The sequence below is a fragment of the Astatotilapia calliptera genome, chromosome 1, assembly GCF_900246225.1.
Source record: "Astatotilapia calliptera chromosome 1, fAstCal1.2, whole genome shotgun sequence".
NCBI lineage: Eukaryota > Metazoa > Chordata > Actinopteri > Cichliformes > Cichlidae > Astatotilapia > Astatotilapia calliptera.
In genome coordinates, this window is record NC_039302.1 from 15,362,394 (window position 1) to 15,479,134 (window position 116,741).

The window sequence follows — 116,741 nt, forward strand, 5'->3', positions numbered from 1 at the left end:
AGAAACTGGAAGACTAGTCAGGATCGGGGTAAAGATGTGCGGCAATGTACAGAGACACTCTTGATGATAACCTGCTCCAGAGACCCTGGACTGGGCTAAGTACACCACAAAGATAACAAAGGAGTGCCTTTGAGACTACTGTGAATCTCCTTGAGCCACCCAGCCAGAGCTCAGACTTGAACCTTGTTGAACATCTCTGAAGAGATCTGAAAATGCTCATGCGCGATGCTTCCCATCCCGAGCTTGTACCATCATATCCAAAAAGGCTTGAGGCTGTAATTGTTGTAAAAAGTAAAGTACTGAACAAAGACTGTGAATATTTATGTACAGGTTACTTTTTTTTTTCAATATATTTGCAAGAATCTCAAGCAGAAATTTTTCACTTTGTAATTACGGGGTATTGTGTGTAGAAATTCGAGGTGAAAAATTAATATATTCAATTTTGGAACAAATCAAGGGTGTAGCATGCCATAATGTGGACCACGTGAAGCACTGTGAGTACTTTCTGGATGCTCTGTAAACATTCACTGAACATTCATCCAGCATATATTAGAACTAAAGAGATTAGCCTTTTGGGCTTTATTCTAATCTATTTATCGACCAGGTGTTCTTGAACAATCACAATAAACACACATCTTATCATTTTATATACACAATGTAAATGGATCATCAGAGGACCAGTGATGTTATTTACATCCTTGTAGTTGATGAGTATTTCGTACTTGGGCTTATAATCCTATTCCTTATCTAATCAGTGGATCAGTATGTGCAACAAACCCTCATGCCTGTAATAAAGATGAAGAGTCATTCTGCTTTTTCAAGTGTGCAGCACTTGTGAAAGGGGTTGTGTAGTACCATTGTTGTTTTTCATCTTGGATAGAGTACTTTATTCATGAAGAACATAAATCAGTGGCCAGCATCTGACATAAAGCCTCATCAGGGCAGGAATTTAACAACCTAGAGTAATTCAAGCTTCCATCAAGAACCACACAAAAGGTAAAAAAAAACCTTTGGTACATAAATACCACTCTGAATGTGCAGAAACAGAGGCAGCCTTTTCAGTCACCGCTGCTTCTAAGTTTCCCGTTGTTTTCAAAAATGAGTGGAAAATTGATGTCTGTGGCTGTATCCTTGAGTGAATTTCTAAAGATGGTCAGTGCACAGAATTTTTTAAGTGTGAAAATTCTTCTGTAAAATATCAGAACACTGAGAACAGCCTTACTTAATTCTCACAAAAGAGCGACAGAGGATTTATGTTTGAAGCCCAAAAACAAAGGTGGGGAAAAAAGATAATCCCTATTGTTCTATGTGCATATCAGGTGGTTCAGGAAATTATCTTTTAATTTCCCAGTTTAGGTAATAAATGGAAGGTGTGTGAAGATTATTGATTCACATAATGTTCTTTCTTCTTAATAGGCATCTCATTAAGTTTTCTACAGTGTCCTACACCTCTGCACCTCATTTTACTTTACAATTATGTGATTCCATCACAGTTTCCTATACAGTCCACCTCCTTAGGCATTTGGCAGAAAATTAGATTGGAGTAAGCACGTACTGTAATACAAGATGAGGCCAGTCCACCCTGTTCTCATTATGCTTTCAGATGTGCAAATAAAAAGGGAAAAAAAGAAAGAAAAACAATTTTCTATTCATAGACATAGCTGGTGAAGAGACCTGCCCTTGATGATACTGTCATGTTTTGCGTACGGCAGAGGGCTGGTGCTACAGAGACTGACAGAAAATAACTTTGACAAATGGAATTAAAGAAGAGAAGGAGATTATTTTTTATCTGTACCTAATGCAAATATATAATTTTGCACATTTGCTATTTAAATATAGCCATCCTCTGAAGTTAATAGATTACATGGCTTGCATTCTGCATACTGTGTGATCGAACGTGATGTCTGGATCAACTAGAAGTGAGAAAGCAAGCTCAATAAGTGCCACTGAATGTACTGCAGATGACAGTTTGTATTTGGTATGTAGCCATGTAGATGGCGCAGTAATGCAGTAGTTGCAAGAAGAGTCTGGTTTTTAAATATACTGTCTTCTCGGGGTCTTCCTGCATGAAGCTTGCATGTTCTCCCTCTGCCTGTGTGGATAACCTGTGGGTGCTCTGTTTCTTCTGCAGTCCAAAGACATGCACGCCCGGCTAATTTGTGATTCTAAATAGGTCGCTGATGTAAGTGTGAGCGGTTGTCTGCCTTTCCTTGTCATGAACTGTCCAACCTGTCCAGAGGCGTACTTCTCCTCACGCCCTATGAGAGACAGAATAAGCTCCAGCTCGAGCTGCCGGGTTGGTAAGGATATGGATGGATGGATGTAGACATGGATGTAGTTACATCTGAGGGGTTAAATTATAGACTCTCAGTGGTGTCACTGACATGCAACTAAAATAAGGACCAATACAAAGTGAGAATTCAATGGGGTGCTTTTATACTTTAAACACAGTTCATTTCATTTTGATATCTTAGGCCAAGAGAGATATATATTCTCCATCAGAACTGCATTACTATGATCACACTGGGAAATGAATTCCACCTAGAAAGCTTGATATGTAAAAAAATAAGACATTATACTCTGCTGTATACGCTAAAAACGACCTTATTTAATGTATTTATCTATCTTTATCTACTTTTTGTTATTAATTAGGCTCTTCAGTATTTGAAATGTTAAAACCTCATCTCTTGGTGGTGCAGTGCAGCCGCTGGCCAGCAGGGGGATGAAGAGTCTACGCTCCCCTCCTCGGCTCATCTTTGGTTTCGCTTCAAACTTTGCCTGAAAGTTTTTTAGTGGGCGGAGACCTTCCGCTACACTTCATCCAATAAGCGGAACCTGTCAGTGATGGGCTCCGGGGTGGCAGGAGTACGGACGGTCCGGTGTTAAACTGGGTGTCAATTAGCGGAAGACTTTCACCGGTGAGCAGCCAAGCCACAGCGTAAGGTGACCAAACAGGCAGAAATTATTACTGTGCCTTTTCTTAAAGTATCACTTGGATGTGGGTGTGTGCTGATACTAATTGACCTTATTTGATAGGCTTGCAGCAGGTTCGTGGCTTCCGTGCTCCGTAATTAATGAATGTAACGAATTCTCGCCTCTTTTTGCCCTCTCGTTAGAGTTGTTCAGAAGACTAAGATGGAGTGGCGTCAGCAGACCAGTGTGAGCAGTGCAGACGCATTCAACGAGGCCAAACGCTGGATTGAGGTAGCTGCAGGTTCAGTTCTTCACTCTTTCCTCTCCCTTTATTTACTTCTAAGACGTGCTTCTCTTCACTTATTGCAGACAATTAATTACAAGCAATTAAGAAGGTTTGATGTCGCTTTATTTTAACCCGCTGTGAAGACAGGAAATCTAACGTTAACCAGAAGCAGCCATGCAAAAAAAGCACCTGTGCATAATTTGTATCGTTGAAACTCACTATAAACTCATACACTTTTAAACTGACTGAGGCTCTGTGCTCTCAAACATCAAGTGTGGCATCTTTTGCATACTTAATCTTTCGTTTCAAAGGCAAAGTATGCTTTGATAAGACTCAGGGCTTTTTTATGACCCTTACCTATCTGAGAAGTCTGTTTGCTCAGAAAGTATTTGACTGCAGGTCTCTGGGCTTCAGAGGTAAATTCAAATACAGAAAAGGCATATAAATCGTTAATATTTAAAAGAAGCTGGAAAATAATAATGTGCACACTTGAGGTTTGTTTAGTATCAGTGTGCTGATATTATATAAGGCATGGGTTAAATTTGCTAAATGTAACACTTTGCATGCTACCCTGGCATGTGGTGTAGGCAGGCAGGCTTTGCCTTGCATGCATTGTGGAGGATGTGGTTTGAGTGTGGTGCATTTTCTAGGTTATTTCAGGCTGCTCCTGTCCAAACTAGAAACTGTGATCCTTAAATCATAACCGATGGCTACAACTTGTAGACGGTGAGCACTGGATGTCGACCAACTCTAAATGGGACCATTAATGTCACTTGTGTCCGAGCAGATCATTGTGAGAATTTTGTGCAGGGGTCTCTTGGCAGAAAGCCCGTGCCAGTTTTGCACGTCTATTTTCCTGCACTGACGGATGAAAGAACGGGTGAACCGTGATGAGGCATGTATGTGTTAGACGGGAGTATAGCGAGGCCTGCTGCTCTCAAACAAGTAAATGCACCGTTCCTTGAGCCAGATCACAATGGGAACGTGTTGGCACTAATATCTCCAGCTACAGGTTGGGGGATAATAAGCTTCCGTATATTCAAGCATCCAAACTGTTTTATCATTGGCACAGAACTGGCAGCAACATCATGTAAGTGTTTGCTGTACTCCAGGAGAAATTATAATGAATTGGGCTATTTGATATGACGTCATAGTTTCTTGGAGAAGCAGAAGATTCCCCCTCCTGCTGTCCAGCATGTATTCTACTCATTTAGAGTAACACCATCATCCCTTCATTAATATGAAACATATTGACTGTAATTCAGGTTTTTTTTTTTTTTTTTTTTTTTTTTTTTTAACAAATCTTGTGTTTGACCAGTGAATATTTGGCATTTTTGAAAAATTCCTGCTTTATTTCCTGATAGCAACTTGCTGTGGATTAATTGGCGGATCATTGCAGCTCTTAATAATACATTATTTTAAAGACTACATGTAATGATGCTTGTTTTTCTCCCACCCGGGGTCATTTGATCCTTTTTTGGCTGGGAGACACTCTATTTAGACAAATGAAGCAATCTGGCGAGGTTTGCGAGTTGCACACGGATAAAATTCATTTAATTTGTGGTTTCTCGGGGACTATTGTTCATTAAAATGACCACGTTACGTGTTTGATGCTGTAGAACAGACAGCATGCCACGGCACAGCCGCATTGTGTGTTATTGTGTTAACCTCGCGCTGCATTGTTTGTCTGATTCCACTGAGACTCATTCGCTCTGTACCCAGCGTCCGATTCTACTAAAAATGAATTGTAATTGTGGATTCCTGGGGGGACTAATTAGTGAGAAGAATAGCCTTTTGGGGCCCCGTGTTAGTTATGGAGCCGAACCTTAATAGTCCCATTTTTATGTCCTCATTACAAAACCCCGCTTGCCTTGTTCTTGCTCCTGCCATGTCAAATCATTTCCATAGGTTATGCTATATTTGTTGTTCAGAGCAAAAACAACTTTTGAGTGGTTGTGTGAATGCTTGTTTACATACATTTTATGGCTGCTTTTCTCTGTAGATGTATTGTAATTATTTGTTTTTATGTGGCAGCTGGAGAATATTTCAGCTGCTCTTACCCAAGTCACTTAATTTACTCTTATAGTTGACAGCAACAACTACAAGAGGTAGTGTGTATATTTTTGCCTTTTTAATTAACTTCAACTGAAACTATGGCTTCCTAATGTTTTTCGCATAGTTGTTTTTGACACCAAGTGGTGTGTATACACTCACTGGCCACTTTATTAACTACAACTTGCTATACTGGTATAACTTGCTTGCAAAATACTTAATTCTTCTTGGCATGGATTAAATAAGGAGCTGGAAACATCTCCCAGAGATTTTGCTCCGATCACACGGTTTCTTGATTGGACTCTGCTGTTCCTGCACATCCCAAACGTGCTCTAATGGTCTGAGATCTGGTAACTGCCAAGGTCATTTGAGTAAAGTGAGCTTATGATCATGTTAAATAAACCAGCTTGAGATGATTTGAGTTTTTGACATCGTGTTTTATCCTGCTGGAAGCAGCCATCAGATAATGGGCACATGATGGACACAAAGGGATGGACAATGGTCAACAAGAATACTCAGGTAGGCTGTGGTGTTTGAATGATGTTCAACTGGTATCAAGCAGCCCAAAGTGTGCCAAGAAAATATCCCCCAAACCTTTAAACCATTACCACCAGCCTAAACTGTTAATACAAAGCATACCTTCTGCTTACCTTGATGGCGGTAGCCAGCAGTCATTTGAGAGACTGTTTCCATCCTATCGGCTTGAAGCAGTCGGGCCATCTCCAGCTGACCTGTGATATCAACAGGGTGTTTTTACCCAGAGATCTGCTGCTCAATGGAGATTTTGTTTTTCAGACCATTCTCTGTAAAGCATAGAGGTGCTTGTTCATTATTCATTATTTAGGCACCCATTAGTCGTTACCACAGCAACTGCTAATTCTTCCTGAGGTCCACCAGAAGATCTGGTGGGATTTTCCGCAGTTCTTGAAACACTCAGAGCTCCGTCTGGCTGCGTCAACCATGTCAGCTTTCTTACACATTCTGATGATTGGTTTGAACTTAAGTCTTCTTGACCTTGTCTGAATGCCTAAATGCACAGAGTTGCTGCCATGTGATTGGGTGATTAGAATATTTGTGATAGCTAAAATAATGGGTGACTGTATAAAGGGCAAATATCATCTTTAATAGTTGAACTCTGCAAGCACTTTAACATACTTTAATCATTAATGTGCTGGTTTACACCAGTTTATACAGACAGTGGTGGATATATGGTGTTGGTGTCAGTACTGTACAAGTATGTGGTACTATTTTAAGCATGTTGGAACCTTTTTAAAATGTAGCATGAATTATATACAGTCATACGTATTCATACAGTCATGCTTATTTCTGTTACTTACTGGATTTGAACACTTGTTCCAAACCTGAATGTCACTGCCTAATAGGCTGTGGGTCCATTGTGGGGTGCCAAAAAAGCTCTGATTGAGATTGACGTGAGCTGGAAAAGACCTCTGAAAGTGTGTCATCTAGCAGTAATCCATTAGCAGCGCATGTGAAGCTGAGCTGCCGTGAATCAAGCTTTTTCCAGTATATTTGGACTGGTGTGGTGCTTCTGGTGAAAACGACATACCAGTCGGTCCTGTGTGCCTTTTTTTTTTTTTTTTCTTTTTTCCAGTGTTTTCGGTCCATTTTATTGTTCATTCTTTCTAGTAAAGGGGCACTGCCAAAACAACAAAGCAACATTAAGCAAAGAAACGCAAATAATTGACTTTTTTTTTTTCTCTCCTCCCCTCTTTAGGAAGTGACTGGAAAGTCGTTTGGATGCAGTGACTTCCGTGCCGCATTAGAGAACGGAGTCCTGCTTTGCAAGTAAGTAATGATGCTCAAACTTTAAGTGTTTTGCAGTTTTACTTTGGTCAAACCTTTTATCTGTAAGAATTAATTTGAAAGATAATTATCATGCAGACCTATCATTAGTGAGTGTATGCAGGCTAATTTGCCAGCTTGCCTTCAGCAGCCTTGAAACAATTTTTTAAAAACAGTAGCATCCAAAACTACAGTCTGGAGGTTGCTGAGTATCTTTAAAAGTAAGCAAAAATAAACACTCATAAATTAACAAGTGCAGACGCACAAATCTGATGTTTGCTGGTTAACCCAGAAGTTGATTTTAGGATGATGGCTTAAAAAAGAAAAAGTTGTGGTTCTTTATCTAAAATGCCGTCTGCCAATGGAAGTCAAAATTAGGACTGTTTACCAGTTATCTTTTGTGGCTGGAATATTTTGTAATCTGTTTGCTAATTGTCTTCACTCGCAGCCTAATTAATCAGTTGAAACCCGGAATAATCAAGAGGGTGAACAGGCTGTCTACTCCGATCGCTGGTCTGGTGAGTTTACACTTCAGCTGTATGACGTCTGCATAATCAGAGTATGCAAGAAAACAAAAAAGACACCTGTTGGCCAGGAAGTGTTGAAACATTGTGTGGTTTCCTGTTGCAGGCACAAGGAGACAGTGTTGTTGTAGTCTGACTAAACATGAACGTGCATTTCAACCAACTGCAAAGTTTCAGCTTGTTTTTATTGGGCACTGATGCAAATGAAGATTTTTATTTTGGCTTCAGGCTGTTTCTCAATAGCTTCATACAAGTATAATCGCCAAAACAGCCCAAAGCAAGACCAGGAAAAGATCGATTTCAGGCTCCCAACAGGGCCCAATAGATGGAGCCCAGCGGTGGATGCACTGGTGGTGATGGCGGGGTGGGAGAGGGAGATGCAGCCGAGGTTCAGCTCTTACTTTCACAACCTAAAGAGCAATACTGGAGCTTTTGTTTGTTTTTAATCTGATAACTTCAAATTAAACAATTAAAAATCAACATCGACACTTATCGAGAAACTCTTTGAATAACACAATAAATATCCTCTGTCCGGCCTTTGAAGCTTTGGCATTATTTATAGTGAATTTTCAGTCTTTATTATATTTTGTTACATGGGAGTTGGAATTGTTACATGCTAAAATGCACAAATGGGGACAAAAACATTGATCATTATTTTAAATAAATTATGCAGTTTGTTTATTTACCAATAGAGGCTGCTAAATTATCCACCTCTGACTGTTTTAATATCATCAACATAATAATCATGTTTTCATATTTAGTTTGAGAAATGGTTGTAGTGATCTGTTGAAACGCGTGTAATCATACACAGAAACACGGTGTATATTAGGCAAAAACAGAGTCTGCGCAATTCTAACATGCTTGAAAGATAATATTTGGTATGAGCACCTTTATTCTTGAGCATAGCCTGAGTGCTTTTAGGCAAACTTTTATTTGACTGGTCTTCAGGACTAGCTGTCCAGTCTTCTTGAAGTCTACCAAAATTCTTTGGATGTTGGCTGCCTTTTTGTTCTGTTGTGTCAAGATGCTCTCAAACTGCTTCAGTAATGATTTCTGTTTCCAGAAAGAGAGCTAACTTTACCTGAGTCGATTACTGTATATAAAGTCTGTGAACTTAACTTGGCAGCGAGCAGGTTTTCTTCAACAAACTGAGTTTCTCTCTGACTCCTAACCTCCTGCTGCACATGAACCTCCTGTGTGACACCCCAGTTCATTTCCTCATTTATGAAGTCACAAAGCTCAAAGTGCAGTAAGCCAATCTGCTGAAGTTTACGTTTTTACAAACACTGTTTTTGTGTTTAACATGAGCGCTTTTCATGTGTTAATGTGTAAGGGTGGAGAATGTGATTACCTTGCATATTTATCAGCTCAGAATAAAATCTATATAATCCGCCTTTGTAGCTCCAACTCTGTGCCATCAGGCTGTCAGCCAGTCACAACACAATGCAAACACTTACTATACGTTACACACTGATCAATGGTAAATCATTTCTCGTATTCTAAGTGGTCACACTCAAGCAGTCAGATGTCTCACATTTGGATCTTGGAGATGATTCGAGTATGAAATTCAGGTTGAAATTACTTTAAAATCTGAAAACGGCTCTAAATGTATTTGTAGATGGTTTGTTCTGAACATTTCATCTTAACATGTCAAACACTTGAAAAAGGAACAAATTTAGAGTACTGGTCTCGATGTATGTTTCTCCCCTGAAATATCTTTAAATCAGTTGGTGGGTCAACCCAGAACCAAAGGGTTTATAGGGTCTTGCCTGCCAGGACAGATCCAAAAAATGATAAAGATCACAGATTCAGACTGGACCAGGCCTGAACTGAGATATTTATGTGTTTGCCTTTTGTGATCCTTTATATTTAAGACTTGGAAAACTGCAGTTTTGTGCCTCCTACATTTTGTCGCTGTGAGATTATTACTGAATGATTAGAATTTAAAAATTAGGTGTAAAATTACAGTCCAATGAATGTGCATTTCTCAGACCCTGCTGTAGACAAACATTTTCAAATTGCCTTGTGGTGCAAGAAAGGTACAAGACCTGAACTGAAAATGAGTGGAAAGAAAACCTTTGAAAGACAGGAAAACAAGAACTTTACAAGTGACAAAGTCCTGGAAGTAAAATGTAAAGAAATGAGTGGTTTCTCAATACTTTGAACCGTACTGAACTACTTCAAAAATGATAATGGTGACCTTTAGGAGTAGCTGTACTAACACTGACAGACGACTAGATAGATATGTTAAGCTAATCTAAATAGATCTGTTTGCAGCTCTAGAGTTGTGCTTTGCTGTAATCCTGCCTGCTGTAGTGGTTGAACAGAGCAAGTATGATTTCTAAACAAATGGGTTACTTATTAGATAATATCTACTGAGTGTTTCTTGACAGATGAATAGATGATTAATGATGAATCAGAATTGATTGTAGGTTGTACTCCAAGCTGTTCTCACTTGGAGAATCGTTTGGATGAGGTGGATTTTAACTGTTTGAGGCTGGAGTTGGTCATTACTAGTTTATCAGAACAAACATCAACTGTTTCTCTAGTTTTTCATGTTTTTTTTTTTTTTTTTTTTTTTTTTTTTTTTCTCTCTCATCTGTTCTGATATTTCAGGATAATGTGAATGTTTTCCTGAAAGCCTGCGAGAAACTGGGACTAAATGAATCCCAGCTGTTTCATCCAGGTGACCTGCAGGACATCTCCACTCGTGTGACACTCAGGTGAAGTTGCATGAACACATACCGCTGCACCTGGACCTTTAACTCTAACTTTATTGCAATTGCACAGTGATACTTTGTACAATAGTACAGTGAAATAGTTGTACGGTCCCACATCGGTGCTATAAAAGCAAGAAAATCAAAAGAAATGGCATATACAGAATAAAATAAAAAATACAGTATGAGCAGAACCACTGTGTACTGGCAAAATACACGAGGGCCTAATGTTTTCTGCGTAGGTTATAGTTACCACTGACTGAGTTTTCAGTGTGTGTATTTAAAAAGATAAAAGTGAACGTGCTGCTTTGCATTAATAAATGTCTGCACTTTCACTAACAAGCTGCTCCTTTATATGAGCTGATGGCCTGTTCTCCATAAAACCTGATAAGTTGCTGATTAGTGAGGATTGCAAATGAGAAGGCTTAAGATGTCACTGTAACTTTTTTTTCCTTCACAGTTATCTCATTCACCGGGACTTTTCAGTGACGCGATCGAAATGTAAATTGTAGCAGCAGATGTTTGGCTCTTTTGTTTAAGTACTTATTTCTGTCTTGAAATTTTATTTTAGGCGTGACGAAGGCAACAGACGACTCAAAAATGTAAGTCGTTATTCTCTTGTTGGGGTGTCTTTTCCTTTCTGGGTAAATGAGTTGGATATAAAGCCATAAAGGGAGCAGTATCCATCAATATATTAGCTTGAACTACTGATGCTGAAGACTTGTCCAGAAGTATGACAAATAAGGTGGCCTTGAGGAGGGGCTGCTGAGCTTGCTGAGGTTGAGGCAAATCCCAGGAGCCTGGTGTTAAAGCCCTCATAGAGTTTAGAGTGATGGAAATATAAGAATACATAAGTGGCAGAGGCCGTCTGGAAACTCCCATCTTAACTGCCTCAAGTCTGTGTGTGGAACTGAGTGATGCACATGGATGTGTGAAGCCTCATTTAAATCGCACAGTAGCTGTGAACTTTAACCCCGGACGGAGGGTGTTTTGTTTTTTCCTCCAGACTACAGTCACTGATGTAGCCTTCTTTTTATTTCTATGTTTTTAGTTAATTATTCTTTCAAATGAACCACTTGGGGTGAATTTGGGCCAATTGGAACGGTTTACCAAAACAATGCAGCACACCAACATGAACTGTTGCACTCCATTTAAGATAAAAATGTTAATAAAATACAATACAAAATACACTTGGTCTTTTATATAATCCATCAGATCTTTTCTTTAAAGTTCTCATTTTGTTTTTGTGAGTACATTCAAAAAAATTGTATGACTTAAGAAAAATATTTAAATAATATTTATTTAGATGAGATTCAGATTTGTGATAAATTAGCCCGATTCAAGGATTTCTCTTGCAGAATAATGTTAACATCAGGGTTTATGTACATTAGGGTAGTTTTTTTTTATTTATTTTTATTAATCCAACCTTCTGTTAATTTTCATCTATGTTCCCCTTTTTATAAGGACTTTTTGAAAAGCCAAGAGTAATTATGGGTTTCTTGCTTTATTAAATAAAATGGAATCATGCATGGCTAATATAGGATTAACCTGTGATCTGTTGCAAGCAGTGAAGTAATTTCCTTGGCATGAGAGAGAACTGGAGAGAAAGAAACACATTTTATCCTAATTAAGTTTGACATAAGCCCCGAATGCTTGTTTACGCTCTGCTTGTACAAATTAGGGGAAAATAAAACTAATTGCAGCTATAATGGCGCCAACAGTCTAATATGACAAACAGAAATGCTTACTTTTGAAAAAGGGATTATTATAGTGAGTCGTGGAACATCGTTTTACTTGGAAAATCGAAGTAGCTTGGTTGGTGCACCTTGATGCTGACACTGATGGCTGAAATTCAGAAGTGAAACTAGTGATTTCTTCAAAGGAAAAATTGATTCTTACACATGGCAAAAAAAACTGAATGCAGTTCAGAGGTGCATATTTCAATTCTTCATTTTCCTCCTCTTCATTATCATCATCTTTTTCTTCCTCTCACTGCACTGCTTTAAAGAAATAAAGGCACATTCGATCATCAGAGTTTTGAGCAAAGTCAAATTTCAGCTAGGAAGCATAAACTATCATCAAACAGGTTCAGGCAACAACAAGAGAACCAATTAACCGGGAGTGGTGTTACAGGTGGGGGCTATAGACCACTGCTCGCTGCGTTTATCCCTCCTGACTGAGTTTCCTGTAGTTTAGCTCTCTGCTAGTGTCCTTGACATTACTGGGAGCCCACGATGGACCTGGAGCTCATTCAGGCTGTGCTGTCACAAGAAGGTTTGCTGTTTTTTAACAGTGTGGAGGAGATCACAGGAGACGGGTGGTTTTTCACCAGGAGAGCTAGACGGGGCCATAGAAGGGCATCAATCCAAGTTGCTTTATGTGAGGAGGAAGAAATTGCAGAAAATGACAGCTAGCGGGCAGCTCATGAGCACGTTTCTGACAAAACTGTCAGAATTGGACTCCATCAGAATGGCATGAGGGCCTGATGGTAGGACCTGAACTGGCAGTTCTTTCAGTGGCATCCCCTTTTACATTTGCTACAGCATCACCGGACTCTTCCACGTGGTTCAGAAGAGAGGGGTCTTAACAACACTTGGAAATAGAGCAGGGCGATATGGCCAAAAATATTTATCACGATATATATTTGAAAATTTGCGATAACGATATAACTGACGATATAATTGATGCGAGACAAAATACAACTCCACAACATTACTAGCGCAAAAAGACAACCTTCCATTTATTTTCACTTAAACAAGAAGCTGGTTTTTATGTACATTAAAGCTTTATAAAAATGTAACAGTGCAAATGCAAATTCCTTGCTGAAAGTTTAACCAAAAGGCATTTCCAGTAGAAATGGGCTGACATGTCCTGAGCATAACCATGTATAATATCCACTGAAGTTAAAAAGAGGTGCTTTGCAACATTAAACTGCAATGTGCAGTACGTATTTTTCGGACCATAAGGTGCACGGGATTATAAGGCACATTAAGCGAAACAAAGCAGTCAGATAAATCAAACTTTATTAAACTCATTCTTCTTGCTTCCTCCACTTCTGTACCTTTGATTCATTAATGTTGAATTCTCTGGCAGCTGCTCTATTCCTATGTTGTTGCAGTATATTAATGACTAACCTCGTATTGTGGATGGATTATCTCAGTTGTTCTCCTGACTGAAGTTTGGTCCGTTTACAGCATCCTGCTATGCGATTGCATTTGTCTCTAACTATCAGGAACCTTAACGTTAACTTTTATAAGTGGAAAAGTGTTAGTGTTCGTCCTCCAGCTTCAAGGTTTATGTTATGCCAACATAGCTGTGTCGCTAGCGATCACGTAGCACATCATTATATACCAGCTAGCCCAACTTCAGTAACCCTACAAACGTCACTGCTGTTTAGTTTCCTGTCTTCATTTATGTTGGAAGTGATAGCAGAGCTGTACGTTTGAATTTTTTCAGAAATCTCTCAGTCAGAACGTGCTATATCATGCTTAGGTAACTAGCGAAACTAGCGAGCTAACTTCCGCTAGCTTCCTGCTAACTCATAACTCCGTTAAATGTAATAAATTTTGTTTTCATGGATGCCTGGAAGTTAAACTTCATAGCTACACCTGATAAAGCAGCAATGCTGATCGTTTTATTAAAGATGAAAGAATTTAGACAGTTTTTAACTCTCAGTGATGCTGCAGTGTTTGTTTGACCTGAAACATACAGAGTTTAGGACCCAGATTACTCCCAGATTTAAGAGCATCTTAGTCCGACAAATACGACAATAACAACGGCCGCTTGCATGTTCTGCAAAAAATGTGCTTTGTTGTGTATCTGACGGACAAACACCAAACCAGTTCCACATCACTGAAGTTGCACCATTTTTACAAACCAATTCTGGTTCATCTGTTTCACTCAACAATCGGCCATGTACGTATGAAAACAAAGGCACTGCGCATGCGCGTTTTACTCACATTCTATCGCGATTTTTCATTTTCCTATCGTTGCCTAACATTATACCGGTATTACCGTGAACGGTATAATATGGCCCAGCCCTATTGGGAAAGTTGTCTTGTTGGTGCCTGTTGTTCTCTTAATTTGTTTTGAGCAGTGTGGTGTCTTTTCCTTTTTTTTTTTTTTCTTCTTTTCTTTAAGTAAGGAAGTAGGTTGGTGTGTTTGGTCATATTTGTAATTCTGTCTATTCTTTCTCAGGTTCTGATAACAATTTACTGGTTGGGTCGCAAGGCTCACCTGGACACATTGTACAATGGCCCTCAGCTTAATTTGAAGGCTTTTGAGGGCCTGTTGGGGCTGGCCTTGTCCAAGGTAATTTTTTATTTTTCTCTTTAAGTATTTAAAGATTGTATTACTTTATTTTTATACTTCTGTTAACCCTTCCTACTCCAGGCTCTAGATGAGGGTGGTGTACCTGTGAAAGACAGCAGCGATAGTTTGTGCCAAAATCCAGAAGAGGAATGTCAGTACAAAAATTACAGGCGAGGCAACTCTGCAGACAGCACCGACTCCTTTAACTCCCAGGCCCTGCACCCGAATGTTGAAGGTACATTTGTGATACAATGACTGGGGTGTGAAGGAATCTGTTTCGTTTCTGCTAAATATTTTGACACAGCACTGCAATTTGTGGAAAGATTATGGAGATTATAGCTGATGACGGCATTTTTTTTTTTTCCCTTTATTGCTGTCTTTTGTTTTTGAAATGTAACTCTGCTCATTAATTTTACACTAACTGCTTTTGAAACTTTTGCAAAAGTGAAACTTTTTTTTTTTTTATCCTTGTAAGATCAGCCTGAAACTGCTAAAGTGACAGAAATGTACCCCAAAAATGTGTTTTCACAAACTTATAATAACACATTTTTGGGGGATTCCATGTTAATACTGTTAATCGATGTCATTTTGGTGGATCAGCAAAGTTCTGACCTGCTGCTCTTTTATTCAAGTTTTTTTTTTTTTTGGTCTGCAAGTGTTATGTCAGGCTCAGTGCATGTCAGTGATGGATTCTGCACTCTGGTGTGATAACTGTGTGTGTGATGGGAGAGGTTAAATACTTGCCCTGATACTCCCTAAAGGCTTGACTGTGTGAAGGCTCAGTCATCCAGGAAAGGTTTTTTTTCTGATGTGTAACCTTCCTTGTATTTTGATGAGGTTTAGTTCAGCTTTTGTCTTTCATACATGTTTTATTTTCCCCCATTTAAATGTATATTTTTGGGGTAATTTTTGTGTCTCTGTGATATCTAGGTTTTGGAGGCGACGCAGAAGCTGAGCAGGTATTCAAGATGGAAAACAAGCAGGTGACAGCTCATCAAAACAAAGGCTATGTCCCACTACTCAGACGAAAACAAGGACCAGAGGAGAATGGAAGTGGCTTCGCGAGTCAGTTTACCAGGTGCTCCAGACGTTTCTGTGACCAAATAAAAATTCCTCACAAACTGCTGCCTAACTTACCCGTAGGCGACCTTTCAAAAAATAGCTTTTATATTTCTAACTTCTTGCTTATTTTATGTGTGATATGAAGACGAGTGCATAATGTAAATGATTAAAAGAATAACATACTGCTGTCTTTATATGAAGCTGGAGTTCGGATTCCTTAAATATGAGCCCGAGTTCAGTCAGTGGAATACAGTTGGGTTGTTTTTCTCTCAGGCTCGGTTTGGATTGAATTTCACACTTGTCAGAACTGTTAAAGGCTGCTTGGTTTCCGACAGTTTGGAGTTTCTAATTTGCAGCTGAGTGCTTTTTCTTTCGCACTAAACCCTAATCCAAATCAATTAACAATATGAACAATGTCTGCATCCATTCATGGGCACAGCCATCACAAGTAGTCACTTTGGTATGACACAAACAAGGTGGTTATTGTTTTCAAGGTATTTAAGCTGTTCTTTGCCTGCTAGACTTGTTTAAAACGTCACTGTCAAGACTAATTGCCTATTTTATTTTTTTTAAGTGTCTGTTACAACTTAAATTATTCTTCTAAGGATTATTTTTGAGCTTGGATATTGTCACTTTTTAAAATTCCTTGTCAGTAAAGATCAGCTGGGTTCTCGAGTTTCACACTTGCTAGTGATTTTACTCACTTATCTTTTTAATGAACAAAGTGTAGCAGTGGCTGAGTGCTCGTGTGAGATGAGCACCAGACTTGGTAACACGTCACCACAAAGGGTCAGTTGGCAAGTGAACCTCTGCGTTCTCATGATAGCAGTTCCCAAACTATCAACACGGGTCATTTGCTATAAATTCTGATCCGATTTTTCTATGAGTAAATTACATTTTGTAGTCTTTGACAAGAGTGTTGGTTTAAATCATTGATGTGCAGTGACTTTTACAGAAGGGCAAGCAGAGATGTCATACATGTTAATCTGAAAGTGCTGGTGGAGCCAGCACCTGTTCAGTTTGCCTGTTTTATTAAATCAGACATGGCAGGAGCCATGTTCCCCCTCCATTAGCATTGCATTGCTTGCTAAAGAAGTGATTAAAATGATCTTTTATTGGATGCTGGTCAAGGGTATCAGTAAGAGAGAATTTATCATAAGTGCTTGTTAACTTGCTAATGCTAGCTGTTTCCACACAACAGGCAAATGGTAGCTGATCTCAAAAGCAACGAAAGCAGAGCCGCAGGCAGCTTGTCCTCAATTTGCAAAAAACAAGAAAAAGCTGCTTGTTTCCCTGCTCAGTCCACTGTTAACAGGACACAGACACACCCATAGACTAAAGACATGTTATAGATTTCATGGAAATTGAAGGCAAGTGGAGTTGTTCCCCCTCCAGATACTTTAGCCAACTGTGGCGACAAGATGGCAGTAATGTAAAGATGGAAGCAACTGGATGAAAGGTTTTGACAGAGTGCTGCTTGAGGTAAAAGGAGATTGCTTTCACTTGGTTTTAACTGATGCGTGGTGTTTTTGTTAGAACTCACAGGGAAAGCACAGTTTGCTTTGCTTGCCCTGATGGAACCTCTGTGCTTGAAACTATGTTCTTGTGCTAATTCATAGACTTGCCCTCTGTATTCTGCATTTGAAAGGCTCAGTTGTAGCACTTGGGTTATCACCATGTTGGCTATTAAAAGCCATGGTTGTCTATAAAGCGTATAGTTTATGGATGTTTTATACATGCATCACACAGCCTCAGCTAATAGGTACGAAGTAACTGACAAAAGTTTGCTTTATAGCATCCACTCTTTGAGAAGTTTTGAAACTAAGTTTTGAGGAGTGAAATTCTCCAAACTGGTTGACTTGTTTTTAATAAGACCTCCACAGTACAGTTGTCACAAAGGGAGACATCCTCTATAAAGGCCTACTCTGTTTATTAAGGCTGTCTTTAAAAAATAAAATAAAAATGCTTTGTATCTTATTTTATTTAACATAAGCAATACCCTAAAATAAGCTAATAGGCCTCTCTGGCTTTTTATTAGCACTGTTTTTGTGGCATATTTAAGCTTAGGGTTTAAAATCTCACAATCTAACTACAGCACATGTGCTCACAGTTTGCCAGACACCAAAAGTTTGAATGCTTCAAAAAAGAATCACTAAAGCTGATGAAGATTTGAATGGGTACATGAAGCTGAAGATCAGGAATTTTTCATAGCGAGCGAATGGTTTAGTTTAGGTTTGTCTCCATTTATGTCCATAGTGATAGCAGAGCCATATGTTTTAGTTTTCCAGAAATCTCACAGTGAGAACGCAGGATATCATCTTTACATGGAAACTAGGAAGCTAACTTCAAACTCCATTAAATGTCATGAATCCACTCTGATACTTACTTTGAAACTGAGCGAATTTAGGACATCTTTAAGTCTCAGTGGTGCTGCAGTGTTTGAGCTTAGGAACCAAGAAGAGTTTTGTCACTGAAAAGAGCGAAATCGCTAATGACGTCAGACTTGAGAGGTCGATGGGCACGGACCCATCTTTGGAGTCAGGCTCACTCCAGGAACTGTAGTGTTAAACATTATTTTTGACTCCACGGGTTGTTGCTTGTGCCAGTCTTTTTTTTTTTTCTTTTTTTTTTTCCCCTGAAACTAAATATGGATGCAAATGCTCTGCTTTACTATTTACTTGGCCACAATAAAAAGCATGTTCACTGCATGAACAATGAAAGTAATTTTGTAAATCTAACAATATCCTCAAGAACTAAAGAGTGATTTGCTTTTAGGCATTAATCAAATGTCTGCTTGGTAAAATTTGGAGCCGCTTCCATTCAAGCTCATTCCAGCTGATTTATCTATGATCACTATTGGCTGTGGCTAAACGTAGATTTGGATATATCACTGTTTACTGCAGCACTGCAGATGCCCCTCCGTCTCCTCAATGCCACTTCACTATCTGTTCTCCTGAGTGTGCCACTGAAGAGCTTTTCCTGCAAGCTCTGTGTGAGGAAGACTCGGAGGATGATTATACTGAGGCAGACCCAGTGCTAGACGACTTGCACTTTAGACGAATGCAGCAGACACTTCATCAGACATCTGCCAATCTGCATTATGACCGCTTCTTACCCCAATATTGGACACCTGAAGAGGAGGTTCGTGTACGCAGGATCTACCTTGGCTCCCAAAGACGTCCCTGGTATCATAAAATGCAGCGCCTGAGGTCTGTCTCTTTTTATCATTCAAAGCAGTGTTAACAAAGAAATATGCTTAAAACTAATACAAAACAATGGTAGAATTGCAGTATTGTACTACTTAAAGCTGGAAATAATTCATGGATTGCTTTGCAAAGCAGAAATAAAATAATGGCTGCCTTTACTGGCTTGAGCTTAGTTTTTACTTACATTAAACTCTAACATGAAGATGTGATGCTAAAATAACCAAAAGTGTGACGCAGTGGTGGATTTATATGGCAGCTGTAGCAAACTAAATATTAGTTTGCTAAGCACAAGGAATTAGCTAGCAGTAGTTTGCAAGAATAATAATGTAATTTAAAGCTGATCTATGATTTTGCAGTGTATATTTTTTTTAATCCCGTTTTTAATCCTTCATTGTAAGACCTGTGTCTATAAGGTCTGCTGCTAATTGTGTTGCACACATTTCATATATTTGCTGTTCTTTTCTTTGACTGTAGCCGTAAAGCCTTGGCTTTTGCAGAAGAGTTTGACGTTGACTTCGTATCTGGAGAGCCCCAGAAGCCTGAACACAAGCCTGAACTTTTGCAGCTGTCTTGAAGAGCCGTACATAACAAGCACACGATCATAACAATCCTAACCACAAACTGGATTGAAGCCTTTCCACACATTTACAAATATCCAGCTAATGAGAAGATGTTAAAACATGCACAGTTTTCTCATTTATTGTATGAAATTATCAAGATCATTGTTTTGGTTTTTTTTAAAACCACCCAAATGTTGTATCTGCCACATTGCTGAGTGATGCATTTGTTAGTTTGTTCACATTCTTTATAACATGAGCTGTGCCTTCAATTTATTTTTATTTTTTTTCAGTTTACTGTGTGAATGTCATCGCTTTTGAAAAATAAAGTATGATGCCACAGGTCAAGAAACTGCGTGGAGTATTTTATATGCAGTACAAAAACATTTTGTCTGGTGTGTGTTAGTGTGTGTGAGATGGGTTTGAGTGGCTGTGGTCTTGAAGTCGTGTGTATTACAAAAACATGGTCTCATTCATACAGCACCTCTTTGTGTTTTGTGGTCTAACCTCTTATCCTGACCACTTTTTTTTTTTTTTAATTTATGTTATGCAGCATGTTGCTGGATGCTTTATCAAACCAGGTCCACTACATGTAGGCACACAATGTTCTTCAGTCTTCATATCTGTTTCTCTGGTTCTTTAGAGCCAGTCAAACCCAGGTCAAGCCTGAGAGACCAGTTCAGGTCAATCCTGGCTGGATTTGGTAAGTTCCAAAGTTTTAAACATAAAATCGTAGCAAAAATGTTTGAGGCCGCTTTGACGTGACTGCTTTATTGCTGCTTCATCCAGGTATGCTTTTGTTTGCATTCAGGTTGTAAAGAACCAAAATAATGCCACCAGAATAGTTTCCCTTTTCATGAAGGTGGAGCGTGTGGTGCACATCACCTCTATTAATTTTCTGGGCACAGGCTTGACAGTGGAATTTATGACAGGACTGTTTGTAATCAGTCTTGGTTCCTCCCATCAGATTATGTCATTGTTTTGATAGACCACCTTCTAAATGCTGCTGTAAGTTATTTGAATGTCATGTATGACATCCTCTGTTGCCCAGAGCAGTGTTATTACCTGTTATGAGTCATGACTGTTGTGTTATCCAGACAGCAACATCTGTTACATTTTTTTTTTTTTTTTTTTCAATACTTTTGCATTGCTTGACTGGCATGCTACATTCGTGCTCGCACTTCGCTGAGGATTCTGTCATTTCATTGCAGAATGTGCTGCTACAGCTGGCAGAACTGCACCCTGTTGCGTGTGCTGTGTGTGCGTGCGTGCGTGCGTGCGTGTGCATGCAAGCAATGTGGCTGTTATCATGCATACCCTGCTACGTGGTGCTCAGAAGTGTCACTTTCATGCAATATGAAGCTGCAGTGTAATCATATAATGTCATCCATCATTGTTTAAGTGCCTTGCCTCCCGTGTGTCTGAACCAGGAGCAAATCTCTCAGTGACATCCCCATGGTGTACCCTGTGCGAAAGGCTCCTGATGCAAACACTAGTCATGATGAAAGTCAGGACACCGGATTGACAAGACTGTGGAATCAAGACAACAGAAGGAAGTGTAGCGTTGCTGCCAAGGATGCCGAAGCTCAGTGGCAGGATGTAAGTTGATGCATAAATGCTGACACAGCAATATTTTTCACGGTCCGTTTGGTGTTTTGAAGCTTTTGAGCATTTTTGTCATCAGATGGTAATTGTAGATCTTCACATTTTGCTTTTTCTGCACATTTAAATGACTCCTCTTTCGTATTCTTATAAGTTGAAATTTAAAGCTTATTTTTGACATTTCATATTACAAATTCAAGATTCGCTAAATTAGACACTTGTTGTAAGAGAATGGCAAATGGAGTAAGAATATTGACAGCAGCTCCTGAGTTGGGAAGGTCTTCGGGTACTAAGGAGAAACCTGAGAGGTAAGAAGGTGGGGCATGACATTAATAGAATAAATAAATAAAAAAACAGCCTGTAGAGCAGTAATAGAATAAAAATCAACTTTATTTTCATTGGACACGTTACAAGTGCAAGGCAACGAAATGCAGTTTGCATCCATCTAGAAAGTGGTTTTAGCAATAATATGGTCGTCTTGCTCCTGAAATTTGGATAAATCATCTCTTAAAAAGTGGAAAATAGTTGAATGTTTAGAGATCAAAAAACTCAGTGTGTTAAGAGCATATCTGAATATACTCATGCTGGTTAATAGTTACTGTATTTGTAAACCAAGAATGCAGATGTGGTCTAAATTGAAGTGGCTTTTTGGGGGGGTACTTTTTGATAAGTACACAGGCAGTGGTGTAGTTGGTTGATGTTGTGCATTTCTTTCAGGACTTGAAAAAGTGGAAAACCCGTCGTAGGAGCACAAAGTCTGAACTTCGAACTAAATCACAAGACAGAGAGCATGTAATGGATAAGATGATCAACGGGTCTGTGACAACTATTGAGAAGAATGAAGCAAAACTAAAGTATGTTTGTGCTACAATTGTTTTTAAAAAGAATAAATTCTTAAATATTTTTAAACAATGCCTAATGTACAGCTATTTGCAGTGGCATGAAAGAATTTTTTTACTCTTTATTCATTTATCTTTGGCTTTGTTTCAGATCATCGATCAGATAATAATAATATTAGACAAAGATGACCTGAATAAACACAAAAGGTTTTTTTTTTAATAATTTAATTTATTAAGGGCAGAAAGCTATCATAGCAAAGCTGGCCCTGTGTGGAAAAAGTAAATCATGAATTGTGATTAATCGCATTTATTTCAGAAAGCAAATTTCAGTTTCACTGAACTGGGCTGTTGCTGCTTCAGGACATGGATGACTTGCTGTAATTGATAGAACCATGAATTCTGCTCTCTACCAGAAGATCCTGAAGCAGGATGTCCGACCATCAGAACTCAAAACCACTTGGGTTATGCAGCAGGACAGTGATCCAGACATACCAGCAAGTCCACCTCTGAATGGCTCAAAAAACCAAAACAAACCATGACGCTTTAGGAGTGGCCTAGTCAAAGTTCATTCTTAAATAATATTAACAGGACAAAAATCCTCCAGTGTGACTGAATGAAACTTATTTTGCAAAGATGAGTGGGCAGCAATGTGAAGGACCCTTTGCCAGTTATCACAAATACTTTATTGCAGCTCTTGCTGTCAAGGGCGGAACAACCAGTTAATAGATTTAGGGGGCAACTACTTTTTCCACACAGAGCCAAGTAGGCTTGGATAACTTTTCATTTAACCTTAATTCATTTTATTCATACTCTGCTTATATTTGTCTTATATTAATATTTGTTTGATATGAAACATTTCACATATGCAAGAAATCAAGAGGTCAAATACAGTTTCACAGCACTGTACCTTTTTATAACTGTATATATACTCGTGAGTTGTGATGCCTGTCCTTCCTTCATGTTTTCTGCTACCTGTAATCCTTCGGTTACTCTTCCCCTGCATATTAATACCCCAGATACCAGCAGTCACCTTGGACCAGGAACACAGCGCCTCGTCCTTACTCAACAACTTCTCCATCAAAATCAAGCTCTGATCTCCGGCCACATACTCGAGCTCTGCTGGCCCGCAGCTATGCCACCGAGGCACCTTTCAGCCCCACGGTTCCTCTTAGCTCCCAGAGCTCAACCCATGCTCAAGTAGGTTTACACTATTGAGTTTTACCTCCCTGATGTTAATGAGCACCACACACTGTTTTAATAATGGGATTAAAAATGCTTATGATTTTAAAAAATTTCTTGAGTACAGCTGAGTTGTGAAAAGTGTTATAACCTATTAGGTGTTTTTATTATATTGCCAGATGGCATAACTGTTCTCATTGTTGGCCCTTTCCTCTCAGGGTGGAGCAGTGGTTGTCCCTGATGGAAAAGTCTTGGGAGAGGAGATCCACTTTGCCTCCATGACTTTAGATGAAGCAAGAGTTGGCATGCCTTCTCTAGGCTTTCCTGTGATCTCTCAAACCCAAGTGAAATCCCAGAGCAGCACAGCTCCTTTCCAGTCCACCTGTGAACTTTCCCAGCCACAAAATGGCCTTACAAACCAAATCTCCACTCATTTTACAGCTTTACAGCTGAACGAGACCACAAATTCTAAAAGCAACAAAAGTCCCACTTTATCCATGTCTAGTGAACGAAAAGCATTTTTTTATGTTCATCCGGAGCTTAAAACTGCTGGTGAGGATTTATCGCATCAGAACGACAACTCTCAGGAAGACGGACAGAAGTCCTCTTGGCAAGCAGCAGCAGAGCAAAGCACGGCCCCGCAGACTCCAGGCGTCTACAAGTTCTTGCCCAGAACTGTTTCCTGGTCTGGCTCAGCCAGCCTTCCCCGTGGTTACCGTCGGTCTGAGGGCTCATCCCGTCTCTCTTCTGCTATCACAGCCAGACCCTTTGGGACCAAGCAGTCCAGAGTGTCATCACTGCCCAGGATGTACAATGTGAGTTCACTGGTTGCTGCGTCTGTGGCCCTGTTGCTCTTTAAAAAGATTGGTTTTATCACACTGTATCCATTTAACTGCATTAATCCAGCCTAACACCCATCTTCCTCCTCAGCTGACTCAGTTTAAATATTAACAATGTCACTGTCAAACCTGCAATTCATTCAGGTTTTTGATCAAGCTTAAAAACCATGTTTGGGCAATTATAAGAGCTGAAAATGCTTATGGTGATGAACATGGATGCCAGGAAACCTTGGGTCTAAATCCAAACTTTAAAAAAAAAAGTGTTATTTAATTTTTTGCTTAACAGAAAAACATGTCGTTCTGACATTATTTTACAGTCAGCCTGTTATTTTTCTGGCTAAATTGCATTTTAGTGTCTGACGTGGTGTACAGGGATTTGTTAAGACAGCCTAATAAGCTTAAGTAAGTTGGTGTAATGAGAGCATTGTGTATGTATGTGTCTGTCTGTGCACACTGTTTGAGCTAACTTGTTACCTTTTGTTTTGATTGCCTTCCTCATTAATAAAAGAAGTGCTGCTGCACTGCGGAGTTCATTCCCAGATTACACATTTCTCACGAATCTGCTGGTTTTACACATTTTTAAGGCCCTACTTTAACATTCCAGCGCTGCATATTCTGAGCACATCTTGTTTTTCTTCATCTCCAGGTAGATGACAATCAGGGTGTGCTGCTGAACAGTGAGAGAGAGGATTCTCCATCTTCACCATCTCTGAAAAGACAGACTGCGACCGCCCAGCTGAGCGGTCCGTATCAGACCAACCAGGGACAGGAAGAGCAAGTGACTAGCTCCAATCTTTCCAGCCAGACCACCTTTCAGAGCAGTGGCTATTACTATCGACCCTCCATTCAAAGCCAGATACTGCCTCAACCTTATTCAAATCTGCAGTCTCGTCAAAATAGAGGCTTGACCTTCTCAGCTGATGGAAGCACAGATCTTCCAAAGGTATGCTGGAGTATTTTTGAACTTGTAAGATCATATCAAATCAATGGCATTTATGTGATTACCCACTGCTCTGTAGAAAAAATGAATGAAACAAACTCCTATAAAAGTTTGCTGCCCTATGGCCAAGTCTCACTTGGAAATGAGATTAAAATCTCAATTAAACTTTTCACCTGGATAAATAAAGGATGAGGAGGATGATAATATAAAATCAGATTTAAACTGGCTGGATCTGGACCAGTTCTAGAGCTGCTGCCATTTTCAAATCACTCCCTCAACGTCACTTTCTGACCCCCTGCAGTTATTGTGTAGTTACACTATGGACCCCAGACTTGTGCAGAGAGCAAACATCAGCTTCTGTATCGAATGTACTTGACTTTCATGAACCTGGGCTACAGTGAAAGCTAACAGCAGTTTTCAGTGGAAAAATCCAGTTTCCACTCTCAAAGTGCATTAGTTCAGGGGCCTGACCAGCTGCATGTGTGCGGCTCTTTTGTTTCTTTGGTTTTCTTTTTGTTGTTGTTTTTGTTTTGTTTTTTCACTGTCCCAGAGCTAGAGCATTGACAGTCTGCTCCTGGGGGTTTCCTCAATCTTTGTCCAAGTTGGAAGGTCACAATTTTACACTAGACAATGAAGCCAATGCAGAAACATCTTAAACCTGCATTACATGTGAAAGCCACCAGGTGGCAAAAGCTGTGGTTGCAGAAAGACTTTTGGTCCTATAGATGTCTGGGAAAGCAGCTTTCTGTCTTTACCTCTGTAAACAGTTTCCTGCGGAGTTTTTGACCCAAAATTAGTTTGACTTATTTTGGGTCGTCTTGGGAGGAAAAAAATGTTTAAAAAAATTGAGAATTATCTGTGGTATGATTATTGGCTAATGACTTGTTTGACAGGTTGCACACTTGTGCACTTTCCTCTTTGCATCTATCCAAAAAACAACGGTGAGACTGCTCATCCCAAGGCTTTAAAATGGGGCTTGATGGGATGTAGAGAACAGCCATGATGGCTACATCCGTCTTTTATATCATGAAATTAGACACTTGGAGAGGGATCGTAAGGTGTAATGAATGATTGTTCTCATTAAATAAGCTCAGTGACGACCAGAAAATTAACATTTTGGAATATTGGGAAATGTTTATGTTCAGACATTTTGACTTGTAGACTGGTGTCATTTATATCATTAGATAAGGTTAAATGGTGTTGTCATGACAACTTCTGAGGTCACCCCCCTTACTTTTTATATTTTTTTTTTTTTTTTTTTTTTAATTACCATTCACTACAGTGTTTCAAACTTAAAGCAGCATTAATATGGCATTTCTGACCGTAACTGGTCATTCAGTTTATCCCTTCCTTACTATATTTGTGTAGCGGGCCACTCAAGTCTCTAATTTCCACTAGGAAGCATTCGACATTAGATCACACGGTGTCACCTTTACGTGTGTGTGTGTGTGTGTGTGTGTGTGTGTGTGTGTGTGTGTGTGTGTGTGTGTGTTTTTCCGTTTCCAGGTGGATCACAGTGACATGAGAGTGAGCCTTACTCTTAAACCCAACAGTCTAGCTGACTTTGGTTTCCATACTCACTGGGACTCGACGGGGGTGAGAGTTAAGCTCATTCAGCCCGGTAAGACTCTTGTTAAATGTAACTCTGGAGTGCTGAAGTTTTGTCACAAGAACAGAACGTTACATTTAGCATCTTTGTGTGAGACAGGAACAAGTCAGTGACAGATGTTTTCTTTTTTGCTTTTTATAGAGGAAATTTGCTCTCACAGGTTAGCGCTTAGAGAATAAAACGGTAACAGATGACACTGACAGTTCAGGTCACAGACTAAAAAGGCATCAAATTTGTTAGTGGGTCGATTTTTGTTATGAGGGAAATTGTATGCAGCAGAAGGGGAAGAGTGCAGAATTTCAAAGCTATTTTTTATTCTGGTGGAGGGGGAGAGATGTCAAAACGGCTACATTTTGATTATGTTTTCTGAACATGGTAATTATGTATACGGTTACTTGTAGGGAAGAGAAAATTTAACCTAGGAGTTTTACAGTATTTGAGGGCTTCTGAGCATCAAACTACCAAAGTGATTTAAAACGCAACCATGAATAATGAATTGGACATGAGAGAGGTGTCACTTACTCGCTGCTTAGTGGCCCACTTTCAGATAGGAACAGTTCCTTCTGTGTTTCTCACTTCATGCTAAGCAAATAATTTCTGAATTGGCACTTTCGTTTTTTCATGTTATGCCATACTCGTTTTCATCTTTCTTCATTTCTTCCCTCAGGCAGTCCAGCCGAGCTCTGCCAGCTGCGTGTCGACGACGAGATCGTGGCCGTCGATGGAGCTGCGGTGGCACACATGAACTCAGACCAGTGGAGGGATAAAATGTCATCTGCCCTGCAAACCGGCAGTTTGACCATGGACGTTCGGCGCTATGGCAACAAGGGTAGGATATTGAGTAAAAGCGGCTCTGTTTTACCACTTCCTGAAATTATTAGCGTGGTCTTAGAGTTGATAGCTAGTTGTTTTTAATTAGATTGGAGCACCGGCGAGGGGACTCATCACAGCCAGCCAGGCCAGAGCAGGGTGACCCTCAATCTGACTGCTGCTTCTTCGCCTGTCCTGATAGGGTGCCCTGATCACCATGCCAACAGTGCTGCCTTTCCAGACACACAAGTCACACAAGGGTTCAAAAGCAATGGGCACACAGACAACGTGAGCACTATTTTAGCAGCTATCACAGCAATTAAAAAAAAAAAATGATCAAAGCTCTTATAGTTTGTGGTGTCTTTTTTTTTTTTTTTTTTTTTTTCACCTGCATAGGTGATGCAGGGTAAAGTCATGGGTGGAGAACTTTGTGAGACACATGGGACAACCAGAAATAAAGGTAACACCAAGCATAAAGTGTGTAATCGCAGTGATATTTTAAAAAAACACTTCCTCTAAAAATAACTCGGGTGTAATATGTGTAATTTCTCACTTTGTCCACCCTTCCTCTTCATGTAGATTGTAGTACTATTATTAGAAAAAATCAGAAAAGGAGGGCAGAATTTTTCAGGCAGCAAGGTAAAATGGCAGTTTGAACTTCATGTGAAGCGGCTTCGGTGGCTGGTGCTTGGCTTGGTTTGAATTGTCATTAGAATTAAATACGCATTTTTAGTATGCTTGTTTTTTTTTTGTTTTTTTTTTTAAAGAATATTTAGGAGATGCTAATTATAAGGAATCAAAAGATGCATGGTGATTAGCTGATTGCCTTTTACTAGATAACCACTGTGATAACATCAGTCTATTATACTTTATAGCAGTGCTTTAATCAGAGCAGCGTAACCACAAATTACACCAAAGTAAATCAGCTATTAAAGGATTTCTATAAATTGCTGTTCGTTGTACAGTTTGTTCATGAAAAATCGCAGAAGAACTGAGGGCAGGGGCGCAGACTGTACTGCTTTTCACAGTGATTGGCCAATTTTAACCAAACAGCCACAGAGATACGGCACTGATCATGTCCAAAATATAGAGACCATAATAAATATAAGCCTATATTAAGATGATCTCCTCTCATTTCTCAGTTTTTGCATTGATTTCCTCTTAGTTCCTATCAGGTGCAGGAAGGGGTCAGGAATTTGAGGCATTTAACAAAGTGACAATGATGCAGCTTTGCAGCCATCATCTTGAAGTCATTGCAGATGAATAGTTATGTAACAGGTTTTCCAGGACCGCATAAAGTCCTGTGGAAAGCCCCATGATTCAGTAGCTTAGAATCATCTTAAGCAGCAAAAACTTGAATTCATCGTTTTGGGGATGATATTGGTCTCTCAAATCATTGTGGATGAACATTGGTTCAGTTCACTTAAGTATGAAGGCGTTTGTTTATGCAGAGGTCCCTCAAGGTCTGACCACAGCCTCTCAATCAAGTTAAGATCTGGACTTTGACCAGGCCTTTGCAACACTTCTTTGGCCGTGGTCTCATATTTGACTCTAGAAGAGTTGAGTGAACTCGTTGACTGCGAGGTGCTCAGCTCCCGTGGTTGAAAAACAAGACCAGCACGCCATCCTTCTGTGCTGATGTGCTTGTGTGTTTTCATGCGTTTAGTTTTCACCAAATGTTACACTGTGCATTGTTGCCAGTAGGGCTGCTCAATTAATCGAATTTTAATCACGATTACGATCTGGGCTTTCAACGATCATTAAAAATGACTGAGCCGATTATTAGCCCCTCCCTCATTTATCCGCGACACCTTAAAGGCCGGTCCGTGAAAATATTGTCGGGCATAAACCGGTCCGTGACGCAAAAAAGGTTGGAGACCGCTGATTAAGAGGATCCGAGGGAAGCTCGGAAAGCTAAGCAGAAGTTATTTGGAGAGTGACTGCCGTTGGTTGAAAAGAGAGTTTAAAAAAAAAAAAAAAAAACTTCAGTGGTGTTGCACACTATTTTATATTATTTTTTTTAAAGTCATTGTTAACCCTTTAAAGCCGGTCAGAGCAGCACGCTCCGTTTTGCGTAACTATTTTTAAGAAGAAGAAAGTGTGTACATTATTGTACTTTATTGAGCCCCGTGGGGAAATTGCTCTCTGCATTTAACCCATTCACTCAGTGTGTAGGGACGGTACCTTGCTCAGGGGTACCTCAGGGTAGCTGTTAAGGGGAATCGAACCCCCGACCTTCCGATCATGGGGCAACCACTCTACCTACTGAGCTATCCCTGTAGAACCTGAACCGTGTAAGCTAGCGCAATAATTTGTTTTGCATATGAAACCGGAGGAGTTGTACTTACATCTTATGCCATCAGCTTGTCCTAGGTCACGGTTTCCTTCCACATAAAGCTTTGCAAAAATTGCATAAAAAGCGCTTGCAGGAACAAAAACATAATATTCCAGAAACACGCTTTGCCGATCCATCAGCTGTTCGTAACACTTCCCACAGTGAAATGATGCACATGTTGTTTTCTTTGCAAATTTGCATCATAGGATTGTTTTTTTTTTTTTTTTTTTTTCCTGCAGTATATAAAAATTGGTGTATCTCCAAAATAAAACTATGAAGACACTCAAAATAAATTTCCTGTTGTTGTAAACTATTTTTTGCAGCTTTATTGTATTTAAAGTTTTGAGGGATAAACCTCTTAAATTTCTCCAAGTAGAAATATATGTAAACAAAACAAAAGCGATTTTCAATTTTTTTTGTAGTTTATTGCACTTTTTTGCAATTTATGTAATTACTATGGACTTAATGCATACATATTATTAAAATATGGGCTATAACAGTTGTATTGATGTATAGCAACTTGAAATGCTCCCACAAATGGCACTACAGCATGTAAAAAAAAATAATAATAATAATAATATAAGCTCTGGTGGACTTGGTTCCATAGTAGGTCTTAAAGGGTTAAATAAATATCGTCAAATAATCGTGATCTCAATTTCAGTGAAAATAATCGTGATTATCATTTTTGCCATAATCGAGCAGCCCTAGTTGCCAGACATCTCCACTTTGGTCTTGTCTGTCCAAAAGACATTGTTCCACAAATCATGCGCTTTGTTCAGATGCAGCTTTGCAAACCTTTGGAAGCTTTGCTCTTAGAGAGGAGAGCATTTCTCCTGGCAGCTCCTGTAGAGTCTGAAGATGCATCTCTTGGGCTTTTTGCATTTTCTCGGAGCATTGCACGGTCTGACCTTGGGGTGAATTCACTGGGATGTTCACTTCTGGGAAAATGATGGCATTGTGTTAGCACACTTCAGTGCTCCAGACCTGCAAACTGCCAAAACTTCTGCTTCTGTAAAGGTGCTCACACGTGCTGGTTATCCGTCAAACAAGTGCAGTTGATCACCAACATCTGCTGCTGCTGACCTTTTCCTAGTTTTTTTATAGGTCTGTATGTAGTCCTATGAAAGTTTTTAAACTTTTTTTTTAACCCCCCCCCCCCCCCCCCCCCCCTCATATAACTATGTGATGTCTGTTTTGTTTAAGCTTACCATTATATTTTATGGCAGCTTCTATACTTTAATCATATACCAAAGGTAAATGGTAAATGGCCTGCATTTGTATAGCGCTTTACTCAGTCCTTAAGGACCCCAAAGCGCTTTGCACTACATTCAGTCATTCACCCATTCACACACACATTCACACACTGGTGACGGCAAGCTACATTGTAGCCACAGCTGCCCTGGGGTGCACTGACAGAGGCGAGGCTGCCGGACACTGGCGCCACCAGGCCCTCTTGCCCAAAGATATTTGTCATGCAGCCAGGAGGCAGCCTGGGATCAAACCACCGACCTTCTGGTCAGTGGCTGACCTGCTCTGCCACCTGAGCTACAGCCACCCATGGTACATCATGATGGTTCTTTTAAATATATCGAGAGTACTTCCTCACTCATATGTCCCTTCAGCAACCTGCAACCTCTCTCCTGGCTCCTCTCTCCTTGAGATGCATTTTGGAAATTAAGGCATCCCTAAATAATGACACACTGGAATTGATTTCAGACAGGAGGCGGAGGAGATGAGGAGGCACAAAACAGAGAAATGAGAAGAGCCCACTGTGTGCAACGGTTCTTTATGTTGTTTTCATTGTTTGATCAGTAACTTTCTGGCACGAAGACTGATATCCTCTGCTGTCCTTTGTGGTTGTTGATGATTCTGTGTGTCCTACGATGGCTTTTCTCTTCAGGCTGTGCAGGATTCAGCTCGTGGGTGTACTTATGTGGTAAATATTTGCACTGTGTGTAGCTGCTGTTGCGATGCTAAAGACCCACTGTGTGTCATGCTGCATCATCAAGCAAACACATCAAATTTGTGCTTGCTTTACCGCACACTGTGATACCTTTCTTGCATTTACAAGTTCTTGAGGCTTTGTTCTGCAGCTTCTTTTTCAGAATTTGCAGTGCGGCATCTTTAGCTGGGGATACATTAGCAGAATAGTGTGCTGAATTTTGATAAACTGTCGGCATGTTGGCCCTGATCATTGGAGAGTGATGATCCTGAATGAGTGGTGAGAAGTGTTTAATTCAGTCCTACTGGTAAGTCTTCAGTGACCGGTTTGGGTCATTTTTTTTTTTTTTTTTTTTTTTTTTTTATTATATAGCTTGTCTGGGATTGGCCAGATGACGGCCTCTAGCAGAGCTTTCCTGACTGAAGCAGGAACAAAATCAAATATCCACTACATTTTTCTCCAGTCTTCCTTAATCTTCTAATGTGTCCCCAGTAATTGCGTCTGTTTAGACCTGCATGATGCTACTCTACTCTAGGAAAAAACAAAACACTAAACGGGTCCTAAACTATTATTCTCTCTCACAGGAGGGTCAGAATCTGCGATATCTGATGTAAGTTTCTGTACTATTTGATTAAAGGATGTGCACAGTCAGAAATATGTCACCTGCGTGTGTTTAAAGAGTTGATGTACTGCAGTGTGATCACGTTTGAACTTACAGTCTGTCTGTGCATCACCAGCTCCAGGTGCCATCGCTCAGCCCCCCCTCATCCAGCTGGTCTTGGGACCTTGAGGAGGATCGCAGGAGACAGGAGAAGTGGCAGGAAGAACAGGAGCGCCTCCTACAGGTGAAGCCTCTTTCAAACAGAACTAAGGAGCATATGCTTGAAGTTCAGTTCAATTTTATTAAAGTGCTCTGGTGTTTTTGGATTTGTTTTTAGGAGAAATATCAGCGGGACCAGGAGAGGCTGGAGGCAGAGTGGCGAAGAGACCAACGAGATGTAATAGACCCCAAGAATTCAGGGGTAATGTCGCTTTCATTTTACAGCAGTTTTTATAATAGTTTTTTCCTTAATAAGGCACCAAAGAAGGGAAGTTTTTTTTTTTTTAAAGATCCTAATGTATGACATTTTACTACATTTTGAGATTACACTGGTTACACTATAATGTTGCATTTTCAGTCAGCAGCTCTGACACTGACACCGCACTGAATTATTTTGCTCACTTTTATCAGTGTTATATTGTTTTTCTTTCTCTAAATACTCTACACGTACAATATTCATGTTTCAGAGCCAGAAAACCTTTGAGGTGACCTCTGGTGATGTGGGCCTCGCCAGGACCCAGCAGCAAGAGAATGCAATGCCGAAGAAAACCAGAGAAGAAGAGCAGAGCACTGATGGAGAAAAGCTGAAAGAGTTGTTGGGGCCAAAACGGCAAAGTAATGCACACGAAGTGCAGAATGAGATGGTTGCCCAACAAGACTGGTAAATAAAGCTTTGCTTCTTTCTTAATGCTGCTCTTATCCATGTGGTACAAAGAGCATGTTTATTACAAAGAGTCTCATCTGCAAAACGTTCTAAAGCATTTTTTAATCATCATCACTGCTGTTTCTGCTGTGCCTCCTGTTGCTTTTGCTGGGCCTTATTTCTGCTAATGCTGTACCTAAGGGCTGATGGCTCATGTGGCTTTGCTCAGCTGTCCCCTGCACACAGGTCAGATCAAGCCTGGTCCAATTTCCACTGTATTTGTAGTTTTAGTCACGCAGGTCCAGGTTTTGCACACCACTTCAGTGATTTTTGTAAATTAAGCTATTATAAAGGTAGATAATTGTTTGTTTTTTCTTTTAGAGAAAAACACTTTTAACAAATGCTTGATTTATGACTCAAAGCACAATTTCTTAAAAGAAATAAAAGAAAATCACATCAAAATATTGTGGACTTGAATTAAAAATTGCTCTCAGGGTTGAATAATGCAGACTTTCTTGTTCCCATAGGACAAAGTCCTTGTCTTCCCCAGTATTAGCTGGGCCTCACAAGTATTCTAGAGGTGAGTTTAGCTCTTCCTCTTATATTATCCATTTCTGTGTTGGAGATGTACTTCTCTAACCCGTTCAACGTGCTTTTGTTCAGGGGATCAGAGTAAAAGAAAAGGACTGTCTGTGGCCAAGGCTGAGAAAGAAAGGCAGCAGATTTTAGAGGAGATGAAGAAAAGGACTCAGCTTCTGACTGACAACAGCTGGATACGTCAGCGCAGCAGCAGCTTTTACAAGGATCCCATGATTGTTGGGCTTCCTCTGAAAAGGTGAGACCTCAGCCAAGCTGCATTTAAGATTGGACTCATTGCCCAATGGCCTGTTTTTCAGTCCGTGTGTTTCCAATTGTTCTTCTACTACTGTGATTTCTTACCTGCAGATATGACTCTCTGGATAATCTTGATAATTTGCGTCAGCCCCAATCCTCAATCTATAGTTACCCTCGACCACACTCGGCTGCTGCAGGTTACGTTACACCGAGTAGGAATGCCTCTTCGCGATACAGCACTGGATCAGTATTATCCCTGAGAAATCCTTACATACAGTCCTGTCATCAGGCCAGGTACACATCTATGTAAACTACAAGCTTTCATCTCTTGTACATGTACTTAAAAAAAAAAAAAAAAAAAAAAAAAAAGGTCTTTACAGACATTTTTGGCCTTACTTGGTTACCATTTGCCTGCCCCAGGATGGTCAATGGCAGGAGGAATTGCTCTGTCTGTGGGCGTATCCTTGGTAGTAGACCAGCTATGGTCATAGAGGCCCTTAGTCTCTACTTCCACCTTGGCTGTTTTCAGGTGAGAGGGTTTACCTGGGTTAAGGTGCAGTCACAATAGCTCCAATACCTGCAAATAGCTCCAACTGCTCCTCATCTCTAAGGAAACTATTCCATTTTTGACATGAGGTCCTTCAGTTTTTTATAGTTAAAATGTGATCAGAGTTCATGGTTGGCCAATAGAAACACGGAACTTATTTTCTTATAGTTCAGTCACTTAAACTCTGAACGCAACAACAATGGAACAACAACAAATGGAAACGGCAAATGATGCACAAAACACATGATGACTTATTAGCAATAATTTCTGTGAATCTGCATACAATGCTGCAGAATCTGTAGGCAAGAGACAAGAAAGCTGCCCCTGCAAGACAAGAGACTTGGTCCTGATTTCTTATGTGTTGACCAAAGTTCTCATAATTTTGGAACTTTAAAGTTCAATACTGCCGGAGTGTAGGATTTCCACCACAGTAGTGGATCTATTTTAATTTTTTTCTTATTTTCTGCCCTATGGTAGATGCACATATTTTATTTTATATTTTTCTAAAGAGGTAAAGTTTCGGACTTAGATATGCATACATGTGCAAGTTATCCCTGTGAGCTAAATGCTCAGACTCCTCTAAACTTTAGATTTATGACCCCTTTTTTTCTAATCTATGATCTCATCTGGGTATCTATCATCTATATGATAGATATATGATAGATTTATGATAGATATTATGATATGATAAAAGGTATATCTTAATATGGTGATATCAAGCACACAGCTCTGGCTTAACAGAAGCCATACCCATCTGCTGTTTGAATCTGTTTGCGAGGGACAGCCTATCAGAAGAAAGTTGATTTAAAGGGAGAGGCGCTAAAATGACGTGTTTTATGCAGAGGCCTAATATGTACATGACTTATACAAATTTTCAGTTCTACTCCAATTTTCAGTTTTTATTCTTGCGCCCTACTTAACATAACAGGTCCCAGTTAAAATGAACATTTAAGAGAAGAAAAACATACACCCAGTATAACTGAACCCTGTATGTGTTTTGGGGGTCAATTCTGAACAAAATTTTAGGGTTGAGACTAATGTGACTGCAACTTGCTTTGTGAGGTTGGCAGGAGTCTCATGTCTGTGGTCTGTTTTCCAATCATAGTTATCAGTTTGCATCTGCTAGGAGGAGTGTTTCTATCACTTTCATGAATCTATTTTCATTAGCCAGTCTGTCTCTTTGTCTGTGAAGCTTCTGGGGGTGGTGGTCAAGCCCACTGTTATGTTTGTCATTATTTTCTCAGTTACTTATTATGCGCATAGTGGAAGAAGCCAACCTGCTGTCCTGCTTTGCTTTTAGATCCTTGCTGTGAAAGTCTCACTGGCAGGGGACCCCTAGATTTAGCTGGCCTTGGTTCATTAGCATGTAGATGTAAAAGCAATTTCACTTCTGCCTCCCTGTAAGTCACAGATGCACATCACACTTGTTGTGATATTTATATGCTGTGGGGTTTTTACGCAAAACAAAGCTTGGTTATCCTGTGCTCGGGTGGCGGACCGTCTGGTGAAATAATTTAGACGCTAAAGACCCACGTCACAGCTCGGCTGGATTTGTCTTAGATGGTCCCTGAATCCTTTCTCACTTCCCCGTCCTCCCCTCAGTGCGTGGGCTGCCATCAACATCTCGGAGGAAGAGAGAATGGAGCCCAGGTTCAAATCCGAAACAGGAAGCCCTTCTGTGAACGCTGCTATTTCCAACTCAGGTGTAAGTATTGGTCATTGTGAGACATGAACATCACACTTTAGTTTCTGTCCCTCTATTAACCTTCCAGATTGCTTTTTCATTTTTTTTAACATTGCATTATGTATGACTTAGTCTATAAAATCATTTTTTGTTTGATTATTGTTCTGTAGAAAAACTGGAATTATTACCCATCACTCACTGAAAGCTAACTTTTCTTATAATACTTTAAAATGTGTTTAAGATGTCACATATTTACACCTTTAAAAACTTGTTTTTCAAGGTACCATGTTTACTTGCATTTTAGTCACCCCCATGTGAGCAGCTTGCTGTACTCCAGATTGAAGAGTAAATACAGTGGCATGGGGGTCTCTGAGCAAAGCTATGCTGTACAGAGGAAATCGCAGCCAATTCACAGCTTCTACTTCCTGAGCATCGGTAAAACTTTATATAGAGTTTTGGCAAAGTAGAACCTATACTTCTGTTTTGTTTTTTTTTTTGTAAATGACATAAGTGGTGCCTCGTTTGACCACCTTTCTCCTGCTAATTTATTTCCAAGTTAGATTTAATATATGAAATAAAGATATGATGGGAACTGTTTGATTTACGCCTTCATCTTAATGCTAGTGTCTTCAGATCCGTGTGCCGTGTTAAAATTATCAGCTATTTCTTGAGGCTATTCGTGTAACTCTGGTATGGAAATGAATTTTAATGTGTACTGAAGCACTTTCTGTTCTGTTGTAATGTCACTGAATACACACTGGGGTAAATCACTGGTGTGTGTGTGTGTGTGTGTGTGTGTGTGTGTGTGTGTGTGTGTGTGTGTGTGTGTGTGTGTGTGTGTGTGTGTGTGTGTGTGTGTGTGTATATATAATCTATGACTGTCTCACATACAAATCAGCCTCTTAATTGAAATGTCTTTGTAAATAAAGTGGACTGAACATATACAAGTGTTATTTGTTGTTCATTTGTATACCACATGGTGGCAGCATTGATCTCACTTTGATCTAATTGTCACTGTAGGCAGAAATGACTTCACAGTTGACTGTCTTTACTTGTTGGTGAACATACTGACTGTTCACATAATGCAATGACCAGTGCACCTTTATTACTGGACGTACTAATGTCCTAACTGGAGTAAAGTGTCATCAATAAACGAAAGAAGCAGAACATTTACACAACGTGTTTCACATTGGTAAAAGAAATTTGGAAGAAGGAACAAATTGAAAGCCTTCGCCCAGCCGGATACTGGATGGTGTTGCACCTTTAGTCGATGATGATGAGGTAATAGAAAGCAGTCCAGTCATTTCTGTTTTTAAAAACAAAACAAAAAACCCCAAAACATCAAAAAAGCCAAGTACATCGTCACTGCTTTCTTAGTAATTCAGAGGGTAAGTAGCAGCCAGGTGCTGCTAATAAAAAAACCAAAAAAAACCCACTTGATTTAATTGATCATTGGGAAGTGTGAGTGCTTCTGTAAAAGCATAAGCTTTGCTGGTTTGGACTATTTAGATTTGTTAACACAATGCAGCAAAATTCCAGGAGTGAGCACCCTGCAAACCAAAGGAAAAACAAAGCTACATCTCAGACTACACGCGCAGTCAGCACACTGATTATTGAACTTCCTGACAATACAATTAGAAAAAGACTAAAATATGGCTTGTCTGGAAGAGTTGCCAGGATGAAGCCTCTTCTAAAAACATGGCAGCGCAGCTTAGGTTTGCAAAGTTGCATCTGAACAAAACCACAATACTTCTGAAACTATGTCCTTTGGACAGACAAGACCAAAGTGGAGCTGTTTGGCAGTTGTGCACAACTGGTGAGCACAAATGCCTCATACCAACTGTAAAGCACAGCGAGGGGAGGGGTGATGATCTGGGCTTGTTTTTCAGCCACCATGGACACCTTGGGGGCAGTTCAACCATGAACAATTACATACCAAAGTATTCTAGGACTCAAAGATGAGGCCTTCTGTCCGACAGCTAAAGCTTCAACCAAACTGAGTCATGTAGCAGGGTAATGATCCCAAACACCAGAGTAAATATACACAGTGGCTAAAAAAGAAAAGAATCAGGATGTTACAATGGCCCAAAGTCCAGACCTCGACCTGAAATGCCAGCAAATCTTAATGAACTGCAGCAACTTTGTAAAGAAGAGTGAGCCAAATTCCTCCACAGCGACACGAGCGACTGATAGTCACATACAAAATGATAACTTCAAGTTATTGCTGCTGAAGGTGGTTTTACAGGCTATTGAATCTTAGCCTCTGCTACACTTGCATGCAGTAGCAATGACAAAATGATAGCACTGGTTAAGCATAAAGGACTTGTATGGCAGTCATTTTTGGCAAAGTTGCTGCAGTGCAGTGTAAGGTGCAATATTTTTTTTTTTGCCTTCCAAGTGTGAAGGGAGTACTTTTTGCTTTTTAAGGAGTTTTGAAGAATGTCAAAACATTAGTGGACACTTTGTCCATTTATGGACCAAATACCAATCCCCTCAAAGCTTGTAAAAAGGAAATGTCCTCTGTTGAAATGAGCAGTGACAGACAAAACTTCTCTCGCCTCCAAAATGCTGGCGTAAGAGAGAAAATGTCCGTGTGTCATTTGAGTGAACTGTTTTACAGGAAGCTGATGAAGCAAGCTTAAAGCAGCAACAAGGAAGAGAAAGTTTACTGTCCTCTAACCTTTCAATGGGGAAGTGCTGTCCAGTGGTAGATTGTCTGTCATCGAGCTTTAAGAGGCTGTAATGTTACCTCCAGCTTAATATGGGCATTAAAGGTTGGTTCGGGGTTACTGGTGACCGTTTCTTTGAAACATGAGGAAAGCTACTTGCATGAATATGGCCATTATGCAAATACTGGGGCAAAACAAAGGCAGCATTTCATTCGTAGGAGGAAGTTGTGCGCCAATGCAACTGTGTTGTTATTCACAACACAAAGACAACGTTGCCTGATATGTTTTGTTTTGCACTGGATGAATAAAATGAGAATACGGCAACAGCGTTGTCAGAGGTAGCTGGATCACTGAGCTCTCTAGGAATACACACTCGCTCTGACATGTTGAACACTGGTCATTCGGAGCTCTGGGCTTAAGAGAAGGGATTTTTAAAAAAATGTTTTACTGTGATCTGGTCTTTCGGAAGAGCGAGGTCAGCTCCCCAAAGACATTTTTTCAGTTTGACATGCTCCATCTGTTGAGCATGACAGTTGTGGCTCCGCTGTGACCTATTTAAATACCAGAAGTACAGTAAGATGAGGACAGCGGAGAACCAAACACAATGTGCAGCCTTAACATATTTACCACGAGCTAAAAGACTAAACAGAAGTAGGACAATGTTTACAGAGACGTTATGCCAAAACACATCTCTCACCATAATGACTGAACTGTCGCTGAGACTTGAATTCTTTACGTGTCAAGATGTTAACGCTTTCCCAGTCACCAATAAAACTGGGAATGCAGCAGGAGTCTGCTGTATGTCTCTCTTTTTTTCCCCTTTTTGCCATGATGTTTGGAGCGTCAAATAAGCAAAACCTGTGAGGCTTTAACAAAAGGCCGCATTCAGTCACCAGTGTAGCATGTACCAGGAAGAATTCTGGACCACAAGTAGACAGCTGAATGATGTGGAATTATTTTTAAACTAAAAAGCTTTTATGTTTTTAAATCTGACAAATCTTTAAGTGGCCATAATTAACCTAAGGATGCATGATGGGAAAAATCTGCTGAACATCACTATAGTGTATGACAAGGGCTACAGCTGCAGTTTTTCTTTCTTAAAAACAGGATTTCAGAGTGGCCAAGTGGAAAATCGTGACCCTGGTCTTTGTCAAGAAATCTTAAGAATTCTTAAGGCTTATTGCTTCCTTTGGGTAAAGGGAAAGTACCTCGAGATGTCCTAAGGCTGTTATTTATGGTACTAATTTAAAATTGCTTCTGCCGGTGGTTTCGGAGGACAGGGTTTTTCATGCAAAACTCTTCCCACAAAATTTCAGAGTGCTTATTTGTTCAGCTGGACACATTTAATCATAGCGTGCAGACTACTACTACTCTCTTTGTTAGATTGGCATCTTCTTCCCACGCAGTTTTGTACTCAAATTCCCCGTCTGACAAATATGCAAAACTATCCCAAGGCATAGGACCAGAAGAAATGGGGTCATTTGTTTTCATCTCTGCAAATGGTAAAGTTAAAAGACCATCGCTTAATCTCTGAGCTTTGTGATGTTTTACAACACAAAAACTGGTCTTTCTGAGATATAGCACCTGTCTCATAACTGCTGATGTTTTTATAATAACACAGCAAACAGCTTGACCGTTAAACATTGCCAGCCTGCTGCACTGAACAGCCAGTGTTTGTGCAATCTCACAGGAAAGATGCTGACACGAGGAAATTTAAGCTACAAATATGCCACAAAACCACCTCCTTGTCTACATGCAGATCATCTGTTACACTATGACCCCATATTTGGCTGCCTATCTGGGCAACACAGGAAGCACCCAGGAGGAAGAAGTGGGCGGGCCGACGCCTTGCAGATATTGAAGCATCCTATGAGTGAAGCGTGCTGTAACATTATCCAGAGCCCCAACAGACAGGCACAGAAATCAAGCTAAACAGACGGCCTCCAGGCTGATCTGGAATCTGTTTTGACAATCCTCATTTCATCTCTGATCATGACTGTTTTTCAGCTGTGATTCTAGTACATTTATTCAGATGATGAAGATTTATGAAGGTTACATTTCCTCGCATGTAATTAAGGACCGTCATAAAATTTTTTGTTTCATACTTTTTTTAAACTGCACTTAAGATTTAAGAACAGTTGTTCTTAAAGCTAAATGCTACTATACTTATGGCAATCCTCTGCTGATGCTGAGCATGTATTGCTTGTGCTGTATTTACAATACAAACCTGGCAACCTACCAAAGGCTGCGTTATTCAATTAATTTAATCAAAGTACGTCAAAGTAGTGGAAAAATTCTTGTATGTTGATTTAAAAAAAAAAAAAAGGTCTGGGAATCATCCCCTGGTTACCATAAACATGTAATTTTCATGGCAGGCTTTTTATTATTAATGACCAAGTTCACTTTGGACTGAAGTGTTGGTCGAATCGGCAGGCACACATTTCACAAAGAGGATGAACGAGCTAATACTTTCTGAAAATATATATCGGTGCATTTAAATAAAGCAGAATATCATGAAAAGGCAGAAATATTTCAAGCCTTTTATTTTAATTTTGACAATTGTGGCTTATACAATGGGGAGAGACCACAGTCACCAAGAACACCATTGGTAACACACTATCAGTAATGGACTGAAATCTTGCAGCACCCACAAGGTCCCCAGACTTCAGTCCTATAGGAAATCTGTGGAGGGAGCTGACACTTTGAGTAGGGAAGTGTTTTCTCTGGTCCAATAGTGGCTCCGTATGTGACAATATGGAGCCAGGAATGTGACAGTTGCAGCTCCTTTCCTGTCCGTGCCTGCTCTTGGTGCACTAGCAGTCCTTGTGAAGATCTTCCAAGTTTTTCAGTCAACTCTTCTTAACAATCCTCCCAAGGTTGCAGTCATTCCTCTCATTTTCCCTTCCAGTCAGCTTTAGTAATATAGCACTCTGACAGCCAGCCAGCTTTGCTTGCATGTACTGAACTAGACTGAAATATGTACAATAGTACAAAACCAGCCTGTAAATAGAAAGATTGATATGAGCCAAGTGAAACACCCAGGAATCCCCTCAGAATCAGTTACTGACAGGAAAAAAATTTTTTGTTGAAACACATTACACCAAGTAAAAAAATAAATAAAAAAGCACTATCTTGCAACTGAAATGGCGGCATAAAGGTTTAAATTAAAGTGACCTTTGTAAAAGTCTTAGACACACTGAGAATAAGACAGTTCAGTGATGGACTTTGAATCAGCTCCTTTCACGTCTTGCCCTTTCCAGTAGCCCCTGAGAGAGAGGGAGGGAGAGGGGAGCTGCACTTCTTGTGAAAGGAAACACACTGCAGCAACAGCAGGGGAGGAGGATGCTCCCTCTCTTCCTCTCTATACCCTGCAGCTGATTGATGCTGGCAGCCTTTTACCTTTTAGTTTACCGGCACAGTGCAAGGCTCAGCTTTGTCACTGGGAGCTGCACCAATCTCCGGTCTGCTGCTGGGTGCTGAGAGCAGCTCAGCGGAGACTGGCGACATTTACTCCCCCCGCCACACTCCCAAAAAAAGAACTCAGAGCAGATGAGGAGAAAAAGCTTTGTAGTCAGAGATAGGGGGGTAATGTCCTTGAAGACACATAACATGGCCACTGGAGGATCACAGATTTTAATCTCTTTGTCTGTAGCTATACCTGGCTTTTATCCTCCTCCAGACTCTCGATTTGATGAAGGCCAGCTTCCATGTTACCTAGCTGCAGTTTTGAGTTGTGTTTGTCACCCGAGTCCACCTAGAGAAGCGTCTGTAATTGCTTATAACCAAGAGACATTAAAGCCATTCTTAGCTTTTTGCATATTTGTCACAATAAAATGTTTCAGATCATCAAACACATTTTAATATTGGGGAAAGATAACACGAGTAAAGGAAAAAGTTATTCAAACCTACCACAGTCTCAAAAATTACTTTGTCACATATTAAACCCTGTTGTTTTTGTCTAATATTAAAACTTGTTTGATGATGTGAAACATGTAGGTGTGACAAATGTGAGAAATCAACACTAAACAAAACTACAAAACTAGGAAGGGGAGCAGCACACTTCTGTTGCTCCACTCGTTCAAGTTGACAAATGAAATAGTTTTAAATGGCCTCTTGCACATCATAGCTGGCTGTAAAACAATTCAAGCAGTTTAGGAAAGAAGAGAAAACGGGCTTTATGGGGATGTTTATCACATTAGAACAAAGCATTCAGATTATCATATGATAGCATAACTTTGGACTACAGCAGGGGTGTAATTTCCAGCGGGTTTAGGGGGGTTATGACTTTACTCCTTTCAGGTATTACCAGCAAAATAGTTGCATGTTTAATCATCTGGGAATTTACGCAGATTTATTTATTTAATTAGACAGAGATCTTGATTCCCACAATGTTCAGCACAAAGTTACGCTGATGGACTATCGGAGAATTCCGATTGTTCCTGACAGATGAGAATTATTTTGTAATTTTACAGCCAAATACAACAAGTCCAGCAAAAAAGTTCTTTGGAGTTTTTGTGTAATTGTTTTGTTTTTTTTAAACATTATTATTATTGTGTTACCGTGCTCATATTTGCATCTAATGGCATAGAAGAACAAAAGCTTGTCTCCAGGTTCCATAAGTACATCTTACTGCTGGGAGTTTGTAAGCTGAAACAGGCTTATGTCAGGCTTGTAGAGTCAGAGCCGAGTTCTGACTGGAATGTATTATTCCTTTCATTTCCTGCATGTTACCTTTCTTGTGGTGTATCTGAAATTTATAGTGTACTTGAGCACAAACATGTACTGCCCAGCTAATCTATCACAACTGAAGAGAAAATCGGTTAAAAAAAAAAAAAGCTGCAATCCAAATGTCGCATTGTAAAACTGCACGGCAGTACAAAATGAAAGATATCAGTATTAAATTGTTGTGGATTAGAGTTGCGCAATTCGAGAGCGTAGTACAGCTTTCAGATGATGGATTGTGGCAGTGTTTTATTGCTTCTGCCACACTACTGCTCCGGGGAGGGATTTGTGAAAAGGAGTGTTTGTTTTCCTATGAAAGCACCAGCGTACTAACAGAAAAGTTCACTTATACATATACGTATAATGAAACACAACTGCACGTAGAGAGAGCCAAATTCTAAATGTTGGGGATTTAAGGAATGTGAGGACCTTAAATGGATTCGTTCCTTAGTAACACAAACACTTAATGGTGTTAATTATGCTGTTAGGGGGTTAGCAAACACTAAATGTCTGTAGTGAAGCAAGACTCTGCTGATCTGTTACATTAGCCATCAGTGATGGAAAGCCTCCTTAGGCTTATTCAAACAGTCAAGTATTTATTCTACTACCAAGATTAGTGAAGAGATTAAATGGCTAAGATAAAGTTGCAGAAAAAGTGGAGCTTAAGTTGTTTGCTCAACTGCTGTTTCTAAAGTCAAGAATGGAATTAAAACTTTTAAATAAATTACAACTTTTAAATAAACATGGTTAAGGAGTCTTGGATTTCATGCAGACTCATGTAGCAGGTTTGGATTAAGACTACTGTCAGACTAAAGGAAAAATCCAATGGAGAACACCACTGAAAAACAGTGTCATACTAGACTTGTCCCCCTGTGGCTATGACAAAAAAAAACTTGCATACAAACTTTTTGAGTATGGAAATAAACTAGTTTGTTATTGTTTATAGGTCCAAGGTGGTATGTATCTTAAGAAAAAAGAAGAGGATTGTCTCATGCTGAACTGGCTACTTTTAATCTGAGTTAAAAATGGCCTACACCGCTTTATGTAGTTATATAGCTATGCTGTGACCTTGAACTGCATGGGTGGATGGAGGTTTTGACCTTTATACCATTACAAATGCTGAATTTGTTTTGTGACTCACTGTGGACTTTTGGGTCAACAGTGCCTTGCTCAAAATAAGCACTTTTAAAGGGCACTGACCCATCCTAAGGACTATGGAATTAAGCAGTGTTTTTCTGGGTAATTGCCCTTGACTATGTGTTTTGCAGCTGAGAAGGAACTATGTCATAAATTGCCCAAGTTTATAATTGAACTGTTTATAAATGAACTTGCAGGGTCTCTATGTTGCTGTTTAATATATTTGCTTTTTTTTTTTTTAGGGTAAATTAATAAGAAAAGTTCTATTCAATATCAGTCAGTTCACCTGCAGGAGACCATAAAAGGAGTTCTTCGTACTGACAAACACACTTACCTGTAGATGTGTTGAGGGAGGATGACAGTATCAAATTGACTTTTGTTAAGCTACAGCCACAGCTGAACAAGATATTTAACTAATTAACCAGTTATTTATTTGTGAAACCTGCAGCTACAGAAACTTAAGTAAAACAGTCGATATGTTTGTTTGAATTAAGTTATTGTGAGCAAAGCTAACAGTTCTCCTTTCTTTCCATTTCTACTCTGTGCTAAGCTAACCTGTTGCAGGCGTTAGCTTCACGTTTAAAACCGGCCACTTTATTAGGCACTAGCACCAAGTTGGACTCCATGTTTCCTCCAGAACTGTCTTATTTCTTCATGGCATAGATTTAACAAGGTGTTGGAACCATTCCTTAGCACCTTCCTCATTTTGGTCCATGTTAACATGATAGCATCACACAGTTGCTACAGATTTAGCAGCTGTGATATTTCATTCCAGCACATCCTCAAAATCCTCTATTGGACTGAGATTTGGTGACTATGGAGGCCATCTGAGTACAGCAAACTCACTGTTATGTTCAAGAAAGCAGTTTGAGACTATTTAAGCTTTGTGACACGGTACAGCCATCATGCTACATCCCTTTATCACTGCAGTGTATGGTGATAAACAGATGACCATGGTCAGCAGGAATAGGTTATCTTTTTAGACCATTTTCTGAAAACCCCTGATGTTCAGTTTGAACTTCACCAGGTCGTCCTGACCGTGTCTGCATACCCAAATGCACTGAGTTGCTACCATGTGATTGGCTGATTAGATATTTGTGTTAACAAGCAGTTGAATGGGTGTACCTTTCAAAGTAATATTAAAAAGTCTAAGACAGAAAAATACAGTTAGACGATAGAAAACTAATTGATGTCAAACACCTGGTATAGTAATATAGATCTTGTAATACATCAGTATATGAACAGAATATGTCCATTCTGCAAACAATTTTGTTTGTTTGTTTCAGAGATGTGGTCACATATTTATGCAGATCTGTTGCTTTTCTTTTTATTTCTATTGTCAAAATGTCTTAAGGATTGTGGAGCATTTTGCAGTGTGCTGGTTTTTAGTAGTGGCCATGCTACTTGTTTCAACCTTCAGAAAATAAATGCAGAAAAATTATATGATTACTTCTTCCTGTTGTTTAATGGGGTTTTCTTTTGTTATTGTTAAATGAAAAATCATTTAGGTTTAATGTTACATTTCTCATTTAGGTATTACTTTAGCATGAGCTTAAGCGCCTATAGTATATGTCACAGTATTGATATATATAAAAGCAACAGAGCAGCCGTTAATGTGAAAACTAGCAGCGAAGGAGCTCTAAAATAAACGTTTCAGATAACACAGAGAATGAAAGGAAAATAGTCTTACACGCACCTGAGGGCGATCATTTTTTATACAAGTTCTCACACCAGATCTAAACAAAGACAAACACAGCTTGAATTAATAATTTATGTGTTGTTCTCTCTGTGCGAGCAGTGTGATGTGTCTATATCAGAGGAGCTGAAAGCAGTATTAAAGACGAGCAGGTCACAGCGAGCTAGAAGTAGACACTGTGATAAAGTGTGAAAGATTTAGCACATAGAGGCTGATATGAAAAAAAGCCAGCATGCCTGTTGTATCTCCAGCTCCTCAAATTGGCTAATTTGGCTGGCTTCTCCCTCCTGCGCCGTGTGTATTCATAAGTGTGCGTGCACATTTTTAGCGTGTGGTGACCAAGTTTTCTTACTGAGACAAATTAGTGTGCGTCGAGGGAAATGTGTTTTGGAGGTGTTTTATCACCAAGGACACAGACCACACACACACACACACAGAACGAGAGTTCAGTAACAGAAATAATTGTTAGGCAAAGAAACTCGCCATTGTCTCAGAACATAAAAAGATGGCTTAAATTCAAGTCTTTTAAACGTGTGTGTGCGTACGTGCTTTCACTCTTTCATATGATTTCAGTCCAAAGCAGAGGATGTAATTTGCCTCTCAGAGCATTTTTCAAGCATATTGTTTCTGCATAATAACAAATTTAAGGGCAGACATGTGGGTCTGATTATCCTAAGCTGTGTTTGTTTCATTTTGCTTGAGGACAGTGAGTCCTACGTCCTGTTTCTGGGGATAGCACCAGAGGAAGAGTCGCGGTCTATCCTTCCCTTTTCCTGTCCAGATGGCAGCATCAGCTGACGACAGATACGAGCTTTCTTGTCAATCCTTAGAGCTCTTATGAAGCTTCTTGGTTGCAGAATAGTGCGTGGGAGGTTGGAGAAGCGAGAGTGTGTGTTTATGAAAGAGAGAGAGAATTTGTGCCTATTTGTGTTAATGTATATTTGCTTAGGGAGATTTAAGGAACAAACCCATTATAAGGTACAGTAAACCGTTTCCGATGTTTGTGGGCATCTGACAGATGATTTGCTTTGCTGTTTTTTCCTTTTTTAGTACATTTGTATTCAAGTACACTCTCATACAGCCCACACAATGATTTTTTTGTATTAGACTGGATCCTGGGATAGCTTGGATTTGTGCCTCAGGATCCCACAAGGGAACAGACATTTGATTACTGTACTTGTCAGCCAAACAGAACCACCCCCCCACCTCCCCCATCCTGCCTAGGGGAGATAACAGACCTCATCTGTGTTGGAAAGGACGCTGTGGTCTGCCTGATCAGCGAACAAGCTCTCGTTCTGGTTCATTCACATTTAGCAAAACTAAACACTAAAGGAGAAGCCAGGGAGCTGAAATCTTAAACATAGAGTAAATTATTTTTAGAGGTGTGCTTGACGGACCTCTTTAAAAATGAGAATGTGGCATCATTCGATTGGGCTGAAATTGCGTTTTGTTTGCATAAATCAGATAACTCATAATGGGGTTTGAAATCAAGACACCATCTTTGTATTTTAGCACATCTCGCGTGTTCGGTGATGTCAGCCTTTTCCAGGAAACACGACTCGGAGGGAGATTGCGTCTGATATTCTGCAGTGTGCAACAGCTCATCGCTCTCTTCTCCATTTAGTGACCTTTGAAAGTGTGCTTTGTTCACGTCACATTTAATGTTAATAACAATACTGCTGCAACCTTATTCGGGTCCGGTTTTCATCAAACCTCTTGTATCAGGCTACCGAGGTCAGCACCCGCTCAGCAGGGGAGGTGTGTTTGGTCTTTGATGTGCCCACACTTGTAAAAGTATTCGCAAGTAATGTTATAGATGATTAGGATGCTGGATAAAATTATCAATTTATTTTGATACTGTGGATCCGATGAGAAAGAAACCTTGGTTGGAAGACGTAATACACTTAAGTTAACAGGATGAGGAGTTCAATCTTGTTACACTGTCAGACTTTATTGGATGCACCAGAGAAAACATCTACAGCAATGTATGCACAGTCAGTCTGAAGGAATTCAGCATAACCAGTAAAAACAAAAACCCCATGAAAGGAATTCACTGTCAATGCACGAAATAGACATGAGAGTTACAGGAAGAACACAAGAAGAGGTGCATTAGAGTATTTACAGCGCATGTGCATGGTTAAGGTGTTCAGCAGTATAGCCTAGTAGCGAGAATATATCAGCCCAGATCACTAAAGATGAGAAAAAACAGGAGCTCCTAACATGTCTGCAGTCCCATGGAGCAATTTATGACATTTACTTAAGAACAACGCAGGCTTTGTGAAAATCAGGAAGGCCAAACTGGAGCATAAAAATACCCTAACCAAGACCCAGGGCCATCAGAAAGGTCGCTGTCTTTGTTTGTTAAGGAGCCAGCAAAGAAAATAGCAGAAAGTTCATTCTAGCTGCACCCTGACCCAACTGCACAGAGCAGAGAGCCACAGAAACAGAGAACACAGAAACCGAAGTTGACAAATCGACAGTTTTTGGATGGAAATGAAACTACTGTAACCTTGTAACCTATTCATTTCTCCCCGGGTCAACCGTACGCACTCCTGCCAGTTCACCGGGAGAAGATATACTCGGTGTAGCTGGTCCACAGCTTGTCCTCTCCGGGGTCATTACTGCCGTATGAGCAGGTCCCGGTGGAGTTACAGGCCACCATGTGGAAACCAGCCTCGGCCAGCCGGTCAAACGCCTGCTCCAGAAAGTTGTACTTGAGGTAATACCTGGAGGTGTACTTGTCAGGTGGTCTGTCCGGGTCGCGGCTTTCGTTCAGGGTTTCCCCAAACACCTCCTTAGCCAGCGAAATTTTGCTGCACACGGTTATTCTGGCCACCCTGCGGAACTTGGCGTCCGCCTGGATGTCTCTCCCGATGGTGTAGCTGCCTCTGTAGCCGATGGTTATGTAGCCGGAAGTGGCTCCGGGGGACCGCAGGGTTCGGTCCGAGGAAGAAGAGGTGACCGGGCTGCAGAGCTCAGCCTCCTCCGGCTCCCCGCTGTCCTCCGTGTACGAGCTGTCTTTGCTCACCGTCGCCAGGCGCCTCGACAGCTCGGGCAGCTGGAAAAAGTCCGCTTCTTTCTGCAGCCTCCGCCTCTCTTTGAAAAACTCCGGCAGGGAAAGCTCGGAGTCCCGTAGATAATCCAAAATGTACCGGAAGAGAAAGCCGTCCCGGTCGAAGAAGAAGCGGCCCTTGCTGTCTTTCGGCAGGGCGGCCGGGGAGCTCTGAGTGAACTTGGTCCACAAGAGAGAGTTGGGCACCGCAGTGAGAGTTTCAAGACGGGTCACATACACCTGGCCGCCCACGTTTAGCTCCACTATCTCAGGAAAAGTTGAACTTTGGCTGTCGGTTAGTGCCATCTCTCTCACTCTCTCCCCCTTCTGTCTCTCTCAGTCTGTCTGTGTCGCTTTTAGGCGACCTAACAAGGAAGGATAGTTGGGGAGTATCCTCACTGTACAGAAATGTTTATATTGGTTTGGCTGTGTGGGAGGAGAAGGAAAAGGATGGCCAACAGAGACATTAACTGTTCGGCGGAAAGCTCTGAAAAAACAGAATGCTGCTTTTAAGGTCTGCATGTAAGCCTCGACTTCCTAGATTCATATCTATCTGTGATATTCTAGCAGGGGTGCAAAGTGACACAGTTTATTTGTTTAACACCGATCTTAATCTCTGAAGCAACAAGTTTTTTTTTCTTCTATTTTCTACTTGTTCTTTGTTTAACTGGGAGCGAATGACTTGAGATAAACCCTTTTTGCAAGTGTTTTCCACCCAAGATAAGCAACAAGAAGTCAAGAAGCAGAGTAAAATACAGAAATCTCCTAGAGTGTATAAAGATCAGTATAGTCATCTTTTAAACCCCTACTGGCCTGTAGGCTTGCATTCTGAAGCCTCGATTTTAGCACCGAGGCAGATTCGATTTGTTGAAGCCAAGCCTGGCTGTATTTGAAAGAAAGCGTAAAGCATACTAACAGTTAACATTGGAAGGCTTGATTTGCTGCAAGTGTGCATGGTACAGGCTCAGACTTGCCAGCTGTTGCAAAGTAACACCAAAGCTGCAGTACAGACTTCTTAGACTGTCTGTTAGCACAAATTAGTATATTTGACATATTTAGTTACAATACATAAATAATAATAACAAGCCCAAAGGCAGCAAAATGAAAAACACAGTGAAGCAGTCCAGTTGAGTCCAGCACTTGTCAGTGGCAAGGGCTCCAATAATGCAAATTTTAAGCCTTAATGCAACTCAGACCTTGATACTGTTATCTGAGGTAGAGAATTTGGCACAGAGACTTAAAAGTGCAATTTGTACCAGGCTGTAAACATGTGTATTTGGCTCTAAAGTTTGCTGTTTTAACATAAAAGTCTGCAGGGACTGCCTTTTTTGAGTTTTTTTAAAGTAAGTAAGTAAGTTTTATTTATATAGCAACTTTCAAGACAAAGATCACAAAGTGCTTTATAAAAAAAAAAAACTGAGTTTTTGGCGCTTTCACACGGTTATTTTTTTAACCCTTGAAGGGGTAGTGATAATCAGGAAAAACTCTACACCCTTCCACCCCCACCCCGTCAGTGTGATTGGACTATAACACTGTTAATCTTACGATGCCCAACACCGTTGGATGAGAGCATGGGTAGGGCCAGTATGAATGGAAATGAGTACATCAACTCAGCAGTACTTTGTGCATAGTTTAATTATTTCTGTTTTGCTACTTTCTGCTTTTACACCCTTATGCCCCCCTTATTTATTTTAAAGCTTTAGTCGCTTATTCTTTTTGCACATTAATTGCATGATTACAGATCAATCAATCGCATATAGCACCATTTAAGATAAAAAGTGTCATTCTGTATAATGAGTGTGTTTACGTTAAGTACTTTAAATCTATTTTGAATGTACAACTTGTGCATTATTAAGCTACTTAAGTAGAATTGTACATTTTATGTTTCAAGTATAAGTCTAAATACTATTTCCACTTTGCAGAATAATAATCCATCTTATTTCTTATGAAATATTCTGATTTGCTACTCCCTCACCCCCATTTCTGTTGCTTCTTCCATGCCGCCCAATTTAAAAAAGTCTGGAAGCACCCCTGCCTTCAGCTTGTATCGCTGATTTTACAACTGATCCCAAGCAGAGAAAGCAGCATATTTAGATGCTTGTTTAACTTCCAGTAGACCTGTAAAACGGTGTACGCTAATCATCTTTCAAACATAAAAGGGAAGCAATATTTTTTTTAAAAACCCTTTTATTTTATTAACGCTACGCAAACAAAATATTATGTCTTACAAGATTTGCCTTAGGCATCGTGCAGGTGAATGAATGGTGAATGTTGTGATCACCTGCTCTAATGCCTTTGCAGCTCACACACTGCTTTAAGTATTGTAAGTTAAAAATGTTTTGATATCTCTGACAACATTCAGAAAGGCCAGGATAAAACTTATTTTTATATGTGCAAGCAGTATGCTTAGCTGGGACCGCATGCTCCAGTGGTTTTCATACCCCATCATTGAGAACCAGCAGCAGACAAGTTGTTTTTATGAACAAGTTATTATGACATCTACAACAGCCCTCTGACTCCATTATGTTTACATGGAGCTCAACAGTATTAATAACACTTTATTTAATCTGTCACATAAAGTAAGTGGCATGATTACAAAAAGCTACGATAACTGTAAACAGTTTGACCCGAGGCTTCTGCCCAAGCACTTGTTTTTCCTGTTTTTTGCTTATTAATGGCCTCTTGTTGATGTTGGCTCAAAAGCTGCACTCACAAAATAAGTTCAACAGCTTTTGTAGTTTCATAAGAGCTGGATTCATCTGCAGGAAGCCTATGTAATGTAACTTTAATATATTTAAATATGTCTTGTAATTATTATATGTAAATTTGATGTTTAAAAAATATGATTTCATTAAAAGCATTGTTCAAATGAGTGGTGCTTGTGGCTGTAGTTTGTAGATTTCTTGTCATAGAAGAACTTTCTCCTCTGGACTCTGCAGAATTTAAAGTTATCTACAGACCTCCCCAGTTAAGAAATTGAAGCAAAACAGGAAAGGTCTACATTGATGAACGATCCTTGAATTGGTTCCAAAATTAGACAGTTTATTTGTGCCTGGGGTCTTGGTGTGTTCACTACCAGACTAAAAGTAGAATTAAGCAGGAATTCAATATAAATGATGTACCAACATAAGCCCAAACGCTGCACTGATTTCAGCTTAGGACCAAAGACCTCTTTGATGTAGTCTCGAAGCATGCCGAAGGCTGTATCCATATTTCAGTCCACCCTCCATTATTACTTCAGAGGACGACCACTGACACTATTGCACATAGTCTTAGAAGAAGATGTAATTGGTCTGTTATCTCAGATAATGAATTTTGTTTGACACACAAACTGTTCATAGGAGAGACTGCTGATTCAGATCAACCTGTGCTGCTGAAAAGAACCGTTGTCATAAAGTTTCTTGGGAATAAGCAACATCTGAGAGAGAGCACAAAGATTCAGAAATATGATGCACATAATGTACAGTATCAAGACCAGTTGAGATAATGTTGCACTAAATTTTGTTTTACATAAATGTTATGTAGCATGAAACATAGATTTCAGGTTTTCATACATGAAAACATGAAATTCTACCATCAGCTTTCTAAACAAACTACTACTTTTGAATACAGCTCTCTAAGTGTCCGGCTCTTGCTGCTGAGAGCACATGAGCTTTCCTGGCTCTTAAAGTTCTTGATTTTACAGGAAAAGCTTCATTTTGTCACCCTACTTTCTCTAAAGCCAGTTTCAAACTCTGGACTAGAGTGACATCTAGTGGACAGTTAGAGAAGAAGCGGTTCATCTTGATTTTCTTGCTCATTGTAGCTGTGGGGTTAAGCAAAATGGGTTCAAGGTGTTTAGATGCAGTTACATCAGCAGTTATTACGTCTTTCTACCATCTTTGTCCTGTTAGACCCACATGTCCAAAATCAGATTTTTATTCTAACACCATAAAGAAGGATTGAGGAATGTGCCTAATTAGATGACGCGATTAATTCTTCCATTTTCTTCTGCTATTGCAATTCAGGGCCAACACAGAACCATTCACAAATTAACATTAATTCCAGTAACCGCATGTCTTTGGACTGTGGACCCTGGAGTACAAAGAATATGCTTACCACACGGAAATGCTCTGGCTAGATGGTGGATTTGACCCAGGACGTTCTTGCTGTGAGGTAATAATGCTAAACACCATGCTTTAGTGGTGACTGGGTGGTAGGGTAATCATCTTTAATATAAGTACCCTAAATATTTGAACAAATATAACCACATTTTATGAAAAGAACAATATTTATTAATATTTGAAACACACTTAACTTGGGACACAGGAATGATTGTAGAAAAGTTTTCTTCAACAACTGCAATACACATGTATATTTTCAAAAGGTGACATCTCTGGCCCCTTTCTGGCCCCGACACAGTTGACTACAACACTTTCTTCTGGATTAAGCATCTCATATTCTCTTATTCATCTCTTATTCTGTGTTTCTCTTCATCCACCAGGATTGATTTTCAGTACTGGAGGGCTGAAAATGGACTTTCCCACCCCGTTCATGAGTGAGGTATGAAAAACATATGAAGCTAATTTTGTTAAGCACAGTGTTATTGTGAATTGCCCCTACTTAAAATGAATTCAATTGGGCTGAATTAAATTTCTTTAAAACATAACAACATCGTCCCCTTCAGAAAGCCAGCATGATTGTAGCTAAAAGAGCCTGCAATCACCATCTCTCCCCTTGTTTAGGGTTTGGCTATGTGACAGGATTGCACGTTTGTGTATTGAAGAGGTTCGCTATCATCTGGCTGACACTTTTGAATTTGTTGAAATCTCTGACCCTTTCCTCAATCATATTAACAGTGATTCAACATAATCTGTAACCCATTTGACTGCACTTTGTGTTTATGTGAAACTACACCTCTGCCGGATACTGATTCCTTCCTGGACTTGTTCCCCATATCTTCTGGGCTCAGTGAACTCCCTGTCTAACTTCACACAGAAGATTATTTGCTTTAGACTCTAGCATTTCTCTTGAACTTTTGATTTGGACTGACTAAGCAGTCTTTCTCTTTGCTTAGATGTTGTTGTTTTTTCACCCTTTGTCTGCTGTGATTTTATGGTAATTTGAAACATAAAATCTTATAACTAAACAGGGAGAACCATGAGAAAAAGTGTTTTTTAAGAGTAATCTGGCAAAGAGGATAGCAGAAATTGCAACAATAAAGATGTTTTAGATGGCCTAAAAGAAGTAACGTATTTTACCAAAATAAATAAGACATTACAGGCTCTGTAACGGATCCGCGACCCGGGTCCGGATCGGAGTCCACTTGCACAGCGAGTTTGGAACAGATCATGACTGGACCCGATTTGGATCGGTCGCTTCCCAGCTCATCTAGCCCGGATCCTTTGGATCCGTTGTTGATTATAAGCTAGAATGATGCCCGCTAACGTTTGGCTCGAGTCTCCTAAAACCACGCTTTCCCTCTGAGAAACAGTTTCATTACACTTTAATACCGTATTTAAATGACCGTGGTCTTCCCTCATTCTCATATACGTCACAATTTTCTCACAGCAAAATCAAACAAATTAGTGACAGTGAATATGGAAAAGTTTCCTTCATTCACTGCAACACACCTTTGCACATGGGCTCGTGAGCGCATGTGTTGTGCTGTATGAATTTTGACAATATGATGCGGTGTTTATAAAGGGACTGAGAAGGAAAGGTAAATTTCGAGCAAATTTCATTAAAAAAAAACAAAACAGATCTACGCTCACAACTTTGCGCGTGCGCACACGAAGTGCTGCTCTTATGGAACGCGCGTGCGTCATATTCGATTTGTGCATGTGTCTGTTTGTAACGTCGCTGAAAAAGCTGCGGTTTGAAATTTTTCTTCTGCACCTAAATTTTCTGGTTCAGATGAGTTCAGTGAGAAGCGCTAAACGTCCAAATTTACGGAAAAGCACACTTAGCGATTCAGTTTCTTCAACTTTCGTTTTAAGTGAAGGTAAGTGCAATCTTTAGACTAAAAATCAGCAAGTACAAAAACAGAGTATGTTTTGGCTTCACATCTTACTTTTAATATATGTGTTTCAAATCTAAACATTTTAAAAATGATATCCAGTTGATTATGTCAGAAAAGCACTTTTTAGTAGCTACATTCTACTGTAAAGGTGATTTTACTGCTTACCTGTTAGACGCAGCTTGTCTGATAAAAATTGATTTCCTTTTGTATATTAACTATAAAAACAAAGAGTTTTTAATTCTTAAAACCTTTTGATAGGATTTTGGGCCAAATTCATTTAGTTGCTTTGAGCTTTTCTTTACCGCTGTGGTGATTTCCTCTTTTTCTGAATTTTAAAAACTACATTGTGAACAAACAAACTGACATTTGAAAGAGATTTTTTGCAAGAAAAACAAGAAAATGTTGTGATCTGTTGCTATGATATGAATCATAACAATATGACACTGGAAAAATAAAATTCTGTATTAAGAGCGCATTTCATATATGGGTGTGATTCAAATATAATTCTGTTCATTAAAAACAAAACAAGCTGGCACCGTGAAGTTTATATCTAAGAGAATCTGCACTGATTTGCACAGAGTTGCTTCTGATGGAAACATGCTCAAATCATAGTTATGAAGTCTGATAAGCTTTGTGTTAGAGACTCACTTAACCCCATGTTTCCCTTTCATTTTACAGCCATGTTGAGAAGAAGCCAAAGACTTCAGTCTAATGGCTATTACGGCAGCCAAGGAGAGCCGTTAATCTCCTACAAGGTGACTTTACACAGGTTAGTGCTGGTCTACATGTTCGTTGTTGTCATCCACTGACATAAATGGTAAATGGTAAATGGCCTGTATTTATATAGCGCTTTACTAGTCCCTAAGGACCCCAAAGTGCTTTACATATCCAGTCATCCACCCATTCACACACTGGTGATGGCAGCTACATTGTAGCCACAGCCACCCTGAGGCGCACTGACAGAGGCGAGGCTGCCGGACACTGGCGCCACCGGGCCCTCTGACCACCACCAGTAGGCAACGGGTGAAGTGTTTTGCCCAAGGACACAACGACCGAGACTGTCCAAGCCGGGGCTCGAACCGGCAACCTTCCGATTACAAGGCGAACTCCCAACTCTTGAGCCACGATCGACATAGATGCATGTTTTGTAATCATAATCCATTTGTTCCTCCATGTACATTTTTTCTTACATGATTTTGTTTTTTCTATTCTGAATTTTTAAAAGGCGACAGCCCCGTCCAGTCCCTGACAATAACGACCAAGACACAGTTGAATACAACACTGATGACTGTGACACTGTGGACTACAACTACGATGACTGTGACACTGTGGACTACAACTACGATGACTGTGACACTGTGGACTACAACTATGATGACTGTGACACTGTGGACTACACCACTGATGATTTTATTGACTACAGTAGTGGCAGCAGCAGAGGTCTCTTTAGAGCCATCAAGGCATTGGGACTTTTGGTCCTCATGCTGGCCTTGTGTTTTGGTGAATGATCTCCTTCCACAAACAATTACAGTCTTTCTAGTACTATGTGCTTTTCTTCTGGATTAAGCTTCTCTTCTTATTCTGTGTTTCTCTTCATACACCAGGATTGATTTTCAGTATTAGAGGGCTGAAAATGGACTTTTCCACCCCGTTCATGAGTGAGGTATGAAAAACATATGAGGCTCATAATATGAAATGTACTTTTTTGCTGAAAATTTATTTAGATAATGCCAGTTTAATATTGTCATAAAGCTGTTACGTAAACGTAAATGGTCTCTTCTCAATTGTAGTACTCGGTGGACAGGCAGGTACAAGACATTCAGGATACCCGTGAGTACACTCTACCATTAGACACATGCACATAGACTTTTCTTACTTTGCTATCTGTATATCCTCCCTCATAATAATCACCATCTTTTTTTTGTCTCTCAGGACCACAGTGTAGATTTCATCCGCTACATCACGCTGCATCTACTGAACAAGTGGGGCAATTGCGAGGATTCGTGTCTACGCAGCTTTCGAGTTCAAAGAAAGCTGGCACAACCAAATTCCCATGAAACCATCTTTAAAAGAAAAGAGAGGAAAAATGTGAAAGTGAATCAGGCTGCAACACATATTTAAATATTGTATGAGGGAAAAAATGTCCATTTAACCCATTTTTTTCCTCAAGCGAATGTCCATCCTACCAGGTAAGACATGTCTGATTAAGATGTTTGCAGTCTGATTCACCTCACCCCCAACCAGCCGTGGCAGAGGGCTTGCCCCTCCCTGAGTCTGGCTCTGCCAGAGGTTTCTTCCTGTTAAAAGGGAGTTTTTTCTCTCCACTGTTGCCAAGTGCTTGCTCAAAGGGGATCATCTGATTGTTGGGGTTTTTCTTCTCTTATATTGTAGGGTTTTTACTCTACATATACAGTGCTTAACAAATTTATTACATCACCTGTCATAGAAATAAGAACACCCCAAATTCTTACATTAGGTGATGTTCAACTAACTTTGTTAAGCGCTGTGTTATTGTGAATTGGCCCTCAAATGGAACTCATTTGGACTGAATTAAATTTCTTGTAAAACATAAAAATTCTCTAAATTGTCTCCACTGGAAATTTAGAGATATTTTTAAAACAACACGAATAAAATTTTAAGAAGAAGAAATTTTTCATGTCTTTTGGTATTCTTAATTGTCAGTGTATATTAAACAAGCGTGATAAGGCCGGGGTCTTTCTGTGTGGAGTTTGCATGTTCTCCCCGTGTCTGCGTGGGTTCCCTCCGGGTACTCCGGCTTCCTCCCACCATCCAAAGACATGCAGTTTGTGGGGATAGGTTAATTGGATAATCCAAATTGCCACTAGGTGTGAATGTGCGAGTGAATGTGAGTATGAATGGTTGTCTGTCCTTGTGTGTTAGCCCTGCGACAGACTGGCGACCTGTCCAGGGTGTACCCCGCCCCTCGCCCCATGACAGCTGGGATTGGCTCCAGTACCCCCCACGACCCTGAAAGGGATAAGCGGTAGCAAATGGATGGATGGATGAATTTTGCAGATTTCACTGGAAATTTTTATTTAATAACCCCAAATTTGGACTTATTGATAACAGAAACAAGCTTCTACACTCATTTTATTTAGTTCTGTTAATTTCAAAACAAAGCTTCTTTTCCTTTTTCTTGACTAATGGTGTCACCTCCTGTAAGTTGGCATGACTTTTGAGTCATATGTATAAATTCTAAATGAGTGAAAGTCAGGGACTGGGCCAGATCGGACGGTCTGAGGCAGCTTTGTTCTGGTCTCCACCTCTGTGTGGAGCTGCTTCCTTTAGCTCATCCACTCACATCTGCAGGTAGTTTGAAATCAAGAGGCTGTGCATTTAGGAGCTGTGGTGATAGATCTCCACCAGTTTGTATTCCTGCCATGGTAGTAAATGGGCTCTGTCTCTTGTCTTCATTTCTCTGCGTTTACTCTTTAGTAACTTTTGTATATTATCTTCTCTGTAGAACTACACACCTGCTACTATATAACTCATCTGGAAATCTTACCTCTCCCATCTCAAAGAAGACCCACCCAGCTCCCCCTCTTCCCAGCAGCACTTTGAAAACAAATACTGAAAACACGAATCCCACCATCTGGCTCTGTTTTTGGGGCTCAGTAACAGTCGAATCATGGCACTGAAAATTCTTTTTTAATGGTATCCGTCATGTTCTCTAGGAAGTGGTTGGAGAGCTCAACCTCACAGCTGTGTAAACTTTCATGTGCTCTTCTACTAAAAACACTTAAAGTGCTTTACACAACTTGCCTCATTCACCCAGAAGATCCATTAGAGCTGATTGAGGAGCATCAGGGTGCAGAAGTAAGCTTGAGAGAAGGTGAGAAAGAAAAGACACAACCAACATGAGCACAGGGACAAACTAGGGTCACACACAACTTTATACAAGTAAAGACACACATACATGTACAGTAGTGCAAAGAATATTATGTAAAGCTGCTCGACAATAGTGGAAAGTATACCAATAAAGTGTATCAATATGAGTCAAAGTGTGCGTCTGCAGTTCAGCATCAACAAATAAAGTTAACAGGAGTTCATGTGACTAGTTCACATGACATAGAAATCAGCTTTTAAACAGAGTGCAGTTATGGGTTTCTTCAAATATTAACTAGGTGACAATAAATGTCCTAAAACCAAAATTAATTTGCAGGTGACAGACTAACAATTTAAAGACTGAGCTGGCACGTTGAAGCTCCAAAGACACACCCACAGATCCACCAATTAAACTGTAAACAAAACATAATCATTTTTTTTAAAGAAAAAAACTTAAATGAAATTAAACATGAATTGTTTTTGAAGTTTTTCAAAAAAAAAAAATCCATGTTATGCAAAAACATGCAGGCAGAAAATGCATTACTTCAAAGATCAATGAGGAGAGAAGCAGAGGCCCCGACTTCTGAATCAAAACAACAACACATGCAGATGTTTGACATCAACGCCAACTACAGAAGTGACTTAACAGCAGTGAATCTTTGCACTCTGATGTAGTAAATAACCGGATGCTTGGACGTGATCACTAATCTTACCACACTCTTACCACACATTTACAGATGATTAAATACACAACTTCCTAACCACAGAAATCTGTGTGAGGTGGCATACATGAGATAGTGGCTTCAGTCTTTCCTACTTGCTGTTTTTGTTACAGTGAAGGAGACACAGGGATGATGCCTTTGTTGTTTTGTCATAGATGATGTGAAGGTAATCATTTTCATCAAGGCCTCATTCTTAGAACAGATTGCAAATGGTAAAGATGAATTACACTGGACTCACTGTTTCTTATACGAAGTAATTTTGATTATTAATTACATTATTGATTAACAACTGACTGAAAATCAGTATCAGATAATTAAAGGTATTTACAGGTTTATCTGACTTTTATACATCACATACACAGCTTCAGCCAAAGTGCCCACTAGAGGGCACACTTGTTCAAAAGTCTACAAATATTCTAAATCACAAAACTAATGAGTCATAATTCTGGTTTGTTTTTTTCAGATGTCAAACAAATCCAGATGCAACCTGAGAAGGGAACATGAAAGAGCCTGTGCATCAATCATCCAGGGATGAGGGAAATCTCAGATGGTTGATTCTGTTCATCATTACATTTATCACTGAGACATAACTTTCAGCATACTGGTTACTTAACAGCCTTTTGGAAATGATTTTCATACTTTCATGTTACAGTAAAAAAGAAATAATCCCCCCTTTTGTTGTAGATGCGTAGTATTAGATGGTGGGCTCAAGCCTGAAGCTATCAAATTGAAGAGGTGGAGGTGGAAGGACGTCTGGTTGGTGTACTACAACCCTCCTAGCCGCCTGTGGATGCTGGGAGGAGACAGCACTGTCTTATGAAGCCAAGTCAACCAGTGATACATGCAAACTTGTATCCTGGGGTCCGTTCTTCGTACCTCGCTTACTACATCCAAGATCAAATGACACATCCAAGATCAAATCATCGCGCTAACTTTGAGCTCGCTATTCCGGGGGCCCGTTCTTCGTACCTCGCTAAGTAGGTTAGCCGGATTAGATTGTTGACGATTTCGCGTGATCCTGGATCGTTCGGTTCCCCGAAGCCCATCCGGGACTTGCTGTCATAGCAACAGAGCCGTAAGCGTAAACCTGCTGGGGAGCAGGTTTACTTTATGTAAACAGGATTAGATCGCGGCCACGCAGGTATGCCCGCGTCATTCATACGAAAGCAACAGCGATATTCCACCACTGTTTCACCATAAATAAATAACATCAATGTAACTAAAGACAATGCAGCACCTGATCCATTTATTGATTTCACACAGATACATACAGGTCATTTCCTAAAAAAGGGAAATGTACTATTAACATTCTATTACATGTATGTGATTATTACAGATGTAATTCATATTTCAGAGTAGTAATTGTAAATTACTTCGTGTAATCAAGATGAGAGACCACGGCTATAAAAGCGAAGGTGGATTTGGGAAGTCTGTCGCAGTCATATCCTGTCCGTTTACGCGAGCAACCCATTGCGGAAGGTGCAAGATTGATAAGGAGAGTCCTCAGAATCCAGCGTATATTGCGGGACAGACAGGATCCTTTAGCTCAGCGCGACAGTGTGCTCATAGAGAGATATCGATATTCCCGTGAGGGTATTATTCACTTAACCAACTTGTTGACGAGGGGGTGCAGGACCACCACCTGTCTTTTGTTGCTCTGCCCTTTTCTTGGTTGCTGTTATAAACAAACGGATTATTCCAGGGTCTCTTTCCAAGAGACTAAAAGCAATATAAGTGATAAATATTACCATTCTGTAGAATATTCTTATATTTCACTTTTACCTGTTCCCATGTTCTAGTGGGTCCTGTCGTGGCTCTAATGTGAAAGAGGATAAAATATAACATATTATAATATAATGTAATATAATATTGGATAATATAGTGTAATATAATAAATCTACCCTACCGCCTACTGGTGTTGGCCAGAGGGGCCGATGGCACGATATGGCAGCCTGGCTTCTGTCAGTCTGCCCCAGGGCAGCTGTGGCTACAACCGTAGCTGCCTCCACCAGTGTGTGAATGTGAGAGTGACTGAATAGTGGCATTGTAAAGCGCTTTGGGTGCCTTGAAAAGCGCTATATCAATCCACTCCATTATTATTTTTATTATTAAATTACTTACGAGTTTAATTTGTCAGCAACTTCCTGCCAGCCCTCGCTCCTTGCTTTTGCAGCCTTTGCAGTGTTCCCTTGCATTCTGATTAAACTCTGAAACTCCTGAAATCCCTCACTCAAGAGTTCTTGCTCTGCTGCCGAAAAATACCGAGCCGAGCGCGCTCCGTCAACATTTTCGCCGACCAATCAGAGGGTTGCCGATCAATGTTTCTACTATCGATGCATAGCCCCTTTTACGACACCCAGTGATCTCACATTACTGCGTCCAGCTGTACTAATCGTCAACAGCAGGTGTGTTCGGGGAACCGGATTAGCGCGCTCACGGTTAGCGCGATGGTTTGGTCTTGGATGTGTCATTTGATCTTGGATGTAGTGAGCGACGTACGAAGCACAGGCCCCGGTTCTTCGAACACACCTGTTGTTGACGATTAGTACAGCTGGATGAAGTAATGTGAGATCACTGGGTGTCGTAAAAGGGGCTACGCATCGATAGTAGAAACATTGATCGGCAACCCTCTGATTGGTCGGCGAAAATGTCGAAGGAGCGCGCTCGGCTCGGTATTTTTCGGCAGCAAGAACTCTTGATTGAGGGATTTCAGGAGTTTCATAGTTTAATTAAAACGCAAGGGAACACTGCAAAGGCTGCAAAAGCAAGGAGCGAGGGCTGGCAGAAAGTTGCTGACAAATTAAACTCGTAAGTAATTTAATAATAATAATAATAATGGATTGGATTTATATAGCGCTTTTCAAGGCACCCAAAGCGCTTTACAATACCACTATTCATTCACTCTCACATTCACACACTGGTGGAGGCAGCTACGGTTGTAGCCACAGCTGCCCTGGGGCAGACTGGCAGAAGCGAGGCTGCCATATCGCGCCATCGGCCCCTCTGGCCAACACCAGTAGGCGGTAGGGTAGATTTATTATATCATATTACATTATATCCTCTTTCACATTAGAGCCACAACAGGACCCACTAGAACATGGGAACAGGTAAAAGTGAAATATAAGAATATTCTACAGAATGGTAATATTTATCACTTATATTGCTTTTAGTCTCTTGAAAAGAGAGCCTGAAATAATCTGTTTGTTTGTTTATAACAGCAACCAAGAAAAGGGCAGAGCAAAAAAAGACAGGTGGTGGTCCTGCACCCCCTCGTCAACAAGTTGGTTAAGTAAATAATACCCTCACGGGAAAATCGATATCTCTCTATGAGCACACTGTCGCGCTGAGCTAAAGGATCCTGTCTATCCCGCAATACACGCTGAATTCTGAAAACTCTCCTTATCAATCTTGCACCTTCCACAATGGGTGGCTCGCGTATACGGACAGGACATGGCTGCGACAGACTTCCCAAATCCACCTTCGCTTTTATAGCCGTGGTCTCTCATCTTGATTACACGAAGTAATTTGCAATTACTACTCTGAACTGTGAATTACATCTGAAATAATCAAATACATGAAATAGAATGATTTGTCCACGGGTCATTTTTGTCCTCGAAAGAAATCTTTTGCTATCAAAAATGTGTTTTTTATTCATCAAATGGTCTGAAAATAACAGAAGTTATTCATTACTATACTATGAATGATTGGAATAAGTTTTAAGTAATTTGATTTATTTATGGGGTTTTTATTGGATTTTATAACACTTGTGGTCCTCGTGGACAAAAATGACCCCAAAGTACAAAGTGTTGCAAAGAGCCGTATTTTCACAACATACTGCTTTCATACATCTTTGATCTTGGATCACTGATGTGTGGGGTCAAGCACTGGTCATAACAACCACAACAACAACAACAACAACAGGCAGCACAATGAGGAGGCAGGTGCTCTATATTCAATGAAATTTTATTTATACAGCGCCAAATCACAACAACAGCCGCATCAAAGTGCTTCATATTGTAAGGTAGACTCTACAATAATACATACACAGAAAGTATGCTCCAAAGCCTCCATTGCACTGGAGATTTGCATACCTTGATGAGCATACTTTTTTTTTTTACCATGTTGTGCAAAGCAAAGACCAGTAGGACAAAGCACATATTGTCCTCTAGTATAATGAGGAGGGAGAATCAATGTTCAGGAAGATCCAGGGTTAGAAGATATAGAAAATATTGTCAATATTTAGAGCACATGCTACCCTTTCTCTGAAAAAGCACATCAGCCACCTGCAGAAGTGGAAGAAGGCTATGAAGTGAAGAAAAGTGATGAAGAATCTGAACTATGTTCAAGTAGGTTCTCAGGCATCCAGGACATGGTAGTCTGAGGAGCTTGGAGAGAAAGTGACTGGGCTTCTTGAAGTTTCTTGAATTTTCAGAATGTGAAACTGAAATAGAAGATGTGTCAGAGGACTACACATCATCCATTTCAATCATGATGAAGACAAAGAATCAACCAGGAAAGAGGAGTCAGCTGAGACAGAGGAATATTTGCAGTAACGTGAGGAAACACTGATCTGGTCTTCTAACCTTCCCAGTGACAGACGATGCATGACTCTCTCATGTGCCTCAGAGAAAGATGATCTACCACAGTCCAAGCACATGTGCCAGGTCCCATACTCCTTCAGTGGCTTTTCTACTCGAGTACTGAAAGCATTATACACAGTGTATTCTGCTTGTATTCTGCTTTTTAACGTTCACATGCCAATGGATGCATCAGAGACCAAGTTGGGGTTCAGTAACTTGCCCAAGGACACCTTGGTAAGAACTCCAGACTAGAGCACACAGAGATTGAACCAACAACCATCCAATTAGCAGATGACCTGCTCTACAGCCAACTCAATGACGAACAAGGAGGGACAACGAGAGAGGAAGAAAAATGGACCGAATGCAGCTGTAGGCATATGTGGGTGTGTTGATTCTTACTGCCGTGCATCCAGTAGAGTCGCTACGGCCAGTTTATGACATCCTGAGTCTGGTAGAGAAGTTTTAAAGGTGACACAAGATTAATCATAGAAGCACAAAAAGGACATAATTTCTTGATAAAGACACAATAGATGATCATCGTTCATGACACAAACGTGCTCCCATTTGAGGTGTATGGTGTGTGTTGGTGTTGACTTGACTTGAAACACAAGTGGGTGTTTCTCCTGCTGTGATATAAGATCCTGGTACTGATGTGACTGTATGAGCACCAAGTCCTCTTCAGAGGACTCTGTCCCCTCCAACAGAACATCCAAGTAAACCAGGGAACTATGAGATTCAAACATGGGCAGCATGTGATGCAGGTCCAGCTGTACATGGAACATGCTAGTGTGCGATGACAAACAGTCTGTCCTGCAGTCAGGACACGCGAGTTGTCCCTAACATTGCAGGTTTCCAAAAGAAAACAATCACCTGTAACAGCTTGTTTACTGTATATGCCCCTTGGCCTGCAACTGCAGAAAGAAAGCTGTCCATGATGGGACCAGTGCAGAGGAATAAACCTGAGCTTCCTCCTGCACTTGGGTCAAATATGGATACGCCTTTGTCCTCATGAAAGTTTGCCTTCACTCAGACTCATGCCCTGGTGTTCCTACCATGCCAAAATATAGAAAACTGTCAGGCAATGAGTTGGATTATGTGCTGCCATTAAAAATTTATAAACGCTTGAAAAAAAACTTTCTCACTAAAGTTCAACATACAGCACTCTCTAGTTATTCAGATAGTCAAAATTATCTAAACAATTAAATATTTTATTTTCTCAATTTGTTTTTGCTAAAAAACAGGGTGTATTTTTTGTAAAGAAGGTCTGGTGGCCCTAAAATGTAAAATGTTGGGTAAATTATGTGTTAATGTGTTGGTCTTAAGTAAAACTAAGATGTAACACTGAAATGATTGACAATTTATACTTTTTACTTTAAAAAACAGTCAAATGAAGTGGGGACATTTTTGACCCCTGAGGACCACAAGTGTGATTATGTGCTGCCATTTAAAAAATTTAAATGGTTCAAAAAAAAAGTTCTCACTAAAGTTCAACATACAGCACTCTGTAGTTAGTCAGATAGTCAAAATTATCTAAACAATTAAATATTTAATTTTCTCAATTTGTTTTTGCTAAAAAACAGGGTGTATTTTTTGTAAAGGTCTGGTGGCCCTAAAATGTAAAATGTTGGGTAAATTTTGTTTTAATGTGTTGGTCTTAAGTAAAACTAAGATGTAACACTGAAATGATTGACAATTTATACTTTTTACTTTAAAAAACAGTCAAATGAAGTGGGGACATTTTTGACCCCTGAGGAGCAAAATTGTATGGAAATCGGGAGGACATTAAGAGGGTTAATAGTACATTTCCCTTTGTTTAGGAAATGACCTGTATGTATCTGTGTGAAATCAATAAAAGGATCAAGTACTGCATTATCTTTAGTTATATTGATAATATTTATTTATGGTAAAACAGTGGTAAAATATCGCTGTTGCTTTCATATAAATGGAGCGGACATACCTGAGTGGCCGCGATCTAATCCTGTTTACATAAAGTAAGCCTGCTCCCGAGCAGGTTTACGCTTACGGATCTGTTGCTATGACAGCAAGTCCAGGATGAGCTTCGGGGAACCGAACGATCCAAGATCACGCGAAATCGTCAACAATCAAATCCAGCTAACTTACTTAGCGAGGTACGAAGAACGGGCCCCTGGTGATAATTGGAGAGATGTCTGCCAATAAGTCTTTTGTGCAATATGAGAACATCTGAATAAGCAGCTCCCCCTACAGCCTCCTGTAAGGTATACACCTTTAAAGAATATACTCTCATATTTCAGAGTTTAAGAACAATTTCAACCAAACAATAATCAAACACATAGAGAGGAAGAAACAGAGAAACACAGGAAACCCTAACCACCATGTTTGGAGGATCAGACTCTTTTGTTTTTGCTTTTTTCTTCAGTAATCAGACATATCATACTGCAATGTGTGCATACATGTACACAGAATAGCGTGAATGAAATGAAACCATAACAGTAGTATTTAACTAAAACTTCTAAAGTACCCTATATTAAATAATATTAACGCTGTGTTTTTCATGTACTTTAAAATGAAAATAATGTTTAATGTCAGTTTTAGCACATATTCGTACATGAACATGGCCGTTGTCGTCTTCTTCTTCTCTCATTCTCTCTCTGTCTTCTCTCCTGACGATTTCCTCCTCTTTTTCCTTATTTCAGCACCTCCCGACAGTACCACAGTCCCACTCTTGGATGAGAGCTTAAACAACAATGAAGTAGGACAAAGGAAGCTTTTATCACAAAAAAGTACATTTGGGATGTGTCCACTAATAAAAGGCACCTTTTTCTTGTTAAAAACAAAAGTGAGAAATAAACTAATAATGCAGGTAAAACAGAAATATTTCCTGGATTTTTGCTTCTATGGTAGTGAGGTGCAGCAGGGTGTGTACTGATGAGGGCAGCCTGACTCCTTCATTTAAATTTGGTTAGACTTTGACGTCATATTGTGAGTTGCTAACCTCTGGATTAGCTCACATGTCATCACACAGAAGATCTCAGAAACTGTAATGTCAATGTCAATGTTTTCATCCTGAATTGACTGAATAAAAATGGCAGTTTTATAAAAGTTACACATCCCCATTTTTGCCGTTTCCTGTCTTGGCTGCTTCATTCATGTTGGAAATATCATATCCACTAGCAAGCTGACTCTGAGGGAGACCATCAGCCTCAGCAGTGAAGGGCAGAAAGGTGCATGTGGAATACACATTACAGTATATCTCTATGTTTTGATAATAGTTTTTCAACATCTAATATTTGAGATAATTCTGATCTTTTTGTCATTAATCTCTTGGATGAGCCCCCAACTGTGCATGGCCCCCTGGGCAAGTGTCCAGCATGCCCTTTGGGTGATCCAGCCCAGCCTGGATAGCAAAATGACTCTGGACCGGTGCTGTACCAAAAAGTGATTGTCTGTTCATATTTATTCTACTGTAAAAGACTTGTTGGTATAGAATATATGAAACATATGTCAAATGTTTCCTCATGAATGATATCATCCCTTCTATCCCTTTGAAGAAGTGAGGCTCCATAAATGCTAAAGAGGTAAGTATTATTTCTCAGTTGCAATGAATAGAAAATAAACTGTAGAAAAATAAACAGAAGAAAGAAGAAGAGAAATAACAATTTAACATAAACCAGTGACACACTCCAGGGTAGGGCTGGGCTATATCATACCGTTCTCGATAATACCGGTGTAATGTTGGGCAATGATAAGAAAATGAAATATCGTGATAGAATATGGGTAAAACGCGCATGCACAGTGCCTTTGTTTACATACGCACATGGCGGCGACGCGGAATGAGAAGAGCGAAAGTAGATCGTTGAATGAAATTGGTTCGGAAAAATGCTGCAACTTCAGTGGTGTGGAACTGATTTAGCTTTCGTCCGTCAGATACACAACAAAGCACTATTTTTGGTAGCGCATGCTAGCGGGCTGTCGTTATTACCGTGTTTTTTGGAAAATACGGCACACTTAAAATCAATCCTTTGATTTTTCTGAAAATCGACAGTGCCCCTTATAATCCTGTGTGCCCTATGTATGAATTCTGGTTGTGTTTACTGACCTCGAAACGATTGTATGTGGTACACGGCGCTCGAAAATCTGTCAAATGTTTTAGTACAGCTTTGCTAAGCTACGAAGCCGCACCGCTTGATGGATTGTCGGAGCATTACGGCTATCGTAGGCAGGAGCCTTGCGGAGGCTGAAAATGGCCGAAACGCCCGATGAATCCAAGGTCCACTACTGACGATATGATAATCTAGATCAGATCTCTAATCCCTAAACCTATCCAAGGAAGAAAAAATGACAGATTAGCCTGGGTAAAAGACTGAAAGTTGAGGCACACAACGATGTGTGCTGCTGGGAAAGTTTCTGGGCTACCTTTCCTCATAACAGCCATCCCTCAAGCGTCTCTCCATTTAAATCGATGCATTATCAGGGACTGTAACATCTAGTCCTTTTTACTGAATCAGCAAACATCATTCCTGTCACAAGGCAGAAGCTGCAACCACCTTTTGCCAAAGTTACATATCTTATATTCATCCAGTTAAAAAGTGTCATTGACATTAAAAAGTGTTTTTTAAGAGTGATCTGGCCAAGAGCAGGGCTCTAGTACGGTGTACATTTTAGGACATTGTCAGGTCTCAGGAAAAAAGTTGTCAGGCATCAGTCTCAAACGAAAAAATGTCAGGTCTCAGACTCAGACGAAAAAATGTCAGGACTCAGACTCAGACGAAAAAATGTCAGGTCTCAGAACACGAGCTATCAGACAGAGAGAAAATCTTCCTGCAGGTGACTCCATGACATTTTTTCGTCTGAAACCTGACATTTTTTCGTCTGAGACTGATACCTGACAACTTTTTTCCTGAAACCCAACGATGTCCTAAAATGTACACCGTAGTGGTGACGCTAATCAGAAGGCTGGACCGTCCAATTTCCCCAGCCGTTTACTTCCGGCCTACCCGACCTTCTGAGGACCCGGCCCACGTAGATCGTGTAGGAATGTTTAGCTTATTTTAGAGTTTAGAAATGTGTTAACATAGAATGTAGAACTATTGTAGAGACATTGACACTGCCCTCTATGTAATAAAGGCCTCATTGTGTTGTGAACTTAGGAGTAGATTGTAGGAGACCCCTCCCCCACTTGAACTGTGAAAGTAAAACAGAGAGGAGTTAATGCTGAGTGGAAATTCCCCAGAGAATGTTTGGGTGGGGGTCTCAACATTTGTAACTGGATAACTGTGGTCTGGAAGGGAGATGGGCATGACCTGTTTATTTTCAAACCGTGCATATTGTTTAAAGCCTAAATTATCTGTTCACTAAGTTGAACGTATCGCAGTGTAAATTCACTCAGTATGTTAAAGAAACGGTGTGTGATCCGTCTTAGTTATTAGGAAAAAAGTGGCGGTGTGTGATCCGTCCCCGTGTGTTAAAGCAGGAAACGTGTGTTACTATTAGTTAGAAAGCGGGGTTTAAGGCCTCGTCGCCGGCTGAGGGCTGTGTGCGCTCCGAGTTTGGCAACTCCACCCTTGGTCGGACACGTCCTTGGGATTTGCCGAGGTGGTGACCTGGGCACTGGGGGCGCCCTAAATAACTAAAGCTAGGTGTTGGATCCTAGTCACGGTTGATAACCTGCATGAGAGTGGGGGCAAGTTGCTTTGTTAGTGAGAGAACGACTGCTTGGCTCGTCCCACTGACTGCAGTGTGTGTAGACTGTGTAGTTGTGTGAAAGCGCCGTTAGAGTCGGCGTCTTGTCTGAAGTACGGGAGTCAATTAAAGTAACAAAAAGAATTTGTGTCTAAAAGTGTGTGTTTGTGGTGTGCAGAAATTGCGGCAGGAGGGCGTGTCGCGAATTGTTGCAAACTGTGAAGTCAATTGGGGGGTTTAATTTGGTTTTATTTTTTATGGGGAAGAGAAACTGCTGTATCCAGTACGTGGCGCAGTTTGAATAGTTCGTGAGGCAAATGTGGCGCGATCTGAAGATCGTGAGCCTAATTGTCCTAGTTAGGTTGAGGTGTATAAAAGTGGACGGCACCTGCTCTGTGTGCTGATCAGGGCGTTGTCCTGAATCAGCAGAAGTGTCTCGCAGAATGTTTGAATGGGACTGCGGGTTCACACATGGAACGAACGAAGAGTAAAATGTGCGTGTGTGTGAGAGAGAAAGAAAAGGTGGGGGCGAGTGACCAGCCTGTGAGTGTGTGTGAATTGCTTGATGACAAAAAGGGAGACAAAGTAGATTAGTTGATTTTCTGTGAAAAATAATAGTTAAGAAATCGTAGTGATCAAATAGGAGAAAATGAACTAAAGTAATTAAAAAATAAACAGTGGATTAGTGTTAAAGTAATGATAAATAAATTGATAAAATTAACAGTGACATTTAAAGGTGATTAAGTACTCAAGGATGAATGGAGAATTTGATTGCTGACTGTATGAGAGCTGTTGGGGTGAAAGGAAGATGAGGTTGGAGGAGTGAGTTAACAGGTTAATGTGTGGGTGTAAAACAATGGGGTAATAAAAAAAGAGAAAGAAAATCATGAAAACAAAGAAAATAAAAAGTTTGGAAGTGTGAGTGGGAAACTGTCTCCAACTGGGGGAAGCAGTGATGCAACAGGTCACCTTCTTCCCCTGCTGGACACAAAAGAAAACATAATTTGGAGTGTTGTGGATGAAAATAATTATTAACAACATCAAGAAGATTTTTGTGTTTGCGGTTAAGAACAAATAAAAATTTCATTTTTGGGGTTTAAAGTCAGAGTTTAAAACAAAATAAGTAGAGATGTGTTGCTTTAGGAGTGATGAAAACATATGCAGTCACAGTGAATAATGAAAGTCTCTCAGTCTGTCGATTACAGGTGGGGAACGGACCTGGATCAATTCTCCATGGGCAGCAGTCGGAAGAAAATTATAGGTTAAAATCATTAGAAAAAATAGAAACACCCAGCCAGAATTTATTGGCTGAATTGTTTTGCAGCTTCCCGTCCTCATCCTGAACAAGCAAGCTCCAAGGAAGCTGATCTCTCCCTGAAGACACCGAGTGCAGTTCCAGAAGCATAAGCATGAACATCAACAGTGGACAGAAGTCCAAGAGACAATACCAGAGTTCTGAGCAGAGAGGTCCAGCAGCGCTGTGGGCAAACGGCATCAGAAAGAGAAGAACCACCATCTAGATTGGATGGATGGAGATGCGTTTCCAGCAAGCTGCAACCTCACTGTGTGCGAAGGACTTTTGAGAAGACTGTCTGAGTTTGACACTTGCCATGTTTGGAGCAAGATGGCAATGAAAGAGACAGTGGGACAAAGAGAGACACGGGACAAAGCTGAAAAAAACTGACTGCCATTGGACTGAAAAGTGGGAGAGAAGAAAAGGAGCAGAAGAGGGCTGAGGCTGCTGTTTTAGTGTGGGCAATCAAATTGGGTTAAGGAATCCGGGGAGACAAACGACTGCCTGGAAGTGGAGGATTGACACAGTGTCCAGACCACCACAAAAGGGGGAGGAAGACAAGCACTGAGGTATGCAAGTGTACTGTTAGAAAAATGGAAAGGTGACACCACACATGCAGATAATATGCACCAGAGATAACAAAAAATCATACACAAAGTGTTACACATTAAAAGAGGGTATTTGTAGAAGGGGTTGACAACACTCAGCGTGGTTGCCTATGGTAACCTGCAAGCATTTGTGGTTTAGCTGTGCCTGACTATGACAGAGTTTTTCATTTAGATGTTTCTGAAACAAAATTTGGAGTGAACGGAGTTTTGTTTCAGAAAAAAGGGGGAAGGTACATAAAAGGATACATAAAAACAGAAAATGTATTAACCCGACTAACACACACACACACACACATGTAATGAAGATCAAACACAATTTTAAGTAGGCAATACTGTTACCATCATCCTGTCTGGTTTATTGAGTGGGTTGAGAACTGATACATAGACGACTGAATTAGTATTATTTTGGGGAACATGATAGCAGGGGTGAACAGAGTCCTGCAGCCAGAGTTTAAATGAGTGAAACTTGCAGATTTGTTGTTTTTGTGTTGTTTTGTTTTTTGTTTTTGTTTCTGAAGTATGGGGAAGGTTTTACCATGGCACCAAGTTTTACATTTGGTGTTTTCTCACCTATAAGAGAAAGAATATTCTGTGACAAGTCTTAAGACCGGGCTTCTGTATTTTTTCTTTTTCTTTTGTTTTTCAGTTTTATTTATCATTTTTCATTTTATTTTTATTTTTTGAACAGTGCACTGATTTCTGTTTGTGAATTTCTTTTCTTTAAGCAGATCTGCACGTCGGGAATTAAAAGTGCTACACGTCATTGGGAAAATTGTTGCAAGTGAGTTTCTCCACATTAAAATGGGCTCTGGAGAAAGCCACTTATTTGGGACAATTAGAAAATGAGAGTCCCTCCCTAAAAAGGATTCAGCGAAGTAATCCGATCTAAAGTTTTTCTTTTTCTTTTTGAAATGACGTCATTTTGCTGAGAGTGGAAACTAAATGCGACGACAGGTTCCACTATCAGCAAAGAAAGAAAGAATGGATGAATGAATGAATGGAAATAAAAACAAACTGACTGACTGGTAAAAGCTGACAAGACTTGACCACGACTCAAGGTTAACCTCCACCTAGACAGGATAAAAGGGTGGATGAATTTATGTGTTTCTTTTACAGGAGCAGAAAGATGACAGCAACATCTGAGGTTGCATGACGATTTAACTTTTAAATGCCATTTTCTATGTTTGTGAATCTACCAGGGGTGTGTTGCTCACAGAAGTTACTGTGAGAAAGTGTGTACACACCTGCGCAGCGCTAACATTTGCATTCTTTTTTCTACAGCATTACAGTTCTTTATGTGATTTGATGATGTGATTTCTAACAGAACAATTGGTTGGTGTTTGTTTCTCTACTACAGGTTATAAGTTGGTGATGCTGTTACACTGTGTTGTTGGGAAAATGTTGAAGGTTACTTTGACGATGTGAATAACGTGAGAAATTTCCTGTGTTGAAACCAGTGTCATTCTTTTTACAGCAGGCTTAATTTTATGGTCTTTTACGGCACCTCTGGAATGTGGATGGCCGACGCCTGCCCACCAGGATAATCCATGTGTGCTCCTAATGTTTGTTTTCCTAAGAGTGCATGTAGAGGATTCAGCAGAAAACAGACAAGTGACATGAGAAAACAAATAAGGGATGCAGTGTTTATGGAATAGTTGAATATGGGCTCATTAGCCTGCCACTATTGAACTCATAGTGATAAAATGGGTGGAGTGACATTGTTTAAGGAAAGTCACAAATTAAATTGTGGAATAAATTGGGATGATTCATGATTTGGGACAAATTATGGTAATAATAGTGATTTAATGATTGGAGAAAACCTGCACATGATACTTGTCTGTTATGCTGAGTACGTTATCACTCTCATGATCTATAGTTGGTTGCAAATGTGAAGTTTGATTTAACAGATTTGTCTTCCAGGTTAAACAAGTTAAACAAGCTTAACATGTCACTGCTGATTAATGTTTTTACACAGGGTTACAGGTTGGAGTATGGCTGCTCCAAGTGGGAAACCCTGGAGATTGTTTTAGAGAGAATGTGCAACATTCTTGTGCATGGCTCATTGGGGAGTTGACACATGGTGAAAGCCATGTGGCAAGAGGAGTGTTATTTTTAATCTGTAGATGTCGTGAGGTGCCATGACGAGAAGGAGTGGCTGAGAGGATCGTCCACAAGATGAGAGCTGAGGCCAGGAGAGAGGCTTCAGGAGGATCAGAGATCATCTTCAGCACAGCAGACATCGCACACAGAGCTGTGCTACTGAGCTTCCAGGAGATCAAGAGGAGACTTCCCACAGTAAAATCTTAAATAAAATGAGAGATTCAATGTTGACGCTGAGGAAGACAACTAAGGTGTACGACGTGCTCTGCCTTAAATCTTCAGCAGCGTTGGAACATGAGAACCTGAGGGATGGAGAGAGCGTGCCAAGCTCCAAAAGTGACAGCGCAGAGGAAGTCCAGCGATAGAATTGTGATTCTGTGTGAGGCACAAATACTAGGAGACTGGGAAATAGTTGACACCACTTTTCCCAAGGATGAAGATCACCTGAAGTGTGTCACTTTGCCATGCAGATTTGATGCTCTGCAGAGAAGCCTTCTGTGAGGGAGAGATGTAAACAGACGAGCCTTTTATCTACATTTAACTCATGTCAACTTCTCTAGGCTGGTTGAGGGGGAATTGGAGAGAAACGGTAGTGTTAGGTGTGACTGTGGTTATTGTAACTGTGATTTTTCTTATAAGTGAATTGCCCAGAGACAGACCTGAATCCATTCCAGCGACTCCACCATCACAGGCCACGGTGAAGCGAACCAAACGTAGTGAAACAGGTAAATCAGATGAGTGTTTTGATTATTATGGCGGTGTAGAGTTGGACTACGTTAAAGGGTCCACAATCTCGTATACATTTAATCTTTGTGCTGTCATTAAATGCAAGGGCTTGCTGAACAGTTGAGTCCAACGTCTTTAATGGCAGTACAAAATCAGATGGCGTTAGATATGTTGTTGGGAGAAAAAGGGGGCGTTTGCGCGATGTTTGGGGATATGTATTGTACTTTCATTCCAAATAACACAGTTCCCGACGGCTCTGTGACCCGAGTTCTGGAAGGCCTAAAGATGTTGTCCACCACAATGTATGAGCATTTGGGATTAGATGACCTGCTGGAAGTGTGGATGACCTCTGTCTTTGGGCAATGGAAAGATTTCATTATGTTAATTATGGTTTCTTTGTTTGTTTTTATTGCAGTATTAGTGACATGTGGGTGTTGTTGTGTGCCTTGTATCAGAGCCTTGTTCGTAAGACTCATCAATCGTGCTGTGGGAGAATCTGATACAAAGGCAGACACCATGATGCCACTTTTGGGAAATGGGGAGTCACAGTATGAAAACATTATGGTGAGCGATTTAGTTTAGTTTTATCTGCCATAGGGCAGATAAAAAGGGAGATTTGTAGGAATGTTTAGCTTATTTTAGAGTTTAGAAATGTGTTAACATAGAATGTAGAACTATTGTAGAGACACTGACACTGCCCTCAATGTAATAAAGGCCTCATTGTGTTGTGAACTTAGGAGTAGATTGCAGGAGACCCCTCCCCCACTTGAACTGTGAAAGTAAAACAGAGAGGAGTTAATGCTGAGTGGAAATTCCCCAGAGAATGTTTGGGTGGGGGTCTCAACATTTGTAACTGGATAACTGTGGTCTGGAAGGGAGATGGGTTTTATGACCTAGGGAGTTACCTACACCCACAGTGTTTTAACTGTCACGCACACACATCCACACGCACACTCACTCATGTGCACACACATACACACAGGTATGCGTACACAGTCACACACGAGCACTCACATAGACACGCAGGAATGCGCACATGTAGGCATTCATGTGCTCGTGCACATAGACACAGACAGAGTTTGCAGCACACCGTGGGGGGTTTTATGATGGGGACGCCTCTATAAAGCTGACTGTAACGAACAAAGAGGTGAAGATTTTTTGCAGAGGGACACACCGGCCTCGTCTTCCCTTCTAGAAGTGCATGCTTAAATGAAGATGAATAAAGATGAATAAAGGTTTTGTGAAATGACTACTGAGTTCCGGTGCCGTCTCTGGATGCCTCGACGAATAAAAGAACCGGGGTAAAACTGATTTCTTAACAATCGCGAAGGCCGGGTCCTCAGGAGGATGCAGCCCATGAATTTGGACACAATCATAGTTTCTTTCCACTGTGTTCCTGTTAGAGATGGACCGATCCGATATTACGTATCGGTATCGGTCCGATACTGACCTAAATTACTGGAGCGGATGTCGGAGATAAATAAAAAATGTAATCCGATCCATTAAATATCAAAAAAGCACCTCACAAAACTTGCGACACGGCGTAACTCGGCTCATAACCGTAGCACTCGGAGCAGTGTGCTCACGTGATAGAGCGGCTGTGTGTATTTGGAGCCTTGCTACCAAACTCAGAGGAAGTTATCCCAGAGAGAAGTTAAGCAAGTGTGTAAGTTCATCTCTGAATGTTTGTAAAGCATTCCCACATTAAGCTTATATGGAGCGACTGCCTCTTCTCTTTCTCTCTCCCTACCTCTTCTGCTGCTACTTCAATCATGAAACTGCTTAATGATCAGCTGATCGACTTTCCTGTCACGACTCCCGTTTCTCTTGTTTGTTTTTGGCCCACTTTGCACCAGAAAGAGGAAACCAGCGACTGAATAACAGCAGCACGTTTAACCTTGATAAGCTGTTGTTAGAATTTATTTAATATTACTTTCTACACCAGGATCCTTTTCTACGTAGCTGACGGCTGGTAACTGTGCAGGGGCGGATCTAGCAAAGTTTAGCCAGGGGGGCGATAAGGCATTAACAGGGAAAAGGGGGCACAAAGACATACTTTTCTTTTTTATTCTCATTTAAAATGTCTAGCTTTTAATAAATAATTATCTGAATCTGACACCCAAAATTTTAATCTGATGTAAAATGTATAGAAGTCAATTACTGTATATAGTAACTATTAAGTCTAATATACCCTAGCAAGCTATAGTACTTTTTCCTTTGGGAAGGGACGATCTGTGCAGTCTGCAATTCTGTAGAAGAAAGATGTTGAATCTATTTAATTATTCTTGAAAAACAATTGATTTCTGTACATTTTCTTTTCACACTGCATCAAATTAAAGTTGATTACTTCGATTAAGCATCATGAGGTGGAGGGTGGGGGGGTGGTTCGCATACTTTTTTTTTTTGCTGGGAGTTGCAAGTTAGGTTGCTTAATATTTCTGCTAAGTACTCTTTAAAATACCAGAATAGGGAGGATGGAGTAGGTTTAAGTTTATTAGATTGATCAGTTTTGCTGAACTATGAAATATTTTGGGTGCAGTGTATTTTTCATATACAGGTATAACTGAATAGCTTTAGTGTTGTTGTTTATTTAAACTTGAGTATGAACTTATACAAAATGCAGCAAGATATTAAAAAACAGTTTTATTGATTAAAAAACACTATATCGGATTCATATCAGTATCGGCAGATATCCAAATTTATGATATTGGTATCGGACATAAAAAGTGGTATCGTGCCATCTCTAGTTGCTGTTAATGATAAACTACAAATTTACTCTAAATGACTAAAATATCGATATTTTAATGTGAGAATCGATTCTAGAACATAAATAATTGGTATTGGAGGAATCAATATTTCAGGATCCATCCGCACATCACTAGTTGGGAGCCGAAAGGTCCTTTTTACGGTGGCCCCTAGAGACAAAGCACGTACAAACTCCAAAACACAACGAAAGTGCTCCAGGACGCTAGGGGCAGTGTTGAGCTTGATTTGCAAAATAAACGGCAAGTTTGTCTGTATGGGACGGTCTAGTCTTCCCAGGTTGCCTAGCAACCATGATACTAACCGCTGGAAACGTGTCATACAGCTTTGTTTGACAGAAATGAAGGAGAACATATTTTGTTCATTTGTTTGTTAAAACATGATTTTTGGGCTTCATTTCTGGACTGAACAGTCATTTAAGATTAGTTAGTAAATAACAATTAGCTAATGTTGTTCATGAGACTAAAGTCATATCACTTTGGTAATGTAAATATAATATGGCCAATATTATATTTATTATATTAATCATTATTAGCTATTACAGCAGTGAACATGGACTCTGTGTCAAATACTGAGCTTCAGTACAGATTCAAGTTGCAGCTATTTATATGTCTTATCACCTTAAATCTTCACTCAAAGACAAGTATCTTTGACAGTGCATATATAGGTGTATCATATATAAGAGACAAATGTTGTTCCTTCAGTATGTTGGCATTACTAAATTTGGCTCATTGCTTACATATATTTATAAAAAGAAAATGTACAAGCTGTGATAACTGTTTCTGATAAAATGAAGAGTAGACTGATATATTAAATATTCCTTTATTGGGTGAGAAAATCAGACCATGTCATAACTGCTTTAAGTCTATACAGAATAGATATCAGAGCCTTAAACAGGCTGGCTTCTGCTAAATGGGTCAAACTGGGCAGAAAGTCTACAAACACATAACATCCTTATAGAATATGATGTAACACTATAGATCAACTTACCTCAGAATATATAAAGCATATAAACAATTACAGCAATATGATGCAACAAACACAGCAGTGCTACTAATCAAAAATACTCAAAGCTTCATAGAACTGAAACAAACATTTATTTTTAGGTCCATTCTGCTGCTGATACATACTTTAGGTTTCTGAATATTAAACTTGTTGCTGCCTTTCATAGTGTGTAACTTGAAGGCCCTGAGTACTTTCTCCCACACTGAAAACACTGGAATGATAATATTATTTGAAAATTACCTAATAAGACTGATTCAGGACAGACAATTAGGTATTTTAAACTTTTCTAGCAGTCCTTCACAAACAGGGAACAGTCTGTCTATTCTCTCCATCTGTCAGCTGCTGCTGGCTCTTCCTCCTCCTCTTCCTCACACACTGCTGGGTTTGTCCTGGTGGATCATCAGGGGTGCAAAGCCTCACAGATGATGTGCAGCAGTGGGTCCCTCAGTCTGTCCTCACTCTGGACACTTGCAGTTGTCACACATGGAAATCAAATGTGTGATAAGCTGCAGGATTCAAACTAGAGATGGACCGATCCGATATTACGTATCGGTATCGGTCCGATACTGACTGTTAAGGTTCAAAATATTGGGGATGGAGACAAGAGAAAAAACCACAATAACAACACTGGTCCGGCCGGGTTGAGTCAAACGATGATTTAATGATCACACACGTGGGAGATGGACACTGATGCAGACAGCCTCAAAATCTCAAAATGGTGGAGCATTGCTCAAACTTTTATAACCTCTGGTGCCTCCACCTTATCATAAAAAGCCTAAACATTCACATGCTCTCTCTCACACAGCGCCTAAGCTACGACCTTGGCTCCCTGTTTATCTGCTCCTGCTGAAATGGGGCAGAAAACTCCAGCACACTCTGTTCTCTTCTACTCAGACAAATTAGACAATAACCTTCTGCGAACAGTATTTCTTATAACTCAGCAATATAATGCATCATAAAACAATATCATTCATTCACAACAAGTCAGCAATTTAATGTAATGCAAATCAGTTTAACTAATGCAATAGTTATCAGCTTCTTCTAATTCAGGAGAATAATGCAAACTAAAACTACATAATACTTCACAATCTTTAATTAGGGGTATAACATGGCATAAAATAATATCATAATTTTACATGACCTAAATTACTGGATCGGATATCGGAGAAAAATAAAAAATGTAATCCGATCCATTAAATATCACGAAAGCACCTCACAAAACTTGCAACACGCCGTAACTCACCTCAGAACGTTAGCACGTCGGAGCAGTATGCATCACGTGATAGAGCGGCTGTGGCATGCGGGACCTGTCGGTGGTCTGGATAGCATTTGGAGCTTCGCTAGCAACCCGGCATTTCATCTCCGACAAAGTTATCCCCGAGAGAAGTAAAGCAAGTGTGTAAGTCCATCTCTGAACGTTTGTAAAGCATTCCTGCGTTAAGCTTAACAAGCGACTGCTTCTTCTTGCTGCTACTTCAATCATGAAACTGCTTAATGATCAGCTGATCGGCTTTTCTGTCGCGAGTCCGTCTGTCTTGTTTGCTTTTGGCCCACTTTGCACCAGAAAGAGGAAACCAGCGGCTGAACAACAGCAGCACGTTTAACCTTGATAAGCTGTTGTTAGAATTTATTTAATATTACTTTCTACTCGAGGATCTTTTTCTATGCAGCTGACGGCTGGTAACTGAGCAGGGGCGGATCTAGCAAAGTTTAGCCAGGGGGGCCGATAGGGCATGAACAGGGAAAAGGGGGCACAAAGACATACTTTTCTTTCTTATTCTCATTTAAAATGTCTAATAAATAAAAGCTGTTAATAAATAATTATCTGACACCCAAAGTTTTAATTTGATGTAAAATGAATAGAAGTCAATTACTGTATATAGTGACTATTAAGTCTAATATATATACCCTAGTAAGCTATAGCACTTTTTCCTTTGGGAAGGTACCATGTGTGCAGTCTGCAATTTTGTTGAAGAAAGATGTTGAATCTATTTAATATTTCTTGAAAAATAATTGATTTCTGTGCATTTTTTTTTCACACTGCATCAAATTAAGGTTGATTACGTCGATTAAGCATCATGAGGTGGAGCGTGAGGGGTGGTTCCCTATTTTTTATTTATTTATTTTTGTTGCTGGGAGTTGGAACCCTATTAGTTAGGTTGCTTAATATTTCTGCTAAGTACTCTTTAAAATACCAGAATAGGGAGGATGGTGTAGGTTTAAGTTTATTAGATTGATCAGTATTGCTGAACTATGAAACATTTTTTTTTGCATACAGGTATAACAGAATAGCTTTAGTGTAGTTGTTGTTTTAAACTTGAGTATGAACTTATACAAAATGCAGCAAGATATTTAAAAAAAACAGTTTTGTTGATTAAAAAACACTATATCGGATTCATATCGGTATCGGCAGATATCCAAATTTATGATATCGGTATCGGTATCGGACATAAAAAAGTGGTATCGTGCCATCTCTAATTCAAACACAAGTGTAAGTTATACAGTGGGGCAAAAAAGTATTTAGTCAGCCACCGATTGTGCAAGTTCCCCCACTTAAAATGATGACAGAGGTCAGTAATTTGCACCAGAGGTACACTTCAACTGTGAGAGAAAGAATGTGAAAGAAAAATCCATGCCCCACTGTAAATACATGTTTATACTTTTATTCCACAATCAGAGAGAAAGAAACAGAGAGTGAATGCAGGACAGACAGACAGGTGACAGTCTCAGGTGTATACACTGCTACAAAACAGCACAAGAGAATTCAGTGTTTGTGTTATTATGAAACAAGAAGAGTTCCCAGATGGTACAGTGGACACATGTGTGACTGCTGTGATTAAAGCATCTTTCTTTCAGCTTAACGAGTGAACCATCAGCTCATTCAAACACACGTTAAAGTCCGTTTGGCTCGACACCACCGAACAGAGGCAGCAATATAATATAGCTAACATCAACAGTGCAGTGAATCCTGCTTGTGCTGTGATATTCAGGACTGCAAACCGAGCAGCATCACTGAATTTTAGCTTGTTGTGTTTGTGGATATATGACTGACTTTAATTATCCATAAAATCATCAGATTCTCTGTAAGATTAAAGTCAACTATTGAACGGCATATATTTTTGAAGTAAAGGCTTTAAAACCAAGTTAGTACAAACATCGCTAAAGTCACATAACTTTCCCGACATGTGGCCAACAGTAATGTTTTAATGTTCTTCATTATAAAAACATTCGCGCATAAATAAGTGACATAATATTCAGTACTTACTTCTGAAAGTTACAAAATTATCCACACCACCGCCGGGCTATGAAATCTGCGATATGTTGGGCCATGAAGGCTACACCAACCCATCCTTAAAATTCAGGGAAATTAAGGACGCATTTGAGGGCCATATTTCGAGCAGCCTTTGAATTGGGACAGCCTTCGTCGTGTCACTGTGACGTAATTGGCCTTAAAATGCGGCCTTTAAGGCTGCAGACAGTCTACCACAATGTTATCTTTTATGTGATTCCTGTTTTACTTGACTGTATGTCTAAAATGTGATAAATAAAGTTAAAAAAAAGAAAAAAAAAGGCTGCAGACAGTCCAAATCCAGTCATTGGTACTTCCTGGCTTATGTAGTTACTAGGTAACAAAAGCTCAACACTGCCCCTAGCGTCCTGGAGCACTTCCGTTGTGTTTTGGAATTTGCATGTGTTTTGGGGTTTGCAAGTGTTTTGGAGTTTGCAAGTGTTTGGGAGTTTGTACGTGCTTTGTCTCTAGGGGCCACCATACCTTTTAGATCTTTCAGCTCCCATCACTAGCAGCATGGCCCTTTCTCAATTCTAGGTACGCGAGGACATACTCGTGTTCTCGGTGAGACTGGACTTGCCGAGACTGCACGGGAGTACCGACTTGCCGAGAACACGAGCACGGCCTTGCGATTTGTACAATTGGAACACCAGCGTACTTGATGATGTTACACGTCTGGAGTTTTTACTGCCGTCCCCTTTTAATTTAACTGTGAGTAATATGTTATGAAGCTTAACTTTAATCACAGCCTAACCGATTTACTCAGGAACAAATAAAACACTGAAATAAACCAAACTTAACATTTAGAAGTTATCTAATTTACTTATATATCATGTTTAACCTCAGTACCGAAATATCTATTAATAAAAATAGTGTACATGTATGCCTTAATAAAAACAAGCAAGTGAGATGTTAGAATGCTTTTATTTTTAATTTTAGTGGACACTCAATACAATAGACAGCTGCTGGGGTTTGGGGTTTGCTTAACCTGAGTAGCAAAAAGACCGTGGGGGTTTTAGTGATCCTCGACCTCGCTGTCTGCTATGGAGCTGGCGGGTCACAGATGTCTCCGAAAACATCGGAACACGTTTGGAAATTAGGGCTGCCACGATTAGTCGACTAGTCACGATTACGTTGACTATTAAAATCGTCAACGACTAATTTAATAGTCGACGCGTCGTTTGAAGCTTTGTAAGATCACAAAAGACGCAGGAATAAGTAGTAGGATTTAAGAGTGTAATAACGGACTGAAACAGAAGATGGCAGCACTGCATGTACAAGGATGCCAGCTGCCGTTAAACCCCGAAGAAGAAGAAGTAGCTCTGTCCCAGAATTCATAGCGCAGTTTCCAACAATGGCGGCAGCTAGTTAGTTTTAATATTACTCTTATTATTCTTTCTGGGTCACAAAATAAACGTTTAACATATTTTCAGGCGAGAATGTAGCTGTGTAAACCTCAAATATCTGCTCAGTTTATCAAGACACCACATATTTTCAAAAGCGCTCTGACGTTTTTGGAGACGTCTGTTACCCACTAGCTCGATAGCTAGCCGGGAGCAAGGTTCACTAGAGCCGGTGAGAACACCGGACTCCCGGCAAATCGTTTTGTTTTCAAACCCACCGCCGTCTTTCGGTACTCAGGTTAAACATATATAAGTCACTTAGATAACTTAAAAATGTTATTGTTTGGCTTTTTTTTTGTATTTTATTTTTTTAAGTTATAGTTTTTACACAGCTGAATAAACGTCAACCAGACAACTGATTATCAGAAGTGTGAGATACTCGAGAATATACTCCGGTGTCCCGTTATATTTTAGATAGCAAGGAGTTTATTAAACTTCACCGAAACAATCTGCAAATGTCATTAAAATTTAATAAACTGTCATCTGGTCTTTATTTTTAGTTAGCACATACCTTAAACACTTAAAGCTGTAAGCTAATGATAGTTATATAAGAGCAGATGCTGCTGGTGCAATAAGCTGTACGTTTTACGTTTTACAAAATTCCAGAATCTCAGGTGAAACGTCACAAAATTTTGACAACCACCAAACATTTAAAACAGTAAATGAGAGCAGGTACAAGGATTCTGCACAGAGACGTAAACACAAAGCGCTGACCTGCGGATCAGAATCAGCCTTTCTCACCCGACGGCACGGACACGGTTGGGGCTGAAAGTCGACAGCTCGCTGATTCTAATGTTTCGGCAGGTCCGCGCTTTGTGTTTACGCCCTTTTTGTGCTGATTCTAAAGCTGTTAGTTTGATCTCTCTCCAAACAATATTGACCGAACCAGCAGCAAAAGAAGATCCAAACTAAGCTTCACATAAACATCGTCATGAATTCCCTCTTACTTTTGCTGTTTTGCTTCCACCACAATAAAATCACACTTCATGCACAGCTCTCTCTCTCTTTCTCAGTGCATTTCAAGAACAGTTTCCAGTCTATCCCTGAAATCTGTTTTCTTCATTATTCGCTTGCTTGTTACGCACAAGACTACCATTGTTTACAGCGCTGTCGGCCGATGTTTTTTTTTTCCTTTTACTTACTTCTGAAAAGAAAACCTAATTTCTGCCGTTCAATAGGCTTCTGAACAAATTTAAACTTTTTAAAATTATACAAAATGGAAAACGCTTAGCCGTGTCTCTAATAAAACCGCTGTAACTTCAGAGGTAATGTTCATAAATTGATTAATGGTTTTCTTTCGTTTTTGATGTACTGCAGAATATTTTTATAAAATCCCAGGCCAGGAAAATCACCTTCATGTTTTTCTGTGTTTTATCTTCAGCTACGTTGACACAAAGGCATCTGCTGTGATGCTCACACCTTTGATAAAGTCTGGAAAGTGTCAGCTTCCTTTTTATAGATACAAAAATATGTAAATTTACTGATCTGAATTATAATATTTCTGACTGTCTGAGGCAAAATTTCCCAGATTCAAATCAAATTGAATCGAATTGAATCAAATGGAATCGTGGATCGAATCGATTCAGGACCTTGTGAATCTGAATCGAATCGATTCTAGAAATCAGTGACCATACCCAGCCTTAACGAGAACGCAAGTACGCATATTGAGAAAGGGGCCCTTTCTCAGTTCTAAGTACGCGAGTACATACTCACGTTCTCGGTGACACCGGACTTGCGGAGACCGCACGCGAGCACGGACTCGCGATTTGTACAATTGGAACACCAGCGTAATGGATGATGTCACAGGTCCGGAGTTTTTACTGCTGCTTTAGTGGACACTCAATACAATAGACAGCTGCTGGGGTTTGGGGTTTGTTTAACCTGAGTAGCGAAAAGACCACGGGGGTGTTGAAAACGATGTGCCAGGAGTCCGTTGTTCTCGCCGGCTCTAACTCCTCAACCTCGCTTTCTGCTATGGAGCTGGCAGGTCACAGACGTCTCCGAAAACTTCGGAGCGCGTTTGGAAATATATGATATCTTGATAAATCGAGCAGATATTTGAAGTTTACACAGCTACTTTCTCGCTTGAAAATAACTTAAAAGTTTATTTTGTGACCCAGAAAGAGTAATATTTAAACGTTTTTAGCCCCACTCGTCAGCCATTGCCGCGTTTGAGTTTTGGACGAAATGCATTCTGGGATATTTAGCTGTACCAAGTCCACACAAGTCACCACCGATGCATGCTCGATAAAACGGGTGGAGTGAGAACACATCCGGGACTTTTGTGCGTTCTCGGCTTGATGCGTACTTCGAATTGGAACAGTACTTGGTCTCCGACTGATGACGTATCACGAGTACACGAGAACGCAAGTACACACAAGTACGCATATTGAGACAGGGCCAGGGCCCCAGTCTACATGCGGTGTCTCACTGAATAAAGCCCCACTACAACAGTGACATGTGGAACCTTATTATTACAAAAAAAATTAATAAATTCACATAATAAAAAAAAAAAAAAAACGATATACAATGCATTTTTGATAATGTTCACTGTGACTCACTCAGTACATTATATCTCAGCTACAGAAGCACAGACCCTATTTACTAACATTTTACATTAAATCCTTCTGTCAGGTTGCACTGGCCAAGCAGAGTCTTAAATAAGAAAGGAGGGTATGAGCACCGCTGGACTGCACCCAGGACCAAACCGAAGTTGCTGGCTGCAATTCTCCTCTTGTGATATACTGAACTTTTATAAACAAAGACAAATTAAGAGACACAGTTAACTAAAATTTCTTGCTTAACACCTAACAGACTTAATTTCAAGGCACTTTCTTACTTCAATGCATTCTTCGTTTGCCCAACTGTTGCTTCCTTGACCTGTTTCTCCTCTTCCTTAGACACAGCCAGTGATGCCAGTAAATAATTAGCCTTGTCTTCTGCTTGGGCAAATCGCAGGTTCCTTAGCACTCCATCAAATGTCTTTGTTGGTAGAGTCAAGATTTAAAGCAAAAGGATTTTAAAGGTTTTAATGGGACCAAGCAAACTTGACCACAGAGTAGACAAAGTCGAGTGTAGAGTACACAAAATACATATAAAATTAAAGTGGGGACAGTGGAGGCCAACACAATGATCTGTAGTTTACAGGAGTTTACATAACTGTATAATTTATACCATGTGTTAAAGTAAATATCAAATTCCCTGAGGGCCTTCTGGACTCAAAATCCACCCCATCCCTGTAAAACGCTGAAGTTTTGAGAGAGATGCCATTGCCCATTCTTTGTCCTCCTGGGTGACAGGTCTTTTGATTCCAGCTGAAATAAAATAAAACAAAAAATACTTTTAATAAGTAGTAATTTTAAGATCAGATACTATCGAGCATTTATATAGGACTCTTCACTTAAAGAACACTTTAAATTTTTTGATGTTCACTACATGTGTGTCTCAATATTAAACACAATGCTTTAAGTAAAATTAAGAGAATAATTAGAACAAAGAGTGAATTTTAAATGAATAACTGACCTTGTGTTGTTGATGGTGTCATGTCAGACACTCTCTTGGCAGTAATTTCTTCTGCTTAGGATAATTTCACGCTCTTCTATACACATTCCACATCAGTGCCATACACATTCTTCTCCACCCAAATCAACAATGCAGCCATATGATGGCACTTATCTTTGCCAATCGGGCACTCCCAGGAGCTGAACCTCACTGACTGACCCTCAACATGCACGTACATTGAAAGAAAGTTAATGCTTACCCTAAACATTCTAACAAACACTTGCAGTGCTGCTGTGTGTACTGGCACCACTGTAGCTAGTCACCTGGCAGATAGATAATCTCAACTAGGCTAACATAACTAACTCTCCAAAAAACTCTGTTATGGAGATTTTCAATTTTGTTTACTTCCACTGTTTTAGCAGTGTTGTATGTGCGTGTGTGCGTTTTATTAAATACATTAGCCGGTACAAAATATATCATGTCAGCTGGCTAGCTTACTTCTAACTCACCTCAACCTTATAAATCTTCCTTTTCATGGATGCCTGGATACTACCCTTTATAATACTGCCTGGGAGAACAGTTACACTGACCACTTTATATCATGGCCTGGATCTGGGGACCCAGGACTTATGTCTTTTTGTACTTACCTCGGGCTGGCGATCCTCATGGGTCGTCCTCCTCGGGAGGTCCTTATAAATATGTTTATTTTCCGTGTGTAGTGTTTTGTTGTTTTCTCTGCTTACCCCCTTTCTGTGTGTGTGCTTATTTGTGTTTATGCTTCCGGATGTTTTGGATCTAATACAATTATTTCAATATGTTTTGGAGTCTGATTCACTTTCACATTTTTCCTCTCTTTTCTTTTATACATAAGGAATGAACTCGGAAGCTGTACAGACAAGAATACTCACGATTGCCCCAGTTGTTCAACACATGCAGTGTGATGGAGTGGATGACATCTACTTTGTGGTCCTGAGAGACAAAAAAAACAAGATGGGTTAGTCGGACAAAAGTTTTTTAACTCTTGAAAGGATGGTAAATTTAGGAATACTGTGATTACTATGAGGGAGGATATACAGATAGCAGCGGGTGCTAATCTCGAAGTACTCTGGATTGAAAAGTCTATTTAATAATAATATATAATAAAACGGCATTATCTGAGTAATTTTCATGGAATATATTATGAGCTTAATATGTTTTTTATACCTCACTCATGAACAGGGTGGAAAAGTCCATTTTCAGCCCTCCAATACTGAAAATCAATCCTGGTGGATGAAGAGAAACACAGAATAAGAAGAGAAGCTTAATCCTGAAGAAAAGCACGTAGTACTACCACAAGGCCAGCAGGAGGACCAAAAGTCCCAATGCGTTCATGGCTCTAAAGCAGGGGTGCCCAATCCCGGTCCTCGAGAGCTACCGTCCTGCAGCTTTTAGATGCATCCTTGTTCCCACACACCCGAATCAAATGAATGGCTTGTTATCAGGCCTTTGCCAAACATGATGGCATGCTGAAGAGGTAATCAAACCATTTGATTCAGCTGTGTTGGAGTAGGGATGCATCTAAAAGCTGCAGGATAGTAGCTCTCGAGGACTGGGATTGGGCAGCCCTGCTCTAAAGAGACCTCTGTTGCTGTCACTACTGTAGTCAACAAAATCATCAGTGTTGTAGTCCACAGTGTCACGGTCATCAGTGTTGTATTCAACTGTGTCTTGGTCAATATTGTCAGGGACTGGACGGGGCCGTCGCCTTTTGGAAACTCTGCACAGAAAAAACAAAATCATGTAAGAAAAAATCTACATGGAAGAACAAATGGATTATGATTACAAAACATGCATCTATGTCAGTGGATGACAACAAAGAACATGTAGACCAGCACTAACCTGTGTAAAGTCTCCTTGTAGGAGATTAAGGCCTCTCCTTGGCAACCATAATAGCCGTTAGGACACTCGAGCCAAACATTAGCGGGCATCATTCTAGCTTATAATCAACAGCGGATCCGGTTCGGATGAGCTGGGAAACGACTGGATCCAAATCAAGTTCCAGACTCGCTGTGCAAGTGGACTCCGATCCGGACCTGGTTCGCGGATCTGTTAAAGAAGACATTACAGGCTCTTTATTTTGGTAATACACATTAGTCCTTCTATGCCAACTAAAATATCTTTATTGTTATATTTGTTGCCATTTCTGCTATCCTCTTGCAGGACTCTAGAGTGCGACCAATTTGGTCGCAAATGCGACCAAATTTTTCACTGGTGCGACTAAAAAAAATATTTGGTTGCACCAACTGTTTGGGTAACAAAAAAACAAAAAAAATTTATGCAACTCTCCGTGTGGTCAACAACAGACACACATTATGCCCCTCTCATGGACCAAACCAATCAGAGATAGTCAAGGGCGGGACCTCTCTATTTGGCCGTGGTCCAGTTGAAAGTGCAGATGGATAGAGGGAGGTGAGTAGCTTTAAATATAACTGTGTTTTGTCAGAAACGCCAGATTCTCAGATTAAAGCTCACAAAACTATTTCAACAACCACCAAACAGCAAATGAGAGCAGGTACACGGATTCCACACAAAGACGTAAACACAGAGTGGACCCGACGCATCAGAATCAGCTTTGTCTTTCTCGGCATTCTCACCCGACGGCCCGTAGACGGACACGCTGTCGGAGCTCACCGATTCTGATGCATCGGGTCCGCTCTGTGTTTACGTCTTTGTGTGGAATCCGTGTACCTGCTCTCATTTGCTGTTTGGTGGTTGTTGAAATAGTTTTGCGCTGATTCTGAGCTGCAGGTTTTGTCTCTATCCAACCAAAATTTGCAGAGCCAGCAGCAAAACAAGCAGCAAACTGCGCTTCACATTTGATAAACATCGTCATGAATTCCCTCTGACTTTTGCTGTTTTGCTTCCACCACGATAAAAATCACACCTAATGCACAGCTCTCTCTCTCTCTCTCTTTGTACTTCAAGAACAGTTTCCCGTCTCAAATCTCTGTTTTCTGCATTATTCATTCTCTTATTACCCACCAGTCTACCGTTGTTTACAGCGCTGTCGGCCACTGTCGTTTTCTTTTCTTTTTCTTTTTTCACTTAAATGACCTTGGACAGGAAAGCCTAATTTCTGCTGTTCAATACTGAAGAGATTTAAACTTTTTAAAATTATGCAAAATTACAGAATATTTCAGAATATTTTTAAGGTTATCTGCTATAAAAAGCCAGGCCAGAAAAATCTCCTTCATGTTTTTCTGTGTTTTATTCTCAGTTACTTTGACACAAAGGCATCTGCTGTGATGTTCACAATTCTGATGAAGTCACACATGTATCAGTACTGATAAATGATCAGAATTATAATATTTCTGACTGTCTGAGGCTAAATTGAATCGAATCGGGACTTTGAGAACCGGAATCAAATGGATTATAGAAATCAGTGATGATACCCAGCCCTAGTGAGCAGCCTAGGCCCGACAGAAGTGGATGTAGCTGTGAGTAACAAGAAAAGATGAAAAGAACTATTGATAACTTTTTTGTTAAGTTAAGGCCTGATCCGTCTGAAATTCATAGCCAGTGCTCTGACACGGTGCAGTCAGTCTTTGAATGCTGAAAAAGCACAGTGTATCCAGAAAACACATTATATGCTGCAATAAATGCACTGTCCAAGTGTCCCCTCTCCCCACTGCCTTTCAGCAGCATGCAACAGCAAACAGGTTGTCAGAGGAGGCCGAGATGATGATTAAGTTTAACATTTTCTACAATATTGACAAAACACTTAAAGCACAAGATTGTTAGTTAATAATTTAGAAATGAATATTGTCTGTATGGACTGCAACTTCCCCCCCCAAAAAGTGCACATGTAAAACTGCGGTGTTAAGCAATGCGGTTGAAAAATTTGAGTGCGCCTAACTTTTGTGCCGGTGCGCCCCATGGAGAAAAGTTAGTCTAGAGCCCTGCTCTTGGCCAGATCACTCTTAAAAAACACTTTTTAATGTCAATGACACTTTTTAACTGGGTGAATATAAGATATGTAAGTTTGGCAAAAGGTGATTGCAGCTTCTGCCTTGTGACAGGAATGATGTTTGCTGATTCAGTAAAAAGGACTAGATGTTACAGTCCCTGATAATGCATCGATTTAAATGGAGAGACTCTTGAGGGATGGCTGTTATGAGGAAAGGTAGCCCAGAAACTTTCCCAGCAGCACACATCGTTGTGTGCCTCAACTTTCAGTCTTTTACCGAGGCTAATCTGTCATTTTTTCTTCCTTGGTTAGGTTTAGGGATTAGAGATCTGATCTAGATTATCATATCGTCAGTAGTGGACCTTGGATTCATCGGGCGTTTCGGCCATTTTCAGCCTCCGCAAGGCTCCTGCCTACGATAGCCGTAATGCTCCGACAATCCATCAAGCGGTGCGGCTTCGTAGCTTAGCAAAGTCGTACTGAAACATTTGACAGATCGAGCGCCGTGTACCACATACAATCGTTTCGAGGTCAGTAAACACAACCAGAATTTATACATAGGGCACACAGGATTATAAGGGGCACTGTTTTTTTTTCTTTAAAAAATGTTACAAAAACACACCTGCTGTTCTTTTTTCAGGTAGAGTGCTCTGATGTGGCAGATTGAATGAAGCAATTACTACTGTGAGTCACACTGTTAGTAATAGTTGTGACCATTTTTGCTCTTCCTTCCTGTTGTATTAGATTTAAACGTTGGTGTAAACAACTTTAACAACAGCTTCAAAAACATCTGTGTCACAGACATGTTATAACAAGGACTTTATTTTCTTTTGAAACAGTGAACAATTAACGCTGATCATATCTTGTTTGCAGTTTAATTGGTGGATCTGTGGGTGACATTTATTGTCACCTAGTTAATATTTGAAGAAACCCATAACTGCACTCTGTTTAAAAGCTGATTTCTATGTCATGTGAACTAGTCACATGAACTCCTGTTAACTTTATTTGTTGATGCTGAACTGCAGACGCACACTTTGACTCATATTGATACACTTTATTGGTATACTTTCCATTATTGTCGAGCGGCTTTACATAATATTCTTTGCACTACTGTACATGTATGTGTGTCTTTACTTGTATAAAGTTGTGTGTGACCCTAGTTTGTCCCTGTGCTCATGTTGGTTGTGTCTTTTCTTTCTCACCTTCTCTCAAGCTTACTTCTGCACCCTGATGCTCCTCAATCAGCTCTAATGGATCTTCTGGGTGAATGAGGCAAGTTGTGTAAAGCACTTTAAGTGTTTTTAGTAGAAGAGCACATGAAAATTTACACAGCTGTGAGGTTGAGCTCTCCAACCACTTCCTAGAGAACATGACGGATACCATTAAAAAAGAATTTTCAGTGCCACGATTCGACTGTTACTGAGCCCCAAAAACAGAGCCAGATGGTGGGATTCGTGTTTTCAGTATTTGTTTTCAAAGTGCTGCTGGGAAGAGGGGGAGCTGGGTGGGTCTTCTTTGAGATGGGAGAGGTAAGATTTCCAGATGAGTTATATAGTAGCAGGTGTGTAGTTCTACAGAGAAGATAATATACAAAAGTTACTAAAGAGTAAACGCAGAGAAATGAAGACAAGAGACAGAGCCCATTTACTACCATGGCAGGAATACAAACTGGTGGAGATCTATCACCACAGCTCCTAAATGCACAGCCTCTTGATTTCAAACTACCTGCAGATGTGAGTGGATGAGCTAAAGGAAGCAACTCCACACAGAGGTGGAGACCAGAACAAAGCTGCCTCAGACCGTCCGATCTGGCCCAGTCCCTGACTTTCACTCATTTAGAATTTATACATATGACTCAAAAGTCATGCCAACTTACAGGAGGTGACACCATTAGTCAAGAAAAAGGAAAAGAAGCTTTGTTTTGAAATTAACAGAACTAAATAAAATGAGTGTAGAAGCTTGTTTCTGTTATCAATAAGTCCAAATTTGGGGTTATTAAATAAAAATTTCCAGTGAAATCTACAAAATTCATCCATCCATCCATTTGCTACCGCTTATCCCTTTCAGGGTCGTGGGGGGTACTGGAGCCAATCCCAGCTGTCATGGGGCGAGGGGCGGGGTACACCCTTGACAGGTCGCCAGTCTGTCGCAGGGCTAACACACAAGGACAGACAACCATTCATACTCACATTCACTCGCACATTCACACCTAGTGGCAATTTGGATTATCCAATTAACCTATCCCCACAAACTGCATGTCTTTGGACGGTGGGAGGAAGCCGGAGTACCCGGAGGGAACCCACGCAGACACGGGGAGAACATGCAAACTCCACACAGAAAGACCCCGGCCTTATCACGCTTGTTTAATATACACTGACAATTAAGAATACCAAAAGACATGAAAAATTTCTTCTTCTTAAAATTTTATTCGTGTTGTTTTAAAAATATCTCTAAATTTCCAGTGGAGACAATTTAGAGAATTTTTATGTTTTACAAGAAATTTAATTCAGTCCAAATGAGTTCCAATTGAGGGCCAATTCACAATAACACAGTGCTTAACAAAGTTAGTTGAACATCACCTAATGTAAGAATTTGGGGTGTTCTTATTTCTATGACAGGTGATGTAATAAATTTGTTAAGCACTGTATATGTAGAGTAAAAACCCTACAATATAAGAGAAGAAAAACCCCAACAATCAGATGATCCCCTTTGAGCAAGCACTTGGCAACAGTGGAGAGGAAAAACTCCCTTTTAACAGGAAGAAACCTCTGGCAGAGCCAGACTCAGGGAGGGGCAAGCCCTCTGCCACGGCTGGTTGGGGGTGAGGTGAATCAGACTGCAAACATCTTAATCAGACATGTCTTACCTGGTAGGATGGACATTCGCTTGAGGAAAAAAATGGGTTAAATGGACATTTTTTCCCTTATACAATATTTAAATATGTGTTGCAGCTTGATTCACTTTCACATTTTTCCTCTCTTTTCTTTTAAAGATGGTTTCATGGGAATTTGGTTGTGCCAGCTTTCTTTGAACTCGAAAGCTGCGTAGACACGAATCCTCGCAATTGCCCCACTTGTTCAGTAGATGCAGCGTGATGTAGCGGATGAAATCTACACTGTGGTCCTGAGAGACAAAAAAAAGATGGTGATTATTATGAGGGAGGATATACAGATAGCAAAGTAAGAAAAGTCTATGTGCATGTGTCTAATGGTAGAGTGTACTCACGGGTATCCTGAATGTCTTGTACCTGCCTGTCCACCGAGTACTACAATTGAGAAGAGACCATTTACGTTTACGTAACAGCTTTATGACAATATTAAACTGGCATTATCTAAATAAATTTTCAGCAAAAAAGTACATTTCATATTATGAGCCTCATATGTTTTTCATACCTCACTCATGAACGGGGTGGAAAAGTCCATTTTCAGCCCTCTAATACTGAAAATCAATCCTGGTGTATGAAGAGAAACACAGAATAAGAAGAGAAGCTTAATCCAGAAGAAAAGCACATAGTACTAGAAAGACTGTAATTGTTTGTGGAAGGAGATCATTTACCAAAACACAAGGCCAGCATGAGGACCAAAAGTCCCAATGCCTTGATGGCTCTAAAGAGACCTCTGCTGCTGCCACTACTGTAGTCAATAAAATCATCAGTGGTGTAGTCCACAGTGTCACGGTCATCATAGTTGTAGTCCACAGTGTCACAGTCATCGTAGTTGTAGTCCACAGTGTCACAGTCATCGTAGTTGTAGTCCACAGTGTCACAGTCATCAGTGTTGTATTCAACTGTGTCTTGGTCGTTATTGTCAGGGACTGGACGGGGCTGTCGCCTTTTAAAAATTCAGAATAGAAAAAACAAAATCATGTAAGAAAAAATGTACATGGAGGAACAAATGGATTATGATTACAAAACATGCATCTATGTCGATCGTGGCTCAAGAGTTGGGAGTTCGCCTTGTAATCGGAAGGTTGCCGGTTCGAGCCCCGGCTCGGACAGTGTCGGTCGTTGTGTCCTTGGGCAAAACACTTCACCCGTTGCCTACTGGTGGTGGTCAGAGGGCCCGGTGGCGCCAGTGTCCGGCAGCCTCGCCTCTGTCAGTGCGCCTCAGGGTAGCTGTGGCTACAATGTAGCTGCCATCACCAGTGTGTGAATGGGTGGATGACTGGATATGTAAAGCGCTTTGGGGTCCTTAGGGACTAGTAAAGCGCTATATAAATACAGGCCATTTACCATTTATGTCAGTGGATGACAACAAAGAACATGTAGACCAGCACTAACCTGTGTAAAGTCTCTCCTTGGCTGCCGTAATAGCCATTAGACTGAAGTCTTTGGCTTCTTCTCAACATGGCTGTAAAATGAAAGGGAAACATGGGGTTAAGTGAGTCTCTAACACAAAGCTTATCAGACTTCATAACTATGATTTGAGCATGTTTCCATCAGAAGCAAATCAGTGCAGATTCTCTTAGATATAAACTTCACGGTGCCAGCTTGTTCTTTTTAATGAACAGAATAATATTTGAATCACACCCATTTATGAAATCCGCTCTTAATACAGAATTTTATTTTCCCAGTGTCTTCAAAAACAAAGCGTGATATTGTTATGATCATAGCAACAGATCACAACATTTTCTTGCAAAAAAATCTCTTTCACATGTCAGTTTGTTTGTTCACAATGTAGCTGTTAAAATTCAGAAAAAGAGGAAATCACCACAGCAGTAAAGAAAGACTCAAAGCAACTAAATGAATTTGGCCCAAAATCCTGTCAAAGTCTTTAGAGACATTCACACTAGAACTAAAAACTCATTGTTTATAGATAGATAGATATTTATTTATTATAGTTAATATAGAATTTGGCCTAAAATCGTATAAAAGGGTCTTTAAGAATGAAAAACTCTTTGTTTTTATAGTTAATATACAGTGGGGCAAAAAAGTATTTAGTCAGCCACCGATTGTGCAAGTTCCCCCACTTAAAATGATGACAGAGGTCAGTAATTTGCACCAGAGGTACACTTCAACTGTGAGAGACAGAATGTGAAAAAAAAATCCATGAATCCACATGGTAGGATTTGTAAAGAATTTATTCGTAAATCAGGGTGGAAAATAAGTATTTGGTCAATAACAAAAATACAACTCAATACTTTGTAACATAACCTTTGTTGGCAATAACAGAGGTCAAACGTTTACTATAGGTCTTTACCAGGTTTGCACACACAGTAGCTGGTATTTTGGCCCATTCCTCCATGCAGATCTTCTCGAGAGCAGTGATGTTTTGGGGCTGTCGCCGAGCAACACGGACTTTCAACTCCCGCCACAGATTTTCTATGGGGTTGAGGTCTGGAGACTGGCTAGGCCACTCCAGGACTTTCAAATGCTTCTTACGGAGCCACTCCTTTGTTGCCCGGGCGGTGTGTTTTGGATCATTGTCATGTTGGAAGACCCAGCCTCATTTCATCTTCAAAGTTCTCACTGATGGAAGGAGGTTTTGGCTCAAAATCTCACGATACATGGCCCCATTCATTCTGTCCTTAACACGGATCAGTCGTCCTGTCCCCTTGGCAGAAAAACAGCCCCATAGCATGATGTTTCCACCCCCATGCTTCACAGTAGGTATGGTGTTCTTGGGATGCAACTCAGTATTCTTCTTCCTCCAAACACGACGAGTTGAGTCTATACCAAAAAGTTCTACTTTGGTTTCATCTGACCACATGACATTCTCCCAATCCTCTGCTGTATCATCCATGTGCTCTCTGGCAAACTTCAGACGGGCCTGGACATGCACTGGCTTCAGCAGCGGAACACGTCTGGCACTGCGGGATTTGATTCCCTGCCGTTGTAGTGTGTTACTGATGGTGACCTTTGTTACTTTGGTCCCAGCTCTCTGCAGGTCATTCACCAGGTCCCCCCGTGTGGTTCTGGGATCTTTGCTCACCGTTCTCATGATCATTTTGACCCCACGGGATGAGATCTTGCGTGGAGCCCCAGATCGAGGGAGATTATCAGTGGTCTTGTATGTCTTCCATTTTCTGATGATTGCTCCCACAGTTGATTTTTTCACACCAAGCTGCTTGCCTATTGTAGATTCACTCTTCCCAGTCTGGTGCAGGTCTACAATACTTTTCCTGGTGTCCTTCGAAAGCTCTTTGGTCTTGGCCATGGCGGAGTTTGGATTCTGACTGTTTGAGGCTGTGGACAGGTGTCTTTTATACAGATGATGAGTTCAAACAGGTGCCATTCATACAGGTAACGAGTGGGGGACAGAAAAGCTTCTTACAGAAGACGTTACAGGTCTGTGAGAGCCAGAGATTTTCCTTGTTTGAGGTGACCAAATACTTATTTTCCACCCTAATTTACGAATAAATTCTTTACAAATCCTACCATGTGAATTCATGGATTTTTTTTTTCACATTCTGTCTCTCACAGTTGAAGTGTACCTCTGGTGCAAATTACTGACCTCTGTCATCATTTTAGGTGGGGGAACTTGCACAATCGGTGGCTGACTAAATACTTTTTTGCCCCACTGTACAAAAGGAAATCAATTTTTATCAGACAAGCTGCGTCTAACAGGTAAGCAGTAAAATCACCTTTACAGTAGAATGTAGCTACTAAAAAGTGCTTTTCTGACATAATCAACTGGATATCATTTTTAAAATGTTCAGATTTGAAACACATATATTAAAAGTAAGATGTGAAGCCAAAACATACTCTGTTTTTGTACTTGTTGATTTTTAGTCTAAAGATTGCACTTACCTTCACTTAAAACGAAAGTTGAAGAAACTGAATCGCTAAGTGTGCTTTTCCGTAAATTTGGACGTTTAGCGCTTCTCACTGAACTCATCTGAACTAGTGATGGGTCGTTCGCGAACGAAATGGCTCTTAGAGCCGACTCTTTGACGTGAACGACGCGAGCCGGCTCCTTATCGTGAGCCGTCACGTGTGTTTTTTTTTTTTTTTTTTTCTCTCACCCTCTCTCTCGCACTTTTTTTCTGCTTCACTCAGCATGCCAGCCTTGTGCTTTACGCTGGGCAGAGGGGGGAGGGGCAGTAGTTAAACTCAGTAGCACAGGAACAGATCCAGAGGGGGAGAGAGAGAAAGAGAGCCAGGGACAACAACGTCACATTAGAAAGGTATAGTAATCATCCACAACTATTTTCAGTTGCAGATGATAAAGGATTCAGAAAGTTTATTCATGCAGGTCCATTTGACAGAGAATGTGCATGTTTCTTTTTGTTTTCATATTTTAATTTATATTTAATTGTGTTGTGGTTTGCAGTGTTTTGTGTTGTTTCACTTTAAATTTGTAAAAGGAAAAAGCTGAAAATTTAAATAGTTAAAAGTTGAAATGTGAATAGTTGATTTTTGTATTATATGATTTATTTATTACATTTTATGTGGAGTGAATAAATAAAAGTATTTTTACGGTGGCCCCTAGAGATAAAGCACATACAAACTTCAAATCACGTACAAACTCGGAAGCATGCACAAACTCCAAAACACGTAAAAACTCTAAAACACGTAAAAACACGTACAAACTCCAAAACACGTAAAAACTCCAAAACACGTAAAAACACATACAAACTCCAAAACACGTAAAACCTCAGAAGCACATAAAAACTCAAAACACGTACAAAAGACAACAGAAGTGCTCCAGGATGCTGGGGGCAGTGTTGAACTTTTGTTACCGAGTGGCTACACAAGCCAGCAAGTACCAATGACTGGATTTGTTGTGTGGTAGTAACAGGTAAATGAAAATTTTTTGTGGTAGTAACAGGTAAATGAAAATTTTTTTTTTAAATTATTTGAATATATATGAGTGCCTGTGTATAAATACACAAACAATACACACATGCTTTCAATTGTGTAATTTAAGTGATCTAGTAGCTCTGCTTTGGAAGTTCAGTTCATGCTAGAAATGTGTCTTGGAGTTTGTACGTGTTTTGTCTCTAGGGACCACCACATATATTTATATATAAACATATATAAATAAAACCACTTTTTTTACGTTAGTAATTCCTTTTGTGCATAATTTTATAATACTGTTAATAATAAATAAATTAAAGCAACAAAACAACCTGAAGAGCTGGTTCGGAGCCGAAAGAGCCGGCTCTTTTTAGTGAGCCGAACCGAAAGAGCCGGTTCTCTAAAAAGAGCCGGAAATCCCATCACTAATCTGAACCAGAAAATTTAGGTGCAGAAGAAAAATTTCAAACCGCAGCTTTTTCAGTGACGTTACAAACAGACACATGCACAAATCGAATATAACGCACGCGCGTTCCATAAGAGCAGCACTTCGTGTGCGCACGCGCAAAGGTGTGAGCGTAGATCTGTTTTTTTTTTTTTTAATGAAATTTGCTCGAAATTTACCTTTCCTTCTCAGTCCCTTTATAAACACCGCATCATATTGTCAAAATTCATATAGCATATATCCTAATGTCACGGACCGGCTCTGGAGGACTCAGGGGTCCGAGAGCAGTGTCGTCTACTGTTCTGTCCACATTTGTATGTAGAGTGTGTGTGTGTGTGTGCGTGTGTGTGCGCGTGTGTCTGCTTCTCTCTCTCTCCCCGGTCCTCGGGGCTGTTGACGGAAGCGCGCGTCGTGGGAGAGGCGTGTCCGGGCGACTGTCGTCATCGGGAGTCCCTCTTCGCTGTTGCTGGCCCACCTGCAGCTGATTACCTGACCAGCTGGTGGTAATCATCCCTCCCGGCTAGGAAGAGGTATTTAACCTGGACTCGCGGCGACAGTCGACGTGGGATTATTACTCCTGACCGGTATAGTCTGTGCTAGGCGTGTGGCTAATTGTGGATTGTCCTTCTTCCTCCAGGAAAGTCGGGCGAAGAAGCGAGTTGGGGAGCACACACACTAAGGGAGCTACAGCACGGGACGCACTGGGAGCAAGGGATGAGCACCATTGGCAAATTGCATCTCTGAGTTAATTGTTGGACTAACCCGTCTATTCACTTTATTTAAAGTGCACTGTGGCATCGCAGAGTCCTGCGTTTTGGGTCCTACTTTCCTCTTCCCCATGGTCTGCCAGCCAGACCGTGACAATTAAATAAAAATTTCCAGTGAAATCTGCTAATTGAGTAAGTTAAAAAACAAGATGCAATATGCTCAATGGTCTACCTCAGGGGTCAGCAACCGCACCCAAAGAGCCATTTGGACGTGATTTCCACGCAAAAGAAAATACTGGGAGCCGCAAATACTTTGACATCTAAAATGAAGATAACAGTCTACACTGAAAAAAATAATCAGTGGGATAAACATAAATCATTGTAATCGGTTGCACTTCATTCCGGTCAAATATTTATAGAAACCACTTGTTTATCAGACATGAACTTTTTGTGTTAATTGTATTGGACTACTATGTTATATTGACAAGATTATTTTATGGTAAGCTTATTTTATAACAAATTTCTAATATATAATATATAATCTAATATATAATTGAGTGTTCAATATATAAAACTACATTAAGGCTGATTTTTCTGTATGTACTGTACACTTTCTCTCAATCAAAGAAATAAGCAAAACATTTTTGAACAATGACCTGTATTTTTGAAAATATTACACAGTTGTAACAATGGACTTTCAATTCAGGCTTCCAAAATATACATGAGTCATATTTGTACAATGCATCTCTTGAAAAACATTCCACAACATTCCTCAAAGTTATCTGCTGTAACCTGAATTCAACCTTGTGGGGCCTTATGACATCGCGCTTATGTAAAAAATAGTTTTTTAAATGTAAGAGCCATAAGGTAATATGGCAACAGGGGTGTAATTATTAAAATGACACAAAGAAGAGACTTAAAATATCATTATAACCCACAGGCACAAAACCAAGAGACCTAAACTGATTAGTATTGGCTTGCTTCTATCATTAAACATCACAATCACTAGACGATGCAATCTGTTTGTAGTGGTGCACCTTGGGAAAAAAATTGCAAACTGGTGAAATTGGTGCAAGGCACCATTTCCATTGAGAAAAATGGAAATTCAAAGTTAGAATTTTTTTTTAAAAGAGCCATGGCTTGAAAAGTGAAAACTGCAGTAATAAAGGCCCCAAGTTGAAAAGTGCCAGAAAAATAAGTTTCACTATGTACTGCAACTTTACCAGTGCTGGCTTAAAACAAAGGATGGTACATATTCGAAGAGGTAAACATGTTGTTCCCACATCATAACTGGAAAACTGTTCAATCGTACAGTCTGGTCCTGAAAACCTGGGCCTTCTTTGAAAGGCTGTTCCTTTTGAGCTCCATAACCAGTTTCTATAATACCTCAAAGGTATACTTTTCCAGTGGGTAGGTGAGGTTCAAAGTGTACATTAGTCCAAACAGCATTGCAGCTGCTAGGGTATAGTTATCCAAATCCTGCCAGACTCTCTGGCCTTCAAGGACTATCCTGATGTCCTCAGGGCTGCCATTGGCATCTCTTGACTTTATGATGTAAATTCCCATGGTTGTTTCCTTATTAGATCGTTGAATAATGGCTTCATCTGTGGCCTAGAAAATGCAGAATTCCAAAATTTAATTAAACAGAACACTGGTTAAAGAACATTATACCAAATCTTATTTTAATCTGTGTCACTATTCCAAAAAATATTAACATTAACACATTAGGTGAAAAAAAAAATGGATTCATTACAGCATGTGATTTGAGTCCTCAGAATGCTTAAAAAGGTAATGCATGAAGTGAAATCTCCATGCAAAGAAGCAGAATACTGTCAGAGCATAGAGAGGTGTTCAACTATGAACTCCACACATAGTTCTAATGCAGGTAAAGGAAAAAAACAAACAAAAAACGCACCCATGGTAAATTGTGAAAATCCCAGGTGATTTTCAACATACTCCTGGCATAGAGTGACAAGCAGCATTTTGTTAAAATTATTATTTTCCCTAAAGTGTATACACAAATTAATTTTTTTCTTACCTGGGCCGTGGGCTCCAGAATGTTCTGAAGTCTTCTTCCTATTTGTCCTCCTCGCCTTTTGAAGACCTTTATTAGTTTGTCAGATAGCACATCTATCTGCGAGAGTAATATGGACTGCAGTGGCATGGTGGTAATGCGCTTAAACTCTGCATTTATCTAAAAAGAGAAGTTGTCACATAAAAATGCTGTCAAAATCTCAAATCTCACAAGGTTACATCCACACAAAGTTGTTATTTTTTGTCATATTACTATTTATTAGCTATGGGTCCCATGTTGCTGAGCAGTTCCATAGTTGCCCTTACTTCCATACCACCCAAAGCTTGTTTAATGGTTAGGACACTGCAGGTACCACCACTTACTACAGACACTGATGCAAGTTTGTAATAGTCTGTTAATTTAGACTGAAAGAATATACAAACAATATTAACTCACATTATATATGTTAATTACTAATTTGCTTATCGCATAATTTCGGTTACCATTAGCTAACTGGAGCTAGCTAACATTGGCCTTTCATGGTTTTCGATAAACAGCCCACATACCTGTAAAATAACAACACCCCAGTAAAAGTCCACATATATAAAGGGTCTACACTCTTTCTCACTGGTGTGTTAGCTTTAAAATCTTATTTACCTTCAAGTGTAAAACTCCAGATGGTAGTAGATTTTCCAAAGCGAGAGACAAAAATGGCGGACAGTGCAGCCGATTTTTCCTTTCCAGGGGGCGGAGCTTGAGGATAAAACGCGACTAACTTGTTTCTTTTCAACATGATTTGTTCTAAAAGAATGAATATTCTTAAAGAATATGTGAAAATTAAAAGACAAAAATATGTTTAGATGTGAAATTTAAATTTGTCATGCTGGATATATGAAGTAATTCTATGCAAATTCAACAACCACCCTATTGCATTTTTTTCAGTGTATATATTGCTTTTTTGTCTTTATGCTTTGTGTGAACTAAAGTGTGTTGCTTATGAAATCCATGAACTGCTACAGAGAAAATGTAATTTTCTCTATATTTCTGTCATTGTAGCCGCTAAGACTGGTGGACCTAAATTTTCCCCACCACGTCTGTTCACATACAAGAGGAAGGGGAGTGAGCGGGTCAGGGCACAGAAACTTAGCTGGCTTCAAACACCATTTATTTCCATAAAAGAAACTCAGCCAGAGTCACAAATACAAGATAAAATTACCTGTATACAATAAAAAAAAAACCTAAAAAAAAGTGTTGCAACCTGCTAAAAACCCTGCCGGCAGAACTAACTATACACTATTAAAACAAGGCTAAAACATGTTTTCCATATGCTAAAATTACCCTCCCACAGTCCCATAATCCCACAGTCCAGCCACACATGGGCGAATGGTCCTTATCTTTTTTTTTTTTTTTTAAGAACTTTATTTAGAACAATAACAATGACAATCTCAAAGAGACAAGCGACATATTAAAACAATCAGAACAGAATCACATCTCCTATACACCACAATGAAATCGACAATAACTAAAAGTAAACATATATACACACACACATATATTTGCATATACACATGTATACATACACATTTATATTCACACATCTACATAATAATAATATAAAAAGATGAATAACCAATACAAAAATAAATAAGAATAAAAAAAGAATGAAAAACAAGGAACAGAAATAAAGAAGACAAGGGGGGATCATAAAATCTCTAAAAGTGAGGTTCCATAAACAAGACATATAACTTAAATAAGGGGCTAAGAAAAATCAAACTCCTCTAAAAATCTATGCAATTTGATTGCTTGGGGCTTATTTATCAGCTTAAGAGATTTACGGAACAGGGAGAGGTCGTTTTTAAGAGCAGGCCATGAAGGGGGGGATTTAGCATATCGGCATTTATGTATGTAATACTTTGTTAACTAAAAACTCACTATTTTTGTCCATAAGGATTACTCCAATTTGAATATTTTGAAACGACCAAAAATCAATATATCCATACTGGGACAATATTAGGACATGGAGAGATTTCCATAAATTCTGGATTGTCACACATCCATAGAACATGTGCTCTGTTGTTTCCGAAGTTGTTTTACAAATATAACAGTTGTCTAACACAAATTTAAATCTGTCTCTCATAAATTCATTGGAGGGGTAAATATTTTTTGTAGTTCTAAAATGGACTTCTTTAAATTTGGGGGGAATTGGAAATGTTAAATATTTGGTTCTGATCAACGAGATCTCAGATTTGTTATAATCTTTAAAGACGAGTGAATGTTTTGTCCTACCTGGATATAAGGTGTTAACCAAATACCTCCTCAAAAACTGATTATTGCATTTTCCATTAACCAAGTCAAGACCATCTAGTTTAACTTTATGCAAATTTGGAGTCTGTATATTTGAAAAATTGTTCTTTACCGTATTTACAAGGACTGTTGGGATATTCTGTGAAACCTTTTTATAGAGCTCGAACGAGCAACTCATGTCATATTTCTCATTAAGCCTGTTTAATTCAAGTATATCTCCATTTTCATCCATTATATGTGTCACAGACCAAATTTGTTTTGTCATCCATTCTTCCACAAACATAGATTTCCCCCGATTCAATATCACCCTATTATTCCACAATGGAACATTGTGGGGACTAAAGTTATGTTTAAACATTAATTTCCAATTTAACAGAACTTGTTGATGAAATTTGCAAAGTTTTATGGGTAGTTTAGAAATTTCAAAATCACATACTAAAAGGAATTGGATCCCCCCCAACTTTGTTGAAAATAAGAGATGGTATCAAGAACCAGATCTCATTATCATTTTTCAAGAAAGATCGTAGCCAATTAATCTTTAAAATGCCATTCATTATTTCAAAATCGATTGCTTTTAAACCCCCCTCTTCATAATCTTTTATCAAGTCCCTGTTACTAACATAATGATGTTTATTTTTCCATATGAAATTAAAATTCACCTTATTGATGTCTTTTATAATTCTTGGTGGGATGGCTAGGGAATAAGCTGGATAGATTAATCTGGACAAAGATTCAACCTTGGTCAACATTATCCTGCCAAACAACGTTAAATCTCTCTGTGGCCAATGGTTTAGAGTTTTTTTGCATTTGTCAATTGTATTCTGAATATTTTTTTCTTCACTATCAGCCATGCATTTAGTTATCCAGATTCCAAGATATTTGATTTCATTTTTGACAGGTATATCATACAAAGAAGAGTGAGAACAATTGTGGATACTCATGAGTTCACATTTGTCCAGGTTCAGGCGTAGTCCAGAAGCATCAGAAAAGATCTTTATTGTATCTAAGGCCAATGGAATTTGTTCTTTATTTTTTAGAAAGACTGTTGTATCATCGGCAAGCTGACTTATTATTAATTTGTGATTATTTATGTCTAATCCTTTGATGTTTGAGTTTATGACAGTAATAGCAAGTAATTCAGTGGCTACAATGAATAAAAGAGGTGAGATGCTGCAGCCCTGCCTGATACCTCTCTCCACCCTGAACCTGGGACATGTGCCTTCTAAAAGAGAAACACAACTATTAATATCAGTATACAACATAGTGATCATATCCAGAAATGCATCACCAAACCCAAAATGTTTAAATGTCTTAATAATAAAAGTGTGTTCAATAGAATCAAATGCTTTATGGAAGTCCAAGAACAACATAAAACCATCATCCTTAATTAGGTAATTGTAATCGATGAGGTCCAAAACCAAGCGGATATTATTTCGGATCAACCGTCCTTTGAGAAATCCTGATTGTGTTGGGCTAATTATTTCAGAAATACCTGTTTTTAGTCTTGTGGCTAAAACTTTTGTAAAAACTTTGTAGTCTGTATTTAAAAGTGTTATAGGTCTTAGATTAATTAGTTTTTTCTTATCTTTCCCCGGTTTTGGAATTAATTTTATAACTCCCTGTTTCATTGTTGTCATAAGCTCCTTATGATTTATACATTCATTTATTGCACTGAATAATAGTAATTTTAGGTCTTCCCAAAAGTGCTTATAGAAATTAGTTGTTATACCATCTGGTCCCGGTGAACGATCAGATGCCATGCTCTTAATAGCAAAATCAAATTCTTCTATAGTCAGGTCTTCATCACAAATTTCTCTAAAATTATCATCAATTACTGGAATCCAATTACTGATTTTGTCAAAGAAGGAGGTGACATTTTGTTCTGAGTATGAAGACTTATAAAGGTTACTGTAAAAAGTAAATACTTCATTTGAAATGCGTTTAGGGTCTGTACATTCCTCTCCGTCGATTATTAGGTTACAAATTGAGTTATATTCTTGTCTACGTTTTTCTAGATTGCAAAAATAGGCAGTGTTCTTTTCACCCTCTTCTATCCACTTGGCTTTGGATCGCAAATAAGCAGCCTTGGCTCTATAAAGGTACATTTCGTCCAACTTAGATTGTAAATTATAAATTTTTCCTTTTTCTTCCTCAGTCCAATTCAATTTGGCATACAGATTCATAAGTTCTTTCACTACATTTGATTCCTCTTCTTTTCTTTGTCTGTTTAACTTTTTACCGAATGCAATTAAGGTTTTTCTGATTCTAAATTTAAGATATTCCCATTTGAGTATCGGTGTATTGATGGCTTCATCATTCTGGACATCTAAAATTCATTTTTTAATAGAATTACAATACTCCTCATTTCTCAGCATCTGACAATTAAATTTCCAATAATCCTTAAATGTGTTGTTTTGGTCTTTGCTTTGTAGTCTCAGAATAATGGCGCAATGGTCACTTAAGGGACTGTTAGAAATGACTGTTTCCTTAACATATTGTAAAATTGAGTTGGATACCAACCAATAATCAATACGTGACCTGCTTTGACCATTAGGTTTGTGCCAGGTGAATTGTTTTACATCTTCGTTTAACACTCTCCATACATCTATTAATTTATTATCATTAGCGAATTTTTCAAATATTGGGTTTTTATGTTCTCTTGAAAACTTTGAAGGCCATCTATCCAACCATTCATCAGGAGTCACATTGAAATCACCTCCAACTACTATATAATCATTAGGGAATTTGGTATAAAGTTCCTTTATAACTGTAGAAATTTGATGCAGCAGGTTCTTATTCTCTTGATCATTGTTGTATCCATAAACATTAACCAAAATAATCAGAGTATTATCAGTATTTAACACACAGGCAACCCAATGTCCATTTTTGTCTGCCATGTTGCACAAAAACCTACCAGGACATCTGTTGAAACAAATAGCAACCCCAGCCGACCTGTTTGTACCATGACTAAAAATTTTTTTATCTCCCCATTGTTGTGACCAAAATTTCACATCAGATTCCTCAGAATGAGTTTCCTGGAGAAAAAAACAATTTGCCTGTTGCCCCTTGCAGAACAGAAAAACAGCTTTGCGCTTAATTGAGTCTTTAAGTCCCCTTGTGTTAAAGCAAAAAAAAGAAATATTAGTTTTTAATTGGAACACGGAACACATGAACAGCTTTAAAGAGGAAGTTTAGGAGATGGAGTAGGAAAATCTTGAGGTAAAAGTCCCATCATCCGAAATGTTCCACTGTATATTCCTTTCGTAGTCAGATGTCAGCCCGTACCTGGAGTCTCTACCCTGATGCGTTTGCCTTCTATGAAACCAAAAGGGCCCCTGAAGCCTGCAGCCTTGCCTTCCTTCCGTGCCTGGTCGATTTTTGGCCACAATGCTTGTCTGGATCTCCAGTCCTCTGGGGTCAGGTCTTCAGCAAAGCGGATGCCTTCTTCTTTGCACACGGGAGAAGCCTTTGTTCGCCTCCAGATGTCATCTCTCACGGCACGTCTCACAAACAGAATAATGATTTGTCGATGCTTATTCTCCACCGCTCTTCCCACTCTGTGGACAACATCAACTGCTTCTTCCATCTTCGTCTTTAGGTCCGGAGCAATCCTTCCTAGAAGTTCCACCACTTCTTCTCTGATATTTTCATTTGTTTTCTCCTTTTGACCTTTGATACGAAGACACCATCTTCTTTTGTATCTTTCCTGGCTCAATACACGATCCTTAATATCGTCATTATCTTTTTTGATTGATTCCATCTCTTTTTCCAGGTGTTTTATTTTCTTTTTGCATTCTTGCAGCTCCTCTGAATTAAACTGCACTGATTTAGCGATGGAAGCCAGCATGGCGCTATGTTGTTGAATTTGTTTGCTAACTTCGTCCATGCGGTCATCAACACGTTTTCCAAGACTCTCAATAGCTTTCAGTATAGTGTCAGTGGATGTGTTGGAGTCATTATCACTAGCCGTACCTTTTGCTTTTTTCTCCATATGTGGTTTCTCAGGAGTATTATCAGGGGTTGTTAACAGTCTGTCCCTCTTGTTGCTGCTGGAATTAGCAGTTTCCATCGGAGCTGGGTAGTCATGCTCGCTGTTTCTCTGGGTTGTAAAAGGGAGGTTTTTCACTGCCGGAGGTTTTGTGTTGTTGGTTTTCTTCATGTTCGGGCTGAAACGTCGTCAATATAGCTCAAAGGAGTGGATTTTATAACTTCAAGATTAAAACATCGGGACTTTAGTGAGGAGTTCAGACGGATGCGACTGCTCAGTCCGCCATCTTGCCCGCCCCCCCCCGAATGGTCCTTATCTGAAAGGGACAGGAGAGTCAAATAATCAAAGTGTTTTTATTGAGTTTTCAGAAAGCATATCATTCATACAGAAAAGCTCAAACTCAAGTCCTACCGCACAGTGTAAGACAAAACTATACCCAGACAGAGGAAGAAAAGAAAAGGGGGGGGGGGGGGGGGGGGAGTTGCCAGTTATGGAGTGGAAGGAAACTCATCTTCAAAATAGGAAATGAAAGGCTGCCAGACCTTAAAGAATTTCTTGGTGTTGCCCTGTATAGTAAATCTTAGATGTTCTAATTTGAGGTGTGCCATCACCTCCTCCACCCAGCGTTTATGGGATGGCGGTGTTGCCTTTATCCAGTTAAGTAGAATCAATCTCCTAGCCAGCAATGAGGCGAATGCTATTGCCTTCCTCTGAGAGGCTGTTAGTTGAGTTTCCCTCGGTGCCACACCAAAGATGGCTGTCAGAGGCATTGGTTCCATATCCTTATTAGAAATGAATGAGAATGTTCTAAAGATGTTAGCCCAAAAGTCTTTCAGCCTGGAACAAGACCAGAACATGTGGCATAAGTTGGCTGGTACCTGTTTACATCTGGGGCAGGTCGGATCGGCCCCCTGGTACATTCTTGCCAGTTTCTCCCTTGACAAATGCAGTCTGTGCAACACCTTGAACTGTATCAATCCGTGTCTCACACATATAGAAGCAGAGTGTACTAGATCTACAGCCCCCCCCCAGTCAACCTCTGAAATGTCCAGCCCCAATTCTTCCTCCCATTTCCGTCTTACATTGTCCAGGGAGGGGGAAGCCACATTCTGAATATGTGTATATAGCGTGGAGATTGTCCCCTTAGCAGTCGGATCTGTGTCCATCAACTCGTCTATCCATCCGCTTTGTGGAAGCTCGAGGGAGGGGCTGAATGACTTTTTCACAAAGTCCCGAACCTGGAAATATCTAAAGTAATTAGTCTTGGAGGAGATTCCATAGTCCTTTTCCAGTTGAGCAGCAGATATAAAAGTACCATTTTTAAAAAGATGTTTGACACATTCCACCCCAGCTCTATGCCATTCCCTAAAGGCTGTTCCCCCGAGGGCTGGGGGAAACAAGTGATTTCCATAGATGGGAGCAGACAGGAGGGCGGTTCTGTTTTTAAAATGTGATCTGAATTGAGTCCAAATTTTCAGAGAATGAGATACCACCGGGTTGTTTGTGTAAAGATGTTTGCTCAAGGGTAGAGGAGCGCAGACCAGGGAGCGCAGGGACACTGGACTAGAGACATACCTTTCCATATGAACCCATATTGGGGTTTCATCCTCATCCAACTCTTTGACCCAAAATAACAACTTATGTATATTAGCAGCAAAATAGTAGTGCATATAGTTCGGCAGAGCCAGACCTCCCTCTTCTTTCTGTCTCTCAAGAAACTCCCGTCTTATCCTGGGGATAGTTTTTTCCAAATAAAGGCAGACGTACATTTGTTCAATTCCTTAAAAAATGATTTAGGAATGAAAATCGGTATCGTCTGAAATAAATAGAGGAGCCGCGGCAGTATAATCATTTTAACAGAATTTACCTTCCCTGCTAATGATAAGGGGAGCGACGCCCACCTTTCCATATCTAATTTCGCTTTGTCCAGTGCAACTTTAAAGTTATAGTCCAGTAAATTTTTATACTTACTAGTTACATTAACACCTAAATATGCGAATCTATCCTTATGTATTGCAAAGGGATAGGCCCGGAAAGAAAGTTTCCTCGCCTGTTTATTAATGGGGAAAAGAACACTTTTGTCTAAATTAATTTTATAGCCCGACACCCTCCCAAAATCTTTGATAATACCAAGGGCCACCGGGATACTAGTGGCAGGGTTTGACAGAAAAAGGAGATCGTCAGCATACAAGGACAGCCTATGGTTTTGTGTCCCCCCTTTGTATCCCTACCAATTCAGCAGCCTGTCTCAGCATCATCGCAAGGGGTTCAATTGCCACATCAAAGAGCAGGGGTGACAAAGGGCACCCCTGTCTTGTTCCCCGGAATAGAGAGAAGGGTTCAGATACGATATTATTCGTTCTCACCATAGCCTGGGGGCTCGAATAAATTATTTTAATCCATGAGCAAAATGTTGGACCAAAGCCGAATCTTTCGAGGGCCGTAAATAGATAGTAATACTCTATTCGATCAAAGGCTTTGTGGGCATCTAAGGATATCACAATCTCTGGCATAATGTTATCTTCAGCAGTATATACTACATTGAACAGACGGCGGAGATTGCTGGAGAGTTGTCTACCTGCAACAAACCCTGTCTGATCAGGATGTATTATCTTACTTATGACAAGCTCAATTCTAGCTGCCAGTACCTTGGTCAGTATTTTATAATCACATCCAAGTAAACTTACTGGGCGATATGACTCACATTTAAGTGGGTCCTTATTCTTCTTAAGGAGCACAGAGATCAAGGCCTGTGACATTGTTTGGGGCAGAGCTTTTTTATCAAGAACTTCCTTAAATACTCTGCAAAGTAAGGGAATCAGTGCGGGAGCAAATGTCCTATAAAACTCACTTGGGTACCCATCAGGGCCCGGCGCTTTTCCTGTCTTCATACCCCGAATTGCTTTGTCTATCTCCATGACAGATAAGGGTTCCTCTAACCTATCTCTATCTGCTGCCTCTAGTGGTGGTATTTCAAGGTTTTCAAAAAAATTCTTCACTCGGTCCCTATCATTTATTTCTGAGGTATACAAGTCCTCATAAAAAGATTTAAATTGATTGTTAATCCCCTTCTGATCTGTAATTTTATTACCCACATTGTCTCCTATCTCTACTATCATACCAGCAGCTGCTGATTGTTTCAGCTGGTAGCTCAGGAGTTTGCCGGCGCGCTCACCATGCTCATAGAGATCTTGTCTCGACCTAAGGTATAAATCCTCCTCGCGCTGACTTGTCAGAATGTCATATTCGGTCTGGAGCAAAATCCTTTTTCTATGCAGCTCCTCAGATGGAGTCATAGAATTTGCCCGGTCAACTTCTTTTATTGCTGTCATTAATTCTGTGGTACGTTTCATTCTTCTTTTCCTTTCACCAGCACTGTATGAAATAATTTGTCCGCGTACGTACGCTTTTAATGATTCCCATAAAATGCCACTGCTTATATCAGGAGTATCATTAAGATCCAAGAAAAAAACTATTTGCGAATTGATGAATTCTTTAAAATCATCATCAGCCAACAATCTACTATTAAGACGCCACATCCTCTGAGGTGGTGTATAGTCAGGGAATTTAAGTTTCAGTGTGACTGGGCTATGGTCAGATAGTACTATACCAGGGTATTCTACATGCATTACCATTGGGGTCAATTTCTTGTCTAACAAAAGATAGTCGATTCTAGTATAAGTTTGGTGTGGCAGGGAATAAAAGGAGTACTGTCTAACAGTTGGATTTGCATATCTCCATGGATCGAATATACCATATGCTTCACAAAAGGAGTTAACGCATTGAGCAGATTTACTTAGCACACCGGGTGTTGGGCTAGAGCGGTCCAGAGTTAAATCTAGGACACAATTCAAGTCTCCCCCCAAAATCAAATTATGTGTGTCCAAGTTAGGTAGTAACGAAAACAAATCCTTAAAAAATTGAACATTATCCCAATTGGGTGCGTATATATTTGCCAACACTACTGGCATATTGAATAATTTCCCAGCTACAATAACATATCGACCGTTTGTCTTTTATGGCGGTTGTTTCTATGAATTGTACATTCCTGTGTATAAGGATGGCCACTCCTCGACTCTTACTCCGCTCCCTGGTCTCTTAAATATGAAAAGATTTTACTCCGTTTAGCCGGTTTGTTGATCGCCCTTACGTTCCAGCTAATCAAGTTCGTGCCCATTCCGCTCACAGCCATGTCCGGTGCCATGCCAGGAGTCCACAGCCGAACATGTCCACTACGCTCCCATGTCGTCCACCATCTGGATCACACCCTGAAGGTCTGGCAGCAAAAACAGAAAAAATAAAGGGACGGTGTCTGGGAAAAAATGGGGAAACAACACACACACATACACAAGTAACACACAACACATTGCATATATGAATACGAACCCAAACACAGTGCTCATTAACAAGCACCCTCGTGGCCAACCGGTCCACCATCTCCTACACACCAAGCCCACCGTGTGCGGCTCCGTGCAAAATATCCCATGGTTCTAAAAATATAATATCACCCTCTAAGCTACCCACCTCCTAAAAAGAGGGGGGAGGGGAAAAAAAACAAAAAAAACAGTCGGGGGGAACTTGTAGCAAAAAGATCCTTGAAAATAAAATCCAGTAATACAAAAATAACATGTAAGTAGTATAAAGCAATTTCTTAAACAAAATATTCAAATATAAAACAAGATGAGGTGGTACTTCACCAATATTGCAAAATCCAATCACCAATATCTTTCCTGAGACATTTAAGTCCTTACACCAGTGTAGCCCTTATACGTAGCCAAGCTCAGACCAGCCCATATGTTTCACCCGGGAGTCAGCGTCTTCTTGATGAACTCCATGGCGTCTTTTGGGGTCTCGAAGGTTTTCGTTTGTCCCCCTTCTGGTGTAATCACCAGCGTTGCCGGATAACGGAGCCCATATCTGACCCCCCCGTAGGTACGCAGGAGGCTCCTTGCTTCTTTGAAGGCTGCTCTCTTGTTGTTTACTTCCTGGGTGTAGTCTGGGAAGATATGAATTCGTCCACTCCGACCTTCCGGCGTTCTCTCCATTTCCCTCGCCTTCCTCAGTATCTCCTCCTTCTCTATATAGTAGTGGCATCTCACCACGAACGCTCTCGGTGGAGCCCCGGCTCCGTCTCGTCTCGCGCCGAGTGTTCGGTGTGCTCGGTCAAGCGTCGGTGTCACCGATAGCCCCAGTTTTTCTTTCAGCAGTCCAGCTATGAACTCCGACGGCGTCTTGCCCGTCTCAGCCCCTTCTCTTACCCCCACGATGCGTATGTTGTTGCGTCGTGATCTCGCCTCGAGATCTTCACTACGTCTCCTCAGCGTCAGCATCTCCTTCTCCAATTCTTTCAATTTCGTCTCCATGCTGGTTATACTGTCAGACTGGTCGTTCAGCGTGTCATCCACTTCTTTTTTCCGCGCTTCCATCTTGTTAGCCAGACTGACGGACGTCTCGCTTATCAGTCTCACCTCCTCACGTAGCAACTCAAACTGAGCTTTAGTGTTATCTTCCACACTCTTAGCCCACTTTTCCATCTCGGCTTTTGACTCTTTTCTTCCTTTTTCTATTTCCTCCTTGCATCTCATGATCTCGGTTTTTGTCTCCTCTCAGTATTTTGTAATCTCAGCATTTGTTTTTTTGATCTCGGACATCATGTCTTGAGCCCACTGAGGCATGTTGTCGGCGCGTGCTGGGTTAGCAGTGGCCTTGCTAGCTGCGGCGGCAGTGTTGCTATCCGCATGCAACTTTTCTACGCCGGCACGGGTCTGTCGGTTGGACATTTTCGGTCATAAATTGCCCCGTGAGCACCCTCATTCACTCCACAGCACGAATCGTATTAACCGAGCTTCCTCAAAATGGTAACAAACTGGCGATATCACTATTTTGACTACTTTTACACGGAGCCTCCGCACGCACGTCTTCACACGGCAAAGCACATCCGGAAGTCCCCCTCTTCCGGTATGATAAAACTCGCCAGCAGCAGACCAGGGAGGAGGCTCCTATCGCAGACCTGTCTCATCCGGACAGCGCGTCGCCGCACAGTCCCGCCCTACTCCACACCTGAACACGGCCTCCCTCGTCTCACCGTCAGATGCAGGCAGAAGGGCATCCCTGCCCTGTTGTGCATTGCGGCCATCACCACCCACTGTTGCCGTTGGGACTGGATCGCCGAACGACTCGCGGCACCCCACAGTCAGGCAGCAGTTCGTTCCACACACGTGCGGGCTTGCACGCGTTCCTATTTCTCCTGCTCACCCTTCGTGCGTCGCTCCTTTTTTCCTGTCTCTGCGCTTACTATCCCCTTTAACAGGTCAACCTGGCGGCTGATAGGCCACCTTGGGGAACGCCCCCACCTCACAGGTGCCTACAATTGTCTGTTTAGTCCACAGTGGATTAAAGGGACATGGTACAACATTAACACACATAATATAAATATGAGGATAAAACCATGCAGTATAAATATCAATAAACAAACATGCAATATAAATATCACAATAAAATCATGCAAATAAAATCAACACTATGTACCAATACACAGATTGATAAAACATAAAAACACAAATTTCCACTGTGTGACATCATGACATGAATAAAATTGTAATTTTATTTAAATAAAATTTTTATTTTATTTATGTAATTAACACATTTTGAACTCTTAAAGAAATATAACAAAAGGAAAGAACCCAGTTGAACTAAAATGATCCATGTAGCAAACAAAAACTGTTGTGAGCCGCCACCCTTATATCGTCGTTGGGCTTTTGGAGCCTTGACCTGACTTTTAAAAAAATAATTGGAAAAAAAGCACTATGCTGCTAAAAATTAAAAAACAGATATTTGCAAAATTCTGCGTAAATATGTATTTCACCTGGTTAATGTGTGTGGCGGGGCGTGGTCTGCAGCGCTGCTGCAGGAGAGGCGGACGCACCTGAGCGGCACCCGCAATCACGCCTCGCCGCCTTAACGTCTGTGCCATTTATGCTGTTTTGTTGTTGTTGGTGTACGTCGGGCTGTGAGCTGAAAAGCTACAGCCGGCTGTACAGCAACTGTGTGTGAAAAGTGGTCAATAATGAGATGCTGAAAAACATGTTCATGGAAACATCGTGGAGTCTGCCGTGGTATGTTTACAATGGGACTTCTGCTCCTGAACCTCTGTGCACAGCGTCTGCAAATCGGGGCTGTACGAAGTCACTTTCATCTTTATGCAGGACTGTAAGCTGTCGTCTGTGAGGCGCAGCGGTGTTTGTTTTTAACATAATTCACGGTGGAGAATAGCTGCTGACATAATGTGGATCCGAAGATCCATAATTGGCCTACCTGGGGTTGAAAGTCTGGATAAATGCATGGCGTTTAGGCGGGTACACCGGCTTCCGCGAGTGTGACGCTTATTTTGAGTGATCAAAAAATAAAAGAATATAATTTTATGTTTGTATTTCAATATCACAATAATCTTCCAATTTAGAACTACAAGTTAAAAAAGAACTAACATGAATAAAATACACTTCAGCTAATTACTTAAAAAAACAAAAACAAATTTATTTTCCCAAGCCACACGGAGCCGCACTAAAAGGACTAAAGAGCCGCATGAGGCTCCGGAGCCGCAGGTTGCCGACCACTGGTCTATCTGGTGTCCCAACTACAAACACGTGGTTAAACCTGAAGTTACCTCACTGTAGGTTTGCTTATAATAATCAGTCCGCTGTAACTGTATGCCAGGCGTTTATTAGCAGCCAACATGAACGTTGTACACTCGTAACAGGAAGTACACATAACCCCCAGAGAGAACCACAGCGACACCTGCTGGAACTCTCCGTAACAGCAGCAACAGGAGGCAGTATGGACAACCATAACATTGCTGTTATCTACACTCACTAAACCTCAAAGCCTGCATCACAGTGAAGGCTTTTCAGCACATGCAACATGGACTTTACTTTCTTTACTTTTGGGAGTTTAAATGTTCATTTTCAAAATTTAAATCCTCTGGCCATAGTGTTATCACGCTTGTTTAATATACTCTTACAATTAATAATACCAAAAGACATGAAAAATATTTTCTTAAAATTTTATTCTTGTTATTTTAAAAATATCTCTAAATTTCCAGTGGAGACAATTTAGAGAATTTTTATGTTTTACAAGAAATTTAATTCAGTCCAAATGAGTTCCAATTGAGGGCCAATTCACAATAACACAGTGCTTAACAAAGTTAGTTGAACATCACCTAATGTAAGAATTTGGGGTGTTCTTATTTCTATGACAGGTGATGTAATAAATTTGTTAAGCACTGTATATGTAGAGTAAAAACCCTACAATATAAGAGAAGAAAAACCCCAACAATCAGATGATCCCCTTTGAGCAAGCACTTGGCAACAGTGGAGAGGAAAAACTCCCTTTTAACAGGAAGAAACCTCTGGCAGAGCCAGGCTCAGGGAGGGGCAAGCCCTCTGCCACGGCTGGTTGGGGGTGAGGTGAATCAGACTGTAAACATCTTAATCAGACATGTCTTACCTGGTAGGATGGACATTCGCTGGAGGAAAAAAATGGGTTAAATTGAAAAATTTTTCCAAGTACAATTATTTAAATATGTGTTGCAGTCTGATTCACTTTCACATTTTTCCTCTCTTTTCTTTTATAGATGGAGTTCGTGGGAAGCTAGTTATGCCAGCTTTCCATGAACTCGGAACTTGTACAGACAGGAATACTCACGATTGCCCCAGTTGTTCAACACATGCAGCGTAATGAAGCGAATGACGTCTACTTTGTCGTCCTGAGAGAC

The 116,741-nt window shown here is 40.1% G+C and overlaps 3 protein-coding genes across 13 annotated transcripts; 2 read left to right on the forward strand and 1 right to left on the reverse strand.

The window, feature by feature from the left end:
* Positions 1–2,802: 2,802 nt before the first annotated feature.
* LOC113021232 (LIM domain only protein 7-like) lies at positions 2,803–36,556 on the forward strand. 10 transcript variants are annotated; one of them, XM_026165773.1, is made up of 30 exons: positions 2,803–2,943; positions 3,117–3,204; positions 6,987–7,057; positions 7,503–7,572; positions 10,195–10,301; positions 10,867–10,897; positions 14,493–14,606; positions 14,688–14,841; positions 15,537–15,684; positions 20,075–20,134; positions 20,862–21,030; positions 21,751–21,887; positions 22,889–23,069; positions 23,270–23,866; positions 24,537–24,833; positions 26,337–26,451; positions 27,107–27,268; positions 27,359–27,537; positions 27,646–27,709; positions 32,111–32,136; positions 32,264–32,371; positions 32,465–32,548; positions 32,814–33,007; positions 33,191–33,235; positions 33,517–33,569; positions 33,653–33,824; positions 33,935–34,117; positions 34,244–34,352; positions 35,973–36,075; positions 36,335–36,556. In XM_026165773.1, exons 2-30 carry the CDS (start codon positions 3,136–3,138, stop codon positions 36,370–36,372), a joined length of 3,840 nt encoding a protein of 1,279 aa, XP_026021558.1. In that variant the 5' UTR covers positions 2,803–2,943; positions 3,117–3,135; the 3' UTR covers positions 36,373–36,556. The 10 variants fall into 10 exon arrangements, with proteins under 10 accessions (XP_026021558.1, XP_026021594.1, XP_026021568.1 ...); XM_026165809.1 differs by having other exon boundaries at positions 36,359–36,556; XM_026165783.1 differs by having other exon boundaries at positions 2,803–2,938.
* A 10,602-nt stretch (positions 36,557–47,158) lies between these two features.
* LOC113021290 (uncharacterized) lies at positions 47,159–57,598 on the forward strand. 2 transcript variants are annotated; one of them, XM_026165884.1, is made up of 7 exons: positions 47,159–47,256; positions 53,814–53,872; positions 56,010–56,100; positions 56,557–56,831; positions 56,936–56,994; positions 57,122–57,161; positions 57,264–57,598. In XM_026165884.1, the coding sequence occupies exons 3-7, from the start codon at positions 56,012–56,014 to the stop codon at positions 57,386–57,388; spliced, it is 588 nt and encodes a 195-aa protein (XP_026021669.1). In that variant the 5' UTR covers positions 47,159–47,256; positions 53,814–53,872; positions 56,010–56,011; the 3' UTR covers positions 57,389–57,598. The 2 variants fall into 2 exon arrangements, with proteins under 2 accessions (XP_026021669.1, XP_026021659.1); XM_026165874.1 differs by lacking the exons at positions 47,159–47,256; positions 53,814–53,872 and adding an exon at positions 54,462–55,313.
* On the reverse strand, positions 48,204–49,814 carry LOC113021282 (BTB/POZ domain-containing protein KCTD12-like). The gene has a single exon (XM_026165861.1). It carries the CDS (start codon positions 49,634–49,636, stop codon positions 48,839–48,841), a length of 798 nt encoding a protein of 265 aa, XP_026021646.1. The 5' UTR covers positions 49,637–49,814; the 3' UTR covers positions 48,204–48,838.
* Positions 57,599–116,741: the final 59,143 nt, after the last annotated feature.

Bases quoted from the DNA above. Each gene is read 5' to 3' on its own strand.
- LOC113021232 (XM_026165773.1), top strand. From the start codon at position 3,136: ATGGAGTGGCGTCAGCAGACCAGTGTGAGCAGTGCAGACGCATTCAAC. The intron at 7,573-10,194 runs GTGAGTTTACAC...CTGATATTTCAG, and splicing joins CTACTCCGATCGCTGGTCTG to GATAATGTGAATGTTTTCCT. The intron at 27,269-27,358 runs GTAGGATATTGA...GTTTTTAATTAG, and splicing joins TCGGCGCTATGGCAACAAGG to ATTGGAGCACCGGCGAGGGG.
- LOC113021282 (XM_026165861.1), bottom strand. From the start codon at position 49,636: ATGGCACTAACCGACAGCCAAAGTTCAACTTTTCCTGAGATAGTGGAG.
- LOC113021290 (XM_026165874.1), top strand. From the start codon at position 55,118: ATGGAACGCGCGTGCGTCATATTCGATTTGTGCATGTGTCTGTTTGTA. The intron at 56,995-57,121 runs GTATGAAAAACA...TCTCAATTGTAG, and splicing joins CCACCCCGTTCATGAGTGAG to TACTCGGTGGACAGGCAGGT. The intron at 57,162-57,263 runs GTGAGTACACTC...TTTGTCTCTCAG, and splicing joins ACAAGACATTCAGGATACCC to GACCACAGTGTAGATTTCAT.